Here is a 144,179-nt window from a genome sequence, read left to right on the forward strand (position 1 = left end):
CCCATGTAGAACCCAAAGTTAAGGGCATAGCTCAAACAGCGCTCCAACAGGAGGACTTTGTTGAGAACTTTGTTGGTTCCATCTAGCATTTTTTTCACTGCTTTCTTCAAAGGGTTGTCCGTGATTTTGGTCCTTGTATCTAACCATAAAAGCAGGCTGGCTTAATACTGATACTTGAGGTCAAAACTTTAAGTGAAATCGTATAATGGTGCTTTATAAATACAGCTTTCTAAATAATGATCAGCCAATCATTGAGCAAATGTATGATTTAGAATATGGGTTATTCAAACCCTAGTTGACCAATAAATGGTTATGTTAACTTGAGAAAATTCTTAAGTTTTCTAAGCTTCAATTTCTTGTTAGTGATAAATTTTCATTAAATTTGGGAAGGAAAACCTCACTAAACTAAAAACAGGCAACTATTTAGTGTTTACATTCAGATGCTGAACATAATGATTGAAATATAATCACGTTTTTTATATGATGTGAAGCATTATCTCTGACATTTAATGTCTTTTATTAAATAGACATTTTTACTAAGAGACAATAAAATTATTGCAACATAACTTCCTTTCTATACCTAGATTTTATTTCTGGATTTTTTACACAGGTTTTACACAGACTAATATTTACTCTCTGGATCATTGCTTCCAAGACAATTCCCTTGTTTCATTTTTTAAGGATTTTTTAATTTGCTTTATTTAAATGGCAGAGTTACAGACAGACAGAGGGACACACACAGAAAGAGAGAGAGGTAGCCACAGAGAGAAGAGACAGAGTTACCTTCCCAGACAATTAACAGGAAGTTGGATCAGAAGTGGAGCCGCTGGGATTCTAATAGCACCCACGTGGAATGCTAGCACAACAAGCAGAGCCTGTTTTACCACAGCCCTCCACCTCCTCACCCCTTGTACTATTTTTAATATTGCAAATTTGCTATGTGAAAAGGCAAATTTCTCTGTGCATGTCTATTTTTTGCATTTTGCTAGACTTCTATAATCTTTCCATTTATCCCAGGTTGGTTCTATGGTTTGGAATGCATTTACACTTGTGTTTAAATGGGCTCTACCGGTACTGGCGCAATAGCATAGTAGTTATAGTCCTTGCTTTGCACGCGCAGGGATCCCATATAAGTGCCGGTTCTAATCCCGGTGGCCCTGCTTCCCATCCAGCTCCCTGCTTATGCTCTGGGAAAGCAGTAGAGGACAGCCCAAATCCTTGGGACACTATATCCATGTGGGAAACCTGGAAGAGCTCCTGGTTCCTGGTTTCGGATTGGCTCAGCTCCAGCCATTGCAGCCGCTTGGGGAGTGAACCATTGGATGGAAGATCTTTCTGTCTCTCCTCCTCTCTGTATTTCTGGCTTTCCAATAAAAATAAATAATAAATCCTTAAAAATGAATAAATGGACTCTACCCTTTCTTCACCCATTTTCTAACAATATTACCTTACAGTTTCATAACAATTATAAATGGTTTCCTTTCATTTAGCTAGTTATATTTATTCTAGAAAAGTCTATTACCACCTATATTAATAACATAGTTGTTATTCCAAATTAATATATTAGTTCTATTAGATTGTGACAAATAGACACAAGTTGGGGATTTTATTAAATAATCATTAACTAGTATAATGCTTCAGATGAAAATGCTAGTGCAAACATAACAGTGTATTAAATAAATCCTGACATCAATTTTCAACCTTGTTAACTTTTCTTTTTGATATATGCTAAGATATTTATATGAATGCCTACTTGAAATTTTGTTCTTTTAGTATAAATATTTGCAAACACTTTAGTTCCCTTTTTCTTTTCATTGTCCAAGTAGTATTTTTCCACATGCCCCTTCAACGACAAAGCTCACCTATTTCACACATTTTAAACCTGTAGGTAGATGTCTCTGTTAACTTTTAGGTTTTCCTTCACCTCAGACGCCATTCTTTTTATTTTCTGTTTTCTAAGATTTTGCTTTTTTACTTGGTCTTCAAGATCAATAGAGATTATTTCAGCAACCATCCTTCAAACTCCAATTTTCTTTATTGATTTTTGCAGTCAAATATTCTAAAACGTGTTTCATAATACACCCTGCTATGTAATTCCTTATCCATGTGAATTAGCAAATGTTCAAGGATGTGTGACTATTTTTAATTTTTAAAGATTTATTTTATTTACAAGGCATATTTTTATAGGAGGGACAGTGAGGTCATCCATACGTTGATTCACTCCCCATTGCTGCATCAGCCAAAGCCCAGGTAATTGAAGCCAGAAGCTTCTTTCTGGTCTCATGTGCAACAGAATCCCAAGGTCTTCAGCCATCCTCCACTGCCTTCCCAGATCAGAAGCAAAGAGCTGGATCAGAAGTAGAGAAGCCAGGACACAAACTGGACATCCATAGAGGATGTCTGTGCTTGCAAGAGGGACATTACCTTGCTACACCACTGTACCAGCCTGTTTCGTTAATTTTAAAAGATACATAATTGGCATCTTCTTAAAATACACACTTCATTTTTAAAATCCCGGCTTCTGAGTCTTTGTCCATCCACTTTTGAAACATTACTTAACACTGCCAATCAGCACTCACAACTGATTTCAACATAGTGACATCACAGAAAAGTCATGAAAATAAAGCACATCTAGCTTGAATAAAAATGTTTAACTACTCATTCATTTGTTTACTGTCCATCATAAAAATTTCCATTCTCCAGGATTATTAGAGGTACTATGACATATATTTTTAAAGATAAAGGTAATGGGAAAATTCAAAATTTAAAATCAAAACATTACTTTCACATTCATAGTATATGAACATAAGTATGATAGTTATTCAGCTAATACAAAATGCATTAAAGACAATGATCTAAAATAATTTATCACTGACCTTATCAGAAATAGACTTTGAGCACACAACAGTCTAAAAGTCGGTGCCACCAAGTCGTATAACAGGAAAATATGCCTTCAAGGGTTGCAGTATTGATGTTAAACCTCTTTGCTGTAAATAATATTCAAAAAGGCATATTTGTTCTCAATCGCACTTTTGTAAATACACTTGTCCCATTGGGGAGCTATTTTTCCATCTTTCTTTCCACTGATTGTAATTCGCCTTTGCATGAGTTATGATGTGAGCTTTCAGGTTATTTGACTGAATAAATCTCTTGTTACAGTCTTCAAAGGGACACGTAAAAGGTTTTCACCAGTGTGAATGCATACATGTGTGCGCAGATTGAAGTCCAGGGAAAAGCGCTTTCCGCATCCGTCCAAGGTGCACTGGAAGGGCTTCTCCCCGGTGTGAACCAGAAAGTGGCGTTCCAGCTTTGACTTACCGCAGAAGCCTTCCCCGCAGTCAGCCCAGACATGGTCTCGAGGCCACGAACGAGCAGATGCTGTTTCGGGGCAGTTGTATCCCTCAACTTTTTTGAACATCCACTCTCAGGACAAGCGAATGTCTCTTCATTATATTTATTTGCTTTCGACTTCTTAGCAAACTTTGCCAGAATAACCGGGATGTGAAATTTTTCCAACCTCCTGTTGAGAAAGTTGTTGTTTTCCCCCCTTTATCATGTATTCCAAAGAAGCTTGCTTCAAGAACTTGCTGGGAAAGATCTTGTTCGGTTCCCTCAAAAGACTTAAAGAGTGAGTCATGTTCCAGGAGCGGCTGAGGAAACTCACCTCGGATGACACATTCTATGCAGCAGTCAGGGAAGTCACCCTCTCCCGCACCTGGAAGGTCACTCGCAAAGCACGTGTCCTCATCACGCAGGGGCCATGTCTCCAGGGACACCACTTTCGCCTGCTGCGTTTGGCTTAGCTTGGCTTACTTTGCTTCAGTGTCCTGAAGGGCTCTCCCACCAGAGCTCTGCCGGCTACCATTCTTGGCCCCTTTCTCAGTTGCTGGCTCATGTTTTCTTGTTTGCCTGCTCTTTGAAATTTTGCACCAGAATATTCCAGACGCTTCCAGGAAATTGTGATCTGGTGAAGTTGTCTTCAGCAAACACCTGCTGTAAGTATGCTCTGTGATGACAAGGGCCTCTTCCCGTTGTTGACCAAAGTCTCAGCACTTTGTTGTCCAGGCCACCGTGCCCTGCCGGGGGTCCTTCCTGCAGCTCCTCCTTTCCAGAGGTGGGTGGCTCTCGGCCCCCGCCTCTGTGTGTGTGACTTTATGAACCCTTTAAAAGTTGTGCTTTTTGTTTGGTTTCTGCTTTATATGTTCTGTGAACATTTGTTATTGGTCAACACAGGGCTGGACACGTTGCAGAAGCAATGCATGGAAGTTCTGTTCCAATTTGTCATGCAATGAGAACTGGAGAGGGTTTTAATCTGCTGAGTAATGGGAAGAAGTGTGGTGCTGCCTGAGTTCCTGTGTGTAAATCACACCTGTCTCCCGAGCTCTGGGACTAAATGAATGTGAATTACCCTGGATTCACGCTGCAGGGCAGGGCTAGTTATTCCTAAATCACAGAATCAAAGCAGGCCATCTTTTCCCCAGTGATTTCACAGCTGTCTTCTGTCTAGAATGTTCGGAGTTCTTCTAACTCTCTTTAATCACGGGCTCCGAAAAGGTAAATGGACTCTCCTGGTCCTTCCTGCTGGCTATTATTGATGCAAGAATGACGTCTGTTTGCTGCATTTTCTAATAAAACTTGGAGTAGCTGTGACTACTGTGCTATTCGCCAACGTCACCATCACACTTCTCCTGGTGGTTCTGAAGCTCTAGAACGGGAACATCCTAAAGGAAAATTGAGGCTTACATTATCACAATTTAAAATACTGAAGTTTCTGAAACTATTTTAGTCAACTGGTAGTTCCTAGATATTTTCATATAAACAACCACTAGTGAGCATTACATAATTGGCTTGTAGTTAACAAAAAACGCTGTGAGAAAACAAACTTTTCCAAAGCAGAAAACAGATTTTCCCACCTTTCGCTGCCCACTGCAAAGGCTTTGTGGAAAGGCACTTGTTATTTTGTTTTTTGCTTTATCATTTGTTTGACAAGTACGGAACGAAAATCACACAGGACAAAGAGCTCAGCATAGAGTATGCAGCAATGGAGAATGTGGAAGCAAATAAAATGAGAATAAAAACATGATCATTATAAAAAATGACAGAGTAAAGCAGCTCATCTCTGTGCCATGTAACTCTAACACGACTACTTGAATGTTGCTACTCATGGTCAGAAGTACATTTTTTCAACAAGGAAACCACAATCCCATCACTGTTGCCGGAGTTGCTGAAGGTCAAATATGGCTCTATCTGTCAACAGCTGCAAAGTGAATGTACAGTGTCACTTTGTTTAAGTGCAAATACTTTAAGTTTCTTATTCTATACTCTGGCTTTCTCAAAACTTAAAACTACACTATTTCCCCACTGAGAGATTTTCAACGCTTAAGAATATGCTTTTAAGTTATAACTGCTGCAATACCTATGGTTGTACTTTCTATTGAGATTAAAAATTCTTTTTTTTTTCTTGCACAGCTGTCAAAATTTCTGCTGCTGAGAGTTTATTTCAGAAACAAAGAGTCAGTACTACTTCCAATTGGAAGTGGAAAGTTTGCAGTTTCACAGCCATTGTCATCCAAATCGCTTCAACGTTTCTTATAACTGTGCAGAAAACATTCTTTGGCGACCATACTTCAATAAGTTGTGTACCTATTTTCCAGTTTTGTAAAAGTGAGTATAGTTGTTTTTTTTTTTTTAAGATTTATTCTATCTATTGACTCATCAGAATCACGGAAAGAGAGAGAAAAGGAGAGAGACAAAGCCAGAGACAGGAGAACTTCCATCTGCTGGTTCACTCACCAAATGGCTGCAATAGCCCAGGCTGGGCCAGGACAAAGCTAGGATTTGGGAGGCGTTTCTTAGTCTTCCATGTGGGTGCAGGAACCCAAACACTTGGGCCTTCTCTTGCTGTGTTTTCAGACATATTAGCAGGAAAACAGCCAGGTCATGAACTGGTACCCACATGAGACGTTGGTGAAGCACAAGATAGCTTTATCTGCTGTGCCACGACTCCAACTGAAACAACAATCTAAATATCCCAATTACTCAACATAGGACTATATGTAAATTAAGGATAAGGATTTGGTGTGCCACATGTTGATTCTGAAAATTCGCATCACATGTCTAGACTTATTTATTGTTTGCTTTCATGTTTTTTTTTATCAAAAAATTCCATGATCGTGCCTACAAATCATAGAACAGAATATTCAGTGAATAGGAAAACACTGTATCATTTTGCCTTAACGGTCATATTTAAAACACACAAAAAAACTAGCAATGTGAAACAAGACTGTAATATTAACATCACATGCCACTAGTTGCATTAATTAAGATTCATGTTTGGCTGTCTTCTCCTTCATTCCCAGTTGAATTGATCACAAGTGGAGTAGACAAGACTTACTTCAGCCAGCAATTATATGGGATGCCAGTGCCACAGATTCTAGTTTTACCAAGTATCCAGTGACATCATCCCTAGTGATATTATTTGGAAATGATTTTTAAGTGAAACAAAAATCTAAAAACATGCGCTATTGTAATATTTACACAGAATTCTTCTGTGATATTCTAATAAGTAGAATACTAAGATATTACAAGTTGTGTTTTACCCACTACTCGTAGTTCATGACTCCTTATATATCTAGTTGGCTAAATATTTGAAGGGTGTCAAATTCAGAGAAAGAATCAAGACTACACTGATTTGCCTATATTACTTTATATACTTTTGCATCTGGATGCTTTGTAATAGCCTTATAATAAAATAGTAAATGTCAGTGTTTTGTGAGATATCTAAGCTGCTAAAGCAAATTAGTCAAAATTAAGGAACGGTTTGTAGGAACCCTGGTTTATAGAAGAATGGCAACTGGAGTTTGAAAAGTATATATAATCTTAAGAACTGAACCATCAATGTGAAGGATCTGATGATGGTGCCAGAATTAAATTGAATCAGAAAACATGCAGCTGGCATCCAGCAGTGCCAAACCTATTCCTTGTTTTCTGGTGGTGAAAAACCCAAATACCTAGTCTAATTCTTCATCTGTCTTCTATGTCAATTTCCAAACACAAACAAAAGCTTCTCAGGTTTATCAAAGACATCACAAATTCAGTGTGTCCAAATATAGTTTTTTATTTCCACATTTATTTTCTCTCAAAATAACACAATCCCATTAATAGCGCTATCATACATCTAGGTGAGAAAATCAAGGAAATTCTTTTGTCTGATATCCGAAGCAACACCATGTCCTACATTGTATGCCCAGTAAATGGCTCATGAATCCACTTTCCCTACCCTCCAGAAGAACTATTTTAAAGTTAACAATTGTGATCCTCCTGTTCTGTATACCGAATGTGCAGATTTTTGCTTCTCCAGAAAAAAATAAAGCCAATTGCATGTGGTCTTATAGGAAAAGCTCCAAATTAAACAGGAAATCTGTATTAGAAGACAGCATGCATGAATTTCAATTTTTATTCCCACATTGGCTTTTTATTTTATTTCTGTATAAATTGTTGAAGCACCTTCATATACATAATTAATAACATAAACATACTAAGAAGACATTTTATTTAAACATTTTAGAAGGAAATTGGCTGAATTGACTGTAAGATGCTGTAGAGAAGTTGACTGTTAAGGATATGTGTGGCAGCCTGGAGAAGCAAAGGAGCTAATGCTTCAGTTCAAGACCAGATGTGATCTGTTGGAAGAATATCTTCTTTCCCAAAAGAAGTCAGGCTTTTTATTCTATTTAAGGTTCAACTAAATGGATGAGGACATTTTATGTGATAGACAGCAATCTGTTTTCAGTGGAAGTCCACCGAACTAAATGTTACTTTCTCCCTAGTTTACATAACACATGCATGTCTCATTTTACCACTGATAACTCTGGCCAATTGGCATTATTTTGGTACTTTGTCATAGGGTGTATTGCCTGATGAATTTGGCTAACTGTATTTATTCCAAAATGTTGCAAAAATTCAATAGAAGGAGCAGAGACACAGATGGATAGAATGAAAGAATGTGAGCAGGATTTATTTAAGGAGAGCAAGGAGGTAGTAATACATATTCTGAAATGAATGTTGGTAAAATCACTTTAGAATTGTGCCTACTCAAGTTTGGTCTTCTCCTTTACTGGATAGAGGGTAGGGCCCTAATTGAATAAGCAAATAGAAAATGGCGCCGAATTTGAGTGACGTTCAGTGCACATTGTGAACTCTGGGAAGTGTTACAGCATCTGAGCTTGAAACTCATCAGATAAGTTTCTTATGGTACTGTTTTAACATGATGAAGGATGCTTCGATGTATTATGGGAAAGTGAGTAGGCTGCATTTATATGGAAGGAGATGAAGTTTTAGCTATCCAGACATATGGTTCAGAAGAACACTGGATCGCTTATCTCCTTTTCCTTCACAATCTCAATGCCTAACTCATATCAGTATGATCTTACATTACTATGATTTATTATGACAAAGATAAGATCATCTTGTTTACATTTGTATTTTGCTCATGATAATATTTCAAGCATAGAACACATCAAAGACAACAAATACTTCTGAAGAATTAGGGGAAACAAACTGGAGGAAGAAAGATCAAATGCTCAAATAAATTTCTGTGGTAATCTACTGTGTCAAGAACAAGGAAGCATGGCATTCACTGTTAAGTGTATCAAATGTACAGATTTTATACTCCATACAATTAGAATATGTTTAGTTATGCTTATCATATACATTTATCTCCAACATCATCCTGTTAATAACTTTTAGTTATAGAAATATAGTTTCTCATTCATGAATGATTTGCAACTTATTATTAAATGTATCCTCGTGTGTGTGTGTGTGTGTGTGTGTGTGTGTGTGTGTGTGTGTGATAGGTATTGTCATTCATTTTTTTAGGTAAGCACATTCAAATCAGACCAGTGTCTAGGACTCGGCTAGGATTCCACTGTTACTGTAGCCTGAGACATTACTGTTGTCCAGGTTTTCCCCAATTCTCAACTCTGTTCTTACCCGGAGAGTGCCAGGTTTTTAGTGCTTGCAGGTTACTGAGTAAGCAGAGGGTAAACAAAACCACAGGCAGGAAGACTCTAAGAAACTTTACTAGTAAAAACAAGCAAGGAAACTCTTCTGTAGACATTAACACCAAAGGAGTGTAAACAGCAGGAAGGCAAACAGTGAATTCTAGTAAGAGAGAACCTGAGCCAAGGAAACCACATGAAGAGGAAGTTAAACAGTAGGAGGCTTTAAACAGAAAATACAAATACCAAGGTCTGGAAACAAGAATAAGGTAAAGGTACAAAAGCTAAGTAAGAGAAGAGTATTGTAAGCAGCGGGGACAAAAGAAAGAGCAAAGAATGTTCAGAAAATAACAATCATGTAAGTACCTGTTATCAATCCATAGAAACCACAAGGAAAAAAAGCAATACATAAACAAGGGCTAACGAATGAGATTAGGGTCCGACGCTGCAGCCTGAGGGCAAAAGTCCTCGCCCTGAACGCACTGGGATTCCATATGGGCGCTGGTTCTAATCCCGGCAGTCCCACTTCCGATCCAGCTCCCTGCTTGTGGCTTGGGACAGCAGTTGAGGATGGCCCAGAGCACTGGGACCCTGCACCTGCTTGGGAGACCTGGAAAGAAGTTCCTGGCTCCTGGGTTCGGATTGGCGCAGTATCGGCTGGTGCAGCCACTTGGGGAGTGAACCATCGGACGGAAGATCTTCCTCTCTGTCTCTGTTACTCTGTGTTTATCTGCCTTTCCAATGAAAATAAATAAATCTTTTTAAAAAAGCATGAGAAAATTAAAGAACACTTGTCATGAAGGAAAATGTTTGATTGGAAGAAACAGTGCTTAGTTCTTTTCCACTGAAAGACTGCATGAGAAAATAAGTTGGATGTACCTAAAGAAGCTGTTAGTAATGATGGTGATATTACAAGATTATCTGTTACTACAGGTTCCAAAAACTATTACTTCACAAGCGAAATAGACAATTATACGCAGAGTAGGGGAGAAAGGATTTTTATCCATTTTTGGCAATTTCTTGATTAGAGTGAATCTCTTCAACAAAGGAAATTTATTGAAAAAGTAGAAGTTTTTTTTTTTTTAAGATTTATTTATTTATATTGGAAAGGCAGATATTCAGAGAGGAGGAGAGACAGAGAGGAAGATCTTCTGTCCAATGGTTTACTCCCCTAGTAAGTGCAACAGCTGGAGCTGAGACAATCCAAAGCCAGGAGCCAGGAGCTCTTCCAGGTCTCCCAAGTGGGTGCAGGGTCCCAAGGCTTTGGGCCATCCTCAACTGCTTTCCCAGGCCACAAGCAGGGAGCTGGATGGGAAGCAAGGCCACCGGGATTAGAACCGGTGCCCAGATGGGATGCCGGGAGCGTGCAAGATGAGGACTTTAATCATTATGCCATGGTGCCGGGCCCAGTAGAAGTTTTTGTTAACAAATATATTTGATATTTATGTGGAAGAGAAGCATCTCATATTACACAACTTTCAATTTTAGCTTGAGTGCTATCTTTATCAAAGAATAGCACCACGCATTTCCAGAAGTAAACGCCTGCGGGAAGACAGACAATGGCCGCCAGAAGACAGTTCCATCCTGCAGTGTCATCTCTAGGTCCATTATGTCCTGAATTTGTGCACTGTAGTTACAGTTGTTTCTCTCTGGCAAAAATGAGGTGGTGGTGGCAGAATCCAGCCACTTTGCTGCAGAAAGCAAAACCTACCAAGATTGTATTGCCCACGGAAAGTTGTTCATGGACTAGTCCTAAATGTCCTTGTACAGATTTTTGAAAGGATTTAAAGAATCGTGTGATTCTTCTAAAGCCTCACTATTGGTCTTGGATAGATCCCCTGAGGCATGAGAAAAGTCTAAGTGGCTTCATTCCTTTTCTCTTATAGTGAAAACTATATTGAATAACCATTCTGCCATTGGTAGTTGACAAGGACAGAAGCAGGATAACAATGGTAGATAGGGAATGTATTAGTACGAATATAGCTCTCTTTGTGGACAAATCTATAGTAAAAGTGAAAATTTTACTCTTATTTTAACTTTTTGATAACCTCAATTATTTCAGAAGAGCAAGCAATTTTCCTCCGGGTGTGCCTTTGGGGTGGAGGTTCAATTCTTGATAGACTTGCTTATAAATCAACTGCAGTAAGTGCTTTAAGCTGTAACTGATAAAGCTCTTTATGCTTCATCTATAGTTTATTGTAGCTAGATTTCTTTTTCCATTTTTTTTTCCTGTTCATCCAAATTGATCAGCATCAAAGCCCTTTATGGCCTTGTATAAGTTTTTAGCCACTCACTTAAATCCTGAAACCCAGATCCTGCTGAATTCTGCCACTCCTAAGAATTCCCTTTCTAGTTAGATATCTGGATTTAGTTGAAAGAAAAATTCTATACTTGTTCTGTTCCCTTAATAGAACCATCCACGGCGTTCATTTAATCCCTTCTGAGAAGGAATGAAGATAAGAATACCATCCACGTATGTTAAATTGTCACAGTTTGTAATTTACGCTCGTGAAGTTACTGGGGGAATGCATTGCCGAACAAATAAAGCGCTATCCTTAAAATTTTGAGGAAGGATTATTGAGCGTATGTTGAATCACTTTTGAGGATATTCAGGAATTGCGTTTGTGTATGGAGAGAATAGTGGGATTGTTAGTGTAAGGGGCTATAAAAGAAGGTATCATTCAGGTCTATGCCTGCCTGAGGGCACCTTGGTTTCAGGTACCTAAATCAGGTTAGCCTTTTTAGAGACTTGGTACAACAGGGTGAACGTGGCAGATAGTCTTGTTTATATTCCTGAAGCCTTACACCATTTCACATTCACTGCTGTGCTTTGAAGCAGGCTCAGTGCTGCTATTCACAGGATACCGAGAGGGAACTAGTGTGCTGCTATCAAGAAATTTAACAATCAAAGTTAGAGGTTCCATTTATGTATCTTCTGGTTTTAAGAGTACATTGTGGGCCTGGCGCCGGGCCCACCTTAGAGTCCTCACCTTGAACATGCTGGGATCCCATATGGGCGCCGTCTAAACCCGCACTCCCATTCCCATCCAGCTCCCTGCTTGTGGCCCAGGAAAGCAGTGGAGGATGGTCCTAAGCCTTAGGACCCTGCACCCACGTGGGAGACCCGGAAGAGGTTCCTGGTTCCCTGCTTTGGATCGGCGCAGCACTTGCTGTTGTGCTCACTTGGGGAGTGGATCATCGGACGGAATATCTTCCTCTCTGTCAATCCTCCTCTCTGTATATCTGACTTTGTAATAAAAATAAATAAATCTTTAAAAAAAAAGAGTACATTGCTATTAATTAGAAAAACTTGTCTTACCTTTTGGGAGGACCATTTTCATAGAGGTTGAACATATAAAATGATTAATTAAGGTTTATTCAGGGTATATTTACTTAGTGAAGGTAGCACTTACCATATTTGTTAAACAACCGTAAGTGCACTTTATACAGCACGGTTCATTTTCAGATGTATACAGAAAAAGAGAGGAGGAAAGTTGAGCATGTATATATGCTATTTGGCAGTCGGGATACACAGGGAAGGGGTATAAACATTTTCATTCATTTCCTATGGCTTCCACAAAGATGGGGAATAACGTAGGAGACATTTATTCATGCAGTTATGAGACCCGAAGCCCGAAACGAAGGTGCCCACGGCCGCAAGCTCTGTCAAAAAGATCAATAAGTGACTGTTTCTTTGCTTCTTCCAATTTCTGGTTTCTGGATTTTCTTTGACCTGTGATTAATCTCTCTCTTTGAATTGCCTTCCTCTGGCCGTGTGTGTTAGAAGAGCACTTGTGCATGGATTGAGCGCTAACCCCGAGCATTCATAATTATTTTGTTTGTAGAGCTTGATCACATTTGCAAATATCCCTTTTCCAATTAAGGTGGATGATAGCAGATTCCGGCAGTAATGTTATGGACACATCTTTTAAAGATGTATTTCTTCTTTTGTTGGAAAGACAGATATACAGAGAAGAGAGAGAGATCTTCTGTCCATTGGTTCACTCCTTAAGTGGCCATAAAGCCAGAGCCGAACCAATCCAAAGAGATTCTTCTGGGTCTCATATGCAGGTGTGGGGTCCCAAGACCTTAGTCCACTCTCTACTGTTTTCCCAGGTCACAAATAGGGAGCAGAAAGGTAAATGGAGGAGCTGCCATACGACCCTATGCACATTCGGGATCCTGGTGCCTGCATGGCTAGGATTTAGCTACTAGGCTATTGTGCTGGACCCATCATGGGCACATTTTTAGGAGGATACCATTCAATAAACTTCCAGGAATATGCTCGCTATGAAGAACCAACTGTAATATAATCACCTTTAGGAAAGTCAAATGCAAAGAGAAAAAGAAAACACACAACTGATTTCTAAAGAAAGAGAGAGGACCTGGCACAGTGACCTAGCAGCTAAAGTCCTCTCCTTGAATGTGCCAGGATCACACATGGGCAGCGGTTCGTGTCCTGGCAGTCCCACTTCCCATCCAGCTCCCTGTTTGTGCCCTTGGAAAGTATTGCAAAACGGCCCAAAGCCTTGGGACCCTGTACCCACGTGGGAGACCCAGAAGAAGCTCCTGGCTCCTGGCTTTAGATCGGTGCAGCTCCGGCTGTTGAGGTCACTTGTGGAGTGAATCATTGGACAGAATATCTTGCTCTCTATATATCTGACTTTGCAATAAAAATAAATAAAGCTTTAAAAAAGAGAGAGAGAGAAAGTTACTATGAGTTAAGTGTACAATAGACTTCCCTGTACTTCTTCATTGTGCTGTGACTTTATAAGAACATGGTTGGTCTTCAGAGAAATGAACGTCAATGGTCATTGAAAGTGAGTGCAGTCCTATTGGATGAATATACAAAATGTAAGCTTGCGTTTGATAGGCTCTTCTTTTGTACTTGACCAAGTTCGTGAGTTAGGAATTTGTTCTCTGAGGAGTATTATTGAAGTAAAATAAAGAATTTTTGCAGTAGCTTATTTCAATCATCTTCACATCTCAAGGGAAAAAAAAAATCCTGACAGATACCTATACAATCTTATAAGTTCAGTTGACTAGGAAGAAATTATACAATCTTACATATTGGAAAATCAGAGAAATGTGAAAAAAAAAGTCATCCTTGGAAGAAGTTTAGCTTTGTTTTTGGAAAGCTAGCTGTTTTCTCATTGAAGTATTTAAAATGCCTGAGACTCAGCTTTCAAAGTAGTAAGCAGATTCAATAGTTTTGAATATGTAGGACTTAAAAGATTTAGTGATTTCATCAGATAGTATGCTTCTCTAATCTACATCTCACATTTTTTTTTCAGGAAAAGTGAGTATGAGTATTGGAAGGACCTATGTTATAGGCAAACCTAGAACCTGTGTTAGATTAAATGGAGAAAAAAATTACATACTTTTTTATGTGAACAAAGGAATGCATGATGTAATTTCTTTTATATAAAGATTTATTTTTATTATTTTTATTGGAAAGGCAGATATACAGAGAGGAGAGACAGAGAGGAAGATCTTCCGTCCGATGATTCACTCCCCAAGTGAGCTCAACGTCTGATACTATGCCAATCCAAAGCCAGGAGCCTCTTTCAGGTCTCCCACACGGGTGCAGGGTCCCAAAGCTTTGGGCTGTCCTGGACTGCTTTCCCGGGCCACAGGCAGGGAGCTGGAAGGGAAGTGGGGCTGCGGGGAAAGAACCGGCGTCCATATGGGATCCCCGGGGCGTTCAAGGCGAGGACCTTAACCACTTGTGCCACCGCGCCGGGCCCAGCATGATGTAATTTCATACTGATTAAACATGACTCAGGAATTTATATATCTCTTTTGTTGTGAAAGTAGGTGACAATGGGGAATAGGGACAATATTGAGACAAAATAAATGATTATTGGAAGGATAAAAAGTCAGGAAGACAGCTATATTTTTGTAAAAATGTAATTTTTTAAAAATTTGAAGCCAAATATCATCTCGTAGTGGACGTGCCCAGGTATGGTTGCAGCCGTCGGTCTTGCTTTCTGAGATAGATGATGAGTGTTTGGGAGCGGAATGCAAGGCCGTAGAGCTTTGTCTAGCAGTCTTGTCTTAATGGGGGTAAAGGAATTCTAGAGGGAGTCTCTTCTTGCTCTGGGGAAGAGAACAACAAACAATGCTTAGTTGTATCTGCTCTGTGTTTGTTTTTAAGTACTTTACATGTTCCATTTAGACACAATTGCATAGCAAGCTGAATAAAATACCGTTTTGAGGCTCTTGCTCTCTGAGCTGCAGCAGTGTTATGATGTTTAGTAATAGTAAGAGGAAAGGTATATTATTTTAGACATGAATCTTTGCTCTGCCCTCTTTTCTTTCCCATAATGTGGACATGCACAGCGGAAGCACTTCGATTATGCAGCAGTGAAATCCTTCCGTTTGCATTGTTTATTCAGCATTGCATTAGTCCCATGTTTTCAATTTTTCACCATTTAATGGTCATCAGATTTTAATATATGTGCTATATGGGCACATCATGTGTGGTTGATTTTAATTGAAAAATTAAATATTAGTCCAATAAAAATCAACCAGGCCCATGAAGTCGTATTAGCACTTGTCTCAATTTGTGCAGTAGGAATATAAAGCTCTTTCTTCTTTGGAACTTGGAAAACTCTGCAGGGCTTCACTGTGAAACTTCAGGGTAATTCTAACCTATACGGACTTGTCCTCCGCAGGAAACGTAGCCTCAAAAAGAAGGTTTGAAGGAAGACGCAGATGAATAGGTTGCTGAAAGTAACTGGCGTATAGTTTCTTGGTGGCGTATGTCTCTAAAAAACATTGAAATCTGTTACTGTATATCTAACATGTCCAAGATGTGTAGTGGCATCTGTAATGTGAATACACAATAGACTTCCATTCTAATTAAAATCACAGTTTTATCTTGCTTTGAACTCTCTAGAAAATACTGGTGTGGATGTGTCCTTTTTACTTACTTGGCTTACAAAGATATGCACCAATAGTACTTGACCTCCAATTTATAGAACACATTTGGGAAAAAAGTTTGTCAATGATTTCAGCCATATCTGAAATAAAGAAAATCTGAGAATCAGACACAGGAAGAATACTGGCAATTCTATGAACCTATGAGTACTGAGGAAGATAGTCCTTATTACTGAAATATATTTGAATGACACTGAAACTCCTCATCTTTACACTCTAATCTTCTTCCAGTTGGATTTTATGGACTAGTACATATACAGTGGATAAGATGGCCTGTTGATTCACAACTATTTTATTATTACAAATGAGGAAGAATTGCATTGTATATGCGTGCTTGAGTGTGCTTACTTGCATGACTGTAACTCCTTTATAAGAAGATAGAGATGATTTGCATTGGGATGGATTACTTTCAGGAGATTTTTATAAAGATAGAAAAGGAGACATAAGGTTAGTTTTAAATGCAAACACTGAATATTTGTCTATTGCTCTCCTCTTGACACAAAAATTGAATCTAAATTCCAGTGTCCAATGTTTCCTGACAACTGAATCCTGGACGATGCACTTTGAAAGACTTGGATGTTAATCTGAAACTAATTCGAGCCTTTTGAGTTAAAAAAAAATTGGATTGGAAATCTTTTAAGAGCAGGCTTTCTCATGAGATTTCCATTACTTCTATTCTTACTGATAAGCCACAGGTATCAGAGAAACATCCATTTGTGTGCTATCTTTGGATCCTTCACTACAAGAGAAGAGGTACAGAAAGAAAAGATGGGGTTTGCTTTGATTCAACTTTCAGAGGAGTTTCAATCAATTCGAATTTTGTCTGAAGCCTCTCTAATAGCTCAAAGTCTTTATTAGATACTCTTATGATGTTACCCTCAGTGTAATATGCCAAACTTCAAGAGAAGGAGTTGATCTGGTCTAATGGATAATGTCAGGTTCTGGCTTTGTTCCCGACCTGTGAAACTGACCTTGGATAAGTAATTCAATCACTTTGTTGTTCACATTTGATGCCTTTATCGTGATGTTAGTTATAATATTATCTGAGTAACTATCAATGTTGACATTTATATGTGCAATTTTGTAGTGATACTGAAAAACACTTTTATATGCACTGGGTACAAATCACTTGATACATTTCCAGTGATCTAGCATTTAAGAACAATGAGCTGTGTACTGAGAAAATATCTATGAACTATGCATGGTTATCCAGTTCTACATGCCCTGTCGTACAGACACGCAAATCACTTTCATAGGTAGTTTTTTCATTGAGGACTTTGTGTACAGATTGCCTGTCCTCCACCTGAGAATGGCTCTGCAAGTAATTCCTTTTTGTCCAGGAGGGATACTTTCTCAAGCCATTTCGATGATTTAGATATAAGGCTAAATTGTATCAGTGTTCTGTTTTCTCACTTTATGTTTCAATGCACTGTTACGTAACATTACAGTAACTATAGAGCAATGTTTATCTGTTGTCCACCGACAAAACAAAGCAAAATGAAAAACAAGTAATTTCTGAAAAAACAAAAATAAAACCCTCTCCACTTCTATTTTGCACTGATTTCTCTTAGAGACTTCATTAATAGAATTAAATATCCTTCTTGAGAAATATCCATACAGGTAAGTATAAATTTTTACTGCCCTGAAAATCCTATAGGGGGAAGTGGGAAATAAGTGCAAAAACGTCTAATGCTGTAATAAGAAAGAACATTTTCTCCAATCAATTCTTACATTACTATCTGTAAATAAAAATATCACTAAGGAAATATCCTTCTCAGAATAATGTATTCCCTGTGGCACGGCATAATGAGCTTGGATATGTTACAAACACTGAATAACTAACAAGCCGATCATGAATTCATGTTTACCAAGCATGGATAGCTGGATTTTGAAGAAGTGTCTCATCCAGAATTAGTTCAGTTACAGGTGACTTCTTCTGTATTGTCTTCATGAAAGGTAAAATTAGAATGCAGTTCGTTTTTATATGCACAATTCTGCTTATTTCAAACATGACTAGTTCTACTAGCCTAATGTTCTGCCTTCATCAGTGAAAATAGAAATAATGTTTTAAATATTTCTTAGAGTCAAAATCTAAAATAATAGCATTGCAATAGCGTAAGAGGTATCACTTTGTTTTTCCTTTTTTGCAAGCACAACGACACAGGGTTATGTGGTAGTGCAAAAATGCCTTGGTTAGCTGCTAAAAGCAGTGACTACCTGGAAACTGGAAGAGACATATAATCTCCTTCACCATTCTAGTCGCCATGTCTTAGAGACAAAACATACAGCGGGATTTAGAAAGCCTTGAGCTTTCCGCTTCACTGTTGTGATGAAATTTTCTATCGTTAATGTTGTTTTAATACACCAGTTAAGGAAATTTTTAAATTAATTTTAGTGAATAATTGTGTAGATATAAAATATGAATGTTAGTCTTGTCAGGTCAATAATAGCAATGCTAATATCTCCATACAACCTAACCTGCTGAGCATACTGTTTTTGTTAAATATGAATACTCCGCAGTAGTAAGCAAGCATGCATATCATGTACACAAACGATTCGCTATCAGCATACTTTTTGCTAGGTCACATGATTTGTAGACTCAAAGAAAGTATAAAAATCACTGATTGTAGGGAAGCACAAAAGACTAAATCGTTCATTTATTGTCTTAGCAAATATTTATTCAATGTACATATGTGCATTGCATTTCAGATGCTATAGATGAAGCACTGATTAAAAACAGGCTACAACTCTAGGGTGCTTAAAAGGTACCTATATTATACATGTTGCTGTTAAGAGGATGGACCACATACAATGCCGTTAAATCTTATGCTGAATAAAATGAGGCATAGGTTATAATGATCAGCAAAACAACAGAAGGACATGTGACAGTGAAGGCTTCAGTGAGAAGATGTGTGCTTTATTTATGTAGTATAGAAGCCAAATTTAACAGCATAAAATTACACAGATTTATTCAAATGATTCTGGAGATCAATATTTAAACATCTAAATGTTGGAAATGCTGTGTAGTTTTCACTAATTTCATGGAATATTTGGTCTTTTCTTCTTTTGCAGTGCCAACAATCTCCTTGCTTTCTCCCCATCCTACTCATCACATCAATTTCTTGCTTTCACACTTCCATGTCCCACTACTCACTTCAGTGCGCCTGGAGACTTCTGACAAGAACCGTGTGCTTAGATCAAGTTTCCAGTGTAAAGTTCCCATATTAAGATCTTTAATCACATCTGCAAAGCTAATATTGCCAAATGAGGCAAAATATTCACAGGTACTAAAGATTAAGATATGGCTAGCTGCTTTTTGTATGTATTTATTTATTTTGGGATGCATGTGTGCGTGTTTATTGATTCTTCCACAGAAGATGCAATTTGAACAAAGAACTTGTTGAAAATGAGAAGTGTGGCAATTAAGCCTGAGCCACTGAAGCTATGGAACTGTCATTGACTTAATTGGAGAAACATACAGCATTTTTGCAAGATCAGAATCTCAACATTATGTTAAATCTGAAAATCCTGTTACTCATGCAAGTTGAAATTCATTTTAAGTTATGCTATGAGTTCAGTAGTAATCAGCACACGGTCGATTTTAAACACAAAAGATTGCATAAGATCACCGAGAGAGTAGGTGATCAGGAACTGTCCAGGTTTATCTTCAGCTGCTTGGGGCGCTCTCACATTTGCAGTCTGAGGCCAGGACAGCTTTTTGAGCCTGATTCCTGTGTAGTTGTGTTGGACTCCATACTTGAAGGGGACCAGAGGTTGTTTTAAAGCTCTATTTTTTTTTTCTTGTAATTCCTAATCATTGCAGGGAAAAATTTTTCCTAATCAGGGAAAATATCTCAAAGATAGCCAAAGAGAAATAGAGTCATCTATTACAAAAAAGACTTGTATGCAAATGCTCATGGAAATTTGAAAAAAAAAAAGCATATCAATGAGTGATTGGTATTCACACAAGGATCCTGCTTATGTAGGGAGTTATTCCATTAGCCAATAAATATACTGACATGGAAGAATCATTAACATCAAAATAGATGCAGAGAACATTGCATTTTATCTAATAGTCTTATATGCTTCTACTTCTCATTCCTTAAAAGAGAAATCAATTTTATTATTTTTTCACTAGGGAATGAGAGACACTGTGAAGATGAAGAAAAAATGAGCATACGTTTTGTCATTATAATAAACTGCATTTAAATCAAATCAAAGCTCATTAGCCAACAAAAGAAACTGAGAAATAAATTGCCAAAATGGAAAATTTCTCTTAGACATATTTTGAGAATCAAAGGATTTATCAGCATTAAAAATAACCTACTTTATCAAGTTAGTAGTATCTGTAGTAATTTTTAAAAATATTTATCTATTTTTATTGCAAAGTCAGATATACAAAGAAGAGGAAAGACAGAGAGGAAGATCTTCCTTTGCAAGCAGCTGCAATGGCCAGAGCTGAGCTGATCCGAAGCCAAGAGCCAGGAGCTTCCTCCAGGTCTCCCATGTGGGTGCAGGGTCCCAAGGCTTTGGGCCATCCTCAACTGCTTTCCCAGGCCACAGGCAGGGAGCTGGATGGGAAGTGGGGCTGCCGGGATTAGGACCGGTGACCATATGGGATCCAGGTGCATTCAAGGCAAGGACTTTAGCCTGTAGACCATTGCGCCGGACCCATGTAGCAATCATTCGGTTTTATGAAAACGCAAGTAAGATACTAAGCAAAGTTAAGCCATCATCTCAATTTAGTTAAATGAGAGTTTTAAAAGGCACAGAAAAAGTGTTTTGTGTAAATGATACACAATAATGTCTTTTTGACTCCTTTAAATAATTTTTTCCTTGCTATGAAGTAACATTAAGGTTGCTAAACAATTAATTTTCATTCTTAATTGAATTGTAATTAATATTAATGTTCAATAATTAGTCAAAGGTTTCATTTGTGTTACTGTGGTCCCAATCAGCACACACACTTCTGTCAACCCAAAAGTTTTCCTTCATGCCCCTTTCTGCTTTATTCCCAATCTTCTTCCCAGGCAATTGTTCCTCACCAAACTACCAATTTTTGAATGGAGTTACACATTTCTCTGTCTTACAGATATTGCAACTCAAATCTTCTGTATTTTTCACATTTTGTTGCCAAGATTTGAAAAGCCATTTTAATGCTACTCTTTAAAGTAGTATTTCATGTAGCCGACTTTCATTCTAGAGCACAGGGCAATTGCATGCAGACAGAGGAAATTATATGGTATTAAAAACACAATATGCAAAAAAATATTCTCACTAATATGAGGGTTTTACATCTTAAAGTAAGCATAATCAATTTTATATAGCATGCCTCTTCCACGTTATTAAAGAAATATAGGAGATCTTTAAAAAATCTTGGAAATTATTTCTAAAACTATTATTACTTAAAAAGCTATGCAAAAGCATTTGCACCTAAGTACATTCACATTAATTTCACATAACACATCTGGGCGTTAGGAAAGATTCTAAGAAACATACTAGCTTGAGCATACACCCTATCGAAATGTGTTAAATTCTGCTAAATTTAAACCAAAAATAAACATCAAACTTCTGATGAAGTTTAGGTGGGAAAATCATGAATCCATTGATGTTGTGTGCAAAGATATTTGGTGCAACCCTCCAAAGAAATCAGCAGTTTGCAAAGGGATCTGCTTAAAATGTGAACATTTTAAAAGATTGGAGAGGGCAGCACACTGGTGTAACAGGTAAAGTCCCAGCTGTGGCACTCACACTCCTTATGGCTGTTCCACTTCCAATCCAGCTCCGTTAGTGCCGCTGGGAAAGCATTGGAGGATGCTCAAGTGGTTGACACCCTGTCCCTTGAAGGAGATCCAGAAGCTCCTGGCTTCAGATGAACCTGCACTAGCCATTGTGGCCATTATGGAGTCAGGAGACAGGAGATGTCTGTCTTCCGTCCCTCCCTCTTTCTGTAAGTCTGCCTTTCAAATAATAAATAAATATCTTTAAATAAAAAGGGAAGAGATGAGACAGTATTAAGGATAAAGCTCAGCGTTGGCAACCAATCCGTATCTTAATCGTGTCCTATGTGAAAAGGAAATAAAAGCCATTATTACAGATACCTCAATTGAGATGTTATCGATATCACACATTGTAGATAATCACAATTCTGACAGAAAATTTAACCGCCTCTTAAACCATTCTCCTGGATTGTTGCCCAAACTACCCAGGCCGGATCAGCAGCAGGTAAGAGCAGAAGTTCCTATGCGATTTTTTGAAAAATTGAGGTCAAGACTGCTTTGAAAATTTGGAAAAGGAAGTGAACTATGACTTGATTAGTATGATGCTAAAGACAAAGCAATAAATAGACCGAAGTGATTCAGTCAAAGCAAAAGCTGATAATTATTTAATACTTTAGTACAAAGATGCCTGGGAATCCTCACTATAATATTCCTACTCGTTCTGTCCAAAGGACATTTCTTTTTCTTGTTTGTTTCCTTTGGTTTGGTTTCAAAGATTTATTTATCTGTCTACTTGACAGATATAGTTACAGAGAAAGAGGCCACCTGTCTGCTCTTAGTTCCTCGAAGCAGCCGCAATGACCAGACGCCAGCCACAATACAATCAGAATCCAGGAGCTTCATCCAGTTCCTTCACATAGGTGGCAGTAAAACAGTCACTTGAGCCATCTACCCTTGCTTTTCACACACCACAAAGAGAGCTGGATTGGAAGTGGAGCAGTCAGGAGAGGAATCAGCACCCAATGGGATGCCAGCATCACAGGTAGTAGCTTTAACTGCTATTGTGCTAATCTTTTGCAACAATTTTGACAGGAAATCATTATAAATCTACTTTATGGAACTGAGTTGACCCTATATTGATTTTTATACTATCATTTGCTAAACTGAAAAATTAACTAAAGTATTTATTGTATACACAGAGCAAAAAATACAGGATTAGTGAAACAAATATAGTGTCTCATTTCTAAGAAAATTAATAAAGTATCTGAATGAAAAAGAATTTTTTTTCAATGTTACAAAGATTAAAAACATTTCTCTATCAAAACAGGAGAAATGCGACACTTCTTTGGGTCCACATTTTTTACTACAAAATAACAACAACAGCAACAACAACAAAAAATTCCAAGGAGACAATGGAGAATGATTTGGTAACCTGTTCTTTGCAGACAGTAAAGGGGTTAGATTCTGAAAGCAACCATGGTACAGGGCTGCGAGTAACAGGTTCACTCACCATTGCCTGGGTTGACAGGTGAATTAAATTGAAAGATATGCCTGGCAGGTATTGGGAAGACTTGCTTCTTCTCACACCGCTATATGCTCGGAACTTTATGTTGTGTCATTGTGATAAAATAAGAAATCGCAGAGTAAAGACCTAGCCTTTAGCTTGACAATTTAAAACATTTCCTACTCTATTGAAACACTCTATGTATTTTCTGGCTATAAAAAGGAATAAAAATCATCAAATCATCACTGGGTAGACACATTCAATAATTTCTATTCTAAGTAGACATGATCCATTACATTGACTGTGGCCTTTATTTTTCTTAATCTGCACATTTAATTTTAAAATTGTAAGATGACTCATGCTAGTACACTTATAAGATAAAAGGTATTCAAGCTATGTTTGCACACAGTTAGTAAGATTATATGGAATTCATTCCATTTTTCTAAACATTCTTAGTCTTACAACTAATCAAATTTGTTGTTATTGAGTATAAACACACTTTTAAATGTCACTTAACTAAATTATAATTGAGAATTTAAATTTAATAATTATTAACATAAATGAAAAATAAAAATACTATTTGTATATATGCATGCCTATTCCAATATAATTCTGACAGTGGTCAACATTATATAGATATTAATAAACAAGATGAAATTTAAGCAATATAATTATTTAATATTATATTAGTGAAGAGGGTATTCTGTAAGCAAATTATTTAAGCTGTAATGAATTAGGTAAATATATACATATATATATATTCCTGAAAATATGGGAGGAAATATTTCCAAGATTCAGCTAATGAAAAAGATCACAAAATATGTAGTGCATTCAATTGTTGCTTAAAGGTAAATGCATGTTTAATAGATCTTTATTAGAGGTCATGGGAGATATTTACAGCAGCTGTTAAGACAATGTATAGAGCATCTGCACGTGAGGTCCAAGTGCCTGTGGTCAGGACCTGGCTAAGTGCCTCGTTGCAACTTCCATACAGTGTGTATCCTGGGAAGCAGCAGCTGATGGCCCAACTACTTGAGTGTCTGTCTCTCATCTGGAATATCAAAATTTAATTCCAGAATCCTGGCCTCAGGATGGTTAGCCATTTGTTTGTTGTGGGCATTTAGGGAGTGAACCACAAAATGGAAAATCTTTTGTCTCTCCCTCTCTTTTCCTTTGCCTCTTACTCCCCACTCTTTTTTAAATAAATTCAAAAGCTATTGTTCTAAAAGTATACATGACTACTGTTAGTCAACTGGATTTTTGCATTTAAGCAGCAAAAAAATCTTCAAAAAGTTATATGTACTGAAAGTTGCTGACATTTTACTTGCCAAAATTCAATTTATAATAAAGTATAACAGCAATTTAGATAGAAATTCCCTTACACTGTAATTTTAAGTAACTTAAGCATGATATAAAATATTTGAGAGGATATATGTGTATAAAAACAGTATGCCATTTTATATAAGAGATTGAAATATCAATGAGTTTGATGTTTAAGGAGCAGGATCCTGCAGTCAATCCATCACAGGTAACGAGAGATAACTTTTCTTCATGCTCATTAGGGTAATTATTACCACCACCAACAAACCTAAAAATATATTTTGGCAAGGATTGGAGGAGTAAGAAGCCTATACACTGTGAGACTAACGTGCTGTAGCTCATAAGTAAAATAATCTGGTACTTCCTTATAATATTATAAATACAATTACTATACTCCCTGCTAATTTCACTTCTAAGCAAATCCTTAAAGAATTAAAGGTGGCACCATTGATTATATATTTGAACGCCTATAATCTTTAAAACCATCAAAAGCTGGAAACACATAAATGTCCAAGCAAAGAAACCTGGATAAATAAAATGTGGTATATACACACAATGGAATTATACTCATCCCTAAAAAGATTACACCAGTGATAATGTCATGTTAATGAACCTTGAGGATATTTTGCTAAGTGAACTATGCTAGTCATAAAAGGCTTAATACTACAGAATTACTGTTACTTGAGAAACCTACAGTGGTGAAATTTATAACACACAGAAAGAATGGTAGCTGACAGTGATTGAAAAAAGGGAGGGATGAGGATTGGTAATGAGTTAAGAATTTTAGATTTGTAAGATAAAAAGGTTTGTAGAAATTGGTTGTTCAGAGGCCAACACAATGGTTCAACTGGCTAATCCTCTACCCACAAGCACTGGGATCTCATATAGGCCCTAATTCATGTCCCAACTGCTCCACTTTGATCTGGCTTCCTGTTTGTGGTCTGTGAGGATAGCAGAGGGCAGCCATGGGATTCTAACCACATAAGAGATCTGGTGGAGGTTCATGGCTTTTGATTTCAGTTTGGCTTAGCTCCATCTGTTGAACCCATTTAGGCAATGAACCAATAGAAGAAGGATCTCTCTCTTTCCGATGAAAAAATAAGTAAATGTTATCTAAAATAAAAAAAAACCATGAAATTGGTTGCATAAAAATGTAAATTTCTTTACTGAACTGCACTCTTAGAGGTGGTTTTGAAGATTATTTTACTGTTATTTTAAAAGTGATATATGGAAGAGGAATATCTTGGGGCAGATACATTGGCATAGCAGGTTAATTCTCTGCCAATTAGAGCCAGCATCCCATACAGGTGCTGGTTCGTGTCCTGACTGCTCCACTTCAATCTAGATATTTGCCTGTGGCTCACCAAAGCAGGGAACGATCCCTGTTTTTAGGTCCCTGTTCCCATGTGGTGAGTGGCAAGAACTCCCAGTTCCAGGTTCACAACCTACTCAGCTCTGGCTATTAGGGTCATTTGGGAAGTGAAAATAGTGAATGGGATATCTCTCCCTCCATCCCTCCCACTCTCCTTCAGTTTTTCTGTCTCCTTCACCCTCTGTAAAATTTGCCTTTCCAAATAAAAATTAAATATTTAATAAAAATATATTTTAAACAAAGGGCCATATTATTTTGTATGTCAAGAATGCCTACCCTCAAAAGCAGAATTAGCGGCAGGCTTATTTTCAGTTGTATCTGGACATTAGCACACAGCCTTGACTACCATAAACACTCAATGCATGCTTGTTTCTTTAGTTACTATGTGAAACAAAGCACTGGCAGAAGCTAACAGCAATTAGACTTTTAATTTTTTTTCCATCTTTAGGAATGTGGCACAAGATAATATGCAAAATTCAGACATCAAAAGCATGAACTTTTTTCTTTTCTTAAGCTTCACTGTTCCTAACATTGTTCTTTTATGTGAAGGGAAGATAATGCGATCATGCAAGTGGTGGACGGAAGCTAACATACATATCAAGGTTACTCAAGAGGCAGTAATCAAATAGTACTGGGTCCTTAAATTATAATAGTGTTTTGAGGAAGGAAATGAAGCCTAATGAGGTGACTTTTCACCCAGGTGATCAGGACTTTACAAGAACTGTTGATGGTCCAAGAGCTTACAAATGAGCTCAAACCCCGAGTCCTTGTCAGAACACCTGGGTTTGAGTGGTGGGAATCATGAGGTGAAGGTTTAAGAAACTGAGTCGCTTCTACCGCGCCCCCCCCCCCCCCGCCCCCGACCGATTGTAAGTGCATAGCTGTGGGCTTTAGCCTGGCTGGGTCACAGTTGTTGTGGGCATTTATTTGTTGAGTGAATTTAAAAGTGGGAAATCAATATTAATATGTCCCTCTTACTTTCAAATGATTGGAAATTAACATGTGTTAAGAATAGCAATAACCGGGCCCGGCGCAGTGGCGCACGTGGTTAAGGTCCTCGCCTTGCACGCCCAGGATCCCATATGGGTGCCAGTTCATGTTCTGGCAGCTCCACTTCCCTTCCAGCTCCCTGCCTGTGGCCTGGGAAAGCAGTCGAGGACAGCCCAAAGCTTTGGGACCCTGCACCCGCGTGGGAGACCGGGAAGAGGCTCCTGGCTTCGGATCGGCATAGCATCGGCCGTTGCGCTCACTTGGGGAGTGAATCATCGGACCGAAGATCTTCCTCTCTGTATATCCGCCTTTCCAATTAAAAACAAATAATAAAAATAAGTCTTTTAAGAAAATAGCAATAACCCTACCAGATGTGAAAGCAGATAGTTTCATGATTCGAAATGTACTGCTAAAAGTACCATTTCTTGGAAACTTGATAAAGACAGAGAACAAAGACAGAACAATAGACAGATATATGGATAAAACTGAGCTTTTAATAATATATTTTGCTCTGATAAGTAAAATCACCTGTTATACAGCTGTCTTTGTAGTGAATGCCAACTAGTTATCTGTGGATAAATGTGTTTCTTGGCTACATCATTAAGAAGCATTCAACTTGAATCAGAGTAAATACACCGCATAGTTTCACTGTATGCAAACTAGAATATAAGTGGTTTTAAAGTCTCCCTATATATTTTGGGGGACAAGAATTTACACATGATGTTAAGCTGCTACTTGCAGCACTGCCATCCCATTTGGGAAGCAGTTTGAGTGCTGGCTGTTCCATTTCCAGTCAAACTCCCTGCTTATTCTCCAGATAAAGCAGCATAGGGGCATCCGTGTAGGAGTCTGGTAGAAGCTCCTAGCTTCTGTTTTGTCCAAGATCGATCTCAACCTTCATATCCACTTGGGAAGTGCATTTGTGGATGGATGATATCTTTCAGGCTGTCTCTCTCTACTTGTCTCTTTATCTCTCTTAACATAAGTCTATTTTCTAAATAAATAAAATAAGTCTAACAAATTGAACTTAATAATGTTTAGAAATAATCATTTTATAGTTACATCACTGTGCATTTCATATTTTCTTTTTAAAAGATTATTTTATTTATTCTATTGGAAAGGCAGATATACAGAGAGAAAGAGATGCAGAGAGAAAACTTCTGCCTGCTGGTTCATTCCCCAGTGGCCACAATGGCCAGCGCCGAACTGATCCAAAGTAGGAGCTTATTTCATGTTTTCACATGGATTCATGGCCCAAGGCTTTGCAGCCCATCCTTGATTGCTTTCCAGGCGACAGCCAGGGAGCTGGGAAGGAAACGAAGCGTGGATATGAACCAGTGCCCATGTGGGATCCCAGCGCATGCAAGGCAAGGATTTAGCCAGTAGGGTATTGTTCCAGGCTGCATTTTAAAAAGATTTATTTTTATTGGACAGTAAGATATACAGAAAGAAGAGTCAGAAAGGAAGATCCTCCATGCACTGATTCACTCCCCATGAGGTCACAGTGGCTGGAATCAGCCAATCCGAAACCAGGAGCCAGGAGCTTCCTCCTGGTCTCCCACGTAAGTGCAGTGTCCTAAAGCCTTTGGATGACCTCGACTGCTTTCCCATGTCACAAGCAGGGAGCTAGATGGGAAGTGGGGTCACCAGTATTAGAACTGTCAACCATATGGGATCCTCGCATGTGCAAGGCAAGGACTTTAACTGCTAGGCTATCATGCCGGCCCTTAAGTCAATGTTTTTAATGTTACACAAGAGCAAGAGAAAGTGAGGGAGAAACAGAAAATTTGCATCCACTGGCTAATTCCCACACATACATGCAACAGCTGGGTCTGGACCAGGCAGAAGCTTGAATCATGTTTCAATCTACCCGTTTCTCATTAGTATCTGGGGCCCAAACACTTGAGTCATCTTCCACTCACCTCATTGTTACATGACAGGGAGCTAGATCAGAAATGGAGCTCCCAGGACTGGAATAATTACTGTGATGTGTAATGTTGATATCATAAGTTTAACCACCTGTTTTATGAATCTAGCCCCTCCTAATATTTTTAATGTAAGCGTTTGGGGATCAAGTGCTCATCACATTGGCGTTTGGGGAATACTCAGACAATATCCAAATTACAGCAAGGATACTAATTAATTCTTGCCTTCCTTCCTTTTCCATAATTCTTCTCTTCCTTTTTAACTCCTAGTTAAACCTGGAAAATCAGTGAGATTTGCTAAGTTTGATATTGAAACATTCCTATAAGCCTATAAGTCCAGGCAGAACCTCCCAGGAAGCTTGTAAGTCCAGGCAGAACCTCTCAGGGTCAGTTTTATGGTTGTTTCCTAACAAGAACAACTGTACATCCCTTATTGCTTTCTATAATATTGAAATTCCAACATCATTTAAAGCTAAGTTTGGTATTACAGGTTTGCAAAGTGTTTACTCTCCACTCAGAACAAAGGTCGAAATAGCAACCTTGTTATCTTAGCTTGGGCACTTAATTTTCCTGAATATTGTTTCACAGATAGAGTCCTTAGAGTATCTAAGTTTCATATCTGAATTGGTTCCAAGTGTGTAAAATGCAAGAGCCAAAAACTTATCTCCAATACATCTCTAGTTTTCGGATTGCCAAGATACGTCCAGATGTAGCGTCAGTGATGATAACAGTTGGCTTTGAGCTTCCTTTTCAGTTTTTGGCTTTCTATTTTCATGGAAACTCAGCTGTACAATGCTTAAGAGAAATGTCACATTCTATTTCACATTTCTAAGGATTCTGTCAGGAGAGTTTCTAGGATAGCTTGTTTGACAGTATTTACCAGAATTGAACTGCTAAAAACTTTTCTGTATATAACCAATTTTTAAAAATAAACATAAGGGATTTATAGCATCTTTTGCTATCCCTACTTGCTTTACCTATAAAACATGGTGTATGGTACTATGGCTAAAAAAACTAATTAACATTGACAAAATGTTCTTTCATTAGCAGGAAAATGACAAAAATGAATGGTGAAACCAGTTGAGGAATTACCAGCTTATTTTTTCCTAATCTATTTATACTCAAAATCCAAGAATTTCTCATGCTTTTACCCACAATAGAGTGTATCATATGTCTGATTTAGGGAAATTAAGTAAGCATGAAATTTTGCTTTTGCCATCAAGGATTGGCCTTTCTAGGATATGTTTATGATTTCTGGGTGAAGCTATTTGTTCTCTAGTCTCAGTGGAACCTGCTATCTCAGGAAAGGACGCTAAGAAATGCTGCATCTTTATTTATTTTAGTTTTATTTATTTATTTATTTGTTTGTTTGTTTATATTTTTATTTATATTTTTGACAATTTTTACATAGTTAATTAGGGTAAAAAGGTTTAAGGGCCATAGGAAAGTGAGTAGGACTATTATTGCCATATTGTTTCCTTCATGTTTAAAAGGCTGGTATGAATGGGAGAAGGACCACCCAATTTCCCATCCTCTCCAGGTCCCACACGTAGGATATGATTCGAGGTTCTTGATCAAGTGGTTTTGATATTTCAACAGTTATGAATCGCTGCCAATATTGCCACTCCAAGCACTACACGGTCGTTGGAGAATCCACTGGTTCACATAGTCCATTATAGCTGATATGGTTGGTTTGTTCTGTCTTCTCTCTTTTCTTGGTTAGGGTTCTGAATCCAGCATTTTGATTGGGGAGATCTCTAAAGAAACTTTGTCTGAGGTGTGCTCAAACCAGATTCTTGTATGTGCTAGCAAACACAGGGCCCGGCACAGTCCATTGCCCTAATCAGCTGATGGTTGCAATTGCTGGGTTGGCTCTGTTTTCACTCCCGACTTACACTGGAACCAATGTATGTTGCAGTCCAGCCTGGTTCTGCCCAGCACATACTCGGCCCTCGCATAAACAAGTGGGAGCTGCAGCCTAGTCAGAGTGACCCATGATAAACTCCACCAGGCCTGCCCCATACCCTGTTTGCCAGTATGTGAGGCAGTAGGCCACATCCCATTCCACCCCAGCCTCTGTCCTGGTTTCTGTGCCCTCCCGTGGAAGTGGTAACCCAAGAGTGAGGAGCCCACTGTTTCCTCTCCCACTCCTGGATTATGCACTTTCCAGGTAGTTCTGTGGTTTGACTTGACAGAAATAGCTCCCAGTGCCAGCTTCTGTCAGCTGATGTTGTGGCTAAGCCCAAACAACCCTCACCCACTCTAATTTTGTTGTAGCCCTGCCTAGTCTGGTCTGCCCCCATCCCAGCCCATGCTCTCCTGCAGGAATAGCTGTCCAGCAAAGCAACCCTCCCTTATTCCCCTGCCTGCTCTGTCCCCTCCCTTCCTGGTTCTCAAGCTTGCTGGTTGGGCGCTGAGGTCCCTTCTGGTACAGGCATCCTCACCTTAGCATTCCATATTGTGCATTAGCCTTTGTTGTGACCGAACCTAGCTCGACCCACACTGTTCTGGTGCTTGGATTTGCCAGTGGATGACGTGGACAGATTCAGCCTGGTCTTCCTCTGACCCCTGCCAATCGTATGCCAGTGGGTAACTTTCCATGACCTGTTCTGGACTGATTTCTATCATGTTTCTTGCGCTTACCTGCCGCGTCTGTGTCCTGCCAGAGGAGTTGCCCAGGCATCTTTACTACTTTAACTCTTGGAAATCAGTCAGAGGTGAATTAACTATTTCAAAAATGTTTCCCTGATTTTATCAATTGTATGTTTAAATTCACCCCCCCACCCCAATTTTTTAAAACTTGTAATTAAGATCAGTTCCCAGTTTCCCTGATGGTAAAGCTTTGTGTCCTTCACCAGTCTGCCTTCTCATTCTGGCCCTCATTTACTGATCTCCAACAGTATTACAAACACATTGAGGAGTTTGATTATGTTTTCTCAAGATGCCCTTTCTCTAGATTGTTATCCAGCTGAACCTCTTCCCATTAAGTCTCAGAAATTTACAAAAAAGATTTAATTGGGAGAAATGGTAACATCCTAGTTTCTTCATGTTTTCCTTTGCATTTAAAGTTGTAAAGACCTTTGCTGGGTTCTGGTGGCTCTCTTTTGGAGCCATGATTAAGTAATATCTTGTTTACTTTCTGATCTTTTGTAATATTTAGGCTTCTGTTTTCTGGGATACACAGTGACATGTGCAGTAGAGAATTTTAAAGAAGTAGATTCCACAGCATGAATATGTAATTGTTTTTATTGATTATGTTATTGTTATTAAAGAACCATTTAATTATATTAATAGTTTCTTGCTATAGGTAAGAAACCTGAAATCTAGAAAATTTCACCAAAGTTTTTCATGGTTCCCCCATGTGCCCACCTATGTTTCAACATTATCTCCAGTATGTGGTACATCACCAGGTGAAATTTAACTGGATGGATTTCAGGTGTGAGTTTCCAAGTAAAGTCTTTTGTTTGTTTTGTTTTGTTTTTGCAGAGAGAGGAGAGAGAATGAGAGATCTTCCATTCTGTGGTTCACTTCTCATATGGCTGCAATGGCTATCTTCTTCTGTGTCTCCCATATTGATGAAGAGTTTCAAGGACTTGGATTAGCCTCTGCTGCTTACACAGGCCATATGCAGAAAGCTGTAGTGAGAGTAGATGGAACATCCGAGACACAGCCCTGATCCCACACGAAATGCCAGCACCACAGAGTGGAGGGTTAGCTTTTAAAGCTACCAGTTTGGCGATTCTGTTTATTCCTTTTTAATATAATACCCATTTTTATTTGGGCATGATTCCACTGATAGGGTCCATTGTTATTCTGTCTTACAGTTGGATATAGCCAGGCACTAAATTCTAGTCAATAATGTGATAGCAAAAATGTGCAACCTCCTTGTATGAAACTGCACCCTTCTAATCTTTGTGAATGTAAATGCAACTGCGTTTCAGAGTTCAAGCAGTCACTTTTATGTGTCAGGTAATACACAATGAAAACACAGTAAGTTAAAGGAAGCCTAGGTAAATAAGAAATGACGATTCACCGAATCTATACTAATCACCTTCTGACATCTTCTACATGAAATAAAAGGTGAGTTTTATAGCATACAAAATCTTACTGTTTAAGAGTAGCATAAGGATGTTTAAAAAGCATTGCTTGAATCTAATATTACACTATGAATTTTAGTTTCTCCTAAATTTCTGTGTATCCAATATGAAAGCTCACTATGATGAGATAACTTCTTTATAATCTTTTTATGTTACAGACATCAAATATATTGGTATTAAATGCAATGAATGTAAATAGCTGATGCTGTGTTTTTGTTTACATAATTTTTAAAGTAACAAGTCAACATATCCATGCAACTTCTGAAAAATTGTATTTTTTAATATATACCAAGATGAAAAACAATGTAAATAGTTTATTATCTATTTGCCCACCTCATCAGTAGAGGCTTCTGGAAATCACACACAAAAATCCCAAAAATTTAAAACAAAGGATTTATGTGTATACATTTTTGAATGTTGATATTAATAGTTTCACTTAAACAATGAGGCAAATTTGCTTTATTTTATTGTGTACAAGATTTAATTGTCTAATTTATTGTTATTAGTGATGTTAATAATATTGATTGTATTTCAAAGTTATAACATTGATATACAGGTCAATGGTTTATTAATTAGTGGCAACTTAGAGTACAATATTTGAAATAAATAATATAAATTGAAAGACAATGCCCCAGACATCTGTGATTAGGTGATTAAACATCATTGAAATGTTATTGGAGATTTAATTCACTTTTTTAAATTTCTCCACAGTGACTATTACTATCTTCATTTACACTTAGTTTATTTGCTGAGGGAAAAAAGACATATCAATACAATATAAAAAATAGCTGATTTCTTCGATGCCCATTGTGATGTGGTTAAAGCTGATGACTGTTATGCAGACATTCCATAAGGACAATGGGAAATATTCCAGTTTTTCTACTTTTTTTCCATCTCCCTATGAATGGCCCAAGTGTTCAGACCCCTGCACCAACAGGGAAGACCTAATTCCTATCTAAGGCCATCTGGGAAAAGAACCTGGCAGATGGAAGATTTCTGTTACCCTCTCTTTCTCCATATCTCTCTTCGTAATTGACAATCAAATAAATAAATATATTTTTATAAAGAAGTAGTTTCTGTGGTCAGTTTATTTTAACTTAATTTACTATGTAGTTTAGACATCTAGAGAAACAATCAATAGTGAAAATTTAAGACATTATGTGGTACAAATTCATGAATTATCTACTTGAATAGTGTTTTGATTTAATGAAATTGTGGTTAGGTTTATTTCTTAAAAAATGAAGAAAGTAGCAAATTTTAATTTAGATGAATAATCTCTTGAGATTTTGTACTGCTTAACAGGGTCTTCTACAATCAATTAATTTATGTAAGTGGACAAAATTATAGACTCTTTCCACAAACATTGATTTTTGCTCCCTAAATACATAATGAAACACTTTCTTCATGCAGCTAATTAGTATAATGAGCATTTCAATAAGCAATAATATTATACAAAATTGATCATACTTAACTTGTTTAATAAATGCTATATGCTTTTATCTATTAATTGAAATGTTTAACAAATCAACTTAACATTGAGCTATTCATGCTGAACAGAAATTTCTTTCTGTTATGTGATTATTATGTAATTTAAGATGCAAGAATTTGATGCTGAAAAATATGTCTTGGAGTTCTTATAGTTTAAAAATTTAAGAAAATATAAAATTTTATTCAATGTACTTTATGTTGTGTCAATATCCCATGCCATTTAACTTTAGTTATTTTAATGTTATTTAGTTGCTTATTTTGCTGCTAGCATCAATATGAAGGGTACGTCTTTTCATGTGGCTGTGAAACTCATTTATATGTATACACACATATGTAGGTATGCATAAATTAAAGCTGTCTATGTTTGAGCAAAATATATTTTTGTATCTTTATGTTGACTCCAATAAAATTCCCTCTTATAGGTGCAATTATGTGGTTGTCTCTTTTAATATTTATTTTAGATACAGTGCCATACTACAAGTAGTAGATATCATAAGGACTTCAATAAAATTTTCTATTATTCTCAAAATCAGTTCATTTCACTTTTCACTTACCTACTTGTGTTTTTCAATCTTCAAATGACCACTATGCTTTTCCAGGGCCACAGGAGCAGGGCATTTCTAAATGACTGCCATTTCCATTATACCAAAAGAGTCTCCTCTCAGGGCATTATAAAAGCTGTAATTTCATCTCAGGGTTCCTATGACTAAGCTGCTCGAGTTTGTTCCTACAATTTATGCCATTACTTGCATTCTCAAAGGAATTATAGACTTATAATATCCCTTGAGATACATTATTATTCTTTATGCTATTCAAGTTTAAGTCTAAAAAGCTTCTGTAATTGGCATTTTATAAAAGAAGAGAGTGTATGGTTATCTCTTCATCCATTTTTTAGCAATTTAAAAGACAACTTGATCTTAACAAAATATCTTTCTATTGCAGTCCATTCATACTCAAGTTTGCAGAGTTTTGTGTAGTTCTATCCTATTGGAGCACAGTGGTGTCAGAGTCACCGACCCTGCCCTTCAAATGTGTCTGTTATTAGATGAGATTTTGGAGGACAGTTTAAAAAACGATATGCCTTTTTGAGAAAATGTGTTCTTTCTTCAATTTTTCGTGATAAATATATATGTATGTTTAGATTTATGTATGGCTGCTTCTAATGAACCTAATTTATCTGAATCAATGTATCTGCATACGTGTTTACATGTGTAAATGTACATATTAAGAAACATCATTTAGACACTAGGAGATGTAGCAAATTGTCAAATCTGTAATTATGATTGGATTTGTCTCGTCTTCTAAACAGCATTATTGGAAACATCAGTACTTTTTGTCATATATCCTCAAAGGTGTTAAAGTTACATTTCAACATGTGAAAAGGGCTATTAATATTTTCTACAGTGCAAAAGAGTTACATATTCTACTTAAATGTTCTTTTTTCAGATTTATTTATTTTTTATTGCAAAGTCAGATATACAGAGAGGAGGAGAGACAGAAAGATCTTCTGTCCGATGATTCACTCCCCAAGTGACCTCAACGGCCGGAGCTGCGCCAATCTGAAGCCGGGAGCCAGGAACCTCTTCTGGGTCTCCCACACGGGTGCAGTGTCCCAAAGCTTTGGGCTGTCCTCCCCTGCTTTCCCAGGCCACAAGCGGGGAGACGGATGGGAAGTGGAGCTGCCGGGATTAGAACCAGTGCCCATATGGGATCCTGGCGCATTCAAGGTGAGGACTGTAGCTGCTAGGCAACGCCGCCGGGCCCAACTACTTAAATGTTCTTTAGCGAGAAAACTGAAACACACTACCCTCATATGTAAACTTCAGAAACACTGCTAGTTAATGAATTTATTGCTTATGTATTTGTTTTCTTCTTTAATTCTCACTAATTTTTTTTTACCAAAGATAACTTATTGCATTTATGTTATTTGCCGATCTCTGTATCAGTGGCATAAAATGGAAAAGAAGAGAGAAAAGGGATTGTGAGAAGGGGAGACATCCCAACCCTGACTCAACTAGTTCATGGATTATCTACTAAGTAACAAACCACAGGACATTGTCGTCAGGGGCAGCATCAACACTCTAGCCTAGGTACATTCATATGGGTTCAGTCCTTAACTGAAAGACCAGTGCTCACGTAGAAATACCTTTTGATTTATTGAGGTAAAGTGCGTACTTATTGATGTGAGTATTCATTTCCAAGCACAGTAGCAGGAGATTGGATAAGGAGCAGAATGACTGGGATATAAAGAGGCACCCATGTATCGGTTGCACATGTCACAAGCAACAGCTTAACCTGTTGTGATACATCTGTCTCTAAAACAATTTATGCAATCATTTCCTGCTCCTTTTCACTACTTATATTTGTTACAGTTCCCAAAACTGTCCCTTTCTTCAAGATACTATACAGAGAACAATATACGAAATAATATGCAGAAATCCCAGAACGAGAGACTTTAAGTTTTGAAAGAGCATGTAGTCAGGGCCTGACGGGAAGATTCAGTAGTTAAATCCTGGTCTTGCACATGCTGGGGTCCCATATGGGGACCCCAGCCTGTGCATGTCCTGGCTGCTCTTCTCATCCAGCTCCCAGCTTATGATGTGGGAAAGCAGCAGAGGACAGCCTGAAGGCTTTAGACCCTGCACTGCATGAGAGACTTGGAAGAAGCTCCTGGCTCCTGGCAACAGACTGACTGAGTTTCCGTCATTGCAGCCTTTGGAGGTGTGAACCAGCAGACAGAAATTTTTCTCTCTGTGTCTTTGTTTCTCCTTCTCTCTGTAAATCTTCCAAGACAAATAAACAAACAAACAAAAAACAAGGAAATTATGCACACTCTGCAACTCTCAGTTTTCCTAGTTATGTGGAACTCACTCTAAAATTTACCTTTTGGAAAAATGTGCCACTAAACAACTTAATTTAATTTTTTGAAACATGTATTTCCACTCTCTCTGGAAATGTTTTGTAACAACCTATCCATCCGTAACACAAATGTTTCCACTGGATTATCCTAATCTATAAATCTCCTTAACTTCCTCATCCTTGAACTTGGCACCACCCCACACTCTGACAGGGGTTGCTATACCTTCTCTTCAATTTTATTATTATATTCATTGTTTCCCTTAACTGCCATTTCTCCCGAACAATTCTACAGTCACTACTTAAAAGACAATTTCCCAGTGTTCTGATAGTTTGGTCTGTTGATTTGTCACCGTAATTCCTAAGTTATCACTTTGGAAAAGCCTGCATATTTGATAATTTTTGGTTTGCAACTCCTTTGAAAGTGTTCATTGTTCCAACCATTAAATTTGTCTTTTCCACTGATTTCAGGAACTACTCCATTAAGTTCATTTTCTACTCAAGACTAATTTTACCTCTTCAAACTTTATTATTTGTGATAACTAAAATATTCATCCACATACATCTTCAAACATAAATCTATATTGAAATAAGAAAGTTACAACCTCAAACACTAGAGTGTTTATTGACTAAAGTTATTAAACAGTTCTGAATTGCTTTTTCTAGAAAGTTTAATCATTTTAAGGCCACACTCAATAAGGTAATTCATATACTGTTCTATCTGACAGAGAAGTTGAGTTGGAAGTTAATTGGTGGCTGAAAGTAAAAGAAATCAAATAGTCCATGCTAAAGTTATTCATGTGTTAAAAATGACCCAGGCAGGGAACTTGAAATTTTCAAATTGAGTTACATTAATGCTCTCAGCCAAGAAAAGTTAGACTTGCTGCAAGAATGTGGAGAGCATTCGCCTGGCCCAGAGTATTGGTATGCCGAAAGTCAATGGATTTAGACTAAAAACTGGAGTTTGCTGCACAGCAATTCTGTGATTTTGGACAACATAATTTTGATGTACTTCAATTTTCTCTTTGATATTTAAAACTCACGATTTTTTTTCTTCTGATATTGCAGGTATTAAGAAATAATATTCCATGGGTCCTCTGCACTGAAGATCACAAAGTAGATTTGTAATTGCTTCTATATATTAGTACCTACCCTCTCTCTGTTACTGATTCAAATCTATATTTACTTTATCATCAACGTTTTGTGTACCTTTCGTAGATTTAGCTCACTAGCTGCTTATATATTACCCTGTAAATGTTCTATTTGACACTGGTTTTGTGTGTCTAGCTTTCTTTCTGCTCCTCTGTGCTGTTTCCTGGAGAGGCATGCTATATAGGGCTGCATAGGTGCTACATAACCTGTGTAATTAGCATGTTCTGCTTGGATTCTCCACAAAAACTGTGTAAGATGTAGGTTCTGAAGAAAGTGTAAATATATATATGAAACTGCTTATCTCCTACATAACCTACAAAAAGTGGGAGCTAATGCTTGGATTCCATGACATTCTGATCTATGAAGCCCTATTTGAATTAAAGTCTTATTATCTGTCACCATTAAGTGCTGACCATGCTTGGGTCCTAAATGGACTTTTTGAGTGTTAGTATTTGAATAAATTATTCCATTCCTAATTAGAAATACAGATTTGAGTTCATGAGCTAAAATCACATATCACCTTTACAATTCTCTGTTCAAAACATCTAATATGTTGGGTTATACCATGTCTGATAAACATGGCTACATCCTTCTTTCTTATTTATTTGTTTGCAAACAAATCTTTGAAACCACAAGTGACCATTAAATCATAATTTACAGAAACATTCAGGTTTAGAATGCTTTTAGTGCAATTATACTGACTATAGTGAAAGTTACACATAAAAAATTCACAGAAAGAGTTAAGGTATCAATATGCCTTTCTGACACATTCATTTTATATTAGAATTCAAATATTAGACACTTCAGCAGGCAAATGTTTCATATGTCCGCAATCTAAATTGTTACTCAGCACTCTACTTTTTTTAACTTAGTCTCAATGGAAGTTTTGTATCATGAATTGGTTGTATATTTTCTTCATCCATTTTACAAAAATTGTATATATACTTCAGATGTGAAACATAATGAAAGTTTGTACTTTTCCAGAAACATGTCCACAATTCTTTTGACTCTGGCAATAATATTTTGATTGTTTCTGAAACCATTTTCAAGCTCTGTAATACATCCCTGCCACTGCTTGGGAGATTTGTGAAAATAGTATAGTTTATCTAAACATTTTCAAAATAACTGAACAATAAGTTTAGATTCAGAGTAGCAGAGCAACTATTTTTTGTCCATCTGCACTTGTCATTTCAGATCAAAGTAAAGATTTGTGAATATATCCTCTTTTTGTTTCCATTACAGCCACACTTAATGATTGTCCAAAGGCTTTCCTCAAAGCCGTTTTTGCTCTGTTTACCACCTCTAGCTTCCTCAATAGACCAAAATTGGTTTGCAGTAACTTTCTAAAAAGAGACTAAAATGGATGACCTAAGAAGAGTTTTAAAGTCAGTTTAAAAATTTCCTCCTGGACCAGAATCTCCTATATTGTTCATCTGTTTCTGCTACATTTGCTAGGTATTGCTACTCCATATTTTCCTGTAATCCAACAGAGCACCAGTTTTATCTCACACATCATTCTTCACAAGCAAGCCTGCACTGTATGATCGAGTCTTCCTAAGCAATTCTTATTGACCACACTTAGGGATGTGTTTTGAAACACTGCTAGATTCTGTTTCTACTATTGCTGCTACATCTGTGGCTGGGCATCATGAAAGTCCATGTGAAATTCTAAGCACAGTCTATATTATACATAAGGTTTATTTCTTGTTTTTTCTTGTTTTTTCTTTCTTTCTCTCCCTTCCTTCCTTCCTTCCTTCCTTTCTCTCTCTCTCTCTTCCTACCTTTCTTTCTTTCTTTCTTTCTTTCTTTCTTTCTTTCTTTCTTTCTTTCTTTCTTTCGTTCGTTCGTTCCCGAGCAAGCCTTTGCGGTAGAGCCTGTATCCTGTTTCAAAGCGCAAGTCTGAGACCAGCAGTTCTGTTTCTATTCCAGCTTCCTGCTATTGCACAGCCGGAAGGCAGCAGATGATGGCTTCACTGTTGCTCTTCCCACTACCCACTTGGGATGAGTGCATGGAATTTCAGGCACCTGACTTCAGAGATGGTGAATGAGCCACCAAAGAGAAGATCTCTCTTCCTGTGTCTCCCTCTCTATTGCTCTGAATTCAATCAAACAAAACTAGATAAATTAATAAGAATAAAAATATTTTACATGTAATTTCTCCATAAGGTATTCTAACAAAGCTAGATCAGTTAATTATATTGCTTATTTATATCCAAAATTTGTTCTCTACTGCTCAATATGTATTTGCTAAATTCTAGTTAATTATGAAATGTTTTCCAAAAGATTACTGCCAAACTCCTGTTCAAATATTCACTCCATCATGCCTTCCTACTTTTTTTAAATGTGATTATCATAATAACAATATTCATACTTGTTTAAACGCTTTATTTATTTGAAAGGCAGAATGACAGAAAGACTGAAAACAAGAGTACACAAGAAAGATATCTTCCATCTGCTGATTCATTCCTATTTGGTCATAGCAGATAGGTCTTGTCTAGGGAGAAGCCAGAAGTCAAATCTCCACCTGGGCTTTGTGTGCATATTTGATGGTGAAGCACTTGGCCAATTTCTGCTGCCATCCCAGGTGTATTAACAGGAAGCTGTACTGAATGCAGAGTGCTGGAACTCAATCTGGCACTTCAATAAGGGTTGCTCATGTTGCTAATTAACCCAGAGACTACCTTAGTCACACAGTTCAAAACACTATGGAGTCACATTTTCAATGCACATTATGGGTACAGAGGTGAAAAATCACGGTCTTTGCAATGAATGTATGGGTAGATTGAATTTGTGCCAGCTACAGTGATAGGCACTAAGGGGTGAATCAGCAATTAACTGCTCTCTCTCAACATGCATCTTCTCTTCCTTTTCCCCTTACTTTCTAATAAAAGTGAATAATTAAACAAATTTTAAAAAAACACACAGTTTCAATGTAAGTTATAAATAGGAGTCATCCATATAGGTTGAAGTGGGAAATAACCTCTAGAATATTTTACTTTTGGCCCCTGCATTGTAGCCTAGCAACTAAAGTCCTCGTCTTGCACATGCCAGGAACCAATATGGGTACCGGTTCATGTCCCAGCAGCCCCACTTCCATCAAGCTTCCAGCTTTTGGCCTGGGAAAGCAGTTGAGGATGGTTCGAGGCGTTGGGACCCTGCACCCACATGGGAGACCTGGAAGAGACTCCTGATTCCTGGCTTTAGTTGTCTCAGCTACAACCATCACGGCCACTTGAGGAGTGAATCAGCGGACGGAAGATCTTCGTCTCTGTCTCTCCTCCTCTCTGTATATCTGACTTTCCAATAAAAACAAATAAATAAATATTTTAAAAAAATATTTTTGTGCTCTGAATCTCCTGTATAATCTTTGTTGTACTGTAACATATTAGAACTCTGAAGTGGGAGGTGGATAACTTGACAGCTGTCCTATTAATCTACTAAACACCCACTCTCATTCCCATTTCTAAAGAAAATATCAAAATAATCCAGCCAACAAGATAATTCTGAAGTATCTCTAAAACAAGTCCCAGCACCGTTAGCCATCAGAACTATTATCAATTCAATTTATTGGAATAAACACCTTGCTTTTTCCTCTCCAATATGTCTTCATTCTATAGCAAATACTTCTTTAACTTTTCCCTCTCTGCACGGCTTCTGTCATTTTCAGTATCCCAATGACATGGACATCTTTTGTTTGCATTTGTGTAACTGCATTGTAAATGCTCTCTTGCCACTCTTTCGCTCTAAAGTTGGTACTCCAGTAGCATCTAGATTAGTGATTCAGAAAATAATAAAGTATTAAGTTCATTAAACATTTCAGTGACTTTAAATTATTCTTAAATTAAAAGACTAATCAGTCTACAAAGCTCTCTGAGGCCTTATATGAGTCTACTTTTCTTTATTTTTTGAGATATTTATTTTAAATATTGAATGATAAGGTATAAGCTGGGAAAGAGAGAGGCAGAGGGAGGCCAAGAAGGGGAAGGAGAATGTGAAAGAAATATTGTATGATCTTAAGGTTTACTTCCCAAATGACCAGAATGACTGGGAGTTGGCCATGCTCAAACCAGGGAATATTAAACTCCATCCAGATCTGCTATGTGGGTAGCAGGGACCCAGCTACTTAAGCCCTCTGTCACTGTCTTCTACAAATGAATAACAGCCAGGACTCTGACCATATATGGAATTGCATTGCAGATGATAACTGATTCCCATGTGCCATAGCGTCACTCCCCCAGCATCCCCACATTTCTTATCTTCTTTTAACTGTGTCAACTCTCTTCCACTATCCTAAAGTAACTGTATCCTTTTCCTTTAAATGTACCACACTTGTCCATTTGTGGGCCTATGCAGTACATAATCCCTCTCCCTGTACTCATTTCCATAGATTTGACTGATGACTTATTCCACTGTATGATTGTAACCTTAATGCCTCCAATTGTCATTTTTAGTCATGTCACATAAATCAGAATACCTACTGTACTGTAGTACTTGTGGTTCATTATTGAAATTTATTATCAAGTGAACTTGCATTTTCTTTTCACCTTACTTCTTGACAATTGCCTGTACCACCTGCTTGCCATCAACCCACACAGCTGCAATTACAGGTAAAAATTTATTGGGCAAAAATCTTTCCTCCTTCACTTTTTTCTTTGTTTAGACATCAAAAACTAGTATCTTGCTTACATTAGATACTCAATATAGATCCATTTTGTCAATGAATGAGAAAAATTGTGATAATATTTTTATGTTTATCATTCTTTTCCTGTAAATTAAAATGCTTCCCAAGTACAGGAAATAAGTATTATATTTACAACACTTCTTGTACTAGGTAGGCAATAATTTAAAACATATATATATGTGTGTGTGTGTGTGTGTGTGTGTGTGTGTGTGTGTGTAGAGGGAAAGCATGCTTCCAAAAGGAAGAAATATTTGGTTATTTATAAAAGAAATTGAGTAGGATTTCACTGGAAGAAGTGAAAAAATTATTCTACAGATTAAAGAGTAAGCAAACAAGCCTGAAGATATGAAAGAATATGGGTTTTGTGGAAATAAGACGTTTTCTGTGCTTTAGGAATTACAATAGGCATCTAACATATCTATACATTGACTCTCCATTTATTACCGTTAGAATTGTTTGTCTCTTCACCAAATTTCATATCTTGAGATGGTAACTCTTAATGTAATTGCATTAACAATTGGGATCTGGAGCCAGGTTTTGGGTGCCATCTTCAGTCCTGGCACTGGAGAGGATTATAGCTCATGACCCAACTGCTCCACTTCAGGTTCAGGTGCCTGGAAGTGTGAAAAGAAGCAGAGGATACCCATAGTGCTATGCCCCAAGTGCAAGACTCCAGGGGGATTCTGCAGCCCTGACCCTGGCCTGGGCTGCCTGGCTGTTGCAGTCATTTAGAGAATGCATGCGTTTATGGCAGGTTTGTCTTTGTCTCTGTCTCTTTTCCTTTCAAATAAATGAATAAAAATAATTAAAACATAATAAAGATGAAACCCTTGGATGGTCTTTAGATCCTAAGTGCAGAGTCCTCATAAATGAGTGTAGCACTCTTACAAAAGAGACCTGAGAGAAATTTCTGGCTTTCTGCTTGCACAAAGATGCCTGAGTGCAGGCATTGCATTTCACGAACTGTGAGAAATAAATTTCTTTTTATATAAGCCACCTCGTCTAGGGTGTTTCGTGATAGCTCTTCAACTAAATGAGCTGGCCTTTCTTTTTTTAAGATTTATTTATTTTTATTGCAAAGGCGGATATACAGAGAGGAGGAGAGACAGAGAGGAAGATCTTCCGATGGTTCACTCCCCAAGTGGCCGCAACGGCTGGAGATGAGCCATCTGAAGCCAGGAGCTCTTCCAGGTCTGCCACGCAGGTGCAGGGTCCCAAGGCTTTGGGCCTCCTCCATTGCTTTCCCAGGCCACAAGCAGGGAGCTGGAAGGGCAGCGGGGCTGCCGGGATTAGAACAGGCACCCATGTGGGATCTCATGCGCATGCAAGGTGAGGACTTTAACCACTACTACGCTATGGCACCGGGCCCTGAGCCGACCTTCTTAATACCCCATAGGTGAACACTTACTGTTGTCTTTGTCAAGAATTTTGTCTTTCCCAGTCTCCAGTCTCCTTCTGCTCAATTTATAAAACTTCATTCTGCCAGGCTAATAATTCTAAAGCTGAAATTCTGATCATGCTCTTTCACAACCCCAGCAGAAAAATCCTCGCTGATTCCCCATTGCTAACTGAAAACATTTCCAACGCTTTAATCCATTTAAGGCTCTCCAAAAGCTTTGCCAAATTGTGTTTCCAGGCTTAACTCCCATTCCTCCTTTGCTTGTACTCTGTGCAGCAGCCAAAAAATGGTATTTGCATATCCCCATGCATTTCAAGCCATTTCCAAACCCAATGCCTTTGCAATACTTCTCCCAGGGTAAGATGCCCTTTCCATCATCTCTGTAATTTATATAACTTACAAGTTTCACATGCCAATATCAAGATGCTGTCTTTGAACCCTCTGGCAGAAAAAAAGTTCTAATTTTGTTTAACTCTCTTAAGTGGGAAAGTGGCTGTTTCTAACTTGCAATGTAATCTCAGTGATCCATTCCTGAAATTCTATTGTTCATGTTTAATTTGGATTCATTATCTCGTTATATATAGCTTCTTATTCCACATAATGCACCTCTTATATCCTTTATACTCAATTGATATTTCATTAAAATTACACACAAGTATATTTAATTGATATAAAGAAGGCAACTTACATAAATAAGAATTAGGCCAAGAGCTACCTGCCTTCATGAAAATTTTGCCTGCCCAAATTCCTTGAAAATCTAGATTGCTCACATATTGGGAATTCAAATATCTGAAGTCCAGATGTTTCAATGCTAAATATCATAATGCTATTAGAGTGAACTCTTGACTTCAAAATGAGTCTGGCTTACCATTTCAGTACTGACTCTGTTTTCATCAGATAAGATCGACTATACAAGGTACTTCTAAAAGCTGAAGGAAAAGATAAGGTTGCTTTGGTGCAAGACATCGAAGTGCATGTAGAGAAGGTATCTTTGAAAAGTTTACAGAGGAGAGGTCAGCACTGCATCAGAGCACATTAAGCCTATGCCTATAGTGCTGGCATTCCATATAGCTGCAGGTTCAAGCCCCAGTTGCTCCATTTTCCATCCAGTTCTGCGTTAAACCAGCTGAGACTGTAGGACTCTGTACCCATGTAGCAGACACAGGAAAAGCTCCTGGCCCCTAGCTATGGACCAGCTTAGTTCTGGACATTGAAACCATTCAGGTAGTGAACCACAAATGGAAAATTTTTATCTCTGTCTCTCTCCCTCTCTAACTCTGCCTTTTAAGTAAATCATAAATAAATTGTAAAGATCATGGTAAATGAATATTTTATAAAATTATGCATGGATTTCAAACAGATTTGACTCTATGATCACCAAATTCCCATTTTTTTTCAGAAGTCTTGGAAAAACTGATATTTTATGTTTCTTTTTACCCTATAATCAAATGAAAATATCATTCTTCATGATTTATTATAACATGCATTGACTATGTCATGAAACTTTCTTTAAACTGATAAGGATAGCAATGGTGTAGAAATACATTGTTCTGATGCTAGATTTTAAACTCAGACTAAATATTATTTGCCTTACAATAACGTCCAGCATAAATAGGCATTATTGAATAAATGTTTGAATAATGACAATTGATGTTAAAAATAATGTGAGCTTTCTTACCAGCATCAGGAGTGGAATTCACAACTAACTTGTGAGTGTTGTTAGTAACAGAATGCTTTTCCTTCTGGATGAAAGGCATGGTTAGCTGTGGATTCTTCATTGTTGATAAAACTCCTGGGAATGATTTACCAAAACTCAACTGACTCCTCTTGCGACAAACACTTTAATGAAGCAGGGAAGCTCAATTGAAAGCTATTCTGGTTCCTCCACTTCTACGTTAGGCACTGTATTGCCTACACAACAGAACCCCTTTAACACACAAGCAGAACTGAGCCTCTTGTCCATCTCCGTTAGCTCAAGGTACCTTTCCCCATGTTGTGTCAAAGTATTGATGTGAGGGAGTGAAGCAGCTGTTCCCATAATGTTCTTATCACTAGGCACAAAGAGACATTTGCTTCCTCAATAGAAAAGATCTTGATAGCCAATACATTACTGGGGTAGTTTTTGTAAGGGAATTCTAGATCTTGGAAGAGAATATGATTATCACTGTCCAGTCAAAGGAAGATCATGAGCCCAACTGACTAACCAGGAACTTGGGCAAATGCTTTCTATGTGACTCTCAGCCACTATTTTATTCTGTAAGACCCTTCACTTCTTGGGCCCAGCGCGGTGGTGCAAGTGGTTAAGGTCCTCACCTTGCACGCCTGGGATCCCATATGGGTGCCGGTTCTAATCCCAGCAGCCCCACTTCCCTTCCAGCTCCCTGCCTGTGGCCCGGGAAAGCAGTCCAGGATGGCCCAAAGCTTTGGGACCCTGCACCCGCGTGGGAGACCCGGAAGAGGCTCCTGGCTTTGGATCGGCATGGTATCGGCCCGTTGCGCTCACTTGGGGAGTGAATCATCGGACGGAAGATCTTCCTCTCTGTCTCTCCTCTCTGTATATCCGCCTTTGCAATAAAATAAAAAATAAAAATAAATCTTAAAAAAAAAGACCCTTCACTTCTAATTCCTCAGAGAACCGAGGAATTAAGCAATAATTTAATTAATTTTTCTAATTTTCAATATGAATATTATAAGAGCAAGCCTGTTGGGTGAGTGCAATCACAACAGCTAGTGTATAGATAAATTTATTGATTCATGTATTAATATTCATTAAAGAAAGCTACATGAAGATTGATTATTGAACAGAAAATCAGTGTACTAGGTATTCAGGAATTAAATACTCTTATTTTGCTAGTCTCAGTTGGCTGTAACTATCTCAAACACAAGATATTTGTTAAATTAATGCATTATCCTTTTTCTTGAATAGGGTTCTGTTGCCCAGCAACTGTCCTGTCCAACCTGTGTGGGTTGCTGTTAGAAATAAATCTTTGGAGCAAGAGAGCATTTCTTATAGGGCTGTAAGAAATGGGGGGTGGGAATAAAACCAAGGAAATCCAAATCCATCTCCCTACCCAGAAAGGGATTTGGAAATTTATTGTTAGGGTAAATGAAGCATGCGTGCTACAGAATGCAAGAAGAAGATTGTGGAAATTATTTCGAGGATGTGTATTACTAATCTATGTCTTTAAATACTTTCAATGTTAAAGTATGGATGCTGAAATATCATTGCACTTGTCACTATAATAGTATGTAACGTTATACTGGTCCATGGGGTAACTTTGATCAGTCCAAGACTCTCCGCGTGGACTCCAGTTGCAGTTACAGCTTAGCAAGCTCTGTTCAGTATTGTCAAGGGTTCTAAAAAGACAGCACAGCAGAATTTTCATGAAAATTATTATTGGAAGGCAGGTTACTATGAAACAAGCAGGAAAATGAATAAAGTGGAATGTTATTGCATCGGGTAGATATTTTTGTTTAGCAAAGGAAAGGCTGATTTATTATCCGTGGTTTAATCTCACAGATACATTGAGCACTTACAAAAGATGTGTCCACATCTGTTTGGGATATCTTTTTTTCTTTTGTAAAGGTTTATTTATTTTTATTGCAAAGAAAGACATACATAGAGAGGAGAAGAGACAGAGAGAAAGATCTTTTGTTCACTGATTCACTCCCCAAATGACTGCAATGGCCACATCTGCACCGATCTGCTGCCAGGAGCCAGGAGCTTTTTCTGGGTCTCCTACATGGATACAGGTCCCAAGGCTTTGAGTTGTCCTCGTTTGCTTTTCCAGGCGACAAGCAGGGAATTGGAGCCAGCGCCCATATGGAATTCTGGCACATTTATCAAGAGGACTTTAGCTGCTAGGCCTCCGTGCCAGGCCCTGGAATATCTTAAAGACTTCTCTATACTGTGCTTCTGTCATTTGCCAGCATATTTTTTGGATAAGAACAAACAAATTGATACAATTAAGTAATTATTAAAACATTTGTGTTTCTATTAAATATGTCATCAAGATTAAATCATGTTAGAAGGAATTTTTTTCTTGTTTCATTTCTGTTGCTTTATTGGCTATGAACTTTATGATGAATCTCAGAGTTTTATTACTCTGTGATCTTTAATGACATGTTATTGATGCTCACAATACTAGAACTTTCTCTGCTGAATCGACTGCTAATATTTTGTGCAGCCTTTCACAAAGAAGTTAACTTTTTACAGTTCAGTTTCTTCCTCTGCAAAATGAGCATAGTGAAAGTTTATTTTATATGATAAGCAATTCAAGCTAATAATAAAGTATTTCGTAAAACTATCACAGAGAAAACTACATATATTTATATTTGAGAAATAACATTTTTAGTTTGTTGGGCCGTTTTTCTCTCTTTATCCCGATATCAGATGCTGCTTATCACTTATATCATTTTCCTGCGGTTATTTAACAAATTGCAAAGAATTTAACAGTTCAAATCACACCAGTGTGTGTTTGTTTGTTTGATTCTTTCGCCTTCCTAGAATACAGAAGTAAAAAATGAATCTCACTTGTTTCAAATTAGGGTGCCATCTCAGCCTTCTCTGATGTCATCAGGCTATATTCACCTTAGGCTTTGGTGGCTTCCTCAATCATCAGTGTATGCAAGGTTGCATGCCTCTGATCATTCTCTTGTCCTAATTACCCTTGACATCTCTCATCTTTCTCACTCTTCTGCCTTTAAGAATACTTCTGATCAAAAAACCAGAAATACAGAATATAGCAATCTCTGTCCTCAATAAGCTCTTGTTTCAATTGAAGAAGATGGATAGCAAATAATCCATGATTATCATATAGTATTCCAGCATATGTTCATTGTTATAAAAGATTTAATAAAGAGTGTAAAATAACGAAAAGGACGAAAGAGGTGATACTTTATACAAGATGTCAGGGAAAACCCTTAGCTAAGATGACAGCTAGAGAGTTATAACTGATGTAATAAGTTATCTAAGCACTTGGGGCAGAGCATGTCAGTAGAAGGAAGGACAAGTGTGCTGGGCTCAGCAGCTAAGTGGTCACTCGGATGCCCACATCCTGTGTCAGAGGAAGTGCTTGCCCACATCGCGTGTCAGAGGAAGGTTGCTGTGACCTGCCTAGGCAAACCAGTTGGAGTTACAAGTCCTTAGTCAGGTTCAACTCAATTGCTTGGTGTTGTTGCATCTGAGTGATTATTACAACTGCAACAGAACAAAAAATGAGAAGATTGTAGAAAATTGTGTCAGAAAAATAGCAGGAACGTAGATCCTGTATAACTTGTAGGCCTTGAAAACGGCTGGGTTTCAACAGTGGTGAATCAGGTAGCGAAAAAAATGTGCATGAGAAGTGATCTGAATGTTTGCTGGCTGTTTTGTTCAGAATAGATTGTAAAGGAGACACAAGTCAAAGCAAGGAAGCTTATTAATACATTACAGGAAATTCTTCTGAACAGTTTTCATGTTTATTTAATCCAAAGTAGTAGTATAGGTGAATATAGTTATTAATTTGTATGAAGTTTTTTAAGCAGTGTAGAATGAATTTTCAAAGCATTGGAATATAACGCATGGGATGGAGGAGTCAAAAATGACTGCACTGCACAGATTGTGAGGGAGGTCAGGGAAAGAAGCAGGCCAGACCAACTCCATCCCACAACTTTCCGCCAGAGCATTCACGCTGACATATTTTTCCTTGGCTGCAGACAAACCCAGATCTGTCTTCCCGCTAACTGGGCAGGGAGTTGTACTCTTGCTTTGTGTTTCTCCCTTTGTTTTATACTCCAAACCAAGCTCTATCATACCTCCAACCCACTGTGTCAAGATATACTTTGGACTCACTCACTGACTAATCTAATCGGATAAACTGGTAGAAATTGGGGCAGAAACAATTGGATTGGCTATTTTCATAAAACACACACACACACAATTTTTAAGACTAATCCTCACTTTCAAGACAAATGTACGTAAATAAATAAGTAAACCCTAGCATAGTCTTAGGACCAAGTGGAATCATTGCTGGAAGTGGTCCTTCCGATCCACTGAAGATTGGATGGAGGACTTTGTCTGCTTTTGTGCGAAGAGTACTGTTTTTACACCGATGAGTTGAGTGTGGTAAGAGAATAAAATGTGCTAATGAATTGTATCCTCAAAACAACTCGACCTCATTTTGGCATCATTTTTGGCATGGGATAATGCCTTTATTATCTCCTCTTATCCTCATAGTCACAGTTCCTCCATTCCTGCCATGTATTGTTAACGTATTTCAAAATAGGTTACATACCTTCTCCATTCAATGTGATCCAGGGTATGGCGATCCAGCCTATGACTTCTCTTCAGCAGGATGAAGCCAGGAAGAAACCCGAACCCCATTCTGTTACCTATATTTAGAGTCTTAATTAAAAGAGCAAGGACAAAAACTTGAGCCTCAAGAGCTTGGAACTGGATTCCACAACAAAGACTCATTCTTTGAATGTAAACACCCCTCTAACTCATGTTTTGTACTCAGCTCACCTTCTGCATTCCTGTCCAACCATCTGTCTAGTATCCAGGGGGCAAGGTCAAACAAGTATAAATTCCCCAGGAAAACCTACTCCAGTCCCTGCACATCTCTCCCTTTGTCCAAATGGCCTTGCTCTTCTATACACACTGAGACTCTTCAACAATAAAAGACCCAGCCTGCAGAAAGACTGGGTATCTGCCATTTGCTCCTCCAGTCTGCACACTTCCTCAACTTTATTTCTAATAAATCTGATTAGGCTGTAAATATTCTCCCCATTTTTTTCTCTGCTCTGTGCCTCTTTCCCAAACTGTGATGGCCTGTTTCTGAGCCTGTTTCACAGTAGATTGACCTGCTAATCTTTTCATTTGGGGAATAAATGAGTGAGCATATACAAAACTAGGGGTGTCCAAAATGATAATTTTTTACAATTTGGCACAGAGACTGCATAAGTCACAGCAAACATATTTTTGCTCAGGGAGATTTTTTAAAATGTTGATCATCTTAATTGTATTAATCAGAAAAGTATATGTTCTGTATACCTTTCCCTGTAGAAAATAACGCCCAAAGTTATGATAGACTCACATCTGTACTGAGCATGTTTACTCGTGGAAATGGCAGGGCTTTTGCCTGTGGATTTTGTTTTGTCCCGGAGAAGGAAGAATTCTTTTTCTTCCTTTTCCTGTAGAAACCCAGCACTGTCTCTGGTTTTGTCTTTTGTTATTACGTCTTAACAGGTGTCTGGGCTGAGGCAAAGGTTTCCATCCTTATTATATTTCCATTTTGAATTTGATGCATATTATTATCTATCACAATGCTAAAAGAAAACAATGGGTGCTCATTAAATTTTGCCTGAATGAAAATAAATGTCTTGCTCTTTTAAGAAGTTTGACATGAGAGAAATATGTTACATTTCAGTGAAAACATGCCCTTGAATGTACAGTTCTGTTGAAATTTTTCTTCATATAGTGTCTCTTTTTGGTTTGACATTCTTCACCACACACAGTTTCTTCATTGATTTTGAACATATAATCATTTTCTAATCCATTATTCTAATAACCTGGATACAGGAGTTCTCAATCAGGCCATTTTTTTTTTTTTCTGAAGAAAGCGCAGTCAGTTAGAATCCTGATCCTGTAACAGTAAGAACGTGGACAAGTAGCTGACCCTGAATTAACCTTGCTTCCTCCACAAGTGTGAAATGAATAGTGACATTTACTTATACATGCCTCTGGAATTGCAGCAAAGCCATAAAAGTATATAGCACGGAGAGAGTAAGTGCTAGATGAGCATTTTCTTCCCCTGGTATAATTCACTTGTTAATTTTACAGCTTTATATTCAACATTGGTTATTATGAATTGAGAGTACCTCTAGTGAGATAGAGAAATCAGGAGAAAAAGGATGTTTTCTGCTCTCATCATGTTTTGCATGTCCTCATCCATAGGGGATGGCATGTTAGGAAATGTTCTGAAATGCAGTTTTGGTAGAGTAGGTTGAGCCTTTGCCTGTAGCACCAGCATCTCCTCTGGGCCCTGGATTGTGAGCTGGCTGCTCCACTTCTGATCCAGCTCTTTGTTTATAGCTTGGGAAACCAGTGAGGTATGGTTCAAGTGCTTTGGCACCTGCACCCCAGTGGGAGACCTGGAAGAGGTTCCTGGCTCCTCACTTTAAATCAGCTGAGCTCCACCTGTCAGGGTCATTTGTTGAATTGTTGAGTGAACCAGCGAATGAAAGATCTTCCTCTCTGTCTTTCCTTGTCTCTGTAACTCTGCCTTTCAAATGAACCTTTTTTTTTAAATAGTTAAGAAAAAAACCATATTCTAAAAGAACTGCTGAAATCAAAATAAGAGCATTCCCCTGTATGCTGATTGCCTAGAAATCTGTGTTCAGATTCTTCTTATTATTGAGACAAAGAAATTATTTTTCTCAAATTCAGCTTAGACTATTGATTCTGTTAAAAGGGAAAGTAGCATGTTCCATGGAAATCTACCTTGAGTAATTTATATATAGCCTGCTCCATCATTACGCACATATCTTTCTCATACAATTAGAATGCATACATTCAAAAATTAGAAAAGTTAAAGAGAAACAAGGATTTAACTACGAAATTATAGCGTGTATATTTCAGCTAGAAGTATTGTAAGCAAAGTTGTAAGCAAATACGTTTAAAGCATGGGTCTTTTGGAACTTTCCTGTCTCTCATGAATATATCACTGTGGAAGTTATTCCTAAGCACTACTCACACTAAGACAATTGACAAGAGCTCCAAGATAGAATTTTCTTATTTAAATGAACAAGAAATAAATAATAAAAGTATCTTAAATTGCATTTTATTTATAAAAGTTTCTGACACTTAGAGAAAATAGGAGTGAAACTCACAAACAAACAAAAAAAAAAGAAGCTGAGACGTGGTAACTGATGGAAATTCTGGTCCAAGGTTATCGAAATGTAAAATATAATCTTTGTGCCATAATACTAGTTTATGTAAGAGTATTTTTTAAGAAACTCAATGCTAAAACTTGGCAATCAATAAACACATTAAACATTAAGTAATTACGGTTTATCTTGTGCACTGAGCTTCAGTATTGCACAAACACAAAAATAATTATTGTATTTACATTTGTAATTCTATCACTTGTGTCAGGTGTTTGGTGTTACAGTTCAGATCCTGCTTCGGATGCTTACTTCATTTCATATAGATCTGCTTGGGTTTAGGTTCGCACTGTGCTCTCCATTTCAGCTTCCTGGAAGGATGAAGGTGACAGCCCAAATAGTGGGGTTCCTGCCAACCATGCAGAAGACCTAGAACAAGGTTCCTGCTCTGATCATTAAGAGGGGAACTGGAAAATTAGAGATAATTAGTTGTCTTTCTATCTGTCGATCTCTACCTCTCTCTTAACCATGCAAAAACATAAAATGAGTTTAATTATACAACACACTAAAAAAAGAAAGTAGAAATCCAATTATTTTATTGGCAACAATGTATTATGTAAGTTTATACACAGAATTAATCCGTGACATAGTTATCCACTAAACATTAGTTATCCACTAATTGCTAAAACAATAACATCTTTTTTTGTTGTTTCTCAGCTATTTTATAGTAGCTGAAAACTGAGCAATTCTTCAAACTACACATCAATGAAGCTGAAAGAGTTTGAATCAAATGCTATGTTTTTACAGATTTTACTTTTAAATTTTTTTATTGAAAAATTAGATATACAGAGAGGAGGAGAAACAGAGAGGAAAGTCTTCTGTCCTTTTGTTCACTCCCCAAACTGCCGCAACTGCAGGAGCTGTGCTTACCTGAAACCAGGAGGCAGGAACTTCTTCTGGGTCTCCCAGGTGAGTGAAGGGTCCCAAGGCTTTGGGCCATTCTTGACTGCCCTACCAGGCCTCAAGCAGGGACGTTAATGGGAAGTGGAGCTGCCAGGATTAGAACCAGCACCCATATGAGATCCCGGGACATGCAAGGCGAGGACTTTAGATGCTAGGTTATTACGCTGGGCCCAAATGTTATGGTTTTGACCTGGATGACATTTCTTTGAGATATTAGATCTGCAAATATGATCTTCACAGATTTCACTCAACAAATTGAATTAGAACTGTATAATATAAAGGCAGGGTGCTGCCTCCCATCTGTCTTTCTTGACCCACAGTGTCCTTGCTTGTCCTTCATCAAAAGGAATTAGCTGATTTGAGGTAGTATGTTGTTGGCCTTCCTTACTGTAAACACCAAATTCAAGAGATAATTTCTGTCTCCAATACTTAATATCTTGTCAGCAGATATGAAGCAGAGAGGTTGATTTGGAGAAACCCCAGATCGAGGCAGTGAAATTCTAGGCCTGGGGCAAAGGATAGCTACCACATACATATCAATGCACCACATAGACCAATGATACCCCAGTTGCCCATCATAAAAAATAATTTCCTGTAGAAAATGATATCACCAATCTATCAAAGGAAGATCACAAGCGCCACTGACCTGGGAGCAAATATGGTAGAAGCTGGACATGTACCTCTGTGGCCCAAATTCAACCGCTAAAAGCTCTGAGCCTCATTTCTTTATGTTGTCTGCGAGTTACACAATGCTGCCGGACTCCTTGCTCTGTGCTTTGTAATGCAATAAAGAAATATTTTCTCCCATCAACTAAGTGTCGGTGATTGATTTTTTCCTGCATTGTGCAAGTGAAGTGATTTAGACGTTTCACATCAATATTATCTACTAGTTTTTTTTTTTCCGTGACAAAATCAAGGACATACTCTTTATTAAGATATTTATTTGATTGGGGAGCCACCTTTGTAGCACAGTGCATAAAACCATACCCTGTAAACCAGTATCCCATATGGACATTGGGTCAAACTTCAGATGCACCTTAATGGCGAAGCAAAAGCAGCCGCTAATGGTGTGTGAAATGCAACAGAAGATGGTCTAAGCATTCAGTCCCTCCCCACAAGTCATGTGGGAGACACACAGAAAGCTTCTGGTGACTGGCTTAGGCCTGTGACTGTGCTGGCTGCTTGGTCATCTGGGGCGTCAACCGGTGAATAGAAGCTCTATCTGTGTCGCTTTCTCCCTGTCATTTTGATTTAAAGTAAGTTAATGCATCTTAACTATCCAAAATGCAAAGGCCAGGGACCAGGAACTCCTTATTTTCTCACATGGCAGCAAGGACCCAAGTGTAAGGACCATATTCCACTGCTGCCTTCCCAGGAACATTAGCAGGGATTTGCATCAGAAGCACGGAAAGTATGAGTAAAATTGATGTACACACAGGATGTCAGAGTTTCAGCTAGAGGCTTAGCCAGCTTCACCACAACAGCCCCTTAAACCACCCAGAAACACCATTAAACACATTTACTTATTTGAACCAGAGGGAATGAAGGATAGATGGAGAGAAAGGAAGAGAGAGAGATTCTCCAGCAATTGGTTCACTCCCTAAATCTCCGTAATAACTAGGGTATAGTCAGGCTAAAGAAGGAACCAAATACTCTACCTGGATCTTCCACAGGTATGGCGGGAGCTCAAGCACTGGGTTAACATCTGCTGCGTCCAAGATGCATTAACAAGAACCTCAATAAGAAATGTGCAATAGAGAGAGGTCAAGTCAGGCCCCTTGATAAGGGGTGAAGGTCTCCAAAATGATTAACTGGCGGCATCACATGCCTGCCCTTCTTCACTTATATGTCTTTAAAAACATCCCCAGCCTAGTTTCATTCAGACCTCTCTGAATAAGAGAAGGGCAGCATCTTCTTGCCCTGAACAAATTTGAACCTTTCATTTATTTTCTGTTTTAAGTTTTTAATAATTTTTTGGGGGGGTCTAGTATTCTCATATCATCTTCACAACCCAGCTCAAAGATCATTCCCTCAGATTTAACTGCAGTTTCTGAGGAAGAAAAATTAATAGATATGTCAGTTTCTTGTTTTTCAAATATGACCGAATTATTCTTATTTTATTTCTGCTTAGTTTATAAAGAACGCATAGACAAAATACACACACACACACACACACACTCCTTCTCATACACTTGCTCTCTCCTTAAATTCCTGCAACAGTATGCCAGGAACTGTCTTAGCCAGCTAGTTGGATAACAGGGATCAAAGTGCATAGGCTGTCATGATTCTTCCCCTGTACGTGCATTGGCAGGGTTGAGAAGTGAGCTGAGACTTAGATACTGTCATTTTGTTGTGAGATGCAGGAGTCCTGAGTCGTGTGTTAACTGCTGAGCCAAATGTATGTCCCAGCATGTAGGTTCTTTGTATCATACTCCTTAAGTCTCTTACTGTGGCGTATTTGACAATTTATCTTGTTCATTTTAATTTGATTCTTCTTGAGTACAATACCCAAGATGGCAGACTACAAATGAACATTGTTGAAGAATTAGGAAAAAGTGAAAATATGTACAGACAAAAGTGTATTAGTTCAAAGAATAACCTATAACCTAGCATTTAAGTATAAAATGTTTAAAAAGTAATGAATTGCAATAGGGTGACTTCCTTCATATAAATCAGGACAGAGATAAATGAAGATAAGTGTTGGAAAGCCATATTATCTCAAATAAATCTATACAACAACACTGCTAAATGTCTTTGAGATAAAGACAAATTAATACCTAACAGGAACATGAATTATGGACTTCATTTTACATGATAAACTACACTAGTTATATGTAGATGTTGTAGAATTAGCAATTACTGAGCTCCTATAAAATCTATATGATCACATAAAAAATGAAAGTTGCTTCAAAAGTTAAAACACACGCACAAACGCTTGCAAAAGCAAAGCAAAGACAAACTATACAATGAAGAGTTCAATAGTGAAGTCAGCATGAGCTTAAAGGATAGAATGTAATGAACATTTGATAAGGGTTCGATAAAGAATTGGAGCTTATGTTGATTATGAGAATGAAGGCTTAGCATTTCCATTATTGAACATTTTTCTGCAGCTTTCTTAGGCAGATTTTAAGCTTGTAAAGAGCCAAAAGCTTTTAGGAATCAAATCTTTAAGAGAAGCAATAATAGCATTTTGAAAATTTATTAAAATACAAAAGGATCAAAAGTCTTTAAAGAACTAATCTGTATGGTGATCTTGTCTTCTCTTTGGATGACTAAATTGAGTCCAAAGTATTAGACTGAAACCATGGAACTGTAATTACACAACTAACTGGCCACCTGCAGTTCAGACTGTTTCAAGTGAATTGGGTCGTGTAGGAATGAAGTTGAATACCTAAATAAGGAATAAAACACATTTGTGCCCTTGTGATTGGGTTGTTAGTGTGACTATTAACTGGCTGACACTCTGAATGGCAAAATCTTTGGGGTTTCACATAATTGTTGTTAGTGCAACTTTTGAAAGCCTTAAAAAGTAGGAAGTGATAGTGTTTAATTTGATACAAAAATATTCCACAGTGTAAGTCAAATGACAATTTCTCCTTTTTATTCCACATAAATATTAAGACCTAGAACCCAAACTTGCCAAGTATTTTCTCATATGATGCAGTGATAGCACATATCTTGATATGATTTCTAAGATAATCTCTTATTGTTTTCATGTGTTTTATAAAATATTAGCCATGGAATCTTACACTCTAACAACCTTATTTTTAGCTCTTAAATGATAGATCGGGATTAAACATGAAATTATGTATATCTGAAGTTGCTATTCTCTCAAAGAGTATTATCACCAATACCACACCCATGATACCTACATATACAGGTTATGCCAAAACCTGGCATTGTTTTCTTGAACTTGTATTTAGAGCTACTAAATATGGTATTATACTGAATATGATATTATAGTGAAAGATACAAAATTAACAAAAATTTGTTTTCACAGAATAAGTCTATTAGTCATCTCAGATATAGCAAAAACCATTTTTGGAGAATGAGATGTTATATGTATAATTTGGGAAGTTTTTAATGTGAGATAAATAAGACTATAAATAAATCATGATTTAGCAATCAACACACACACACATCTAACACAAAATTCATGCAAGAAACTGTGTGACTTAAGTAATGGGCTCTGAAGACAGAGCTTTCAGAAATTCTGACTTAGACTTAGAGCCATAGTAAAAATGCAATTAACTAATGCTTCTATATCTGTAAATTACATATTTTCATGGTGTGTAATTTTCTGTGCATACAAGATTTTATTTATTTTTACCTGTAAATCAGACATAGAGATAGAAAAAGAGACAGACATCTTCCATCTAGAGCTTGGTCACACAGAAGGTGTACGTCAGAAGTTTTCTCTGGGTTTCCCAGGTGGGTACAGGAACTTAAGATCATGGGCCATCTTCTACTCCCTTCCTAGGCTATCTGCAGAGAGCTGGAGTGGAACTAGAGCATCTGGAAGTTAAACCAACAGTTATATGGGATGCTGATATCACAAGTGGAAGATCTGTCCACCATGCCATCATGCAGCCACGCCCCACCGTTACTGATCCAGTGCATCAAAAATCAGTTCATCACGTTTGGGTTGGTAAATCCTTACATTCATCATACAGAATTGTAGCCCATAATTTCTTGAGATGCATATTTTTTTTTATTTTTTATCTTCTTTTAAAATTATTATCATCATTCTATGATACAGTTCCATAGACTCTGGGGTTTCCCCTGCTCCCGCCCTAAGTCCCACCCCCTCAAATTATCCTATGTTATTACTATAGCATAGCTCTTCATAAACAGTCACATGTTCATCATTGTGGGTATGGGCAATGGCAGAAGAGTCCAGCCTCCTATTGTGAAAATACAGCTGATAGTTTCATTAGTAGTTCATCTTTGATCTGGAAGTAGAGATGCACACTGCACTGCATCCTCACCTCTGGACATGATAGTCTCCATTACACAGTCACCACACATCCCTCTTAAATGAAAAACCACAGCACAAAATCAACAACAGAAAGAAAAATAGAAATTTACAACAGCATGATTCTCTCAAGAAGCTTTAATGGTTCAACAGTGCTGAATTTCTGGCGATCCCACCACTTCAATTGCGATGAAATCTCTCCCGAATCCCCTGGCTACTATAGTATATTTTTTAAACCAAGCTCAAGCACACTTACAAAACTTTCTTGAACTTTGTGAGAATTTTGGGAAAATCATCATCCAATTTTGCTGCTACAGCTAAATAGACTCTATCCTGGGAACAACAAATCTTACTTTTGCTGTTACTTTATTCCTTAAAATTGTTTTAGAATTAATTTTTAATATACTACAACATATTTAAGGTCTTGAACAATATGTGCTGAAGACATTTGAACCAATTGTATATTCGGTTGGTTTAAATAACACATGAGAAAGTCTGCCAATACACACTTGCAGAGATGGAGCTAATGAGCAATTAGTTCTAATTGTGTAAGTGGTAGAACATAAATAAGAGTAAACATGAGGGCCTCCATTATGTAGCTATGTTTCTTGACTGTAAATATTTTTTCTTCTTAACTTGATATTTTCATGAGTTATACATGTTCTTTACAGGGCAGCTTTAATCTTTTCTTACGTTTAAAATCTTCACGATTCCATGAAGGACAGATATTTCACAGCTGTCAATTAATGCATCTGTCACTTTATTGAAAATATGCATATTTTTACAAGTTATTGGAAGACAGAGATTGTCCATATGCTGGTTCACTCCTCCCACTGTCTACAACAGCCTGGCATACGCCAGCTCAAAGTCAATAGGCAAGGACTCAATCTGGGTCTTTCTAATTGAGTGGAATGGACCTACAGGGCTGGACCATCACTAAGCTGCATCCTGATTGGTGAATGATGAACATACCAGAAACAGAAGCAGAGGAAGAGAAAGAACTTGAACCCAGACACTCCTGCAAGGGACTTGGGTGTCCTTGGCTACATCTTGCCCACTATGCCACAATTTATCCAGAGATTTTAATGACACATTTAAGAGATTATTTGGAAAATTGGTACCGTCTTCCTGTGTTTCTTGCAAGTGTCATCATTTCCAAATTCAATGTTTTTAATTAGAACCTGAAAACAGTAATATATCTTTATTATTAATTACATTGCACTACGTGACATAGTTCCATAGGTATTGGGATTCCCCCCACCCTTCTCCAAGCACCGCCCCCCCCCCCAGGGTGGATTCCTCCACCTTGCTGCATTGCCACCATTCAAGTTCAGTTGAGATTCTTTCATTGCAAGCATATACCAAGCATAGAGACCAGTAACTTATTGTCCAGATAAGTTCATTGTCTTCTTGGGGAGAACATCTCTGGTCTGAAGGTAAAGCCGGCAGAGTATCATCCCGATCAAACAAAAGCCCGAACATAACATCAGCAACAAATTATAACGTTATGGAATTGGTGAACATAGTATTGAGTAACCAATATGTTAAAAATCATTCAAGTTGTTAATCAAATCCTGTGAGTTCCTCATTGACATTTTGATTTTTATTTATATACAATCAGGCTCTATACATCCCCAAATGACTATAGATTCTTAAATGAAGGCAAACATGTGGTATCTAACCTTTTGGGATTGGCTCATTTTCCTTAGCATCATGGTTTCCAGTTGGGCTCATTTGACCACAAAGAACTGCATGTGTTTTGTTTTGTTTTTTTTAATAGCTGAGTAGTTTTCCATGGAGTAGATGAACCATAGCTTTCTTATCCAGTCTTTTGCTGATGGGAATTTCAGTTGCTTCCCATGTTTTTGCAATTACTGATTGTGCTGCTATGAACATAGGGGTGCATGTTGGTTTCTCGTGAAACAGGCATTTTGCATATATTCCTAGGAGTGCTATTGATGGATCATATGGTATGCAGAGTTTGAGTTGTTTGAGCGTTCTCCATACTGATTTCCATAGAGGCTGTACCAACCTGCAGCCCCACCATCAATGGAGTAGGGTTCCCTTTTCCCCGCATCCTCACCAACAAGTGTGGTTGGTGGTTTTTTTTTTTTTTTTTTTTTTTTTTTTTTTTTTTTGTTTAATGTGGGCCAGTCTTACTGGTGTTAGGTGGTACCTCATTGATGTCTTAATTTGGATTTCCCTTATTGCCAGGGAACTTGAGCATTTTTTCATGTTTGTTTGCCATTTGGGTTTGTTCCTTTGTGAACTGTCTGCCCATTTCCCATGCCCATTTATTGAGTGGCTTGTTTGTTTTGGTATTTTGGTTGTTTTGTAATTTTTTGTAAATTCTGGATTAGCCCTCTATCAACTACGTAGTGCATAAAGATCTTCTCCCATTCTGTGGGTTGCTTTTTTATTTTGTTGATTGTTTCCCTTGCTGTGCAGAAGCTTCTTAGTCTGATGAGGTCCCATTTGTTTATTTTGGCTTTGATTGCTAGTGCTTTTGGTGTCCTTTTTAGCAAGTCAGGACCTACCCTTAGATCTTGCAGCGTATTTCCAACATTTTCTTCCGAAAGTTTGAAGGTTTCTGGATGTAGGCTTAGGTCTTTTATCCATTTAGATTTTATCTTAATGTATGGTGATAGATGTGGGTCTATCTTTTTGTGTCTGCAGGCTATCAGCCAGTTGTCCCAACAACATTTACTGAAGAGGCCTTCCCATTTGCTTGGACTGTCATTGGTCTTTTTGTCAAAGATTAATTGACTGTATCTGTGTGGGTTCCCTTTTGGTGCTTCTATTCTATTCCATTGATCTTCCTCTCTATCTTTGTGCCAGTACCAGGCTGTTTTAATAACCACCACCCTATAGTATGTCCAGAGGTCTGGGGCTGTGATCCCCCTGCTAACTTCCTATTCTTCAGGATGGTTCTAGCTATTCGTGGTTTTTTTTGTGTTTTCAGATGAACCTTTGTTTCATTGTTTCCAGCTCCATGAAAAATATTTTGGGCAATTTGATTGGGATTGTGTTGAATGTATATATTGCTTTTGGTAGAATAGACATTTTAATAATATTGATTTTACCTATCCAGGAGCATGGGATGTTACTCCATTTTTTGAGGTCATGTTCAATTTCTTTTTAAAGTAGTTTGCAGTTTTCTTCAAAAAGATCTCCTACATTTTTTATTAGATTTATTCCTAGATACTTCCTACTTTTCTCTGTTATTTTGAATGGTATTTTGCTGGTTGGAACTTTTTCCATGTTGGGGTTGTTTGCATACACTATGGCTGTTAATTTTTTTTCATTAATTTTGTACCCTGCCACTCTACCAAACTCTCATATAAGTTCTAGCAGTCTCTGTATTGACTCTCTTGGTTCTTCTATATAAAGAATCATGTCATCTGCGTATAGTGAGAGCTTGACTTTATTTCCCATTTGAATTCCTTTGATTTTTAACTTGCTTAAAAATACCACTTGAGCAAACATGAACAAAGAATAATGTCCCAGATTAGACTAAACTCAAAATGTGCATTGGTTAATGAGTCAAAGCAATTTTTTTTTCAACAGAACAAGGTAGATGAATGAATCTGGAAAAGGACTTGATCTTCTGCAGGAGCTGTCCAATTTATTACACAGAATATCATGTGATAGAAAAAAAATTCTGATCCTTGAAAAATAGCTAGAACATAAAACTGGTTTCAAAAACCTATATAAGAAAAGGAATATTCTGGAGAAAAAGTTGAAAAAGGTAGAATCAATAAGTGGATAAGACATGAGAGAATTGGAAAAATGCTGGAACAATTTTAAGAAGTTAGGGTTGGTGGCCAGCATTGCACCACAGCAAATGAAGCCAACGTCCACAATGCCTGCAAATTGTATGAATTCTTATTCCAGTCTCAGTAGCTCAATTTTCTGTCCAGCTCCCTATTAACAATCCTAGGAAAGCAATGAAGAATTACCCAGCTGCCTGAGAACTTGCACCCGAGTGAGACACCTGCATGAAGTTTCTGGCTCCTGGTTTTGCCTGGCTCTATTTGGGGTGTAAACCACTAGCAAGTAGAAAATTTCTCTTTGTAACTGCATCTTTAAGTTAAAAAAAAATTAAAGCACGATGCACAAATGAACTGATGATGTTTTAATAGACATGTAACACACAATACAAATGTATTCATTTAGGTATGTCTATTAAAATCTTTATCATTTATACACTACGCATTTTGTGGCTTAGAAACATAGTATCATCATATATTTCACATCCAGTTAATTCTGCTAACCTCGTTGTTCATTTCATTGCTGCTGTTCATCTGGCTCTGAGTTCAGTTGAAAATTTGCATGTTCTCAGAACAAAAATGCTGGCTGAAATTACATTAAAATAAGGTATTCAGATGGGTGCCACGACTTTTCAAAATCATGTTGGCTGTGTAGCAGAATTAAAGTTTTTCATTAGGTGCTTCTGAAATATGTGGAGTATTTTTATTCTTTCTGTTCAGGCCTAAGTAAATGGTTTTGGTTGTTCTTAACATGTTCTCATGTTTTTAACCCAACAAAATGTTTCTATATACTTAAATATGTGATTCTTCAGAAGTTGGCTGGCTTGTTCTTTAATATTTCATTATACTTTTGGCATTATGCTATGCTCTATTGTGTTAAAACAAATGTCTATCTACTGGTAAATGCCTTAGGATATCACCTTTATTTCTTTCCCCAGTTTCTTTGCTATTATTTTCTGCCCTACCACTTTGTTTGTTTTCTCATTCTTTTTCTTGGATCTTATTTTTCTTATATCTGTCACTAAAAGTGTTTATTACTTACCATGTACTATGTTTGATGGCATGTACTCGGACTCACAAATAAATAGCTAAATGCTTTTCTGCTCTTTGCCATCAAATTGTTTATGAACTAATGCAGTAGAATAAAGAATATAAGAAAACAACAGGAAAATTAATTTTAAAAACATGGTAAAATTTGTTTTCAAATTATTTAGTATTATACATGTGTCAACATTTTGTTTAAGTGTTGCTGAAGAGGACAGTTTTGCTTCAGGTGAATTAAAAAATTAGACTCAATTTTCATATGGACATACCAAATACTATATGGCAAGATATCAGATGGACAGTAATCATTGTAGCACATAAAGGAAAAAATACTTGGTTAAGAATTATAACACTCCCAGAATGCCTACCCTTGGCTACTCTTGGGTCATTTCTTCTGTTTCCCTAGGAGTTTGTGACGTACTGTAGATCTGAATGACGGACTACTCATCCCATCATGCAGGAAGAGATGTGCAATACATCTTCGTCCAAAATTATTTTTGAAATAAAATGATCTTTTATCAGGAGTATTGATAATGTTTAGAATTCTTGATAATCCTCTTTGATAAAGGTCTTGATAAATAATTTGTGGCCATTAACTTATTGTTCAATTTATTCTAAAAGTCCTTTCTGAAAACTTAAGCTTTCTGGGATAGCATGTCAAGATGTGAAAAAATGGTCTCACACAATGCAACATTTGTGGGGCACTGCAAGGCTTGAATCCATTCAAGTAATGATACATCTTTATCTTCAGCATAGTTAAAGACATGTTAAGTAAACAAGAACATTGTAATTGGATATGAAATTATATGTTAAGAAAGAAATATGCATATTCACATATTTTCCTCATTATATTACTTATTTTCTTCCCCGCTAGAGCTGTGATTGCTGATGAAGAGGCCACTTCCTTGGAAATGAAAATTAAGCAGTTGTGCCAAGTATTCATGAGTAACTCATGACAAGAAATAGGTACATTCTGAAGTGTAATATTCAGCATAACAATGAATGTGTGTAAATTAAGACAAAATTTATAGACAGCTATGACAAATACTCATAATTTAATGTTGTGTTTATAATGTAAGCTTGATAACAAAAACCATGTGATGGAACTTCAGTAAGGGCTAGGACTAATGCAGTGACTCAACAGGCTAGTCACTCTTCTTCAAAAATCTGGATCCTCTATAGGTACTGGTTTGTGTCTCAGCTGCTCCACTTGCAATCTAGCTCCCTGCTTGTGGCCTGGGAAAGCAGGAGAGGATGGCACAAAGCCCTGGGACCCTATACCCACACGAGAGACTCAAAAGAAGCTCCTGCCTAGTGCCTTTGGAACTGACCTTTGGTCTGACTATTGTATCCATTTGTGGAGTGAACCATCAGACAAAAGACCCTTCTGTCTGGAGGTTTACTTTCTGTAAACCTTATTTTCAAGTGTAAATAAATATTTTTTTAAAAAAGTTCTATTGGCTGCGCTGTGACATATGGTTTAAACATCAGATTGTGGAGTAAGCATTCCACATGGGCACCAATTTGTGCACTGGTTGCTCCACTTCCGATCATGTTTTTTGCTTATGGCCTGGGAAGGCAGTGAAGAATGGTCTGCCATGCATGGGGCCGCAATCTATATGAGAGATCTGGGTGAAACAGTGCTCCCTGGCTAGGTGCCAGCCATTTGAGTTGTAAACCAGTGATAACAGATCTCTATGTGTCTCTCCCTCTTTCTGTAATTTTCTCTCATATAAAAGTAAATATAATTTTTTTTTAAAATGTGGACTATGTATATTATTTCTTTGAACTTTTTGAAATACCACCAAGGCTTATGGTCCAATCGGCTAACCCTCCCCTTGTAAGCATGAGGATTTCATATGGGAATTGGTTTTGGGACCAAGCCTTGAGACCCTACACGTGTCTGGCTTCTGGCCTTCCACCAGCTCAGTTCCTGCCATTGTGGCCATTTGGGGAATGAACAACTGGATGGAAGATCTTTCTCTCTGTTTCTCTGCCTTTTAATTAAAATAAATAAATCTTTAAAAAGTATTTTCATTGACATTCTAGAGATAATCCAATAGCTTTAAAAGCTTTGTATATATCTTACTTAACCCTTGTAAATCCATCAGCATTCTCTGCTTTCCGTGTGTATGAGTAAGGTGTTATTAATGTGAAATAAAAATTATCTTGTGACTGCCATTTTTAATGTATTGTGGGCTAAATAAATGGAGGAAACAGAAATATGAACAAATTCTTGGACATAATGACATTTTATTTGGCAGTGGAAGTAATATTTATTTATTAATAAATTAATTAAAGCAGCTTTAGGATGCCAAGCAACACTGAATGCCAAATATCAAGAATTGACAGCCTTAGTCATAGATCAGTGCTCCAACAACTCTCAGAAGAAACGAGGTTTCTTGGAGTTCTTTCAGAGAAGTGGTGAACATTATCTGCCACAATCTTGAGGGATTATTTGTTTATAAAGTCATGCACCTTTGCTTTCTATTTTGTAAATTATCTTACGACTTTATTGGAATAATCTCTATATTGTGCTAAACTGATCACAATGCAACTGCATTTTTTTTTGTACCATTGATAGTGAAAATCTCTGCAAAATATTTTCATTTCAATGAGTTTTTGACATTACAGTTCCCTCCTTAATTAATAAGCTAATAACATCTTGGATAGATGCTCGTTTTTTTCCTTGTGAGAGTCATGATTTCACCTTCTTGAAAAGTTCACATTTCCATTATTATGGAGCTAGGAGTGGGCCCTTAGAGACAGCAAAGAAATCTTAGAGTTCAATGAACTTGAATTATAGCTTCTTTTGGCAGAATCCTTAACTTATTGAATTTTTCCAGTTTGCTAAGCCCTCTGCTAAAGTGACTATGATAATGCATCCCTAACGAGAATATTATGAAAATTAGATTAGATTGCATCTATGTTGCACTTCAGATATAGTTTATCCTTCCAGAAAAAAAAATTGCACTGGATTTTAGTGATATAATTATTCTTCTTTAGTGTTCATTCTCAGCAATTAGGGAGCTTGGTAAGTAAAATAACGTTTAGCTGAAAGTTAAAGTTTAAGGTTGATAGGAAAATATCTAACCAAGGATAATATTGAAGCCAAACAAGAATGTACATGAAGGCGTGTTCTAAATAAGTTAGGCTTGTGTCTGAAGGAAATATAGTCATAGAAAGATTTTCAACTAAGAAATGTGTAGGGAAGAAAATTATTTCAACACAATGAAGTGATAAGTATTTAAATTGATTGACGTATCAGTCATTGGTTATTCTACAGTATATACAAGTACCCTGTCAATATACGTTGTACCCTGTATCATAAGGAACTTATTGTACCCTATAAATATACATTTATAATTTGTCAATTGAGAAGAAAGACAAAGCAAAAGTTCTCATTCAACAAGTAAAAGACATTTTGTCTTCTCTAATTAGCTTCACAGCTAAGAAATTTGAACATATATGTATTTGTAATACTATGTGAGAACTGTCAAAATTAAGACCCAAATAAATAACTTTCACATTTTTATTCTTTTATAGGGCAGTATACCGATTTCTGATTCTGATTGACACCACTATGCTGTCAACTCCTTTAGAGATCCAAAGAGGGAACTTATCAAATGAGTATCATACAGCTTGCTTCCTGAAAAGATTAGAAAATTCTTACTAGGTTACTTTTTAAAAATTTTTCTTTTATTTTTATTGCAAAGTCAGATATACAAAAAGGAGGAGAGACAGAGAGGAAGATCCTCCATCCGATGATTCACTCCCCAAGTGACCGCAACGGCCAGTGCTTTGCCAATCTGAAGCCAGGAGGCAGGAACTTCTTCTAGGTCTCCCACGTGAGTGCAGGGTCCCAAGGCCCTGGACCATCCTCGACTGCTTCCCCAGGCCACGAGCAGCAAGCTGGATGGGAAGCAAGGCTGCTGGGATTAAAACCAGTGCCCGTATGATATCCTGGTGTTGTCAAGGTGAAAGCTTTAGCCTCTAGGCTACCACACGGGGCCCAAGAAAATTCTTCCTAGGTTTTATGACTGAGTTTAAATTAAAAGGGTGGAAGGAATGTAAGATTATATTTCTGTTCATACTGATTTTAGCAGATATCAAGGTGCTATATTTTGGAATATTTTATCTTAAACACCATCAAATACTCATAATAGTCCTTTAAAATAACAATTTACGTACAGGGAAGCAAAAGGAATCTTCAGGTGACTGTTAGCATGGCTACCTGTTCAGGAAGACCCTCCCAAAATAAGAGATAAGGATGATTTGAGAAAAGAAAATTCTGGAAAGCTTCTTAAGCTATATTAATGCATAATCACTTCTTTTAATACAAAGATATAATACAGTTACCAAATGCTGAGTGTTACAGTTGTTCATTCGGGGCACATTAGACATTTACTGTGAAATGCAGAATTGGAAATTAATAATACTGATAGCTGTAAAAACCTGCCATTGTCCTTTGTTGCTGAATGACACTCTAGACTAGTTGGAGCCATTGTTGTAGAAAGCTCAATCTGGGTCCACTTGCCTGATGGTCAGAAAACTAACCACTTACCTGGAGTTGCAGAAAGAAAGCAGATATTTATTGAAAGCACAGAACAAGGGCCTGGGCAGCTATTCCCTAATTTCTAGACTCCCTGAGGAGGAATTATGAGCACAGATTTTTACTAATTGAAACCAAGCCTGCGGAATGCTTGATCACCTCAGGTCCAAGTTCGTATCTGGTCTTGGTAGTGCTTGACCTTCCTTGGGTTGGTTAGTAATGTTATGCTGTTTGTGAAATTTATGATGGCCAGGTGGACTCCAGTTGGTCTTGGTCTTGGTGTTACATGGATATTGCAGTTGCATTCTGGCCACCCTGGTATCCTTCTACCCAAATCACTCCTGGTCAATACTGACCATTGATGTGCCTATCAATTGCGAGGCAAATGATCCCCTGTGTCCAGGGACAAGAACCTTGTAAGGACAGTTGGGTCACTACCTTAAGTCAGCGGATTACTTTGTATAAAGTGGAGACACAAACATTTTGTGCAAAGGGTGACAAAGAGGAGGTTGGTCCTGCTTTCACATTAAAGGCCTTTAGTTTTGCCTTGGAGAGGCAGCAGGTAAATCTATCTATTCCATATATCTATCATTCAGACGACACTTCTTATTTCCAGATACAACTTAGCGGAATCTCATGGACATGTCAAGGCCAAGTAAAGCAGACCAGACAGAAACAAAGAAGCCAGGAACATTCAATTTCTCTCCGTAAGGTTTTAAATGGACATCAAATTTTAATGTGTTTTTATTAGTACATAGATATAACAAAGAGGTACATGTTATTAAAAAGCTGTGGAAACACTTGCTAACCCCATGAATCTCTGAGTTATGTTCTCATTAGAATTCAAACAAATGCCAATTTTTGCTGGGACAAGGGAGAGGTTGATTGTTCAGATTTACCTGAAAACACTTGCATATACACTCTTTAAACACAACTTTCATTATGCAAAGCAGTTCAAAATTGCTCTTGTGGGATTAATTGAACCAAGGTTTATCTAACTTTAAAGCCACCCTGCTTTCTCCTAGAGCATCTCTCTCACATGTGGGCCAAATGCCTGGAGATATATGTATATATATATGATTTTACCAGCTTTATTTTTTTTGTTTTCATGTTCAGAGTAATTGAGATCTTATACAACTCCTTAACTTATAAATGAGTTATCCACTGGATAAAGAAAACAAACATGAAGCATTCAGGTAAACTCTAGAACTTCATGTGGCCAGCAAGTTGCATTTGAACATTGTCATTTCTGGATGTATGTTATGTTTGGCTTTTGAGCTTCAATTTTGCCAAATGAGTATTATTATAAAAATCAGAGGTATTTAAGGTGATTCAATGCCCATGGAAATAAAACAGCTACATGTACAAAGTTAAAACAAGCACAAACATTAATAAGGTTAACATTATAGTGGGTCAGAATTGGTTTAATAATTATTTATTTCATCATCTTAGCCTTTCAACATTTATGTTTCAAGGGAATACTTCAAATACAGTGCTTTTGCTTTTAACATAACTATCTTTTAGAAATGAGCTGTATGAGGCACAGAATCAAAGGAAAATATTTTCAGTGCAACCAAGCAAATGGTTGAATGAAAACCTGATATTAAAAAGAACACTACTTATGTGAAGTAGTCTGAAGATAAGGTAACATACTCAAAACACTGCAGACATCATTCTGATGGCTTTCCTCCTAATTACTACATAAATATACATTGTTTTACTATTGTATTTCACTGGCCTGAGATTGAATTCTAAGGTAGAAGACACAAGCTAAAAGTAAGAAATTTAACACTGATTTGCCAATGTCATTTGTTTCCTCTTTGCATTAGGTAGATGAACGCTAGCACTCATATTTCTTTTTTCATTTCATGTTCTGCTAAGCCACAACCCCTATAACCTGAAGGAAAATTAGTGCTGTGCAAGAAAAATATTTTTTAATGATCCTGAAAAAAGGTTAATTACCTTAACAACTAGAAAGTGTTCATTTCTTCCTTGAACTCCTTTTAATTCCCCTTGCTGCTGTACCTTGCTTGTCAGATATTTACATCTCAAATTATTCTCTTTTCCCTTTGAAAAATATGGTCCTTTCTGGATTTAGACTTTGCCAGAGATTACTTTCCTTTTTATTGTGCAAAATCCCTTGTTATTCTTTTCAAAATAAAGTTAATTATGAAAATGCAACTAAAGTTACCTGAGAAAGAGTAGCTGTTGTTGCACTTAGTTTAATGAATACATAATTCGTTTAATTAAAGTCATTTATTATCATTTTTTTTAAAAAAGATGTATTTATTTTTTATAAATTCAGATATACAGAGAGGAGGAGAGACAGAGAGGAAGATCTTCCATCTGCTGATTCACTGCCCAGGTGAGCACAATGGTCGGTGCTGTGCCGATCTGGAGCCAGGAGCCAGGAACTTCCTCCAAGTCTCCCACGTGAGTGCAGGGTCCCAAGGCCCTGGGCCATCCTCTCCTGCTTTCCCAGGCCATGAGCAGGGAGCTAGATGGGAAACGAGGCTGCTGGGATTAGAACTGGCACCCATATGGGATCCTGGCGCGTTCAAGGCGAGGACTTTAGCTGCTAGGCAACAGTGCTGGGCCCAAAATTATTTATTATTCTTCAGGAAGAAATGTGTAATCTTAATTTTATATCCAATTTTCGTTCATCTTTATTATAGTATTAGAAAAATTTTGATTCTGATTCAAACCAAAATGTCCTACATATTGTGTACAACATTGACATTTTTGAATTTCATTTCTATTTTTTCTATTCTCCATTATTTTTATTATACATGCATAATAAAAAGGCCAACTTCCTAGATAAAAATTACCTAATATGATATCACATGAAGAAATACACGAATCACAAGTGAGACTGTGAATTGTTTTTTCTATCTGCTCTGTAATGTCAGTCATTTACTGTTCTGTGGATTTGTGAAAATTCAGATGTTAGCATCAAGGGAGGAAAGGCATCTGGCAAAGTGACTGCATTTTTTTAGCTTCATTCTAAAATTCCCAGCACCCATCATTGAGGCAATCAAATCATGTTCACTAACTACTACCTTAAATACATATTGGGCACAAAATCAGGTTATGTCACAACGTAATGTAGTTACAATATTCACTAGAATGTGTTATTTCATTTTATTTTTCTGGAAGCCTAAATTTGACCTAAGGGCTTTGGGTTGATTCCCTCTAGTATCAGTCATGTTTTTTCCACTGGCACAGTGATTCTCCTTTTTTCAGATTATCGTTTATGCTTTTATAAAATGCAGTTTAGAAGGTGGACTTAGGGGTTGTTTAGTGTCCTGTCCAATTGATGGAAACAATGTTGATCTCTTGGTTAAGTAGGGCATATTTTTATGGCATCCATTAGAGAAATTCAAGGTTTCATAACTTTGATCAGAACCTTACTGTGAGAAAAATCATCAGGCTGAATCACTTGTTGTCAGCCTATGGGTTCGAGTCACAGGAACGTTGCCATAAACATGGAACCGTGATGCTTCTCTCTGCCGCTGACCTAGGGGCCTTGTGCTTTTTCTCAACATCTTTGAAATTGTGGAAGTCTCACTTGTTAGCTGCCAAGCAGAGCAACATTTTAGGCCCTTCACAATGTCCTACAGAGGATTATTTTAGAAGAAGTGATCCTAATGGTTTGACAGGTAGATCATTTTTTCCTAGGTTTTGGCACATATATGGTCTTGTGTAATATTTAATTACTGGAACTTAGGACTTTGTCAAACTCCATATAACAAATGAATTGAAATTATTTCACTGAAATGTGTGTAATTAACTCATTGCTATAAGATGAAAATTATAGAAAACACATATAGGAAAGAAGAGGGCATTGAAAAGTTTAGGCAATTTAAAAATATATTTTTTATATTCATTTCATTCTGGTTTATTTAAAATAACTCTTAATAGCAATATTATTTTTTGTTAATAATGTGTATAGATGGTAATGTTCATTAAGCAATTCTTATTATAAATGAGTTATGTGTTCATATGTTTGGATTTTTGGCATAGGGTACTTTAGATATCATCATCTCAATTCCATACAGAGATCTGTGTACTATAATTTGAAAACGATGGCAGCTAATACTAAAAAAAAAAGGGTTGCCTAGTCTGAGATTTAATTATAAGAATGCTTATGTTCAATAAAAGTTATAAGAACGCATTATCATAATGAAGAACATCAAGACTCCTCAAGTATAGCACCTTATGAATTATGTGGAAATATTTTTGATCTATGATATGACACTAAATCAGGCTCCTTTATCTTTAAATGAAAATTAAAGCAATACTCTTCTCTGCTCATTTTTAATTTCTGCAATGCTTTCATGATTTTTCCCAACATCTACAGAAATCGCATCTTTTCCCTACTCCATTTCCTGTCTTAATGTCACCTTCCCTCAGTTTGAGATTTCTTCTAGAGCTGCCGTATGGAATCAACTGGCACTGGTGATGGTTCTTCTTGTTGGAATGCAGCAAATGCTATTGTCATTTCTCTTAAGCCAGACTAGTCTTGCAAACAAGCTGCCTCCATTTAGTGAAAATAAAAGGAGTAGAACAGAAAGAGGAAATCATGCATATCTTAAAATAAAACAGCCATATGACAGTTTCAGGCCTGTGTCTGTAGAAAATTTGCATATATCCCATTAAGCCTGCCTATGTTCCACTTTCAAATTTTGATGCTGCTAGTCAAATTGCAGAGGTCAATAATATCTTTCGCTAAATGCAAGTTTTCTTATAATTGCACCTCAGTAACTGACAACTTGTCGTGACAGAAAGAGAAGAAAGACAAATGTTTGTTCCAGAAAAACATCAATAATGGTATTTTGTAGACAGGACTACTTTGGAAAGACTCTGCTATTTTTGGACCATTAACATCAAGTCAAGGTTTCAAATGATAAATTCAATTAGAGTGGGAGTTGACTAAGTGATCTAAAATAGTGTGCATTAGAGCAACATACAAGAATGGAGTTCATTAAATGGCAGTATCAATGAGATCACCTTTTAGTAACACAATCAATTTACTGGTCTTCAAATAGTAGTGGTGGTCAGACTAAATTAAATTTAATGTACATTGACCAAGTGATTTAGAGTATCTAGATTTACACTATCTCAGAATAAAGAACGATTAGAGCAAAGAGAAGAATCAATCACAAAATGTACCATGTAAGGTGAGGAAACTTTTTCTTCACTTCCAAGGATTACAATACTTTTTAATAGTTTGCAAAACCACATGCACACATCAGACGAATACAAAACCCGTTAACCCCATATGCACTGAATACCGGAGTGCTGCATTGGCTGATTGGTGTTCCATTTCCTGTTCATCAGAGTCTGGACATTTTATATGGCTGAATTCGGACTGGTGAATACTATGCAAGCAGCAATATTATGATATCCCATAGAGTCACAGTAGTTTAATGAGGGAAGATTGAAGACTCAAAGATGGAACAAACACAGTAGCTTACTTATGCTAAGAACTGCATCAGAATCTCTTGTTTTTAAACCCTTTCCTTAATGTGTGAGGTATGAATAAAAGAATAAAGATGATATCTAACATGGTGGCCACATGTGTCCTATTCAGATGGATTATTCGGTGATGCACATTTTCTTCCTGGGATGCTGTTGTCTATTAACTTATTATTTGCCATTGCAGCCATGTCCTATTTTTCAAATTTGAACTTTAAGTAGCTTAGCCTTTGATGAATTGAAGGGACAAGGTTAGGATGTAACACTGAGGTGCAAATAGACTTTATATGCGTATGACTGATGTGATCTTTCGAAAAAATCAGCCTCTTCTACATCAACAGCATTTGATACCATTGAGAATCAGAAAAAATATATACAGAAATTCTAACCTATGATAAACACACCAACTGCAAACAAAATTCCTTCTTCAATGCAGAATACTTTACAATTAAACCCGGGTTTTGCTTACATTTTTTAAAAGATTTATGTATTTTTTATTGCAAAGTCAGATTTACAGAGTGGAAGACAGACAGAGGAAGATCCTCCTCACCATTATCCACTCCCTAAGTGACCGCAACGGCCGGTGCTGTGCTAATCCAAAGCCAGGAGCCAGGAACTCCCTTCCGGTCTCCCATGTGGGTGCAGTGTCCCAAAGCCATCCTGGACTGCTTCCCCCGGCCACAAGCAGGGAGCTGGATGGAAAGTGAGGCTGCCAGGATTAAAGCGGCACCCATGTGGGATCCCAGTGTGTTCAAAGCAAAGTCCTGAGGAAAGTTGATTGTTATTTTATTAGGCTGTGCTAGGGTGTGCTGTAACCTTACAGCTGAAAGAAATCTGGGCCTCACAATTTAAAACAAGATGCTTCATCTGCCTGTTGCCAGATAGGAAGTATGTCTGTGCACACAGAGAACTTTCTGTTCCTGTTGTCAGGGAACCAAAAAGAAAAATTTACATAACAATATTTTAATTGTTGATTCATATATGGGATAAATATGTTGATTTTTATATCACTTTAAATTCAAAGTACACTGATTTGATATCCTAGTAAAATGATTGACTTTGTTTTTCCTTCAAATCTTTTCTTTTTCCTCACATTATAAGACAGTGAGTTTCGAACCAATATGCATGACAAGTATACATTTTAATATGTGCTAGCATTTTTTTTTTAAGATTTGTTTTTTTTTTTGGAAAATCCAGATATATAGAGGAGGAGGAGCAGGGAGGAAGACCTCCCGTTTGTTATTTCACTTCCCCGAGTGCAGCTGAGCCCATCTGAAGCCAAAAGCCAGAAGCTTCTTAGGGGTCTGCCAAGCAGGTGCAGAGTCCCAAGGCTTTGTGCCATCCTGGACTGCTTTCCCAAGCCACAAGCAGGGAGCTCAGTAGGAAGCAGAGTGCCTGGACAGAACCAGTGCCCATATGGGATCTGTGGTGGCTTTAGTTGCTAGGCTACTGTGCTGGGCCTGGTTGGTTTCATTCTTAAGTGTAACTAAGAATACTATATTTAGAAAAGTAGTAGAGTTAATTGAACTACTTATTTTTTCAATTTTGCACATTAGCAAATTAAATTATGTGTAAAAATTAAGGTCTTGTAAAATTGGAAAACAAAGTAATTTTAAGTCACTATTAGTGTTATGTTTACTTTAAGAAGTATTAATATACTTTCGGCACATAATATTTTCTTGCAACATTTATTTCAGTGTAACATTTCTGAAGTTTTTTATCTGAAGAAAAGTTGTTTAAAAGAAGTTTACATATTAAAAGTTCTTGGTGTAGAATGTATTTTGTGACACTAGATTTAAAGTCAACGGAAATCACCGTATTTTTTCTAAAATGTGCTTGAAGTACCTTCACTGGGCATTTTTATGAGAATTTTAAGGAATAATACGATCATGTCTCCTCCCCATCATCTCAATTTTCAGTCTTGAATAAAGTCTCAGGAAGGAATATAGCATTTTTGAATTTAGTTAAACGACTTTTATGTAAAAACAAATGTGACACTTCGACAACACTGCCTGCTCCAAACCCAAGGAGTACGGAATCTGTGAAAATCAGTTTCTATCCTTGGGAATCTCGGGGTGCTCACACTGAAGATACAACGTGAACCCCAAGTAGGATTAATTTCGGAATCCTGGAGAAAATACCACCAGACCTTCACGTAAGTTACACAGTACTAAGTCCTTTTCATGCATTGAAAAGGTGGGAATTGAGTCCTGTCTGTAAAGTGTCTTGTGATTTCTGAACAAAAGCGGTAATTTACTTGTAGGGGAGGCTTCCCTCAGACTCAAGATTTTTGTAGTAGATTTTAAATTTATTTAGCACAAAGTTTACAAAAGCCTCAATGTACCTTTGGGAACATTTGTGCATGAGTTGTGAAACAGGTTAATTACTTTTGTTTAGATAAATGAAAAACTACAAAAAAAATTTAATAGGACCTGCTGCAGTAGCTTGGTGACTAAAGTCATCATATATGCACCAGGATCCCATATGGGTGCCAGTTCATGTTCTGGCAGCTCCACTTCCCATCCAGCTCCCTGTTTGTGGCCTGGGAAAGCAGTGGAAGATGGCCCAAAGCCTTGGGACTCTGCACCTGTCTGGGAGATCCAGCAGAATCTCTTGGCTTCAGATCATCTCAGCTTCGGCCATTGAGGCCACTTTGGGAGTGAATCAGATGGAGGATCTTCCTCTCTGTCTCTCCTCCTCTCTGTATCTCTTATTTAAAAATAAGTCTTTAAATAAAAAATAGATAAAGTCTATAATATGTTTACTAAGTGAAAAGCCTAATACATGACATACAGATATTTCAAAGGAAGGTAGCTTTTCATTCCTACCAGAATCGTGTTTTATGTTCCCTTATGTGAAGGCTGTAATGGTACGGAAAAGAAATATGTTAAACACAGCAATTGTGACTACCTTAATGCAGTCCTTTTTATCAAGACAGATTATTTATTGACTATTTATAAGTCAGAGAGAGTGTGTATTTCCACATACCGGCTCATTTCCTGAAAGTTGTCCACAGCCAGCGGTCAGCCAGTCAGAAGCTAGGAAACAAGAATTCCACTCCTGAAACAGTTAAGTAAGTCTTAACAATGGGATACTAGATTTTCTTCCTTTGCCCATACTTACTATGCCAAGATACACTTAAATACCAGAATGTAAACCTAAAGGACTATATTATTGTGTTTATGGTGGGATGAGAATATAGGGCCCGCTCAGATCACCCGAGTGGGCAGTGGGAACACAGGTACTTGAGCCAGCTTATGTTGCCCAACCTAAAGGTTCAGCAGGAAGCTAGAAGGGGCGTAAGCGGGGATTCTAACTGGCACTCAGCACTGCGGTGCTAGCATAGCGAGCCGTGACAGTACCTGCTGCTGCTTGATGTAAAATTCAACAAGAAACCCTTGATTTATTTAAGAAGCAGCATGACTTCTGCAGAGACTTAGTGCTGACTTTATCTCGCTGCCCTGCTCTAGGTGGGGCTGTCCACACACAGTTTTTTGTGTGCTCTCCTCACGGATCTCAAAATCGTTCCATCTGAAAGGAGACGGATGCAAGTGTTTAGTCCATGGTTTGGGGCTTGCAATCTCAGCTACGTAAGTCCTCTGGAATCCAGCGTTTCTTTAAACTTACTTTTCCTAAACGTGAGTGCCATTTGGAAGTTGTGTGGCCATCATGGTGTTTGTGAATGGGGAGTGTGTATTTATTGACCTCTGTGTGTGAAAGTGATTTAAGGGGTCAGGGAGGACGCCCTCTCTCCTGTGCAGTCTTTGCAGCTAGTCAGCTCCTGCCAGTCGGAATGTGATGGATGAGTTCCGGAACTGAACTCTGACCCTCACTGGGGGAACGTGCTCCTTGCTAGAAGTGTCTCAAAGGATTCCCATTATCCTTTAATTTAAAAAATTCGTGAATTGCTTCCAGTTTTTGCCTTAGGTAATGAAAACTTCCTTTTCAGTTTAGAAAGCGTTAGCATAATGATGTAGTATTCTCGATAGCCGCTTATGGCATACCATTATTTGAATCAAAGGATACTACAGCCAGAAGTACTAATTGCTACTTACCTATTGTCAAAATAACTGACCAAATTCACCTCACAAATTTGATTTATCTGTATCGCTTACTCATTCTTAGAGAAGACAAATTGAATGTGATAGAAAAATGAATGGTTTTATATGCTGAATTATTTCTAAGTACACACACAAACTCTATTTGTAATATATAAACCTTTCAAAAAAAGTTAAAGACTCAAACAGAGCTTCTGTCAGCATGAGACGTTGTTAGATGGTTCCTCAAAAAACAGCTGAGTGTTTGATTATTTCAGTCTCACCCCAGTGCTACCATTTGCTGTGCTTCAATCTGGAGCAACGAAACAAGCCTAAAAAATAACATTCCAAACACAAAGTATGCCTGAAAGATCTCAAAGATGCCTGTGAGACGCCTGCCCAGCAGAGCCAAGATGCCTCACGGAGGGCGTGTTTAATCAATGAGAAAATTATTAAACGCCAGCAGAAGCTATGTTAAAACTATTTTAAATCAATGTGTATGCTGCTCTTTTTTCCTCAATTCAGGATACTCATTTTGTGAGATGTGGCTATCAGCAGAAACTACAATTGACATCTTTATCTAAAACCATTATGCGACATTGAAGAGCAAAAACAGTATTGTTCCTATTTCATAAAATGTACAAGATATTAGAATGCTTTTAACACTGTGTCTGGGTGACCTGATTATGACAGATTTATTTTCCTAATAAATTGCTTCTAAAGATAAATATAAGCCATTTGGGAAGGGATTTTATTCTTTTCAAAACCAAAAAACTAGCTACAAGAAAAAGCTTGCAGTTGAAACACAAGCAGTATATAAATATGTTACAGTCAACAAAGCACATGACTAAGTTAGGTCTCTCTATAATCAGAAAACATGGGATTCTACCAAAAAATATTCATGAGGATCAGGAAAGTTAAAAGAGGTGAAATGTGTAAATCTTACAAATTAAATCTCACAAACAAAATTTATGAATAAATTTAAGCAATATGGAAGTTGCTTCCATGTATTTTGTATGCATTTCATAATTTAAACACTAATATAATTTGATATTTCAAATAATGCTGTGGTCTAATTTGATATTTCTTTTTCAAATAATGACCCAAGTAAAAAATAATATTTTATTGCTATGTTGTTTTTTATTTTTCTTAAATGTGATATTTGTATTACATTTTTCAGCAAGCATTCCATTTAAACCTCTTTCTCCTATATATAGATGAGGAATAGAAACAAAGTTTGCAATTGGTACCCTTTATCTTTTGTTGTCTAACTCTATACTTACTCTAAATCTCAGTAAGCTGCAGTCTTAGGATGCCCTTTGAAATCAACATGGAAAAAAAGTTTTAATGAAAAAAAATACAGTATTAAAAGTATAATTACGTTTTATTATACTTAGATAGGTACACAAAGATGTATGTGCCAAGTTTCAAAAAAACAGAATTAAAAAAAAAAAAGGAGAAGAAGCAAAGAATTAGCAATACACACACTCTTGAGAAAAGTATTCTAAAAAGTGCCAAAATCTGGCCCTGGCGTGACCAGCTAGCAGCTCAGGTCCTTGCCTTGCACACATCAGAATCCTATATGGGCCCCGGTTCATGTCCTGACAGTACTGCTTTCTGTCTGACTCTCTAATTGTGGCCTGAGAAAGCAGCGCAACATGGCCTGAAGCTTTAGGAATCTGCACCTGCATGGGAGACTCAGAAAAAGCTCCTGGCTCCTGGCTTCAGATCAGCTAGTTCCGACCACTGGGGCCACATGGGGAGTGAATCAGGAGATGGAAGGTCTTCCTTTCTATCTCTCTTCCTTTCTGTATATGTGCCTTTCCAATAAGAATTGAAAATAAATCTTTAAAAAAAATTTAAAAAGTGCCAAAACTGACATTTTTTTGTGTGTGTGTGGAAGGCATAAGGGGAATTTTCTTAACAGCCCCAATTAAAGTAAGAAAGATATAATTAAATTTATATCAAATGAGAGAAGAAAACAAAGAATATTTGTAACTGATAACTACAGTTTCTGGCCACAGGCACATAATTTAAATGGTCAAAATCCACTGTTTTTTGTGAACCCACAAAATAGCACTCAGAATTTGGCCATGGCTAGTTAGAATTCATGGCTGCAAGCTATGCCTACACAAGACTCTAGGTTGATTTAATTTTTTTGTGTAAACATTTTGAAATTCTTAATAATTTGTGAAGAATGAACATTACATTTATTTAGTATTGTCCTATGCAAATTATTACAGTAATTCTTGTGGTCGGATGAAAATTCATTTTTATCAAGCTCATTGTCTGTCTGGAAGTCACAAAAACCTCAAAATGAGTAATGGACTGCACTTCAGATAATTTCTTTAACAACTGAGTTTTTCTACTATTTCTTTAGACAGGGGGAAAGGGGCAAGACAGCCTTGTGGCCACTCTCTGTCTCTGCCTCCTCAATTACATTTTTGATCAGGTCGAAATAATCAAAAAAAGTCAGGCTAGAAAATTTAATTTCATCAGGTTCTAAAATAGCCTTCTCCTAGTTGTTCAGCTGTTTTCTGGCAGTTTGTTCTCCCTTCTGTGGAAATTGGTAAATTGTGAGAAGTGGAAGATCCACTTGAGTCCCTTTTAGCTTTGCATTCATGAATATACACCTATGAATACATATGCTGGAAGAGAATGTTTGATTTAGATCCTCTTGTAATACTTAAAAATTTTCTTCTAACTGTATAACTATGAAAAGTTTCTCACACAACCTTCCCTAAATTTTAATTGGTAAATTGGGAATGAAAGTTATATATAGCGTGTATCTTGTTTCTTTGTTACACAAGTGTCATGATTTTTACACATTACTGTTTAACAAATTTTTGACATTTGTTAAACATGAGCATCTTCAAGCATCTTTTTCTGCAAGTTCAGTTTTTTTTTGTCAAAATCAAGGCATTTTATTTGTGCAAACTTTTGTGTGAGTTCTAAATATGTGTATTATCTTAAATAACTGGCAAACTTGTTTATATAAGTGCTTTTCCATATTTGATTATCTTTTATATTAGGCTTACATGAATGTTATTTTCATTGTACTTTCCTCTTCTATTAGAAGATTTTAAAATTAAATGACTGTTACAAATATTTAAGGTACACAAATCTCTTCCAAGTAGCTGCATTTTTGGAAAATATTCTACATTTTTTTCTTCCCTCTAAATTTGACAAGTAAGCTGAAGCAAAAATATGAAAAATGTGCTTAATATTTTTGATCAGTCCTAGCATGGACTAAGTATGGTACTATCTTCCATGTATTAAGTCAATATGCTAGTCATTTCTATGAATCATAAAAATATCATTTCATGATTTTTACTTCAGATCACAAAGAACTGATAATATTTTCCTTGCAAAATGAGATTTAGGTCCACATTTCTGAGCAAATGAATATGGAAAATAGTGCTGAAAAATATGATTGGCAACAGTTCAGGGAAAGGAGCTAGCATTTTTTTCCCGCATGACCCCCAAAGGGGAAATGTTAACAAGGAACTATAAGGTACCAGAGAAATCTAATGAAGTTCATTTCCCAACAGTCCAAGAGATGAACATTTTAGGAGGCACAGCAATCGATCTGTAGGCTTATTAAATATTAACACATCTTTCTACTTTCTTTATTAGAGTTTTCACAAAGTAACTAAGAATATGCTTGTACCATAGAATTCAACTGTTTCAAGGACCAACCAGGCAGCAGCAATCAAGGTTAAGATTTAATTATAATATATGAAGCTGCATTTCAGTGATACCAGCAGTACCACTGGCAGTGTGCTTTATACTACAAACATATAATGATCCTGTGTCCTCATTCTCCCTGTGTGTGCGCAAACACTCTCAGGTAAATAGACATTGTCCTCTAAAAGCAGTGGTGATTGTTAAGAACAAATGCAGAAGATCAAATTATGATTTTAGATAAAGACCTATGGTTGTTTCTACAAGGGGTATTTCTAAACTTCTTGGATGTCCTGAAAGTATTAGATTTCTGAGTGATGTCACAGAAGTTGACCTTGGCTTATATACTAGGCATCTTAGATGAATACAGCTGTTTGGCCCACAGGTTTAGGACACTTTTGAAGAATCTTGTGCTTATTTATTTTGATCTGGGGTGGAGATGGGTTATAAATTGTGCTTATTGTATTGCCAAAGCATAAATGTTAATGAAACTGACTGATCTTTTAAAAATACAGTAACTGATGAATATCTTCTTAGTCAAAACGTTTTATTCTAATATCCATAATTTTTAGATAGATGTTAAGATAATATTATGAAAGTCTGTAACATTGTGACATCAGAGCAGTGAGTGGATAGTTGAAAAATAAGATTAAATAACATATAATATGTTAAGCAATAAATAAACAATTTTTAGAAAGACACCCTTTACAACTACTGTATTGAGCTTTCAGAATGCTACCTGGAGAGTATGCAGTCCAGCTGAAATGTTTTTGGTCTTTACCAATTGACCAAAGCTTAAGTAGCTACTCCTACAGGACATTATGCAGTCAGGTTTACTGTCGTTTCTGTATATTCATCCTTCATGTCAATCTAGCATTCAACTGATCATCTTCCAGTTCTCTTATTTCACTTACATTGAATTCTTTGAAATGCCCTTACTCTTTTATGAGTGTTCGGCCCATTCTCACGGAGGCTTATGGGGTGTCTACTATCTCTAAGGCACGTTGCTGGATTTTTTACGTGGATTCCCCAACTTCACCTCTAAAATAATGCGTCATTTTAAAGATGAAGAGGCTGAGGCTGTGACATGCTAGATTTCTTTCCTGAGGCACAGAGTTATGAAATGACAGAGACTTGATTTAAAATCCAAGTTCACATGTTTTACTTTCTATTTCACAGTTGCCTTCAAGCCAGAAAATTTTGTCTCCTTTATAATGCCTTCTCAACTAAACCTCAAGTAATTTCCAAACTCCTAAAGAAAACTGTATAATTGACTGGCAACTTGAGCAGCCATGCAACATCCTCTTCTGTAACTGCCTCCTCCTCTAAATCGCATGCTTTGGAATTGAAGGTTCAATTTTTTTTTTTTCTCATAAGTCATACAATACTTTAAAATGTCTATTTAAAAAACCTCCAAATAAGAATAAAACAGGAAGTGGTATTGATTCAACATATAAAAACTTTGCATGCTTATTTAGGACCTCTTCTATTAAAACAAATAAAACAGGAAGAATATTGCTTTTGCAAACATTCATAAATATATGCCCCCTCCTGTGTACGAAAGGGACAAAACAGGGGGCTTACTTGACATTGAATCTCTGAGTATGTTACGACCGCATTTAGCTGACTGCACATTTGTACTTCTGCAATGACCTGACCTGGGGTGTAAGTGTGGGGAAAGGAGACAGATAATGTTTGGAAGTGATCATGGGTTGTAAGATTTTTTTTTTGGTCTGGGCAGTAGCATTATATCAGGCAGATAACAGGCACTAAGCAATAACTGTTACTTGTTTATGAGAAGTTGTTATTGAAAGCTAGTCGACTTCTCAGACTTAGAGTAATAAACACAGTTAAAGAAATTATATTGAGTTTATTATGGCAAGGAATATTAGCAATTTCCACACTGGATTTAGCTCAAGATATTTCATTCTGTCTACATTAACTTTGGACAAGAGAGATACAAGAAGCATCAGTTGTGACATATAAAACAAAGCCAAGTTCAGAAGTGGAATTGCATGAGGAGATTTGGGGTTCTTCTTGTTTCGTCTTTATCCAACAGAAAATAAGCATACTTAAAACTTCACAATGTGATACATGTGATTTACTTTGTTAATGGACCTGTAAATCAGACAAATGAAATATCAAGCAATACATTTCCGTAGGATAATTTGGGAAACGTAGTACTGCAAATGTTTCCAGAGTAAATGAATGATTGAATGTTACCGGGTTAAACATTAGCAAATTAAATTCTATACTTAATTACTTGGAGGTCATGATAACTTTTGAAAAATTGTAAAATTTAATTGAATTCAAATCAACAATTTCTGCTTTCCTATTTGGAGTGATAGTACAAATTGATTCTATAAATGTGTCTTGAGTGCCAAAGGAACCCTTTCATCATATTTAGGAATATTCAGAGATCTAAGTGAAAATTATGTCGTTAATGAATAAACTGTTTCAAAAAATGAGCTATAGAAAGCGGGCAAATCTGACAAGATAGCAAGTACTGATAGTCAAAGAGCACTCACTGTTGCAGGAGTGATGATTTAAGAACATTAACATTGACATTTGTATAATTGTGGTTTGGCACCACTTCTTGAGTGCAGCACTCTGTTTTGTTGAGAATAAATTCCAATTAAACCATGCAGCTTATTTTTGAGTTGCATTTAGAATACTCAGACTAAGTCCATTTGCAATTAGTATTGCATACATTTAATGCTCTCTGAGATTCATATGGTGAAAATGAAGAAAGTTGTGATTGCAAAGAAGTAGTAGGAGAAGCGGTATATTTTGAGAAATGGTAGAAGATCAATGATGGCTGTCATTCTGAGGAGCGCAAACAACTTGGCTGAGTAAGACCTGGAATACATCAAGACGTAATCACTGCTAATGGGAAGAATGAAAGCTTAACTGTCCTGAACGTGAATTTTATTATTGACAGAAGTTAACACATTAGAGTTGTTTTTGTTGATGTGAAGAACTGATATTCAGATGAAATCTCTGAATGTTCTATGAAGTGGCTTAAATGTGTGTATACTTATTGGTTACTGTTCCGTATACTTTATCAAGTTATCTGAAAGACTGATGCACATGTAAAATAATGAATACCATTCTTCCTTGTACATGATCTGTTAGTTTTTAACAGATGAGAAATGATGCCACAAGCTGATAAGATTTAGAGAATGACAAGATACTTAAAGTTTGCTATGCATTATGTCACTCAAGCCTCCTCTTTTTTTCCTTTCTGTGAAAGACAGAATTGCCTTCCCTGACACAACACTGCATTATCTCAGTGGCAGTGTGGGAAAAAGTGACTGACGACATTAATTTCTGAGACAGTTTCAGTAATAGTGGGTTAAATAGTCAAAACAACAAGAGAAAAATCCATAAAAGGTATCTTGTAGGAGGGAAGTTGAATGAAAATGGCATGAATGAGTGCTCAGCGAAAACGAGAAGCCCTTTCAACAGGGTTTACTCAATGGTCCAAGGATGTCAAATTCTTTGACAGATCAAAAACAAAGTGCAGTTTCCTCTGCATAAAGGACTTAGAGTTGAAGAAGCCAAAGCATAACCTAAAAATACAATCATCAAAGAGGACAATGTTTGAACTCAAGAGTTATAAGAAAATAGTAGGAACCTGAATTCAAAGATATTAAAATATTTTTGTATATGCAAGTTAGTTTCTTTCTGTTAAGTGGAACAAATACCTGTAAACCTGATAGGGCATTATTTTGAGTATATCCATTAGTGTGTTTCCAGAAGATATTAGTAGCTGAATCTGAATTGCATAGGTGAAACAATACCCTGCAAATGTTTTTTGGTTACTATCCAAAAGGTCAGGACTGGAAAGTACAGAAAGAAAGTTAGGACAAAATTTTCTTATTATCTTTGACATCAGAAATCCAAGCTTACCAGATAAAAAGACACATGAATGTTGCTGTGTAATCACCAATTTCGCTTGCATCATTTGGTTTTCTCTGTAAGTGCATGTAAAATGAATTTTTGTATGCTCAAATCAGCCTAGCAGCATTACACAGGAGACTGGAAATTTCACAGAGAATGCTTGTACTGGTGAACACTGAATCATCAAATCATTTTTGGAAAAAGTGGTGTCACATAAGAAATGAATGTAATGTGTTTTCTAAAAATAGCCACGCCTTTAAAGGAAAACTTGCTTATTTATCATGATGGAAGACTTTAAAATGCAGTTAATGACTGTGAAAGTTGATGAGCTTTTGTGAGCTACTGTTGTACCAGCCTATGATGTAGTCAGGTAATTATCTTTTGTGTAAGTCAAATTTCTTTTTTGAATGTTAGATTTAAAAAATCCATGATTTTAATTGCCAGCCTTACTTTTTGTAACTCGTCATACTATGTTATTGGTCTTTTGTTTTTATTTTTGTTTTGAATTTTATGGTACGATTACATAGAGTTTGTGATTTCCCTCTCCCAAAAATTCCTACCCCCTGTCTGATTTTCCCCATATTGCTATAATAGTCCTTTGTGAGGAGTTTTAATTCAATCAATCTGTTATTTGAGTGTGACCTGACATTGCTGGTACAGACAATGTGGCCTCACTTTACCCAAGAGGCTTTTGTGTTTTCTTTTTGCAATCCATGTGTTGGGTATTCCGTGGCATGCTTTATTGACTCCATGGTGCTGTAATTATTTTTTTTAACTTCATAACTGTTGTTGACTTTGTTTCCTGGTTTCTCATTTAAGGGAATGTATAGCGATGGCATAGTAGAGATTACCATATCCAGATATGAAGACAAAATATAATATGTATCTCTGCTTCCAAATCAAAGATGGACTTCCAATGATACTATCAGACATATCTAGACAATGGGATGCTGGACTGTATGTGTTTGATCTTAATATTACCTTGAACATATATTGGATTGTCTTTTTGATAGTTCTCAGTTCACGCACTTTTTTTTTTTTACTGATTTGTCTTTACAAAAGTTCATCACCGCCGAGCACTTTGTGTGTGTGTGCTTGTGTACGTAAGCATTACATACACATGTAAAAACATTGCAATTTTTCAGTATATAAGTAGAAATTATTTTTGTGTATCTACATCTGTGAAAGATGACTTTTTTTGAGATATCAATTCTATGTGACCACATGTTCAGTGGTAATCCATCTCAGTTTTGACTGTTCTCATAAAATATCAGGTTGTATATCATGGCCTTTTAAATAACAGCAGTTATAAGGCTTCTTGTACAATACTGCATACATAATACTACACATTCATACATTTTATATTTTGGATATTTTGCAAATGTGTTTCATCTGTTTATAACTATATAAGTAAAATTGCTATTAATATGTTTGTAGAGTTATGCTCATAAAAATGTGTGTTACTGTTTCCTAGATTTTATATAAAATGACCTAAAATTCTTTTTCTGTTTTTATACACATGAATGCCTATATTTTAAATATTTTGGTACCAAATTATACTAATTTAAAAAGAAACCTTGAACCACTGTTGTGTTTCACAAAACTATTCCTTTTTGATAATATGAATATGTATTTTAAATATTTTAAAGTTTTTTTTAACCAGATTTATGTTTTTCAAAGCTTTGATTTGGAAGGATTTATGACTTTAGCAATTTTGTCTTTGGGCATTGCAATATTTGAAATCATAGCACTGGGATTTGTCATTTATGATTATGGCCTAAACTCATTTTCAAGATTTTTCTTATTATATTTTGACAATCTTTACATAGTTTATTAAGGTAAAAAGGTTCAAGGGCTATAGGAAAGTGGGTAAGACTGTTATTTCCATATTGTTTCCTTCATGTTTAAAGGGGAATATTAAGGGAGAAGGACCACCCAATTTTCCACCCTCCCCAGGTCCCACATGTAGGGTATGATCCGAGGTTCTTGGTCAAGTGGTTTTGATAGTTCAACAGTTATGAATTGCTGCCAATATTGCCACTCCAAGCACTATCAGGTCTTTGAAGAATCCACTGATTGACATAGTCCATAGAGTCTCCAATTGCCCCGTATTTCACTGCCAACATATAGCTGAGATGCTTGGTTGACCTGTTCTGTCTTCTCTCTTTTCTTGGTTAGGGTTCTGAGTCCAGCATTTCAATTGGGGAGATCTCCAAACAAACTTTGAGGTGTTCTCAGACCAGATTCTTCTATGTACTAGCAAGTACAGGGCCCGGCACAGTCCATTGCCCTGAACAGCTGGTGGTTGCAATTGCTGGGATGCCTCTGTTTTCAGCCCCGACTTCCACTGGAGCCAATGGGTGTTTCAGTCCAGCCTGGTTCTGCCCAGCACATACTCAGTCCTTGCATAAACAAGTGGGAGCTACAGCCTAGTCAGAGTGACCCATGATAACCCCCACCAGGCCCGCCCTCTACCCTGGTTTGCCAGTAAGTGTAGCAGTAGGCCAGTTTGTCCCACACCCCATTCCACCCCAGCCTCTGTCCTAGTTTTATGCCCTCCCGTGGAAGTGGTTCCCCAAGAGGGATGAGCCCACTGTTTCCCTCCCAGGCCTCTCCCACTCCTGGATTATGCACTTTCCAGGTAGTTCTGTGGTTTGACTTGACAGAAATAGCTTCCAGTGTCAGCTTCTGCCAGCTGTTGCTATGGCTAAGCCCAAACAGCCCTCACCCACTCTAATTTTGTTTGCACCAGTAGGATTAATCACCCCAGCCTGGCTTTTCCCTGATCTAGTCCACATGAGGTGTACAGGTGCTGTAGCCCTGCCTAGTCTGGTCTGCCCCCATCCCAGCCCATGCTCTCCTGCAGGAGTAGCTGTCCAGCAAAGGAACCACGCCTTATTCCCCTGCCTGCTCTGCCCCCTCACTTCCTGGTTCTCAAGCTTGCTGGTTGGGTGCTGAGGTCCCTTCTGGTATAGGCATCCTCACCTTGGCATTCTGTATTGTGTATTAGTTTTTGTTGCAACCGAACCTAGCTCGACCCACACTGTTCTGGTGCTTGGATTTGCCAGTGGATGATGTAAACTGATTCAGCCTGGTCTTCCCCTGACCCATGCCAAATGTATGCCAGTGGTACTTTTCATGGACTGTTCTGGGCTGTTTCCTGTCATGCATCTTGCACTTACCTGCAGGAACTGTGTCCTGCCAGAGGAGTTGCCTAGGTTCCTCCACTAGAACCTCTCCCAATGCCAGATTTTGGGCATACCAGTGGGTCCATGAGACTGAGTCCTACTCAGTTCACCTCCTGTCCTTGCAGGAACAGTGGCTTTTCCTGACTGGCCTTTAACTCAAACTGGTCCTTGCTGTTGGATGTTTCAGCATAGCCATGGCTCGAGAGAGAATACAACTGTTTCCCCTTCAGAACACAGCCCCCATTCCAGACCATGCACCCCTTGATGGGAACCTCAACCCAGCCAGGGTTGTTCCCTTCGCTCTGCAACCGGGCCTGTTCCCAGCCATAGATCACATGCATGCCAGCAGTTGCTCTGACTCAGCTTGGCTCAGTCCTTCACCTGTCCCAACCTCTGCCATAGACACTGTGGCTTAGCATTCCTGGCTCATGCAGACCATTGGGTGCAAGAGCCTAGTTCAGCGTGACCTGTGCTGCCTTCTGGTCTCTAGTTTTGCTTGTGGGCTAATGTTTGCTTAGTCCTGCCTGGTACACCCTGTTCCATTACCAAATGACACATTACCCAGATGTTGCAGCTACTTTGCCCACCTTCTTCGAACCCCAGGTCTGGATCACATGTTCACCAGTAGGAGGTAAGACTCACCAAAGCAGTTTCCCAAGTTCCTCCACTTAATCCACTCCCAGACCCAGTTCTCATACATGCCATTGGGTGGCAAAGTCTGGCCTTCCATTTGGCCTTGTATGAGCTGGTGAATGTTGCAGCCCAGCCCACCCCACACCCTATTCAGGATGCGCTTTTGGGTGCTGCTGCCCTGACCAGTCCAGACTGTTGGGGGTTCCTTTATCTGTGATTGGTGGCAGGCTCCTTGGTCATACCTAGCTTAGTCCATCACCACCCAAACTCTTGAGCTAACCAGTGGGGCTAGAATTTCCACAAGGTGTGGCCCACACATCCCCTACAGAATCTATCCCCAGATATGGTTCTCGAGTGGTAGTTAATGTCATGGCCCTGCCAAATGTGACCCCTCTGCTCATCCATCATCATGTCAGGTAATAGGATATCCTGCTGGACAATCCCAGAGCCTTAGCTTTTGCATGAACTGGTGCTTGGTGCTCAGCATTGTTAAGTGATTACAAGTACTTCAAAGGAAGAGCTACTGTCATTGGGAATCTTTAGGACTGACTCATATCCCAGAAGCACATTGGGTTCAACCTGGAGCTACCTAAGCAGCGATTCAAATAGCCAAAACCCCAGAGCTCCGGGCCTGCGGCCACCAGGTAGAGCCTGGCACCAAATGGCACACTGACCACCCAGGGACAGCTCACCATGTGCACATGGTGGCTGGTGTCTGGGATCCAGGCATGAGACGCCCTGACCTGAGACCCATTCGATTTGTTTTGGAATGATGCACAACTCATATCTTTTATCAGTTTTGACTACCTACTTAAGCCTAGACTCTCAAATTCTTCAACATTTTTATTCTTCTCTTAAGGAAAAAAAGCATGGGTAGAACAGGGAATGAAAATATGACATTTGATTATTAAATCAATGCTTCTGTCTTAGGCCCAGAGGCATGGCCTCACAGCTAAAGCCCTAGCCTTGAACGCACCGGAATCCCATATGGGCGCCGGTTCTAATCCCGGCAGCTCCACTTCCCACTGCCTGTGGCTTGGGAAGGTAGTCGAGGACAGCCCAGAGCCTTGGGACCTTGTACCCATGTGGGATACCCGAAAGAAATTTCTGGCTCCTGGCTTCGGATAGACATAGCACCGGCCTTTGCAGCTCAGTTGGGGAGTGAATCATCGGACGGAAAATCTTCCTCTCTGTCTCTCCTCCTCTGTGTATATTTGACTTTCCAATAAATAAATCTTAAAAAAAAAATACTTCTGTCTTACCTGAATATTTTATGTAAAATTTAAATCTGGTTAAAGGGAGATAATCATTCTTTAAATCTCTAAGAACATATAATTCTATTTCTTTGCATTTCAAGGTTCTTGAAAGCTATAACAGTCTAGTATTTAACTAAATAAAGATTAAAATATGTGTTTTGTATTAGACACACTATTGGACTCTTCTGAACTTTTCAAACAATGCTGTAATAGTAACAGATTGTATTTTTGACTGGAGAATCACAGCGAGTTCTTACAGATGATATAGGATAAGATAAAAAGTTATTTCTGTCTTACCAATGTCCATAGAAACTGTGACGATCCTGTCTTTAACCTCAGGTACCTCAGCTTTTATACACAGGGATAAAAGCTATTATTAGTGAAATTGTTTTCATTTAACCTTAAAATTGTGTAAGTGGTGATACCATGAGTTACTTAATATATTCAGAAATCCTAGGAGGTACATGTCATATAATATATAACAGATGGATACTATATATATGCATATTTGTACATATAATAACAAATATAGTATTAACATAAATTTCTAACATTTCATCCATTTAGAAACAGTTATTAGACATTCAACATTTAACCCAAAAATGTCACCAGCTTCAAAGCTTAGTGTGATAATAACCCAGAAGATCGGCTAGTTTTGCACACTGCACATTCATAAACTCATATTTTGGCCTTCCCTAGGGAATGGTTACATGGAAAGAGAAGCTTATTTTTATGTGTATGTGTAAAAGATGGGAGATTTTTTTTTTTTTGTGGAACACTAATGTCAATTCAAGGAAAGCTATTTTTAGCTTATTTGCTGGCAGATTTTCTTTGATTTAAATGTCAGAAATCATGAGGCAGAGTATATTTATTGTATATTTCTTCACTCATTATTCATTGATTATAAGTTTATGAGATAAGTCAGAAAGCCACGTTGTATTTACAATTCTTATTTTATGTTTGCAGTTATTTAGCTCCTCTGGTGAAGGGTCACAGAAATATTGAATAAGCATATGTTTCTTTGATGCTGTTTTGAGAAGAATCTCTCCCAATTTTTAGATATATTGTAAAAATGCAGTAGAATTCACATGCAGGTGAGTATTATTTTGGTTACTGTTCACACAGGTTTTCTTCATTTATGTGGTGGAAACTGCTCTTGCAATATGGGCAGATTTCATTTCAACCCCTAAACAGTTATTCAGAGATAAAAGGGAAATATGATTAAGAGACTAATATCTCAGTTTAAGACAATGGATATGAGAATATGACTTAAAATAGTATGGACAATATAGTGCAATTATTCTGAATCGCTTTGATAAAGAGTTACCAAAAGCTTTAGAAAAAATAAAAAATTCTTAACAGCAACATTAAATATGAATTACTTTGGCCTATGTTTTGAAACAAAAATTGATTTAACATTCTTTTAAATTCAGTATTTTATGTGTCCAGTTGGGTGCTATTAGAGGTAGATATATCATAGGATCAACAGCTGTTATTATGATCAAGAATTTATAGTTTCCAGTAAATCACAATGGTGCTGCCATAACAACTACTGCCATTAATTACACCAATCTTGGAAAGTTAAAGATGGGAATTTAAATATGTAATAAATAGTGCAAAGAGGGCTTTGCACAATTGTCCTAAGATTGTCTTTAGTCTCCCATCCTTTGTTATTGCTATTGTTATTGCCATTGCTATTGCTTTGTTATTGTTATTGCTATTCCCGAAAAACTGTAAGGGTTTGGGATACCCTGAACATGGTGTGAAAAGCAATAAAATATTTAGTGCAAGTACACTTTGTTGGTTTGATTTAAAGGATTGTATTTCTTTCACTTAGCTCATAGACATATATTTGAGATAGATAAAATTAAAAAAAAAAACAAACTAAGGGTCACTGCTAGTGTTTCCAGAGTCACAAAAAAAAAACTATGCATAAAAATTTTAATACTTTGTGATCACTGAAGCTTTGAGGGAACATCAGAAAAAATTGAAGATGTTTCCTGTATTTACCTTAGTAAAAGTTAATTAACAAGAAACAAGTAAGAAAACACTTTAACAACATATTAAAAATGAAATGCTGTTATTTGCAACAAAGTCGATGGAATTTGAAGTTCTTTTTGTATCTCAAGACAAATATGTTTTTTCTTGATATATGGTAGATAATGTATAGTGACAAAATAGATACTTTCGGAGACAGTTTTCATTTTTAGCCACTGTTTGTGTTCCTGTTGATTTACTGATCTACCTACTTTTTGCATATTGTATATTGTGACTACTGGGGAATCAATGTTTCAACTATACAGTGGATTAAAATTATAACTTTGCAAAAACTAATGAAGAAGTGGAGAGGGAAGAATGAGGAGCAAGAGAATGAGGGAAATATTATTGTCGTCTTTGAAATGTGTTTATGAAATGCATAAAATCATTTCTTTTTATAGTAGTAAATAAATGATCATGAAAAGAAAGTACAATGAAAGGAAAGTGTAGCAAAGTATATAGCTTGGCATTCACATTAAAATAAAGCCAGTCTCTCAGGTAGTTTTGAATCTAAAACTGTTCATGAATGTGGAGCATCTTTGATGTGAGAGATTGGTTTTTAACACATTCTGTCTGTCTCTCTTGAGTAAGCGTGTGTGTGTGTGTGTGTGTGTGTGTGTGTGTAAAGAGAAAGAGACTGAGAATGAGAGAGAGAGAAGAAACAAAATCTATGGAGGTTAATAATGTCTATAAGAATTGACAGAATTTTCATATTAACTTTAAATAATGCAAGAGACAGAAAAAGAATAATATAAAGTGTGGAAAATGCCACATTATTTAGATTTAAGAATTTATGTAGGAATACATGAAGTGATTGGACAGATGGGTGATAAGATAATATTTTTAGAACACAATAGGAATTAAATTTTGCTGCTTAAGTCTTGAAAACCCATCTTCTTTTTTACTAAAAAGCATGTTTCTTCCCAAAGAATGCTATTTTCACTATTTGTAGTGGGTAAAGTTGGTCTCTATTCTCCAGAGAGTAAAGTTTACATCTGCAATGTGCTTCATAGAGTGATTAAGTCAAAACATACTGAAGATCTAAATGTCAGAGCTAAAATAACAAAACTTTCAGAGAAAAATATAGGCGTGATTTATCATGATAGCTGGCTCAGGCAAAGATTTCTTAAATATGAACAGGAGCAACACAAAGGAAAAAATAGATAATTTGGACTCAATCAAAATGAAAACATTCTGTGTTTTTAAATTAATTTTATGTATACAAAGTGAATATAATTTATTTCACAATGCCACTACAATAGCAGAAAATACAAAAAGAAAGAAAAACATCATTCTAAAAAATTGAGACTTTTACAAATATTATATCTGATAAGGCATTAAATCCAATATGTAAAAAATGATTGCAGCACCACAACATTAAGACCACATAAACTTACAACGGGGAAAGTAACTGAAGATGCTCTTCCCAAAGATGTGCAAATAGCTTGTAAACACATGGAAAGATCTTTCTCTCTCTCTCTCTTCTGTCTCTAAATCTGTCTGTCCAATAAAAATAAATAAATCTTTTTTTTAAAGATCTGTAGCATCATCAGTCATGCAAATGAAAACCACACTGAGATACTATTTTACATTCATTTGACTGGTCAAATGTAAAAATAAAATAGCGACAATTGACGACTAAGGTGCAAAGCAATTCTAATCTTCAAGGCTGATTAGCATGAAAATCGATGCAATCAGTAGCAAAACCATGTGGAAGATCATTGTAACATTAAGTAATGCACTATCATATACCTTGGTAACCATATTCCTAAATTTTTCATGAAAATAATGGAAATATGTTTCCAAAGAAAAGGTTCGGCATGATGGTTAGTAATACCATTGTTTGTAAGAGCAAAAAGCTGTAAAATTTCAAAAGTTCATCAACTGATAAAGTGGCAAATATGATAAGATGTATCCACATATGGTGTATTATTTCACACCAAAAGAAATGATGCATTAATAATACTATAACACAGATGAATCTTTCAAACTAATCCCAAGTGAAAGAAATCAGCGCAGAAGTCCACATGCTATGTTACTCTATTTATAAGAAATGCTTAGGAAAGCCATATTTGTGGAGACAGAAAGAGGAAATGTGTTTAAGATTGGTGTGAAACGGAGAAAAGCACATGTGTTAAAGGTATGTTTTTTCTTTTAGGGGTGATACAAATTTTTTACGTTAAGTATGATGATGCCACACAACTTTGTGAACATGCTAAACACCACTACTCTAACGATTCCAAGTTTGTGAAGTATATGTTGCATGAATTGTACAGTAACAAAATAATACTATATATAAGTATAGCATCGATATTTCACTGGCTGTTTGAGTAATCTCTTTCCTGGAAGGAAAGCAAAAATAGACCAAAAGCATGAAAACACTGTCAAAAGTCACATCCATCTAATAAAGAAGTCATTACAAGTGAAATCACATAGCAAACATTAGCAAATATTTTTTTAAAGTTTACATGATCCAAGAGGTTATTTGAATTTACAGTATAGCAAAAACAGGGACAAAGATCTCAATACTCAGAAAATACTGTCTTGGCTAATGTTTTATGAAATCCTCATTAGCTACTAATAGAACTGGCCAAATTACTCAAAGTATTGAAAATAAATCCTTCATTAGTTCCAGAAAAATTTACTTGTCCTGATCTGAGCAGATTACAGGGACTAATTCTAACAAGCAACCAAGTTAATAATATCCATCATGTGAACTTAGTCGTCTAAGACCAAAACAATTGGAAAAACATGACAATGGAAGCAAGTGAAATGACTTAATCCAGATTAAGCTACAGGAAGTGCAAAGATGAAAATCACAAATGTTTGTCTTAAAAAGCACCAGCTTCTAGACGCCCCTCTGGGAGAAAAAAAAAAGTGTCTAGCTGATACTGGCAAGCTGTAAGATACAATGAAGAAACATATTTTCCAACATGCTTATATGCATGAAAGACAATAACACTATCCCATCTGTGCAATATTATGTCATATTGCAATGTCAAAGTTATTCTGGATTTGGAGAAGGCTCCCGTAACAGATGCATCTACAACCTGTCTCACAACACTTTTCCTGAGCAGAAGTATGGTAGAACTCAAATAACATTTTTTTTTCTTTAGTGTATGCAGCTCTATCCTGGAAAGGAAACAACACATTGAAAAAAAAAGTAGAATTGTTTCATAGTTTCAGTATCAGAATCATTAGATCCATTTACATGATCAAAAAATGCTATAAAGTAATAGGTTGTAAAATATTGATTACATCTGACAGTTGTGAATATGATTACAGAGTTCAAAGCAGTTCTTCACCTCTCTTCAGATTTCCTTCCGCTTAAAGTACAAAGTTGAGCATTTTACAGATAAACTAGGAAGCCTTAGACAATTCAGTTTGCTTCCAATAGTGAAGTATGCGCACACGGGGATGGGAAAAGTTGCCAGTGGAAACAGACTTTCCAGAGGAAGAGCAAAATGTAAAGCATTTTTCCAGAGCTTTGATTTTGCATCAGCACAAACAGAAATACAAATATCATCTTGTTATGCGAGTATATGTATGTGTGGCCACCATGTCTTAAAAAACATTATTCATTACACGGTACTACGAAAATACACATATATACCTATTTCATTAATGCAGAAGTCTAGTCCATTGTGAGTTCATGTGCAAAGGCCATCATCTTCTCTCAGCCAGGTGCAGAGAGCTATCTCCTTCTCTTGTATTTCTTCTCAAAGTCGCTGACCCATAAAAGTCAGCAACTGTTTCAACTTATCCAAGTCAAGTGACCTCATCTGACTGCTTAGCATCACCCAACCTTTTCCCAGTCAACTCAAAGTCACATTGAAAGTCCATCAACTAGTGTAGGTAATCATCGTAGCCTCAGGGTACCTGATGGTGTTGTGACCTCAGCTACCATCCTTCAGTCCCCTCCAACCGGTTTCCCCTCAATGTTCCTTCAACAATAATCACATTTCAGGACCTTAACTGTCACCATTTCTTTTACCAAAAATACCTCCTGCACACATCCCCAAACCCCCACCACATTTCCCTAATTCCTTTGGTTGTCTCCCTGCCTTATTCATTACTTAGCATGTGAACAAAGATGAATACAATATTTTAGCACCTAAAATTATAGGTAAAGAGTATTTTTATCTTTTTCTTTCCCAATACAATATTTCTTGAGCAAAATATTGCACTTGCAGCTATAGCATAATCAAAGTTGAGTAAAACATTTTCTCTTGGATACTTACATGAGTAAAATAATTATTAGATATGGCCTTTGCATTTTGTAATGTATCTCACAGAAATTTAACTTGCAACAAGGATAAGGAAATCTTAACACTCTAGAACATAACCTAAGACTCAGAGGAATTTTAAGAAGCTTTTCTTGGCCAACATATCTTACATATAATTGGTGCATAACATCTTACATTTATATTTGGATGAGGTCTTCTTTCCGCTATTAAAGACCTCCTAATTCATACTTAGCTCTTTATTCCCTCCTTTCTTTCTTCCTCCCCCTGTCTCTCCCTTCTCAACTCCCTCTTTTGTCCTTTTTCTCCCTCTCTTCTTTGAGTCTCTAACACCCTCCCTTTGTGAACCATAATATTTAGGAAAATGCATGCATACCTTTCCTTGCATGGGAATGAGAGAGGAGTTAGACTGGGTAGCAGGCAGTTAGGGTATTCTGGGTCCCCGAGCCATCAATTTTTCTCAAATATAAAAGGGCATTCACTCCTCCCCCTGATGCTATGACAGGAGGTTGGGGTTCTTCTGTCTTTTCCCCTGCCACAATGGCAGAGGTCTAGGGCCTTTTTCTCTCTTCCCCCTGCCACAAGAAAGCCACAAGAAAGCCAAGAGAGGGGGCTTTCTCTCTTGCAGGCCCCTCCCGTCGCTAGGACAGAAGCCTCCATTCTCAGCTTTTCTAATAAACCTTGCTTTAAACCTAAACTGTGTATGTATGAAAATTCTCCTTGTCTGTGAGACAGGAATTGGGGTTGTTGCCATATTCTGGGTTGAAAACCCTACAACAGGAATGAACAATTAACAAATATTCTCTGATTATTATTTAATATATTTATTTTCTTTCAAAAAATGGATAAGCATGATGTCATGTTTTTTGGGGATTTACCAAATTAAAATCACCCTAGCTGAAAATAAAAATAATTTTATTTATTTGGGGCTTATTGGGATTCAAGCATCCTTGAAACTGTTTTAAGGCTTACAAGTGGGCCGATTCCCTTGTCCAAATTTCAAGGGAGGTTGTTAATTATATTTTCCATTTGTAAGGAATTGTGATGGGTTAAGCAAGGGTCAAGGCTATGTTGTAAGATGGTGATTACACACAGTTTTGGGAAGTAAATGAGCAGAATGGTTTTGCAACTATCAGAAGCTGATGAATTTTATTCCAGAAAGCAGCTCAACCCAGTTTGCCCGATCTGCACAGACCCAGCCTGATATGCACAAAAATAGCCAGGCTTAAGATTTCAAGGTAAATTTACATTAGTTGTGTGTGAACCACAGCTTTCTGATTTGGCTTTCAGTGCTCTGAATCAGTGCTACTCTACCGTGAGTTTCTTCTCTGATAGTGGTCATGGAGGTGTCTGTATACTCAAATATCCTGCAATAAAATATTTCAATCATATCAAATATGGCAGTTTTACTATGTAGATATGAAATATTATAGTGTTATATTATGCATTTATTTCATTCCTTTTGTTTTTCTGTTTACTGAGTAACACTTTAAAAAATGGCCTGGTTAAAGTAATTAATGTTCAATTATAGTGGAAATCCAATTGAATTGCTTGTGACACTCACATTAATACTAAATGAGATCACTGTGATGAATGCTGTTACACCAATAACTAGTGGGATTAATATTGACTAGGCAATTATTTTAAAGTGTTACTGTTTATTGCAAGTTATACCAACTTATTTTTTTATTTTAATTTTAAGTAAACATTAGTTTATTGGCAGCATCCAAAGACAGGTGCTTTAATAGTTAAGTGCCCTGTGTGTTTTGTTTCTTACATATGAATTGGAAAAAATGTAAGGTTTTCTTTTATTCTTTTCATTAGTAGCATGGTGTTTACAATCTCCAAATACATCAAGGTTTTTACAATCTTGGTTAATAATTTTTCAGAATTTGAGCACCCATGAATTCCATCTTACGCTACTCAGGTCCCATCTCTTTAGTGCCCCCTCTAACTTTAACCTGTTATGTGAATCTTTTTTAACTGCCTAGCTAAACTTAATAATGCCACAGTACTTTGTGAGTGTTGGGGCATTTATACCATTTGAGATTTAGAATTTGATACCCTATTATTCTATACAAAATTTCAGTATTCAATATTTCAATAATATAGGTTATTATACTTGCATGTTTTTAGTAACAGGGAGTCTTTTTGCATATGATGGTATGCTTTTTAAAAATTTGTTTGAAGATTTATCCATCTTTATTGTGAAGTCAGATATACAGAGGAGGAGATACAGAGAGGAAGATCTTCTGTCCGATGCTTCACTCCCCAAGCAGCCACAATGGCTGGAGCTGAGCCAACTCGAAGCCAGGATTCGGGAACCTTCCCCAGGTCTCCCATGTGGGTGCAGGGCACTGGGCCGTTCTCAACTGCCCTCCCAAGCCACAAACAGTGAGCTGGATGGGAAGCAGGGCCACCGGGACTAGTGCTGGTGTCCATATGGGATCCTGGCATGTGTAAGACGAGGACCTTAACCACTACGCCACTGCACCGGGCCCAGATGGTATGCTTTTATACCAATTGTTCAATAACCATAGCTACATGAAGTAGGCACATTGAGATTGTTCTATGAAGATAATGGAAAATGATAAGCATTTCTGTTCTTACTGTACTCTTTGAGGGGGCTGTCTAAGGAGGGAAAAAAAGAGTATGATTGATTTGGGCCCCACCTTAATATTTTCTGGCAGGATTAACAACCAAACAGCACGTATGAAACTGTTTGAAAGCATGTTAAAGAGCCATACTATGCAAGAATATTGTAGATAATTTGGGAAAAAAGCTAAATGAATTCATGAGAATGCCGTTGTGGAAGCTAAGAGAATTTCATTCAGAAGCAGCTGAACATTACAAGCTGGCACAGAGATTCATTTAAAACAGACTTACTTCTATTGGAAAAGCATATTTACAAAGAGAGACAGAGAGCTTCCATTCACTGGTTCAATCCCTAGCTGCGTGCGAAAGCTGAAGCTGAGCTGATTCAGATCTAGGAGACAGCAGTCTTTCCTGGGCCTCCCGAAAGTGTGCAGGCTCCATCCTCCGCTGCCTTCTGAAGCCACAAGCAGAGACCCGGATGAGAAGTGGAACAGCTAGGACTTGAAACTGTGCCCGTTGGGGATGCCAGGATTTGAAGGTGGAGGATTAGCCTGTTGAACCAAGGTGATGACCTCCGAAAATACCTCTTTCAAATAAAAAATTCCCCAAACTGTGGATTTCCAGAATATCAGAAAAAGAGCACTGAGGAGAACTTTCTATAACATTTGTCAGTATTCATAATCAATGGTACACTTACACTTGAAATTTGAAATTGATAGCACGGGATGGTAGATAAGAGTTAATGCTCAAATCTTGATGCCAAATCTATTCATTATAGGAAAACTCAGTTTTTCTTTGAAAAATCTTAAGTTTGCTAAATGGGGCACAATTACATTGCCAAAACAGCAAAAATCTGCTTAATGTGACCTGCTGGCAGATTTTAGCCATATCTACAACATACTTTCATAGCAATATGTATATTAGTGTTTGCCTGAATTACTAGGTACTCTAGCTTAGCTAAAGGACACGTACAACTACCCACACATATAATGAAAGGGTATCTGTTAGGTATGGAAGATTTTTGTTCCTTACTCTTCTTTTTAAAGATTCATTTTTATCAGAAAGTCAGATATACAGAGAGGAGGAGAGACAGAGAGGAAGATTATAAATCTGCTCATTAACTCCCCAAGTGGCCACAATGGCTGGACCTGACCCGACATGAAGCTGGGAGCCAGGAGCCTAATTCAAATCTCCCACGCGGGTTCAGGGTTCCAAAGCTTTTGGGCCATCCTCCACTGCTTTCCCAGGCCACAAGCAGGGAGCTGGATGGGAAGTAGGGTTGCTGGAATTAGAATCAGGAATCCTATGGGAATCTGAGTGCACTAAGCCACCACGCCAGGCCCATCATTACTGTTTACTTTCCTATTTTCCTCTTCCCAGTCCTTCCTCTTTTCCTTCTTGCATGGAGGCCATGCAGTTGAGCTGGATGGCATGGGGTGTGATGAGCCCGGCTTCTCGGTTAGCAAGGCTAGGAGGAGTTCCTGGCTGTGTGTCAAGGCCTGGCAGAATGTCTCTTTAGTCACCTTATTGATACCTCACCCCATTATTCAGACACTCAATCACCTCTCTGATATTTCATGCAACTCCCCTGGAGGTGTTTGATGGCTACCCAGGGCACTGGAAGCGAGGGGCTGGTCTGCTCCAGACCTGGCATGTCTCCCAGGCTTCAGTCTGGAACGTGAATGACCACAGGAGCCAGTTAACCGTCCTGGTGGGACTCCAGCTGACCAATGGCACACCTGGACACACATTCCTTACATAATTGGGGCATAGACAGCCCGTTTGTCATCCCACGTGTCTAGAGGAGTATAAAATTTTTGGACACATATCTCAGTTGAACTTTTTGCCTTCATTTTCCTTTCACTCTGTGCAAAGGGGGCCCAGGAGCAATTTTGCAATAAAGCTTCTGTTACAACTATGGATAAATTGCTGATATCATTCCACCAACAGTTGGGCAGTCGGTGGTCATCATCTAATATTTGGTGCTGAATCCTGGGAAGGGGTGCAAGGGCTCCCTGAACTGGTTGAATCCTGCTCTTTCTCTTCCCACCTCAGAGCCGCCAGTCCCACTGCCTTTGCCGGTTGGGAAATGACAGCTGTGAATTAAGCCCCTCCGCCCTGCTCCTCCTGTCCCGAAAAGTCCTCCCTCCCCTCCTGCAGACTTCCAAACCTCATACACATGGTCTGCCTTAGGGCGTTTATCAGAAAATTTTAAAACTCTGGGTCTGGGCCAGGACTTAACACAGAAAATGCCTTGTCCGTCTTTCAACCTTGGCCTGGCCACAGTATGTATTGGCCAACAGCTCCAAATGGCCTGCAGACCACACGTTTGACTTTTAGATCCTCACAGAACTGGGTAATTTCTGTTGTAGTGAGGATAAATGGTCTGAAGTTCCATATGTGGAAGCTTTTAGGAATCTCCACTTCTGCCCTTCTCTATGCTCTCTCTGTTTTAGGTGAATGTGATGATATTTAGTCCATGACTAATTATAAGATTTAATAAACAATCTATGATATATGCTTTTGTAAATTCTTTTCATTTATGAGCTTTCTTTTTAGTTCTGTAACCCAAGAGGGAGGTGCTTACTCTTTCCATACTGGGCCACACCCACTCCCAGATCTGGCACTGTCCATGTGGTTCTGCAATTATACTTGACAGAACTAGCCCCCAGTGCCAGCCTCTGCCAGCTGATGCTGCAGCAACTCCAACCAACCATAACCCACTCTGATTTATGCTTGTACCAGTAGGAACAGTCAACCCAGCCTGGCTTTTCTCTGATCTAGCTCACATGAGATCCACATGTGTTGTAGCCCTGCTTGATCTGGTATGCTCCCATCCCAACTAACGCTTTCCAGTGGGAGTGGCTGTCTAGCAGGATAATCATCCACATTCCCCCTAACAGCTTTGCCTCCTCCCCTGCTGGTTCTCACTTGTGCTGGTTGGGTGCTGCGGACCAATCTGGCATGGTCCACCTTGCCTTGGCATTTGCCAGTAGTTGGTGCTGCAGCTTGGCAAGACCCACCCGCAATTTCAGCTCCTGCTAGTGGGGTCACAAACTAGCACAGCCCAACAGGCCCATCGTCCCAGCTGTAATGTGTACTGGTATCTGTTGCGACCGAACCTGACCTGACCCGCACTCTGTTCTGGTACTTACGCCAGCAGGTGATGTGAACTGGTTCAGCCTGGTCTGCCCCCGACCTATGCCAAATATATGCTGGTCAGTACCTTTCCCTGACTTGGACTGGGCTGCTCCCTTTCATGGTTCTTGCTCTCACCTGCAGGGACTGTGTCGTGACAGAGGAGTTCCCCAAGTTCCTCCATCAGAACCTCTCTCAATGCCTGATCTTATGCATATCAGTGGGTCCATGGGCCAGGCCTACTTAGTCCAGCTCCTGTCCTGGCAGGAACATTGGCCTTTCCTAACTGGCCTTCAACCATTCTGGTTCTTACTGTTGGATTTTTCAGCCTAGCCAAGGCTTGTCCATACCAAGAAACAGCTCACACGTAGTTCAGTATGGGCAGGGACCTAGTCTAGTCTGTCCTACATCTACCCTGGCCCTCCAGAGCACCAAATGGTGCTGGAGTCTGACCCAGCTCAGTGCACCCAGCCCGATTCCACACTTGTGCTGAGGGAGACTACATCCATATCAGACCAGAATGCAGCCCCTACTCTATTCCCCACACTTACCAGTGGGAACCCCAACCGAGGTAGGGTGTCCACAACTGGGCCTGTTCCCAGCCATAGATCGTGCTCATGCCAATGGTTGCTCTGACCCAGCTTCTCACCTGTCTTGACCTTTGCCTTAGATGCTGTGGCCTAGTGTCCCTGGCTGATGCATACCAGTTGGTGTAAGAGCTTAGCTCGGCATGACCTGTGCTCCAGCATGGTTTCTGTTCTTGCTTGTGAGCTAAGGTTTGCTTGACCTTGCCCAGTATGCCCTGTTCCATAACTAACCCACACATTAGCCAGCCATTGGAGCTACTGTGCCCAGTTTGCCTGATTCTCAGGCCTGGACCATGTGTTCACCAGTGAGAGTCGTGACCCACTAGGGGAGTTACCCCAAATTCCCCGATTGACCCACCTCCATACCCAGATCTCATACATGCCAGTGGGTGTTAGGCCAGTGTCTGGCATAGTCTGCCCTTCCGTTTTGGCCTTGTATGAGCTGGTGAATGCTGCAGTCCGGCCCACCCCACACCCTTTTGTAGGCTGTACATTCAGGTGCTGCTGCCTTGAACTTCCCAGACTGTTGGCAATTCCTTTACCCATGATTGATGGCAAGTTCCATGGTCACACCTAGCTTAGCCCATCACCAACCCAACCCTTGACCTAACCAGCAGGACTTGTATTTCCACAAGGTTTGGCCCACACATTCCCCATAGAATCTAACCCCAGACCTGGTTCACTTGCATTCTGGGTTAGTGACATAACCCTGCCTAACGTGACCTGCCCCTTGTTTCAACACCTACTCAGGTACTGGCACCTAGCCCTGGCAGATAGCTCCAGCCATAGCTCTTGTGTAGACAGGCATGTGGCAGTTAGCGATGTTCTATGTTAACAGCCTATCTCAGGACTCCCATGTGGGCTGGTGAATCAGTTTAGCCCAATGAGGTCTTATGGGCTCTCACTTCCAAACCACCACATCTCAGTCCCCACACTTGCCAGCAAGTTCTGTGACGCCTTCAATGGGAGTCACACAGGATTCATCCTTTGCCTGCATTCACATTGGCCTTATCCACGGATGCCCCCAGGCAGTAATTACATAAATTAAAAACTGCAGAGCTTGCCACCAGGCAGTCAGCAGGCAGAGCACACTTGGTGGGCACACTTGGCACCCCATTCTAGGACTCGCTCACTGTGCACACTGGACTGGGCACCCCAGTTCTAGGACTCACTCACTGTGTGGCTGCAGTGGCCATGGCCTGAGTCCCCAGCATTGGCTTCAGCCTGGCTCAGGCACTTCCACAGCTTCCATGCTGCAAGGGGCTCCTTTTGCCCCAAGCACAAGGCCAAACCAAGATTGTTTCTGTATTCTGCTAACCATGAAGTAAAAATAAAACAATTGGATATTGTACAAAAGCTTGTTATGATTTCTGTATAGATAAAGAAGGCAGCTTTGTTGAGTTGTCCACTTTATGAGCATCATGGCGTAGTCGTTCATTTCATCTTGTCTTCTTGCTAATCCACACATCCTTTGCAAGCTATCAAGTTAGCTGGAGCTGGTCTCTGGCAACTTCTATTCCTTTTATTTAGTCTCCTTGCTTTTTCTTTCCTTTATTCATTTTCATTAATTCAAATTGTCCCGTCCAGCAGGACAGTCGCAACCACCTAGGAGAGATTGGGGACAAGAGACACGAAGAATGGACAGCAAGACAGGATGTCTGATCAAGCTGTCAGTTTATTGATTTTAATTGAGGGTTTTTATATTCTTCAGTAACTAAGGCTCAGGGAAGAAAGGAGAAACTAGGACGCAAGCCATGGTCTCCAGACCGATTGTTCTTGAGCGGCCACCATATCAACCATAGTAACCAGCAGATCAACAATAGCATAGGTAATCAATAACAAGATGTCAGAAGGTGCAGCATAAATCACATTCTAAAACAGTTGCTACAAACAATTGAAGCTAAGCATGTGTTTAGTTTCATAACTTCTTTCCCAAGCATCTAATCAGCCAGGGATTTTCCACTTGCCCATAGTTCTATATTCAAAATGGCTTCAGTGTGGCTACAGTACACGGCTCCTGACACATATAATGCATAAAATGACTTCATTTTTTCTCAAATTCCTTTCTCAATAGCTTTTTATATGAGTCAAAGATTTTATGTGGGCCACTTGTATTCATTCATTAAAACTTGTAAAGAGGACTCAGTGTGATGGCTAAATTCTCACCTTGCAAGTGTTGGGATCCCATTTGGGTGCCAATTTATTTCCCAGTTACTCTACTTCCCATTCTGCTCCTTGATTATGATGACCCAAAGCATTGGGACACAGTAGCCATGTGGGATACCCAGAAGAAGTTCCTGGCTCCTGGCTTTGGATTGACATAGCTGTGACTGTTGTAGTCATTTGGAAATTTAACTGGCAGATGGAAGGTCTTTCTGCCTCTCTTTCTCAGTAAAAATCTGATCTTTCTCATTAAAAACAAGTAAATATTTTAAAAATAAAAAAGAAAGTACTGTAAAGAAAAGATGGATCATAATTTAGTATTTTTATGTCATTAATACCAGCTAAGTACCAATGATGATGATGTATAGATGAAATAATCCAATGATGAATAATCCATATCAAAAACAAATAAAAGATTTTCTGATATAATGGCCCTTAAAGTAATTTTAGACATATAAGATAATTAACACCATCTCTTAATTGCTTCCTATGTAGAGAGTCAATTATTTTCTTACAAAAACAGGAATGACATAGAACATTGTTTATCAAAATATATTCTCAGGTCAAGCCTCATATATAGATTGATTTGCATATTTTATTGATTCTCATTTTCTCCACGTTTTAATAGACTTACTAGAAATTAATTATGTTGCCCAACTTCAGGCACTTTTTCTAGAAAACACTGACATACTCTTATGGTCTCCAATGGAATAAAAATCAATCACTAATGCCGATGCTCTGCTTTTGTGTCCATGAATAATTCGATTTAACTTCAAGAAACATCAAAAAGTTTCCATAGATATCAATGGTTTATCACATTTTTTTTTTTTGCCAGGAGTCTAAATTGAAAATAGTTTGTCTTGGTGTCACAACAGAAAACAGCTTTCCCATGTGTGTGTATAATTGTGATGCAATGAATAAAAAGGTTGCAAAATGAATTAGCTGTAACAAAACTCAAAAAGAAAAGTCTTCTGGACTTACACAAAAATGACAATATCTGCAGAATGAAGTCATTCAATGTTCAGTTTCCAGCTAATAAGTATTAGAAAATGAAAAAAAAAATGGAATGTGTATCTAAGATTATGTCATAAGTAATGGTTATGAAATATATGTAAGAATATCCGAGTAGTCCATAAGAGAAGAAAACAACTTGCAACTTTTAGAAAACGGAATAAACTGAGCAACAGTGAGGGAAGTTTGCTTCCTTTGAAAGCAGGACCCTTATCTCCAAAACATAAACTGCTTTTGCTGCAAATCTTATAATATCTTTCACGGCACATGTGCAATAGCTGATCTTAACAGATACATAATATGATGTGGCTGAGTATCATTGGGGGAAATCCAGCTCTTATAGTGAAAATGTAATTTAATTCTTATCAGGTGGTATTTGTGGAATATCTTGTTAGAGAAGAAAATTATCATCGCTTCCATTAGTGATGAGTACATTAGAATTTAAACCTCTTATTCCTTAAAAAAATGCATTCTGTTATCATTAGTATATTATTATTTTATTCTTTTCTTCTAGTATTATCAGTGTACTGGTTGCTTTAGTTTCATCAAGTTAACACACTAACTGCTATTACAATATTTTCCTTCATTATTGCTTATTATTGGTTAGATTAGAATTTTCCTTTTAGCATTTTATTGAGTGGGTGAAAAAGATAATTTCTCTTGATTTGCCTTCTATTCTTTTCTTTAAAAAAAATAGGTAGGTGAATGGAAATTTGCCTCTTGGCTTATTTCTTTGCTAAATAAACCCAACCCCGTTTTGCCAGTAAGTGATTTGAAATATACACAGTGCATATAATTTAGACACCACCAATATTGTCATCATCACAAAAAAATCTATAATATTTTTGGAGAGGTAGCACTGATCATAATCCTCACTTTCATAAAAGCATTCATCTTTGCATCACATAGCTTGAAAGCTGTCCCATATCTATTATAAAAGGGAAATGAAATTTAAATGTTCATCTCATCACAAGAATTTTGAAATCCAGGATTTTGTATTGTGACCCAGAAGGATAAGTCGCATCTCATATGAGTGCCAGTTTGAGTCTCAGTTGCTTCACTTCCAATCCATCTCTAGTATGCCTGGGAAGACAGCAGAATACAGTTGGAATATTTGAGCTCCTCCTACCCTGATGGAGAAGAACAGATTGAGCTATGCGGTCTTCCTTCAGCCTGTTCTGGCATAGTCAGTATAGTAATTTGTGGAGGAACCAATACTGACAGACTGTCTCTCTCTCTCTCTCTCTCTCTCTTTTTCTCTTTCTCTCTCTGCCTCCTTTCTGACTTTGCTTCTCAAATAAGTGAGCTTTTAAAAAATTGAAATCCATGTATATGAGGGTTCTTTTATTATTTATGCCTTTTAAAAAATTTTGTTTATTTCAAGATAACATTACAGAGACATAATAAAAGCACTTACTAGATCCTTCTTGAAATGGCTGCAATGGCCAGGGCTAGGTCAGCCCATAGCCAGGAACCTGGAACTCTGGGTCTCACACATGGGTACAGAAGCCCAAGGTTTTGAGTCACTATACTGTTTCCCAGGCATGCCAGTGGGTGACTAATTTGAGCTGGAGGATCCAAGCTGAGAATCTGTCACAAGCAGAGGCAGCTGGTACCCTTCTAGGATGCTGCTGGTGCAGATGGCAGCCTAACTAGCTGTTTCACAACACTAGCCCCCCACATGAGGGGTTATTAAAACGTTCTTGGATGGGCCCAAAGTGATAGCACAGTGGTTCAAGTCCTCAATTGAACTCACCAGGTTCCTAATCCCGGCAGCCCTGCTTTGCATCCAGTTCCCTGCTTGAGCCCTAGGAAAGCAGTCAAGGACAGCCCAAAGCCTTGGGACCCTGCACCCACTCGGGAGACGCAGAAGAAGCTCCTTGTTCCTGGCTTCAAACTGACTCATCTGCGGTTATTGCTGTCACTTGGGGAGCGAATTATTGGAAGGAAGATCTTCCTCTCTGTCTCTCCTCTTCTTTGTATATCTGCCTTTCCAATAAAAATTAAATATTTTTTAAAAAGTTCATAGAAATTCTAGATTATTAAATACTATGTTTGAGTTTAAAAAATATATTTACAAGAAAAATATCCAATTCTAGATGCAAAATTGACTTTCATTCTTTGGGGGTATTTATTCTAATGCACTTGATTTTATTAATAATGACTTCTATCCTTTCAAACTTTTAAAAAGAACATTATATGAAAGCCATGTGTCAGAGAGAACAAGAGAGATCTTCCATACACTGGTTAACTGCCCATACGGTCATGAAAGCCTAGAGTACATTGGAACCAGGTGCAAGAAATTTTATCTGCCCCTCACATGAGTGGCACATGGCCAATTATTGTGTCTTTTTTTGTAGACTTCCCTGGTGTATAAACAGGAAGCAGAAATGGAATTGAAATAGCTGGGCCAGCACTCTTATATGGCATGCCAGTTTCCAGTCTATGGATTAACCCACTGCACCATTTCACCAGCCCGGTCTCTGACATTTTTTTGCATACAGTATCAATACTGGTTTCAGGATGATATTCTTAAAACAATTATTACATGAAATATGTGTTAAGTTGGTTTGTATGACAAAGCCATTGCTCATATTGCCAGTTCATTATTTCTTTGCACAGATTTTTCGAAAACGGACTTTGTACACTTAATTGTGTATTTTATATAAATCATATGAAGAAACATTTAATATGCAAACCACTGTTCAAAAACTTACTGTTGTTAATGTGAATTGCATTTTAAAACATTTGTTCAAGTATAATTCACTCATAACACAATCGGTGCGTCCTGCCACCTCTTTCTGCCTGAAATCTCTACTCTTTCCTTTATTTCGTGACTCCAACTCCGGTGTGGTCCAGCTGCATTCCTGAAAGCACAGGCTTCCGTGATTGTTGGGCTCTGTACCATGCTTTCCTTTCTGCAGCTAACATTAATTTTTTCTCTTTCTTCGGTTGATTAATTCCTTTTCACCCTTGTGTGTAAGGGTGGAAATCATCTATTTGACAGAGTTTTCTTTCTCAACTGAAATTCTGCCCTGGTTTTGTGAACTTGGTCTTTTCAGAGTTTGTTTTACTACCCACTTCCAAATTGTTTAAAGCCATGGCCACAGAATGTCTCATGTTAGTCTGTGAGAATCCAGATTAAAGAATCCACTAATGAAATGTGTTCATAACACAGAGTTCTATTTTTGGAAAGTGTTTTTTCTTTTTTTCTCTCTCTTTATTCAATTAGCGTTAGTATCCATGGCTAGACCTGCTGTTAGGCTGTTAGCTTTCTATTTTAGCTTTAATTAAAAATCTTCAGTTAACAGACTTTTAAAATTTGCTTTCAATCACAATCAAGTGAAAATTTCCTAAATCTCATTAAGGCATTTTCCAAAGTTTTCAGATCATATTTAAGCAAAACGGAGTTGAAACTGCCCACTCTCCAACATTTTGTGAACTTGACTTGCTGGGATATGGAATCAGCATATATCGTGAGCTATCTGAGTGTAAATGCAGAATGTTCAAACATTTGGTGCATGAAATGGAACTTTGCCTCTGTTGAATAAGACTAAGATGTTTGTAGCAGAAGGAAATCTGAAGAAGAGGCACTTCAATTATTAACTGAAAGTGTATACAAACCATTTTTAAGGGTAAATTGGATCCTATTACTCAGTTTTTATATGTTTCTCTTCTATATCAACATGGTGTTTCTGTAGTTTTTAATTTAAAAAACCCTGTTTTTTTAAAGATACGTTTATATTTTCTTCATTTGAAGGCAGAATTACCAAGAGGAGAGACTAAGATCTCCCATTTTCTGGTTCACTTGCCAAATGGCTGCAACAGGAAGAGCTGAGCTAATCTGATGGCAACACCAGTGGTCCAAGAATCTGAACCATCTTCTGCTGCTTTCCTAGATTATAAGCTGGCAACTATATTGGAATGTAGCAGTCTGGACTGGAACGGGGGGGGGGGCTATTGCTCACATGGGATGTTGACACTACAGCGTAGCTTAGCTTGCTATGTCACAGTGCTGCCCTCTGCCCCCAAAGCTGTCATTTTGAAGACTTCTTTATTTGCTTATTTGATTGTAGAATTACTGAGACACACAGAGGGAAAGTAGGTTACATTTTCTCATCAGCTTATTCACGGCCCAAATGACCAACCTGGCCTTAGCTGAGGCCAGTAACCCAGAAGTCCATATGGGTTCCCTATATTTGTTGTAGGGTTTAAATACTTGAAGTATCTTCTGCTGCTTTCCCATATTTCCAGGGATTTGAACCAGCATTTACACAGGATGCCAATGTTGCAAGCTACAACTTAAACAGTTGCGCCATCATTCCAGCTCCAGGACAAAAATTTATCAACACCATGGGAATTCAGTGTTTAACATAATGATTAAGCTGTCTGTATCAGAGTACCTGGGTTTGCTACAGACTCCCGATGCCCACTTCCAGTTAAAGCATATCCTGAGGATAGCTCTGGTGACTGGCTTCCTGATTCATCCTTGTAATATGCAGACTGGATTTGGATTCAGTCCTCCCAGATTCAGCCTCGTTCCAGCCCCAGTTGTTATGGACGTGAGGAGTGAATCAGTGAGTTTACTGTCAGCTACATATCAAATAAATACGTGCTTATATACTATTCATATTGTATATTGTGTAATTATATACCATATAACATTGTATGTAAAATTAATCAAATGATTGTTTTCCATGTTTTAAATGTATTTGCTTTAAATTAAGAGATACAGACAGGGAGAGAAAGAGGCAGTAGATAAACAGAAAAAACTGTCCACCTACCAATTTATAATCCAAATGTCTGGAATAGCGAACTTTGATGCATGCTGAAGCTAAGAGCCCTGGCTTTTTAATAGGCTTGCAGGAACATAAATACTAAAGAACAGCCTTTACTATCTCCTAGGGTGTCTCTTGTTTGGAGTTAGAAAAGAAAGCTGACAAAACATTTCAACCTAAGCACTCTTATATTGAAAGCGAGCATCCTGCAAAGTGTCTGTCTGACATCTTGTGCAGATGACAAACGCTTCATCCACAATTTATTCAAACAGCAAAATAAAACAGATAATGTGATGTTGCTCTATTGTTTGTGAACAAAAGTTCTGTGATCCTTCTGTGAAAGTGAGGTGAGTCTTGATAAATAAATAATATCACATATTAAGATGAAACAGCCCATTTATTCTGTACCTTAGCTCTAGTTGAAGAAAATGAAGAGCTTGAGTATTATATTCAAATGTGTGTTAATGATTTGCTTCTCAGCCTTTAGATTAAGATCAAATGAGATTAGTTGATAAGCCTGGAGCAATGGCTCAATCAGCTAAATCTTCCCTCTGCTCTCTCCAGAATCTTCTACAGGTGCCAGTTCATGTCCTGGCTGTTCCACTTCCCATCCAACTCCCTGCTGACCTGGAAAGCTGAAAAGGATGGCCCAAGGTCTTGAGACCCTGAGCTTGAACTAGAAGAAGCTCTGGGTTCCTGGCTTCAGAATGGCTCAGCCCTGGCCATTACGGTCACTTGTGGGAGTTAACCAGCAGATAGAAAATCTTTCTCTCTGTCTCTCCTTCTTTTTGTAAACCTGCCTTTCCAACAAAATTAATAAATCTTTGTAAAAGGAAGAGATTAGTTGCTACTTTTTAATAATGCATAGCTTTGAGAAAGACTATAATCAAGTTTTAATTATACATTTCCCTTGTCTATGTACACCCCATAAATATTCAAATAATGTGAAATTACATGACAACATCTTTAAGGTGAATTTTGCTATAACTGTAGGTAAAAATAAATGAAAGCTACCCAGATGTGGTTTCTAAATAGTCCATGTGTTCTCTGTTGTAGCAATGCCAATAACTTTCAGGAATATAAAATAGAAGATTCCTTAAATGAAATACTTCTTGTGGCAAATCAATACTTAAAATTCATTATTCTGCACTCAAATGCAGGTTTGGATCATTTATAACTGAACTCTTCTGAGAAGCTCTTGTGATAATCTTTGCACCTCAGCTGTCATTTTAGTAATGTTCTCTTTTTCTCCTAATTATCTTGAAATATTGATTTTTGCTTGCATTCTCTATTTTCGTACTACTTCATTCTCATTATAGGATTCAAGTTTTGTTTCCAATTCTTCATCCTCTTTAATCTTTTTGAATACTTAACCTTGCAGTTCACACTTTCCATGCATGTATCTTCTAGTGATCTCACTGATGCTGCTGTTTCAAGATTTTCTTGTTTTCCTTCCTGTTATATCTTGGTTCACAGTGTCCTGAATCACAGGGATGCCAAGATGTTTTATTCCACTGTTCTTTGCTTTTACTCACTTATCCTATTTGGTTTAGACTCATCACATACTCAAAGTAGGAAACAGTGTTACCTCAAAGGTGCAGAGTTCAAAAGAGTTCAACAGATTGTATAGGTCACAGCCACATTCCTGGAGCCAGAACTCAAGTTGAGGTCTCCAAAATTCACCAAACTGTGGATCAGACTACAGGCAGGACAGTAAGGGTATGTGCTGTTTCTTGACAGCAAATGGTGAGAACCAGCGTTAATCTCAGACTCCACAGTGGCATGTTAGGATGGCAACTATCGTCAAGTCTCATGCCAGACCTAACTAGCTTTGAGTCTGCTGGACATAACTATTATTCTGTGAAGTGAAAATGAAGTAAAGTCTTCATCATTGCTATGATTTTGATATGGCAGTTCCTTCAGAGATGCACACGTTGATTACAACTGCACTGGCAAGTGAGTTTGTGGAGCTTTTAAAAACTTCAGCAAGTGAAAGGTGACGAGTTTATGAGGAGGATTAATTCTTTTCTCACTCAAGTGTGTTCTGGAGGAACATCACATTAGAGTGGACCATTACAGGCTAGCCTGGCATCTTCTCTCTACCTACATTGGTGGTTCATTTTTTGCTCTTTTTCCTGTTTTGACAGAGAGAGAACCTTTGGCAAGATGATAGCGCCATGCTATATAGACATTTTAGCCATCAGAGGAGGAAAGCAAATAAGCTATTTTTGTTTTACACGTTACTCAGATTCAAGTGCATTTTATAGTAATACAGGCTAATGTTATACCTTCTCATACATGCTCCACTTTGTCTATAGCCCTTTGAGATCACTTCACCAATGTACTACCCTTCAGTGATGCATATCTTTGGAAAATATAACATACCAAAAATTACTGATCTATCATGATTCTGTGGTTTGACATAAATCATATAGCGGCCATTATACGTCATGTGATTTCTTTTTTCTTTTAAAGATTTATTTTTATTATTTTTTTATTGGAAAGGCGGATACACAGAGAGGAGAGACAGAGAGGAAGATCTTCCACCCGATGATTCACTCCCCAAGTGAGCGCAATGGCCGATGCTATGCCTATCCAAAGCCAGGAGCCTCTTCCGGGTCTCCCACGTGGGTGCAGGGTCCCAAAGCTTTGGGCCATCCTCGACTGCTTTCCCAGGGCCACAGGCAGGGAGCTGGAAGGGAAGCAGGGCTGCTGGTATAGAACCGGCGCCCATATGGGATCCTGGGCATGCAAGGCGAGGACCTTAACCACTGCGCCACTGCGCCGGGCTTGTCATGTGATTTCAATTGGGATTACAATCATGTGGGGATAAGGACTTGAATATCTAACATAGCTTGTGATTGTGACTTATAATTATTGCTGGTATTCTGTTACGAGTTCAGCTGGGTCTGTGACTCAGTTCCTTTCCACTTGTCCTTTACAGCGTGAGACATTCTCAAAGCATGAGGTGTGCTTCCAAGAGGGAATGCTGAAACACTCCTATCATCTAGAGTATAGAGACTGTCTCAGTTATACAAAGACAATTTTGCTTCATTCTTTGGATTGAAGCAAATTAAAGGCTTAGGCCATATGTAAGTGCAAGGAGATAGACTTGACCACTCCAGTGGAAGGAATGTTAAGGAGCTGACAGTCATCGTCAATCTGCCATAAATTTACAATGGCATTCCATCCTGTAGAAAGAGATTGAAAAGAAAGTAATGTGAAAGCAAAAAGAAAAAAAGAAAAAGAAAAAAAATCAAGACTAGAATGGGAACCTTGTAATCTGGTATTTTTGCAGTATAGTAGACTAAAATTATATAACATGAACACATGACACTGCTGAATCAGTGAACAGATTGTCAATTAAAATCAATCTTTTATCAAAAGATATATGTACATCTGTGACTTGTTATACACATGCTATATTTTCTGTATTTAAATGTATGTTGGATCAATAATTTGTGTTGTTTTCCAAAAAAGTTGTGATGACTTCTTGGCATAAGTTAATATCATTGAGCTGCTGCTGATAAATAGTGACACAGATATGTATTCCCAACAATTAAATTAAAAAACAAACATCAGCCATAACTACATAATGCATACTATTGGTTCATAATGAGACATTTCAAATATCAGCTTTCCAAGACACCTAAGATAAGTTTTAGAAGTTAGAGGATAATTCTATTGTAAAGAATAGAACCATTCAACCACTTAGATTTCTTTTTGAAACATTATTTTGGTACAGATTTAAATTTTATATCTCTTCTATGAATCTTTTTTTTTTTAAGATTTATTCATTTATTGAAAGTCAGATATACAGAGAGGAGGAGAGACAGAGAGGAAGATCTTCCACCCGACGATTCACTCCCCAAGTGACCACCCGATGCTATGCTGATACAAAGCCAGGATCCAGGAACTCCTTCCGGATATCCCACACAGGTGCAGGGTCCCAAGGCTTTGGGCCATCCTCAACTGCTTTCCCAGGCCACAAGCAGGGAGCTGGATGGGAAGTGGAGCTGCTGGATTAGAACCAATAACCATATGGGATCCTGGCGCGTTCAAGGTGAGGACTTAAGCTGTTAGGCCATGCCGCCGAGCCCTGCTTTATGAAATCAAGAACACAGGTTTCAAGTGGCAAAAAGAGTTGTGCAGTTGACCATTTTCTTTGAGGATGGGTTAGGGCAGTTCATTCTTTGCATGCAGTCATCTTGGGCAGAGAAGCAGAGTTCTGTTGATTTCTGCAGATTCCAGTCACACACCTCAACAACTCTTGCAACTCTGGACTGAAATGTGTTTTAGGGTCCAGTTAATGTTTGCAAGAGAACTGATTATTCAATTGCAAAATGTGTTCATTTCTTGTTAGCTCAAATATTTTCACTCCTATTTTACCCTTTCATAAAATTGCTAGTGTAGCAGCAGCATGTGAATTCAGAATGTCCCACTTTATGAAAGAAGTGAAAAGCAAATACAGATTTTGTAGGGAATTTTCTTGAAAAAGTGTGGCCTATACACATTAATTTTATACTGTAGTGCCAGTTAAGATCTTTGGTGCCGGATTTCTGATCTGCTGATATGCTCGTGGCGACAGCAGCAGATGAGAGCCTGTCACTCATGACAGAGCCAGTATGGAGTTGCCTGTTCCTGGCTTCCACCTGGCCTTGAACTGGCTGTTTTGGCTGTTGGAAGAGGAAAAGAGAAGGATGGGCTGTTTCTGTCTCTCTTCCTGTCCCTGTCTCTGCTTCTCAACTTCTGTTATTCTTTCAATCGAATAAATATACAAACAAAATAACAATACAACAAAAAGAAAAAAACAAACAAAAAACCCAACCTTAGCAACTTCAAATGAATGAATAAAATAAAATAATGTAACATTGTTTGCAATTTGGGATGCTTTTCCTATCTAAACTAATGAGAATTTCTAATATTTCACTCTTACATGCTTTTTTTTTAATTTAAAAGAAATAAACTCACTTAGGGTCTGCCAATATGCTGCGTGTATTCATAGCCGCACAGATTGCCATTTAGGGCACAAGGTATTTAACCCTTGTCCTTTTGTGTCTCCCACAGTCTCCAGTAATCTAGTTTACTATTTAATGGCAGTTGATTTGTTTGTTGCAAATCATTTATATGTGAGCCTTAATAGGAATCCTTCCAATCTCTTTGACTCAAAATATTGCTCTTATCCAACAAAGGAACAAATGAAATATTAAGACAGTTATGGTGGACTTTAAGCAATGAAAAACTCAGCAGAGCTAAAAAATAAGTCCCTATGGCTTACCTTGGCTTCCACATGGCTCAAAATATTTCAGGCAATTAAATTTATATAAGCATGACTCACAGCAGTGAATGAAAATAAGATGTATTATTTCACAATACTTTAATATTATTCTGCTTAAAGTTCTAAGCATAAAACAGTTCTAAAATAAACTCTACTGAAAATTGAGTATTTATAGCAAATAAATATTTCTTTTTTTTTAAAGATTCATTTTATTATTTTTACTGGAAAGGCGGATATACAGAGAGGAGAGACAGAGAGGGAGATCTTCCATCCGATGATTCACTCCCGCGCAGGTGCAGGGTCCCAAAGCTTTGGGCTGTCCTCCACTGCTTTCCCAGGCCACAAGCAGGGAGCTGGATGGAAAGTGGAGCAGCCGGGATTAGAACCGGCACCCATATGGGATCCCAGGGCGTGCAAGGCAAGGACCTTAACCACTGCACCACCGCATCGGGCCCAATAGCAAATAAATATTACCACTCTTTTCTCTTGAAAGCAAAATTCTTCCTTTTATCCTCCTCCTCACCCCCTTTTAAGATGGAAGGCAGAGAGAGACCCTCCATCTCCCATCTTCTGATAACATTCTCCAAATGGCAACAACAGCAGAGTCTGGGCCCAGTCTAAATAAGGAGCCAGAAGCTTCTGCTGGGTTTCTCATATGAATTCAGGGCCCAAGCACTTGGACCATCTTCTGCTCTTTTCCCAGTTACGTTAACACAGATTTGGATTGGAAATGGAGCAGCTTGGACTTGAACAAGCCCCCAGTACATATTGTTGCTATTACAGGAATGGGCTTTATTTGCTATGTCACAATATTGCCTCCTCCTTGAAACAGATATCTTCTTTCCATATAATCCAGTTTTCCAAAAGCAAGTGTCCCATCAATCACTGCCTTCAGTTTTCAAGGAAATACTGTGTATCTAGATTGTTTTGTATCCAGAGAATTTCAACCACCTTGTTTTAGATGCTTTGATTATAATTGCAAACTCTTGTTATTAACTAGTTCATAATACTTAAAACTGGTTTAGACAGATTAAAAGGTTATGCTATTAAATCTATTGGATTACTGGATAAACCAAAGTAACCAGACCTACTTTGTTTTAACATCCAAACACGGAAGAGAGGAATTTAAACTTATAATTACAGTAAAAATATTTTTTACCATAAGCAACAAAAATCATATTATTCATAGTTGTGATGATTAAGCACATTATTTCAAGTGTAGAAAGTCTAGAAGTAAATCGCATGTATATATTGTGAAATATTGCAGATATTTTAATTTGTATTCGTATATGCAAACCTACACACATAAAACACAGCTGTCAAGGTTTTATCTTTTGATTGGCTTACAGATAAGTATCTTGTAAGAAAGGGAAAACATTATATAAATGTGCAGTCCAATCTAAGTGTATTCAATTTGGCATCATACAGAAAAACATTTCCAGTATTTTCAATTCTAATGTTTTTCTGTTGTGTATTTTACATGGGCATTTCCAGAGTTAACTTTATTCATTCTCACTCACCAGAAGTGCAATAAAAATGCAAGGCATGTGTTTTTAGCACTTTGACTTAATGCTGCCCTCACTACTTTCTATGGTAGACAATATCAGAATATAAAATTTAAATCAACTCTACAAACATCACTTCTGAGAAAACAATTTTATATCTACTTTTAGATACATGCACAATTTAATGGTCCTGGTAGTTACAGATTAAAAGCATATGAAATTAATACTTGGGTGTTTTTACTATCTTTATGATCCAGACTTAGCTAGCATTTTATGTTTCTGTAAAATTTTGAAAACAGTTGAGTTCAAGTACTGGATAAAAGAAAGTTTAGGGTATTTTTACCTTAAGGCTTGTTTCTATGTTACCTAAATTCATCTTCTTAATTATCGTGGAATTACAATGATTTCTTTTCCCTAGACCCAATATTAAGTTAGTCGAAAGACTGCAATTAATCTTGCTTAATTTAGATTGAATTGAACTGGACTTGTCTGAACAGGCAGTTGTCTACTGCATTCTAAGATGTACTGAGATAGTTGAAGCAGTGTAAACTGTGCTTCTGACGGACAGTGGTGACACACCTGGAACCAGTATTTATGAAGATTTATTAAAGACAAATATTGTTGCTACATTCTTGGCTTTAAGTGTTTCATGGCAACAAGTAGATGATAAACTTCAAGGGAGAAAGGATGCATAGCTCAGAATCAGACAAAAAAAATACAAAATAGAAAAATACGCAGAAATAACAAATGCAAAAAAATCCTCCAATTCCCAATCTCAGATTATCTAGATTAACTGAATATTACAATTGAATGTCATATATATTTATTAATTTATATATTTATACACAGATGTGTATATAAATGTAGCTTTTAATCACTTAATAGTTATAGTTGATAAGGGAAGATCTAAAATGTTAGGTATTCAGTTGAAGTGGAAATTGTTAGCTCTCTGCTGTGGCAGATACTCTTGACCAAATGGACCCCTAATGTCTGCAGGTTTCTCTCCTAAGAGCTGAAGTCTGCAACCATCTCCAGTCATCATTATCTGTGTTTGTGGCGCTTGAGCCACTTGTTCCAGCTAGGAAATTGCCAAGGTGTTTGTCTTCACAGGGCATCCAGTAGCTAATTATGGACTAGTCCCTTTGACTAACGCTTATCTGCCCTACTACTGTGTGGGACAAATTGCAAAGTAATTTATGCCCTAGAGATCTTTGCACCTGGAATTGCAATATACTTGGTTTCTGGGCATGAACCTATTAACCTATTATCACACTGGCTTCTTCTGAGAAATCTTGCACACAAATTCCATTCTCGATGTTTTCTTCTGGGAAAAGCTGATTAAATCACTTGCCAAATATTCAGATCCACATTGCAACTCAATTAGAATTATGCTCAAATTGTGTAGGCCAATGCTAACAGCTAACTATGCAGATGATGCATTCCATCAGTCATGGTTTCCATTTTATGTGGGAGATGTTTTTGTTATAATATGATTTGAGGATGATCTGCATCACAGTATTTTGATTTGGGATTAAGATACATTTAAACTGCCAAATATACCTTGAATCAGACTCACTGTAGTTGTAAGATGGATGGTGAAATATGTAAAGAAAGCCTCTAGATAATGCTTATGCACATAAAAATTTACCAAAAAAATTCTCAATCTGATGTATAAAAAGCAAATTTTTTTTCTAGCTCCCAGATGGCTGGGGCTGCTATTTGTGGCAAAGTATAGACTGGCTATAGCAGAAAAGCCAGACAGATCTGACGTTATCGGAGAGCATACACACTGTCTGCCAGGAATGAGTCAATTTCTTAGAGATAATAGACTTATTTAAAACTGTTTTTAAAGATGAGGAATCTAAGATAGAGAAAGTGATTTGCTCAATAGCATAAAGAGACAATCTTTGGATGGAACAAAGTCCTACGGATGATCTTTTCCAAAATTTTCCTCTCTTGTCCATTGTACCACCTCTGCGGTTCATAGCTCAGATCTTAAAATGATACTAAACTATAGTTAAAAGCAATAGCCACCACAATGTGTGCAACCATAGGTAATAGCGGCATCCTAGCTCCATGTAAAAAACAGTTGTTGCATAACTAATGCTCGTTGTTTAATCAGTTGATTTGTTATATGAACAGAGCCTATTGACACAGTTGTGTGTGTGACCACATTTCAACTGGAAACAAAGATGTTTTTCAGATTGTGTTTTTTTTGAACATCGGTGCCTTCAGTTTGCACTGATATGCATAGTCAAGTGTTGAGCTATAGTTTTAAATTGGCATATTCGTTTATTTAAACTTTAATCTGAAAATAAATGCGAGATCAACATGAAAAAAACCTGCTATTTAAATTTTTGACTGCTTTTACTAAATATTCACGAGAAGTTTTTGGGGAAAATGAACTCTATTGTTTTTGCTTCATCATTCTAGTAGAGATAATTTCATTAAATGTGAAATTAGCATTTACAACATTTAATTATTATAATTTGCATTACTTTTGTCAGCTAATGCTACACTGTATTCTCATTCAGAAATAGAATCTTCTGGTGGGTTTTGTGATTCTTTTAGAGTTTTGCAATGGAAAGACGTATCTATTGAAATGATTCTATTAAAATAACCACACTTAAAGTGAATAATGCATGAGTTGTTATTTTGTATTGTTTTGCAAACACCTCATTGGATAGGACATTGTTTCTGTTCTTATGTTGTTTTTTCCTCTTTATAATGACAATAGCAGCTAGCCACATAATAGTTATAAAATATGAATAGTAGCTTTTGTAATTTTTTATACCTGAGATGTAACCTAAAAGCTTTAAGAGTATGTCAAGAAACTGCATCTCCGGAAAAGACAGATTAGTCTAATTTAAATATATTGTGTAGCTATGTCAAGATTGATCATGAAGTAAGTAGCTGCTGTATAAGGCAGTCAGACTGTACATACGAGAGCAACTGTCAATCTTTACCATCCACTGTACCGGCCATTCGCTACGGTGCATGTTTTTCCACATAGTCTTTCTGTCATTGCAGTGGAGAGGACTTTTATCTCTGCCTAAATTCTGCAAATAGTTCATTGTCTAACATCATTTTTTTTTTTAGGTTTTAAGGGTATGTCTAAACTACCAATTAGAAGGAAATAAGAAAGACTAGGGCTCATTAGCAAGCTGAATTCTTGTATCATTGTTTTGTTTCTTTCTACTTATGAGTCATCATTTCTGAACATATCTAATGTATATAATGTGCTATTTTGTAATTTCTTTTTGTTATTTATTTTCATTTGAAGGGCAGATTTTACAAAGACTGAGATAGGGAAGTGTTTCAGCTGCTGGTCCACTGCCCAAATGGCTGCAATTTCCAGAGCTGAGCTGAACTCAAGCTGCGAACCCATGCTGAATGGCAGAGGACGAGGTTGCAGCATTACCATACAGGTCCCAATAATATGCAATTTATTTTTTAGTTATAAAATATCTATTTTTAATTCATTATTTCAAAAGTTACAGAAGAATATGTTCTGATTTCAAAGGTGAATCCAGAGAATTAACGGCTACTTTGTCTTTGTTCTTTTATGACAGAATAGATGAGAATGGATTTTTATGAAGAATATATATATATATATATTTCTTAATAGGGTCTACAAAGGGTCCTCTGTCTATGTCCTTTCATGTGGAAAATTCAAATGAAAGTGAAGGAGTAGACAGGTACCTTAGCAGAGCAGGTGGAATCACAGCTTGTTATGCTGGTGTCGCGAATCAGAGTGTTGGTTTAAACCCTGGCTCCTCTCTTATAATCAAGCTGTGCACTGATGTGCCTGCTGGATGGAGTTCTTGTTCTCCCAGTTCTGGTCTGGCTCAGGTTTGGCTATTACACCCATTTTGGTGAGTGAGCTAGTGGATTAAAGATATCTCCCTCCACCTTTGAAATAAATAAATCTTGAGAGAGAGAACAAAAGAGAGAACGAGGCAGAGAATTCACACTTTCATAACAATCATTCTGACCCATTAGTCATCATGGCCTAATCACCTCTTAGGCGCCCTGCTATTCATACTGTTATAAATGCTAACAAATTTCAATATAAGTTTTGGAAGATATATGTTTTAAAGATTTAATTATTTTTCTTGGAAAGGCAGGTTTAAAGGGAGAAGGAGATACAGAGAGTAAGATTTTGTGTCCTCTGATTCACTCCCTGTGTGGTCACAGCAGCCACAACTGGGCTGATTTGAAGCCAGGGGCTCAGAGCTTTTCCTAGGTCTCCCACATAAGTGCAGGACACCAAGGCCTTGGGCCGTCCTCGACTGCTTTCCCAGGCCACAAACAGGGGGCTGATGGGAAGCAGAAGAGCCATGAGATGAACTAGTGCCCATATGGGGTCCCAGGCAGGTGTAAGACCATGATATAGCTGCTGGGCCATTGCACTGGAAGAGATAAAAATTTAACAATAGGTCCTGACATTGTGTCAAAGTGAGCTTAGTCTCTGTCTGTGATGTCAATTGTTTTTTTTTGTGTGTGAATGCCTGTTCTAATCCCAGCTGCTACACTATTGATTTAGGTAATGCTTTCTAATGCAGGAAAGCAGCAGTTGATTCTCCAGCTGCTTGTGCATGTGCCATCCGTGTGGGAGACCTGGATGGAGTCTAGGAACCTGTTTTGGTTTGGCCCAACCCCAGCTACTGAGCACAGTTGGGCTGTGAACTATGTATGAAAGATCTTGTCTCCTGCCTCCTGTGTGTGTGTGTGTGTGTGTGTGTGTGTGTGTGTGCGCGTGTGCGCGTGTATGCAACTTTCTCTGTCACTCTGCCTTTCAAATGACTATATTTAGTTACATATATGTATATTTCAAATTCAAACAGAATAATAACTATTAAAATGACATTCAAGTGTAGAGGAACTATCTAACATTAGTGAATGATAGTGTGACAGGATTTAACTCTGTGATTAACATGTGTGTCATGTCACTTACCAAAATCACCTTCTTGTCTTGGTTTCTTCACTTACATAGTTAGGATAATTATGATGACACTCCATATGGACACTGGGTAATGGTATGCCTGCTCACAACATTATCTTCGGAAGCTATGCATGTATGATACTATGAGAAAAAAATGGCTTATTGATAGAATGTAGACTTCTGTATTTAAAACAGTTTATTAGAACAGTCTGATGGAGCAGGTAGGAATCCTGCATCCTTTCGCAGAGTCCCAGGGTTTGATTTCTAGTTCCAGCTCCTGACACAAGCTTCTTTCCAATGCGAGTCCTGGAAGGCAGCAGTGAAGACTCACAGAGGACATCTGCCTTGCATTTCTGGCTCCCAGCGTTAGCATTGCGCCAGACTGGCTCTTTGGAGTTCTGGAAATCAAACTGGTGGGCAAGAGTACTTTATCTTCTCTCTTCTTCTCTCCCTTTCTTTCGTTCTCAAATGAACACATTTCAATTTAAAAATTATTTTAAAAATCAATAACATGCTGACATTATTCTGACTCATGTCAGAAAACAGAATTTTACTGCACTGATTATTAAAATGAGAAAACTTAGAAAGCTCAGAGAGAGCTGCTGACAGAAGAGAGCGTAGAGATGGAAAAAGCGAGGCTTGACACAGCAACAAGATTTGGATGAAGAAAAAACTATACTCCAGACTTTCAGAATGGCTGCCAGATGATACCCAGTGAGGAAGTGGTAACTAGCTTCAACAATGGGGTCTCTCCTGGGGCTCTAGAAAGATGCACAGCCTAGTGAGGTCAACCCTGAAAACTATCAGGTTATAAAGTTGTGTATTTGCAAAACTCTAGATTTGTGAAATCTGTGAATTTGACTTATTAATGAAAACAATAAAAATGAATACACTGTTTGGGGGAAATATTACCTTTATGCATACACATTTTATGAATTTCTAAATATGAGTCAATTTAAAAACACATCATAACAGCTCAATGTGCACTCTGACACTCACCAGGGCTAAAAAGCAAGCTTGGGTATGAACCCTTGTCTCCAGGACCTAAAATTTTAATAGAAGAGATAAGCATCTAAGCAAATGTATCAAGATAACTTATATTAAGTTTTAGAGATGTAGCATTCAGAGTAATGATGAAACAAAGGAGGAAACATAGATTCTATGGTTATGTTACCTCGTATTATTAGTTTTTATTTTTAATAAATACAATAAAAAGAAAGTCTTCAAATTTTTCAATGAAGTGATAAATTTCTTTACAGTTTTTTCTCTAAATTTGTGTAAAAATTTTATATATGTGATTCTTTACTGAAGTACTTATTTTAAAAATTTATTTATTTTTAATGGAAAGGCAGATTTACAGAGAAAATGAAAAACAAAAAGATCTTTCACCCTAATTCATTCTCCAAACAGCTGTAACAGCCAAAGCTGAGATTACCCAAAGACAATAGCCAGGAGCCCCATCAGCAGCTCCCATGTAAGTGCAGGGTTCAAAATTGGGCCATGCTCACTGCTCCCCAGGCAATAAACATGGAGCTGGAGGAGAAGTGGAGCAACTGGGACACAAACAGGAGCCCACATGAGACACCAGTGCTTGAAAGAGGAGGATTAGCCAATTTCAGTCATGTGGACACTGACTAAAACCCTTCTGTGGGTGCTGAATGTTGTCGCATTGTAATTGGTTGACAAAATAATTTCAGTGCTTTCAGTTTCCAAACTACAATTAATGAACACTGGAACTTGGCTGATTAAAGTGAAAATGTCCAATCTAGTCAAATCTGCAAAGATGCAATCTTAGTTACCAGTGTTATTCATTGAAAGTTATTTTAAAACCAGAGAATAAATTTGCCTTATGTTCTGTGAACCACACAGTAGTACTATACATGTAATGATCACTGTCATATGACATCTTGGCTAGGATACTTGGTTCAAAATCCTTCTGGGTGTTTTTGTGGAGGTGTAGTTCATATGAGATTAACATTTCAAAAGTGGCCTTTGAGAAAAGAAGACTAATCTCTATAACATGGTCCAGCTTGATTAAATTAATAAAAGCTTTCAAGAGGAAAAAAACTGAGGAAGCAGTAATTCTGCTGGCAGATTGCCTTTCCTCAAGATGCAGGCAACACCAGCTCCTCCTAGGTTTCTAGGCTCCCAGTCTGAAGTGCAGATTTCACACTTGCCAACACCCTTAACTCACTAAAACAAATCTTTGTTGTTGTTGTTGGTGTTTTGCCATATCTCTCATTTCTCAGTCCTCTATCACTAGAGGATCTTAACTATTATAATTCTTGTTTTTGATAATAAATAATCATAAACTTCACTTTGTTCATAGAATGTGAAACTCTCTTGAAATTTATAAAGTATTTTCTGTTTAGACCTCTAGGTAAAATAAGAAAAAAGGTAGGGGTGGGTGGTTTCTCCTCAGTATTCAGAATGATTAAAACTAAAACTCCATTTTCCAGTTGTAATAGATTACTAATAGAAAATCATTTAGGGGCTAGCACAGTTGCATAGCTACATCGCTTGTTAGTGCCAGCATCCTGTATGAGCACTGCCAGTTTGTGTCCGGTAAGTGCCACTTCTGATCCACCTCTCTGTTTACAGCCTGGAAAAGCAGCAGAGGATGGTTCGAGGGTTTCAGCTCCTTCGTCCATGTGAAAGACCCAGAATAGCTCCTGGCTTTGGATCACCTGAGCCCTGGATGGGCAGCAATTTGTGTAGCATACTAGCAGACGGAAGACCTCTCTATGGCTCTCTCTCACTCTGTAAAAACCTGCTTTTCAAATGAAAATATTTAAATATTAAAAAATAATTTAGAACACTATTTATTTACCTTTTACTATTATGCACACAATACAATAATTCTTTATTGAATATTACTGAAAGCTCCCAATTCTGCATTGTTAAATGTAAATATCTATTTAACAATGAACTGATTTTTCAATTATGTTTGAACATATGTTCCATGAATGTTCCTAATATTATCATTGCAATCATTTTTATGTGTTATGTATGTAAACTATTATTTCATTTTATTTTATTTAACTTATTAAAACTTTAGTAAACTAGATGTTACGTTTTCCCATTCTTCAATTGAAAGATAATTATTAGAGAGAGTACATGATCATATAGTTCCTAACAGGAAGGAACAAAATTCTTTTACTGTACCTGAATGAGAAACAGACAGGAAGTCCACCAACTTCTTCTTTGGCTTGTGAAAGCAGAAAAACTGCTAGGTTAAGTGGGGGAAAGTCTAGCTTGAGTCGTAAAATGAGTCCCTCCATCAGTTTATAGACGAGTCACTTTACAAATTTTAGAACCCCTGAAACAGAAAGTTTTAAACTCGTGACAAAGGACTCAAACATTTGTGATACTTACCCTCTGGCTTTCCCAAAGGAGAAGTATAAACTTTGATCAGGTTAATGATGCATTGGAAAAAAAAAAAAAAAGGAAGAAGAACTAGCCAGTCTACAGATGATTGGGCACTGGATCAGAACTTATGGAAGACCCAATATGCCACTGTTCCAGGTGATTTTTTCCCCAGTTCCAGACTGCATAATTCTTTCTCTTTTTTTTAAGATTTATTTATTTATTTATTTATTTATTTATTTATTTATTTATTACAAACTCAGATATACAGGGAGCAGGAGAGACAGAGAGGAAGATCTTCCATCCGATGATTCACTCCCCAAGTGAGTGCAACGGCTGGTGCTACGCTGATCCGAAGCCGGGAACCAGGAACTTCATCCTGGTCTCAAACACAGGTGCAGGGTCCCACACGGGTACAGGGTCCCAAGGCTTTGGGCCGTGCTCAACTGCTTTCCCAGGACACAAGCAGGAAGCTGAATGGGAAGTGGAGCTGCCAGGATAAGAATCGGCGCCTATATGGGATCCAGGTGCATGCAAAGTGAGGACCTAAGCTGCTAGGCTACCATGCCTGACCCACTAAACAGCTTGTTACTTTTTAAGTATAAACTCTTGGCTGACTCTTGGATCATTAGGAGATACTGAAACTTAAACATTGGAAACCAAGTAGCCATGGTGTTTGAAACTTCAATCATGAGTGTTATTTAACCTACCAAATCATAAAATTGTGCTTATACAAGAATCAATAATTTCATGGCATGCTTCTTTCATCATTAGGATCAAGTGGGCTCTGGAGATATGACTAAGTGTTCCTCATGGTCATGATCTCTATTCTTGCTAAATTAACTTCAGCCAGCCTGCTCAAGTTCATGGTCTCATGGAGTTCCCTACACCTAACTGACAATGGAAGAACCGACCCAGCTTGAGCTCCAGACAACTGTGTAGGACAGTCTCATGATACCCTTATGTGGACAGCAAAACACGACAGATTTTTCCACATGATGCTTGGATGATACTGCTTCCAGGAATTTCCCCCAAGGTCTTATACTTAATCGGCACTGTTCTTCCTGCTATCTACTTTACTTGGGATGAAAAATGACCAAAGGTGTGATAATATAATGATGCATGGGCGATGTCCAACCATTTAGATAGCTACTCAGGAACTTGGAAGAAAACTTCATAAAAACAACAAAAAATTGGGTGTGGCTAGAACCTCTGTGGGAAAAATATGTGAACATATGTAAGCTTTATATGAGTATTCATAAAAGAAGTTCTCAGCAGAAGACCATTATCATTATCAACTAAATAACCCTTTCTGGACACCAGTGAAGCTCTTTCTTTAGCTAACTTCGCTTTTACTTATTGTACACATGAATGAACTAGTCATGATGTTAGTAATAAGGAATAGAAATTTAGATTCTACTTGGCAATAATCCCTGGCAAGTGCCCAACCTGCCATCTGCATAACAATCCTGTGTACCCCAAATGACACCATTTTCTGAGATGATGAATGAACTCTGAGTTGGTTTAACTCCTCTGTCTTCCACCATGTTTTTTTTTTTTTTATTGGAACAGCCAATTTGGATATGATTTGGCTTCCCTGCTCACAATGCTCCAGCACAAGTAGCAATCAAAGATTTATAGAAAACCTTTCTCACTTCTATGATGTTTTAAAATAATATTGCTTCTAATCAAGAAACTCACATCACAAGAATAGGCCCATACTTAAGGAACTCATTGGGATTGCTGTGCGCCTCTCCCAGCTTTCCCACCTCTTGAAGCAACTGGCTAGATAACAAGGTAAAGAATCTGTTTGTAATTTTTGTCTTTTATTTTTAAATTATTATTATCTTAGGTTCCACCTTTGATTGTATCTATATTATAATGAAACACTTATATAGCAAGAAGGTAAAATTTCTGTCTGTTACTGAAGACTCATCTGCAAATACCGCTAAGCAACAATCCATTGGAGAATTGGGACATGTTTTCCAAAAATGCTGCATCTATTCTGCAAAAGGCATCAAACATATGAGAGATCTTCAGCAAGTTCACAGGGTAGTCACACTTTTAATTTCATCTTTAGGAGCTTTTTGAAGTTTACTCACACAGTTACGTTTTTTCAATAGTCAGGATCTAACAGTTTCAAGAATCCAGAAACTGTGGAGTTATAACGTAACAATTATCCCTAGTGACTCACAGTCAAAACATTTGTTTTTCAGTAGCAGAAAACAGGTATTTCCCCAGTAATGATGACTAACAGCTGTAGACACTTTTCATGGACCACTATCCAATAATTTCCATTGTTCCCTTGGAAGTAGATTCTTTAGAAAATGGGTATGGAGATTTAGTAAGACTGTATCTTTTGATTTAGTAAGACTGCATATTTTGATTTAGTGAGACTGTATCTTTCTGTACATTAATTTTCTCTGCTTGTTATTTTTTCTTATGGTTTTATATGATATAATGTTATGATGAATTTTGAACGATGAGGTCACAGGCAGTATGCACAAGCTGAGCATCATCTTTCACAGTAGTTGTTATCTGTTGTAAATGTTATAAATGCTTCCATTAGAAAAGACTTTTGGGAAACATTTGTTGACCTTTAAGAGACAACAGGTTTAATCAATTACAGATATATTTTTATAATTAGTTATTTTCATTTGCTTAACTAATGTTAGATGGAACACACAATATCTTACATGCTTAATAAAAGTTTTTGAAGTGAAAAATAAAGGTCAACTGACCATGAAAATTTAGAAGACTTTCAAAGACTCTGCGTGAAAAGATGAAGAGCATGACGTTAATCCTTGTTTTTGTAAACCCTTCATGTTTACTTACCAACGTTCTCAAGAAATCATTTTTAACCATTTCCATGATCTCTTTCTTCACTTTATTGGTTTACTTCTTATAAAATTTTAGCTATCAACTACAGTAATTTCTTTATGGGTAATGCCACTGATTCTTCAATCTAGACAATGCATTGTGTTCCATCCATATATGCTGCTTATCTGTCTTTACTAATACTTACTATTATTTAAGTGTATCTTTTAAGCTCTAAAATTTCTCAAAATACATAAAGGAAATACCATAAAAACCATTCACAGTATTGTGTCCCAGTATCTGCCGGGTAGACAATCTCAGAGCAGGTTCCTATAGTGTTTGGTAGATTAACGGATGAAACCTGATATATGATAAGCATGCATTTGTATGTGACACTTCAATCTTAAACTCCTAACACTAGAATTTATTTCCTTTATTTCTTTGTTTTTAAATTTATTTTTTTATTGGAAAGGCTGATATACAGAGAAGAGGAAAGACAGAGAGAAAGATCTTTCCTCCAAAGATTCACTTCCCAAGTGACCTCAAAGGCTGGAGCTGAGCCAATCCGAATCCAGGAGCCAGGAGCTAGGAGCTCTTCCAGGTCTCCCATGCAGGTGCAGGGTCCCAAGGATTTGGGCCATCCTCAACTGCTTTCCCAGGCCACAAGCAGGGAACTGGATGGGAAGCAGGGCCACCGGGATTAGAACCGGCGCCCATATGGGATCCTGGCGCGTGCAATGTGAGGACCTTAACCTAACCACTATGCTATTGCGCCAAGCCCTGTCTCCTTTATTTCAAACTCGAAGAATTTAGGTAGATAGAAAACAAAGATTTTTGAGGAAACTTTTTTTTTTAAGTAAAGCACAAATGAATAAGTATCCCTAATCACTTATTGTATTTGTATTAAATGTTAGCAGAATAGATCTGCAAACTTTCTTCCTTTTTTTTGTTTCATATGTTCAATAGTTCAACGCAGATTACAAATAAATGTGAACCTTAAAAGAACAAGAGTTTGGTTTCCCATGTAAATCATGAGAAATATGTATTTTCTCAAAGTGAGACAATTCTGAATAGAATACTGAAGATTTAAATTTTGAAAGGATGTATTCATCAAGATATATTAAGGTGAATGTGAATGAATGGTTCAGATACTTTATTTTGCATTATTTCTTCGGAAACCATTCAATGGCTAAACTTGTTTAGAAATCAGCTACCAACTGTTAAAAAACCATAATTATTCGCTTTGTCATAGTAAACAAAAGCAAGTAAAACATTGACTTAGTACTGATTCTAAAACAGTGTAATTGAGTTTTCTTGAAATAGAGAGTAGAAAATAAATGAATAAAGCAGCTTTGAGAAATAGGAAGTAAGTATCCAAGAGAACTAGAAAAACATGCCATATTAGGTTTAGCATATGAAAAATGCTTTAGGAAAAGCCTAACAACTTCTGGAGAGGAAAAACCATTCTCTAAAATAGCCATTCATTGATAATATTTCTGTCCATTGGCTCTAAATTGCAGTAAAGCAAAATATTTGTCAGGTTTATTGTTTAGCTGAGCCATTTTTACTTAATTGGGTAATTTATCTATGAACCTGTTTTCTTTTGAGTAGTTTCTAATATTTACTTTCAAACATAATATATTAGCATTACATCAATACAAAAGTGAGACTTGAAGAGACTTACATTTAAATATGGAATTGCAAAAGATGTAGATAATGTTTAGCGTTCTTTATTCCAGTGGCTCAAAACATTAGCAGGGATGCTTTTCAGAAGATATAAGTTGATATTGAAATCTTTAATTTTTAAGCATTTTTATAATTTTGTTGTGCATAACCTTGTATAGCTTAGGTCATCTTTTAGTAGATGGCAAATTCAATAAAATTGAATATCTAAAATGAACTTAGCTATATTTTTCCTGAATTAAGAAATAGCAGTTAAATGTCTTTCCTCATACAATCTTGCATTAATTTCTAAATATTTTGTTTTGTGATCCAAAACATGATTTTCTTTATTACTAAAAATTCATCATGTATTCAATTTATAAATTTTATCATTGTGAATTAGATTGCTTGTTAAATCAAAGTAAAATGAAATCATATTAGATGATGTTATTTTTTGTACTATCAGGAGCAGTATATTCTTAAGTCTGAACAGAATGAACAAGAAAATATATCAAGGCTTCACAGTTAAACATCGTTGTTGCTTTAACGAGGTGCAAGCAAACTAAGGCAATAGTGCAATTCTATATTCAAGACAGAAAGAAAATGCTAAAATTTCAAAATATGTCCAAACATTTCTAAATAAGCTTCCTCCACTTGGCCTTGCCTTTTCTTGAGATTTATGTTGTCAGTAGCACATTCTGAACATTAAAGTACGAGGTATTCACTCCTGGTCTATAATGAGGATTAGTGTTGAGACGAGGCTTAGGAGGTTATGCTTTAAATAATACTACTTTCACAGACAGAATTTCAGAGACAGTGGAGGCAGACACCACCTCTATAAACTCTTATGTAATGTGTATATTTGGTTGCTAACACATCACTTTCTAATAACAGGTATGTGTTCATGCACCCAGAAACAGCAAAGTCCACTGTGAGACTTGCAGGAAAAAAATAAATAAATTAGCCAACGAAACTAGTTTTCTTAGAATGTGAGTTGTTCAGAGATGTTATGTTTAGAATTCGTCAGCCACTCACTCTGCCAGAAAAGGGGCATTTGGACTTTCCCATGCTGCTTTCTCCTTCCAGAATTCCTTCTCTCTTCATTGCAAACCTCCTGACTCCCCTTAAACACTTGAGAAAACACAAAATCCCAAATGTGGCTTTTGCCCAAATATGCCTTTAAAAATTTAATACTTCTGTGGCCTACCTTATGTGATCAGGGAGTTATAATTCAGCCCACTGTCAGGTTTGGAGATTATGAGGTTTGGGGCCAAAGCCGCACAAAAAAATAAGGAAGACATTTGAAGTTGGAAATGGCCATTATGTACTCCTCAGAAATTTGGTATGATCTACCAGTTATGTAAGAAATGTAAACTCTTTATTATTTATTGTTATTACTGAATGATAGCTATGTCATAAATATCTCGGAGTTGTAGTTAAACAGGAGAAGTTGCAAGTGTGTGTGTGTGTGTGTGTGTATATATTCTGATATTAAAACAGATGTGAGACTAGTGTATTTTCATTTTACATTTCATATCAGGTAAGACTCTTCTCTTTGGATGGATTCTGATAGTAGAAGTTAAACCAAAATCATTACATTCATTCTAAGTCAAGATTTTTTCTCATTTTTCATTAATTGCACTTCAGAAATTCTAAGATATACTCTCAAATTTGGAGAACCTTGGGGGAACTTAGCCAGTTTTGTACTAATAAAATTACTAATCTTGTAGTAATAACCTTTTTCCAAGGTAACAAAAAAGACTCTCATAACTTTCTACTTTCTTAGATAGAATAAATGTTTTTAGTTGATCTGGAATCAAAGCTGTACATTTTTTTTTTCTGTAAAGGCAGTGTTAGTTTATATTCTGTTGGTGACATTCTACTTATAAATATACAACAGCAAAAGTGTCACCATGCCCTTCATATTCTTCATCCTCAGGCTGCATATTGAGCTAGCTAGCTGCCCTATTGATCAAAGTATTCTCAGCTTCTCTTTGCCAACTGGTACATACTGAGCAATGGGGATGGGAGTGTTCAACTTTGGTGATTTTTTTTTTCAGTCTTAGAGAACAATAGGGCTGTTATAATAGATGTGCTTTACCTCTACTTTCAGGTTTTTTTTTATATTATTCCAATCTAGCTTTGTATTTCATATCTTTCGTATCCAATTTTTAAAATTAGTTTATTAATTGTTTTATTTATTTAAAAAGCAGGGATATAGAGTGGACAGAGACATTCTATCAACTACTTTTGCCCCAAAGGCGTGAAGGCTGGGCCTGGATGGTTGAGTGAGGTTGAGGCAATGAGCATAAGTTGCATCTTAGTCTTTCAGTAGATGGCTGGGATTCCAGTGTTTGAGCATAATATGTTGCCTGCAGGGCACCCAGTAGAAGAAAGTTGGAATTGAAAGTGGAGCAGACCCTCAAATCCTGGCACTCAGATATAAAATTCAGGAGACCCAAAGAACATCTTAGTTGCTGTTTTGAATGACTGCCCCAATATTCACATCTGCAAACACATATTCGCTTTTTTACCCTAGTAATGACAGGTTGAGCATTTTTTATTCTTTAAGTTCTTATCCCACTTTGCTTAGCAATTGTGTCTTAAATTGTTTTGTTTCTTTTTATGCTTTATAGGAGAAGCCAAGAATTTGATGAAAACCAGAAAACTCCTCCAAAACTTGGCTCAGAATCTCTTCAGTTAAATACCCAGTTACATTGTTCACAAGTTGTAGATTTCAGAAAACACTGGAACACAGCACAATTCAGTCAAATTCTTTGCTATTTGGTATATAAGGACTGCCTTTTCTCCATCTCTTGAAAAACATGTCCTTCATTTACATGTAAGACTTTGTCAAAATAATCCCTCGTGTCTGTATTTCTGTAACATTCTGTTCATGGCTCCTTTGGTATTCTCTACCAGATGGAATGTTGCTATACAGTTTTCTTTTCTTCAATTTTTTTTACTAGAATTCTGCTTATGTTATTGTTCAGGGAAAGATGGGTTTTCTGTGACATACACCTCGTAGATACATCATTTCATTTACTCTTTGGTTCTGAAAGTGTTTCCACCCTTTCAAATGTTTATCATCACGTCTAGGTTCTGTGTCCTATCTTAGTTTGGGCTGCTCTAACAAACACCCCAGGTTGGGTGAACTGTAAACAGCCGAAGTTTCTCACAGCTCTGTATGTGGGAGGTCAAAGTCAAGGTTTTGGCATTGCCAGTATGGATAACATCCAGGCTGCAAGCTAACACCTCTTTTTGTTCTCTGAAGGCTGAATGAGGATGAATAAATTGTCTCACAAAAGTCTTAATTTCTAAATGTGACTTAGTGGTTAATAGTTCGACATATGAATTTTGGAGTACACAAATATTCATTCCATAATGGCTGATATAACAAAGGGCCACATACTAGAGGGTATAAACACAGAAATATATTTTTCATAGCCTGGGGGCTGAAAGCCCAGTATTAACATGTGACAGGGGCCTGGCACGGTAGCCTAGTAGCCAAAGTCCTCGTCCTGGATGTGCCAGGATCCCATATAGATACTGGTTGGTATCCTGCTGGCTTGCTTCCCATCCAGCTCCCTGCTTTGTCCTGGGAAGCCAGTTAAAGATGGTCCAAAGTTTTGGGACTGAGTATCCACATGGGAGACCCGCAAGAAATTCCAGCCTCCTGGCTTCAGATCAGCTCAGCACTGGCTGTTGTGGCCACTTGGGGAGTCATTCAGCAGACAGAAGATCTTCCTCCCTATCTCTTTATCTTTGTATATCTGACTTTGCATTAAAAATAAATAAACCTTTAAAAAAGGTGACAGTACACCCCTATCTTCATAGCCCCCACAACAATTGCGAAAACTTGGAAGCAACCGAAATGCTGATTAACAGAAGACTGAACAAGAAAGCTATAGTTCATTTACTCCATGGAATACTACTCAGCTATTAAAAAACAAACAAATAAATCAACAAACAAACAACAACAAAAATGAAATGCAGTTCTTCGTGGCCAAATAGGCCAAACTGGAAACCATTATGCTAAGGGAAATGAACCAATCCCAAAAAGTTAGATACCACATGTTTGCCTTAATTTCAGATGAAATGATGTCAATCGGAAAAATAGTACTTGTAAATTGTAATATTATTTGAACCTCAGTCTGTATCACATGCAATAAGATAATGTGATGTAACCAATGAACAAACAATGTGAGTCAAACTGCTTATAATCTACATCAAAGAATTGTAAAACCTAATATACTTTTCAGACCCTATGCTGCTTGGTAATGGGGCAGGAGAGCAGAGAAATCTTCCATCTCCTTAGAATGTGTGAGGAAGACGTGGAGTATAACCTATCAAGAACAAAACAGGTAACTTATAGACAACAGACTCAAATCAGTATTAGCAGCAAAACTATAAAGACATACGGGGGGATCAAGAGCAATCCTGACAACCTCTTAATAGGGGGTCATGTGCACAGAGCACGGGAGGACCCCAGAGTGGAGCAGAGGGACAGGAGGAGGCTTGTATCCCAACCTTGAAGACTCCCAGATCCTCACCAAGGACCATCAGTACGGGCACCAAGGACTATATCCGAACTGCCCAGGAGACCATGGGGAATTGGAGTGCCTTCAGAGCCCAAGAACTCTGAGGTCATCCACTTCTGCTTGGATCTCACACATGGGATGGAAGAAGCCCAAATCCTTCCTCGCAGGAGCCAATGTCATCGGAGCAACAGCCAGGAGCCCTGAGTGGTCCACAGAAACAGAAGAACAGTGAATTTCCTTTGGGAATCGGGAGAGGAACTTTCTCTGGTACTTACCTAGGTCCAACTTTGGGTCCCCACTCTCTTTTGCAATGACCATCAGGGTCGCTCCGGAGCCCCCTCCCCCCCCCCAAAAAAAAGGTAGATTAGATAGACAGAGAACAACAAAGAAAACTCAGTACCAGACAGGAAATGGTTTGCCTGGATTCACATATACCTTACTAGGTAGGATACAAAGATAAGTTACTCCTCACTAAGTTATTGAAGATTTCTCTGCACACCCCTTCTAAAACCGTTCTCAGCCTCAACTGTTGACAAATGCCTTGTTAGAGTTATAAGCCAGCATGGACTATCCCAAAATCCACCAAGTTCAGTAAAAATTATGCTTCAATATTACAAACTACTAAATACAAAAATGAAAATGGACACGAGACAGCTGGACAGTACCCTATAGCCATTTTAAGGTGTGTAGCCGCCAGTTGTGTATATACTAAAATTGATATGTCAATGAAGTAATCACAGGATGTGGTTAAGAATTTGCATTTTCTAATCATATTGGTCACTCAATACCATGTCAATTAACTCCATAATTATGGTTGTAAACCTTTGCTGATGTTATGTTGTGGCTTTTAATGGTCGGGAAGATATTCTGCCAGCTTTGCCTTCAGACCAGAGATAGTTTCCCCAAGAAACTGTTAAATATATCTGGACAGTAAGATGCTGGACACTATGCAAAGTACATGCTTGCAGTGAAAGAATTATGACTGGATTTGAACTGTAATACTGCAATAAGGTGAAGGAACCCATCATGGGAAAAGGATGTGGGGAGGGGTTGGGGGAATCCCAAAACTTGTGAAACTGTGTCATAAAATCAAATGTAATTTAAAAAAACGTGACAGGCTTGTTTCTTCAACAGGTAGTTTGCTTGGTCTGTAATTACTGTCTTCTCTATGTATATATGTGTTCCAATTTACTGTTATTGCAAAGGCAGCGGTTAAAGTAGAGTATAACCCACTCTACTCAATGAGCTCACATGACCTTATCTCTTATAAAACTCATATCTTTCAATATATCACAGTTCAGACATACTCAGCAGGTGGATTTTTGGGGCACTCAATTCATCCCATGATAGTTACCTAAAGTTTTTATTTTTCATTTTTTTAAAATTTCTATAAATGTTGGGCCTACTTCTGTAAGATTTATTATGACAATTAAATTAAATATAAATTTAACACAGACCCAGATTTAATAAATGTTACTTACCAAATTCTTGTTGTACACTGTTACTAATGTGAATTGATGTACTATCAAGATATTTGTATTAAAGTAAGACAATGTTTTGTTTTCTATTCATATTTCCTTTTGAGTATTGGCTACAGAAAGATTTAGAGGAAATAGATGCATTCTAATGAAAGAGATCAATTTATAGTAGAATAACTTTCTATTTGGCTTTAGCTTTTACCTTTTAAGCATTGTTGGATTTTATTTATAATATTTGAAAAGATAAAAGGAAGTTAACTTGTAAGAACTTGGGGCATATGAAATTGTTATGACAGCTTCAGATGTTAAATGCATATGTCTCAGACAATTTTGATAAAATTAATGCTTTTATCTTAGAGACATTGCTATCCAAGGGAAGGCTGGTCCAATGTTTAGGAAACAATCTCTTATAGAAATTCACTAGTAGAATGGATTAGCTCAATGTTTCCTACAACATCAAGTTAATCAAATGATTGCCCTAGATTACTTTAGGATAAACACTAGGAAGACTGATGAGCTTTATTTCCTGTACCGGGGGCCCTAGTGATGTGATCCAAGTAAAACACTACTTAGAAAGCTATAACCACAGCTGTAGGCAACTGCCTAGGTAGCCTTGTAACAGAAATTACGAATTGGTTGCTTCTTGGCTTTTTGGCTAATATCAAGTGTAATACTGAATGACCGCTACTATTGTATATTCACCAGATTCATCACAGTATTTAAAGATGGGTTTGCTCTTGCTGTAGCTAGCATACGGTATTTCTCTAGTTGGAATTTCCACAAAGAGAAATGGCACTATTAAATTAGAATAACTGAGAAAGGGTTGCTTGTTTCAGTGGTTTAGACGCAAACTGGCATACATTTTCCTGTCAGAGTCTGTGGTTCCAGTGCCCACTCCTCTACATCTGATCCAGCTTACTGCTAAAGCACACTTTGGAAGAGAGCAGGTGGTGGCTCAGCGCTTAAATCATTGCTACTCCTGTGAGAATTTTGTGCTGAATAACTGGCTCCTGATTTAAACTCGGCTCAATGCTGGCTGTGGTGGGCATTAAGAGGAGTAAACCTGTAGATGAAACATTTCTCTATCTTTTTGCATCCATGTGTTTTTCTGCCATTCAAATAAAATGAAAATAACTACATAAAGAACAGTGAAGTTAAAGAAATTCTAATGCCAAATGATACACATAGTACAGGCTGAATAAAAGAAATAAAAAAAAAAGTTGGTAAAATTTCAACAAAAAAAATAAGAGTGAGGAATTGTTGTTGAACATAAGTGATGGCTTTAGAAACTCATTGGAGCTTGTAGTCATAGGAAAAAACCATCAAATAAAAGCAATGATTTTGTTACATTTTATATTTTCTTTATCTATCTGAGAATAAGCAAGGGGAATTAGTAACTAATTTTTCTCTTTCTTTTTACTTATTTTCAAGACACACTTGAATGATAATCAGAAGGCAGGGAGCCCAATTAATACTGTAGCTAAAGGGCTGACTACAGAGAACATGATGAATGTACAGCATGGACTAATAAAATCACATTGACATGTAATTAAACATATTGTGTTGAAATTCAGTAGGTATTTCATATAGCAAGTCATTTGTAACTCATGATGTTTAGATATTTCTTTGCATTGCATGCTTCTGGTGACTTATTTTTTATTTAATTTTTGAGGATTCTGATGGCACTAATCATGTCTCATTTTCTTTTCTGTTGACCAGAACATATGGTTATTTAATTGCATCCTTGGAGAAGCGGTGAGGGTTGGGAGCACAGAAGAACGAATGCCCAATTAACCACATGTTAAAAACCACAGAATATCAGTTGCTCATCTACCTACACGTTTTACTCAATTCACATAATAATCAACAGATTGTTATTGTTAGGTACAAATAAGAGTAAATGGATACAAAATAAACTACAATAAATAGATAGCATCAAATGCTATTTAAAAAGATAATTACAAGTTCAGTTTTCTTTTATTTCAAAGTCAGAGTTCCTTTGATTACTCTATTAGTCTCCTGTCATAGTATTGAGAATCTATTCAATTCAGTCCTGGAAGTATTAGTAAGAACAAGTACAGAAGGAGAGAAATGAAGAACATCAAAACTATAAAAGTGTGAGTCAAAATATTCATGTTTGTAGACTGTATGCTATTATAATTGAAAAATTCAACACTTCAACAAAAAGCTATTACGTTGATAAAAAATAATTTAGTAAAGTTGAAAGTTACAAAACAAACATACAAAACCCTATAACTTTCTTATAGGCTAATGATAAAAACAATGAAAGAGAAGTCAACACAGAAATTCCATCTACTATACTCACAAGAACAAATTATTTATAAATAAATTTATCAAAAATGTGAAAGCTATACAACTAAAATTAACTACTATTGGTCATCAACAGCACAAAAAAATGGAAAAATAGTCCTACTCATGCAATATATGACCCAATAGCTTTAAAATGACTGCAGTTAAAAGATTCAATGTAATCTTCAATCACTGGCATTCTTTTAAAAATTAATCTTAAAATTCATATGAATTCATAAAAGATCCACAATAGCCAAGGTGATTCTGAATTAAAAAAACAAAAAAATCAGGTTAGAGGCAAAACATACTACAATGTTATAATAATTAAAACAGTATGGTCCTGGAATAAAAACTGACACATAGATCAATGTAACAAGCCACTTATTGACAAGTGTTTAGACCATATGTTGGAATAAGAATAATAGTTTCTCACAACATACACTGCAGCAAACACATTTTTTTAAATAAATTAAGCTGATAAAAATAATGTAAATATGTGAAATGAAATTAGACCCACAATTCTCACTTTCTATAAAAATCAAATCAAGATGGATGAAAGGCCTAAACTTAAGACCTGCGAGTGAATTTGATGGAAAAAAAATTAGTGGAAAAACTGGAGACATTCACAGAGGTGTCAGCTTCTTGAACAGGACCCTAAACACAGCCAACAAAAGCAAAATTAATCAGATTTCTCATAAGATTTTTCGCAGCAAATGAAATAATCAATAAAGGGAAATTGAAAAGAATGAGAAGAAAATGTTTGTGAGCTACCTATCTGTAAATCCAAACTGTAATGAGATATCGCTTCACCCGTATTAAAATGGAAAAACCAAAAGAAAATGACAGCCACTGGGGAGAATGTGAAGAAAGGAGAATGCTTTCATGCCATCATGGGAGGATAAATTGATCCAGCCACAGTGGAAAACAATATAGATTTGTGTGTGTGTATACAAATAGTTCTGTCATTTATCCAACAATCCAAGTTCTTGTCATTTGCCAAATTACTATAACAGGCATAAATGTCATGTTACTCTAAGATGCTATGTTACCAGAATGAAGTGAAGGAATCTGCATCAGCTCATGTGCTGTTTGAGATTTTGCTAAAGGAGAACCCCAAGATCCCCACTTACCATGAGTCCAGCTTCAAAAAATGGAGTTGCATGGCATCTACATAACTCCGGGCATCCATAGTGCCAATCGGGTAATGGGAAACATCTTATGTCCATAGCAAAGTAACTGGAAGCTACAAATGCCCATCAACAACTAGTGGACTTTGTTTTCGGGAGAACTTCACAGTTCTCACTTCAGTCTACCTGAAGAGTTGGGAGAAAGTCCACTCCTCTCCTTGACTGTCACCAAAACACCAGTCTCGGGTTGCCCAACTGGAGTACCAATAAAGGCCTTTGCCAAGCAGATGGTCGCCTCCTGGGATGGACAACTTACCTTCATGAAACTGAGAGGTTTGTAAAGTAGAGTGTATCCCTTGCACTTGTGGATGAGGGAGTCCAGTGCACTGTGACTGTCAGATTCAAACAAGTCTAGGTAACAACTGGTTATGAGGCTGGGTTTTTGGAAAAGTATGCAATTCAACATTGGAAGTTCAGAATTTCCTGAATGCCTGGGAAGAAGCTAGCAGAGGGTTAGGTGTTCACACTATAAAGTGCTTAGATTTTTTTTGTAAGATTCAGGTATTTGAGTGCACAGGGCACACAGGAATTGTGGCCTCAACTTAGATAATTTATTCACCTTAGTTCATGGAATGACTGATGCTGAACATGTGTGCCATAGGAACCATCCCCTCTTTCTGTTGATGAGATGGTTCTGCCAGAAACAACTTGGGTGCCACTCTGGGATCTTAACACACAAACAGATGCTGACCAGAGCTCCCTGGCAACACACAGAAAACTTCTCTGGATATCAAGTAAAAGCCACAGATATTTCATTAAGCCATAGAGGCAAATGCCCAGGAACAAGACCTTCAGTGGAGACACTAACAAGTGTTTCCCCAGATGTAACATGAACAAGGAAGGTAGTATAATAATTGGATAGGCATAAAGAAGTATGTGAAAGAACTTTAAATTGAAAATCATAAAGCTTTAAGAAAAGAAATAGGGCAAGACACACACAAAAAATGGGGAGAAATCTATTCTTCCATGGTAAAAGATTATAAGAATTATTAACATAAACTTTGCCATAATACCTAATATGGTTAGCAGATTCAATGTAATCCCAAGTAAAATATCAATAAACAAAGGATATTCTTCTCAGACATACAAAAGTTTATCCAGTATTGATATGGAAACACCAGGGATTAGGAATGGGTAACTGAATCTGAGCCTAATAAAAAAATTGTGAAATTACTAGAGGAACACATAGGGGGAACACAAATAAATACAAGCAACACTGAAAGACACTGGAATAGGCAAAGACTTTATGAATAAGATCCCAGATGTACAGGCAGTAAAAACAACAAGAAACAAATGGGATTACAAAAAGACAAGATGTTTATTTATAGCAAAGAAGCCCTGAATGAAAGGCAGCCAGTATACTGGGAGAAAAGATTTGAGAACTACGCAGTTGATAATGTATTGATATCCAGGGTCTATAAAAATTCAAGAGACAACAAAACCGTCCAAGTAAGAAATGGGCAAAGGACATGGATATGGATAGATATTTTTCAAAGTATGTAATACAAATGGTCAACAACAAGCACATTAAAAAATGCTCAGAATAAATAGCTATCAGAGAAGTATAACTAAACACCACATGAGGCTTCACCTTTCCCCGGTTATAATGATTGTTAATCAGTAATGAAGAAAATAACAAATTCTGTAATGGATGTGGAAAAGAAAGTACACTGATACACTGATCATGTGAATGTAATCAAGTGCTTCTGTTACAAATTACAATACAGAAACTCTTCAGGAATCTGAAAACAGATCTGCCATTCAACTTCTGGGACATATGCACAAAGGAAGTGAAATTAGCATATGAGAATTTACACATTTATACGTTTATAGCAGCTAATAATTCACAGTAGCTAAATTATGGGATGACTTCAGATACCCAAGGACCAATGACTGGATGATGAACATTTTGTATCTATACATTATAAAATGCTCTTAGGTCATTAATAAAAGACTGGAATTATGTCTTTTGCAATAAAATTAATGCAACTGGAGACGATTATGCTCAGGTAACTAAGCCAATTCCACACACACACACAAATACACAAATAAATAAATAAATATATATATATACCTGGTTGTGACAACTAACAGTTATAGAAAAAGACAATGTACAAGAATTAAATATTAACAGCTTTTATTTGATTATTATATATAGTCTTTGCCTATAGCCCTGTGGGACAGTGCTCTTTATAACTTACACTTATACAGCTCATTATTTAAAGGTATATTGATCATCATTAAAAGTTCAAATAATTTTTGGGCAAGCTAAAAGAAAAGAAAAAGGAAAGAAAAAGAAAGAAAACAGGAGGGAGGGAAAGAAGAAAGTATCATTGTGTCAATAAGATAGTGTGTGAAATTCATGAAATCTGTTTTCTATACATAACAAATAAATGGTAATAAGAAAAAGAAAGTACAGCAACTGTCATAGACAAAAAAATATTCAGGAGACTTAAAAGTCAAGCATAGTGGATGGTGCCCTGGAACAACACAAAGGAAATCAAATACAATAAAAGTTTTCATTAATAATATAGTAATACATGGTCATTAATTTATTAAAATGGTATGTACAAAACATGAAATGTCAATTATAGGAGAATTCAGTAGTGTGCATGAAGATTCTCTATACCATCTCAGTTTCTTTTTAATGATTTATTTATTTATTTCTATTGGAAAGACAGATATACAGAGAGAAGGAGACAGAGCAGATCTCCCGTCCTATGATTCCTCCCCAAGTGGCTGTAAAGTTTGGTGCTGTGATGATCCTGAACCAGGAACCAAGAGCCTTTTCTGGGTCTACCACATGGGTGCAAGTTTCCAAAGCTTTGGGCCTTCCTTAACTGCTTTCCCAGGCCACAAGCAGGGAGTTGGATGGGAAGCGGGGCTGCTGGGATTAGAACTGGCGTCCATATGGGATCCTAGGGCGTGCATGGCAAGGAGTTTTAGCCAATAGGCTACAGCATTGAGCCCCTCCATCCTGATACTTTTACATATATTCTAAAAACAGTTTAAGCATACTTGAACAATTTATTAGTGGCCCCGTCCTCTCTTTCTATCTGCCTTCCTGTGCGCGCACGTGCACACACACACACACACACACACACACACACACACACACACACATACACACAGCAAGATTCAAACAAAGACCTTCAAATCTTACACTACAAAAACAATCTCTATGTGGTGGATTTAAAATTTGTATTTGTCAGAATTGCAGTGGGCATTTGAAAATGACAGTTTAGAATAACACACCCAGTATCACCATGTCTGGATCTTGACTGTGTGCTGCCAGTTCCAGGTTCCTGTTAGTGGACACCTGGGATAGCAGTGGATCAAATAATTGGGTACCTGCCACAAAATGAGGAAAATCCTAGTTAAGCTTTTACCTGTTACCTTCCATTTTATCCAGGCCTAGTCAATCTGGAGATTTGAGGAGCCAGCCATGAAACTGTCTCTCTGCCTCAGAAATACGTTAAATAATTTTAAAAGTTAAAATACTCAGGAAAATAATTTTCCCTGTAATTTCATTTTTACATGATCTCTTCAAAATATGATTGGGATGGATTTCTCCATCTCACACTTCCATATTTTGACAACTTAAATATGTGTGTGCTGCAGGTTCCTTGTCTTCACTTTCTCTCAACAATAAAGCGATTGAGTAACTCAGAAGTCTTTCTCTCTGATATAGCTCTCCTACTAATGAGCTAGGTTTGGTTTTGCCCACCTTTTAGCTAGGCTGTT

The 144,179-nt window shown here is 37.4% G+C and overlaps 1 pseudogene; it reads right to left on the reverse strand.

Moving 5' to 3' along the window:
• Positions 1-3,020: 3,020 nt before the first annotated feature.
• On the reverse strand, positions 3,021-3,895 carry LOC121161023 (annotated as a pseudogene).
• Between the last annotated feature and the right edge of the window lie 140,284 nt (positions 3,896-144,179).

Source organism: Ochotona curzoniae, unplaced genomic scaffold (genome assembly GCF_017591425.1).
Source record: "Ochotona curzoniae isolate NIBS_2020 unplaced genomic scaffold, NIBS_Ocur_1.0 contig_4612, whole genome shotgun sequence".
In the NCBI taxonomy this organism is placed as follows: domain Eukaryota; kingdom Metazoa; phylum Chordata; class Mammalia; order Lagomorpha; family Ochotonidae; genus Ochotona; species Ochotona curzoniae.